Below are 144,179 nucleotides of genomic sequence, written 5' to 3' on the forward strand. Positions count from 1 at the left end.
CCTTGTCTTCACCACACCGGGTCCCGATCTGTCCAGAAGAGCCTCCGATGTCTTGATCCAAGCCCAAGCGGGGGGCTGAAGAGTGACGTCCATCCTCGGGCTGAAGTCTGGATCCAAGCGGCGGCTGAAAAAATCCATCATCGGGCTGAAGTCTTGATCCAAGCGGGCGCTGAAGAAGTCCATCATCGGGATGAAGTCTTCTATGAAGCAGCATCTTCAATCTTCTTTCTTCCGGAGCCATCATCTTCCAGCCGACGCGGATCCATCCTCTTCTACCGACGCCTACTCGCCGAATGACGGTTCCTTTAAATGACGTCATCCAAGATGGCGTCCGTCGAATTCCGATTGGCTGATAGGATTCTATCAGCCAATCGCAATTAAGGTAGGAAAATTCTGATTGGCTGATGGAATTAGCCAATCAGATTCAAGTTCAATCCGATTGGCTGTTCCGATCAGCCAATAGAATGCAAGCTCAATCTGATTGGCTGATCGGATCAGCCAATCGGATTGAACTTGAATCTGATTGGCTGATTCCATCAGCCAATCAGAATTTTCCTACCTTAATTCCGATTGGCTGATAGAATCCTATCAGCCAATCGGAATTCGATGGACGTCACTCTTCAGCCCCCCGCTTGGGCTTGGATCAAGACATTGAAGGCTCTTCTGGACCCGGTGTGGTGAAGACAAGGTAGGGAGATCTTCATGGGCTTAGTGTTAGGTTTATTTAAGGGGGGTTTGGGTTAGATTAGGGGTATGTGGGTGGTGGGTTGTAATGTTGGGGGGGGTATTGTATGTTTTTTTTTTTACAGGCAAAAGAGCTGAATTCTTTGGGGCATGCCCCGCAAAGGGCCCTTTTCAGGGCTGGTAAGGTAAAAGAGCTTTTCTATTTTAATTTTAGAATAGGGTAGGGCATTTTTTTTTATTTTGGGGGGCTTTGTTATTTTATTAGGGGGCTTAGAGTAGGTGTAATTAGTTTAAAATTGTTGTAATATTTTTCTAATGTTTGTAAATATTTTTTTTATTTTTTGTAACAGTTCTTTTTTTATTTTTTGTACTTTAGTTAGTTTATTTAATTGTATTTATTTGTAGGTATTGTATTTAATTAATTTATTGATAGTGTAGTGTTAGGTTTAATTGTAGATAATTGTAGGTAGTTTATTTAATTAATTTATTGATAGTGTAGTGTTAGGTTTAATTGTAACTTAGGTTAGGATTTATTTTACAGGTAATTTTGTAATTATTTTAACTAGGTAACTATTAAATAGTTATTAACTATTTAATAGCTATTGTACCTAGTTAAAATAAATACAAAGTTGCCTGTAAAATAAATATTAATCCTAAAATAGCTACAATATAATTATTATTTATATTGTAGCTATATTAGGATTTATTTTACAGGTAAGTATTTAGCTTTAAATAGGAATAATTTATTTAATAAGAGTTAATTTATTTCGTTAGATAAAAATTATATTTAACTTAGGGGGGTGTTAGGGTTAGGGTTAGACTTAGCTTTAGGGGTTAATACATTTATTAGAATAGCGGTGAGCTCCGATCGGCAGATTAGGGGTTAATGTTTGAAGTTAGGTGTCGGCGATGTTAGGGAGGGCAGATTAGGGGTTAATACTATTTATTATAGGGTTATTGAGGCAGGAGTGAGGCAGATTAGGGGTTAATAACTTTATTATAGTAGCGGTGCGGTCCGCTCGGCAGATTAGGGGTTAATAAGTGTAGGCAGGTGTAGGCGAAATTGACGGGGGGCAGATTAGGGGTTAATAAATATAATATAGGGGTCAGCGATGTTAGGGGCAGCAGATTAGGGGTACATAGGGATAACGTAGCTGGCGGTGGTGTACGGAGCGGCAGATTAGGGGTTAATAAGCGTAAGGTTAGGGGTGTTTAGACTCGGGGTGCAGACGTAGGAAGTGTTTCCCCATAGAAAACAATGGGGCTGCGTTAGGAGCTGAACGCTGCTTTTTTGCAGGTGTTAGTTTTTTTTTCAGCTCAAACAGCCCCATTGTTTTCTATGGGGGAATCGTGCACGAGCACGTTTTTTGAGCTGGTCACGTCCGTAAGCAACGCTGGTATCTAGAGTTGCAGTGGCGGTAAATATGCCTGTACGCTCCCTTTTTGGAGCCTAACGCAGCCATTCTGTGAACTCTAAATACCAGCAGTATTTAAAAGGTGTGGGAGAAAAAAAGCATGCGTAGCTAACGCACCCCTTTGGCCGCAGAACTCTAAATCTAGCCGTAAGATAGCTACAACGTAACTATTAGTTATATTGTAGCTATCTTATGGTTTATTTTACAGGTTAGTATTTAGTTTTAAATAGGAATAATTTAGTTAATGATAGGAATTTTTATTTATATTTCTTTTAATTATATTTAAGTTAGGGGGTGTTAGTGTTAGACTTAGATTTAGGGGTTAATAACTTTAATATAGTGGCGGCAACGTTGGGGGTGGCAGATTAAGGGTTAATAAATGTAGGTAGGTGGCGGCGATGTAAGGGACGGAAAATTAGGGGTTAATAATATTTAACTAGTGTTTGCGAGGCGGGAGTGCGGCGGTTTAGGGGTTAATATATTTATTATAGTGGCGGCGATGTTCGGTTTGGCAGATTAGGGGTTAAAATTTTTCTTTTAGTGTTTGCGATGTGGAAAGGCCTCAGTTTAGGGGTTAATAGGTAGTTTATGGGTGTAAGTGTACTTTTTAGCACTTTAGTTAATAGTTTTATGCTACGGCGTTGTAGTGTAAAACTCTTAACTACTGACTTTAAAATGCGGTACCAGTCTTGACAGGAGAGGTTCTACCGCTCACTTTTTGGCAGTCTCGTAATACCGGCGCTATGCAAGTCCCATTGAAAAAAGAGGATACGCAATTTACGTAAATGGATTTGCGGTATTTCCAAGTCTGGCCAAAAAAGTGAGCGGTACACCTGTACCTGCAAGACTCGTAATACCAGCGGGCATTAAAAAGCAGCGTTAGGACCGGCTAACTCTGCTTTTTAAGCCTAACACAAAACTCTTAAAGGGACACTGAACCCAAATCTTTTCTTTTGTGATTCAGATAGAGCATGCAATTTTAAGCAACTTTCTAATTTACTCCTTTTATAATTTTTTCTTCATTCTCTTGCTATCTTTATTTGAAAAAGAAAGTCCAGAACCTTGGACAGCACTTGTTTATTGGTGGATGAATTTATCCACCAATCAGCAGGAACAACCCAGGTTGTTCACCAAAATGGGCCGGCATTTAAACTTACATTCTTGCTTTTCAAATAAAGATACCAAGAGAATGAAGAACATTTGCTAATAGGAGTAAATTAGAAAGTTGCTTAAAATTGCCTGCTCTATCTGAATCAGAAAAGAAAACATTTGGGTTCAGTGTCCCTTTAATCTAGCCGTTAGTTGTTTTTTTTTTTAACTGCAAAGGTCAGATAAAATAAAGTACCTCAGTTGTGTCTTAAAAGCTTTAGCATCCAGTCTCTTGGTTTCCTTTTTAATGTATTTGTCTAATATAAAAAAAAACTATTTTTGTACTAATGCATTAAATAATGGACCTAGACATTTTAAATCATACATTTCAGGCTGGCTTTAAATGGACCCAACAGACGAAAATGAAAATTAATTGCAGATGTATTTACTCTATACAAAGAAAAACATATATCTCTATACTACTATCTATTCTTATAGTTATATAGGTATAGCTATATATGTTACAAAAAAATATCATATATATATATATATTCATATATTTTAAAGTAAAAAGAACATTTTCTTCTATGTAAAGAACATTGGAATGCAAAATATTAATTTCTACCTTCGGGTTTAGTGATGTAGGTCTTATGCGGTATCGGGTTATCGTGCAAGCAATAATTGTTGGGGTTTTGTTTTTTTTAATCACGCTCCATTGAAGTCTATGGGGAGAAGCTGCGAGATCTGAAGTCCTGAAGTTATCGCGCATAGGGTTTTTGCTTTTAACTTCTAATACACATGCTAACCCACTAGCATTAAAAGTTTACTTTAAGCACAGTTAGCATGCGATTAAAAAATCTAATAGCACACCACTTGTTATCTGGTCCTCTATGTGAGGGTAGATCATATAGCCAGAATCCTGCATACAACACAGACTATTTTCTTTTTAAGTACTTTAAGAACTATCAATAATCTGGAGCAATATCATCAATTGTATATGTAAGCTATATACCTGAACACTTGTCCTTCATTATCTAAGCTTGCAATGTAGGCTCATGTATTTAGATTATTTTGTTTATGGTATAATGTTTACACTGGTGCGTTTTATTATTTTCTAGGTGCTTATAAGTACTTGAAATATTTTCCTTGAATTGCTTATGTACACTCGGGGACATATTTACCAAATGTGCGAGCGAACATGATACGAATTAGCGTATCATGTCTGCCGCACATCGATAAATGCCGACAGCATACACTGTCAGCATTTATCATTTCACTGCTGGTGCAATGCCGCCCCCTGCATATTCGCGGCCAATCAGCCGCTAGCAGGGGGTGTCAATCAACCCGATCGTATTCTTTAGACCGCTGCTTCATAACTTCTGTTTCCAGGCAAGCCTGAAGGCTCGCCGGAAACAAGGGGTGTCAAGCTCCATAGGGAGCTTGATAAATATGTCCCTAGTTGTTAAGTAACATATGATATCTGAAGTTTCTTTTTCTACCAGTATGAGTAAGCTCAAATTCTATTGTATCAGTTCAATCATTTAAGCACCAAAATTGTTATTGTTTAAAAAGATAGATAAGGCCTTTACTACCCATTCCCCAGCTTTGCACAACCAACATTGTTATATTAACCCCTTAATGACAACTGACGTACCAGGTACGTCATGCATTAACAAGCAGTTAATGACAATAGACGTACCTGGTACGTCAGTTGTCTAACAGAGTGCTGGAAGCGATTGCGATCGCTTCCAGCAGCTCTGAGGGTATTGCAGTGATATGAAGACACTCTGTGGCCCTCTCTGCACCGGAGCGTCGTTGGTGGGTGGGAGCGAAGCAGGGAGGCTGGTGGGCGGCCTGCAATGGGCCTGTGATCATGTGGAGGGGGGCGGGATCGGAGGCGGGAGTGCCCGGGGCGCGCGCATGGGGGCAGCAGGCTGGCGCGTGCACGGGGCGGGAGCGGGTGGGAACCGCTACACTACAGAAACATTAAATAATAAATTGGGAGAAAAGGGGGGGAATTTTAATTTATGAAGCAATCGAAGGGTTCTGGGAGGGGGGTTGCTACACTACACTACAGAAAAGGGCAAAAAATTAAAGCATCATTTTATTTTACTAAACTGGGTACTGGCAGACAGCTGCCAGTACCCAAGATGGCGCGCAATAGGCTAGAGGGGGAGGGTTAGAGAACTGTTTGATGGGGGATCCATGAGATTGGGGGCTAAGGGGGGATTCTACACAGCAGCATATGTAAATATGCTAAAAAAAAACAAACAAAAAAAACAAATATACCTTTTTATTTTTTTTTTTTAAACGTCTTTTTATTGAGAGTATCACACATGAGAACACATAGTTACATCAGATATCAAAGGAACAACAGGTTCAAGCACCAACACAGTTGGGCACATTGTCATATATTAGACTTTCAACACCACTCTGGTTCTGCTGTTTATAACGCATTTATATCATGAACGTATCCCCAGTGTGCTTACCTCTCACAAATTTTATATTTTATAACACCCCCCCTTCCCGCCCCTCCGCCCCCCTAATCTCTACCCAAACTGTCAAAAACTCCCTCCCATATCTTGTGAGCCCAGACCTAGAAGTCTCCTTGAGTTAGCTTTTTAAGATATCCCTTAGTGAACAGCGTGAAGAAGAAAAAAAAAAAAAAAAAAAAAAAAAGGGAGGGGAAAGGTGGGGAAAGGAAGGGATACAGTTGTCTCTCCCACCTCTCTCTCCTTCTGTGGACTTTTTAGGAGTTCCTCGGATAAAATATGTGTGCCCACTCGCCCCTCAGGGAATTCTCCAAGAATATCTCGGAGTGCTGAAATGGTAATAAAATCTGTCTTTGAATTTGGAGTTCAAAGGTCAAGATCAGTCTGCGCCATTTCCTTAAAAACAGATTGAGTCTATTACCGACATCTACCCTGGTGTCTACCTGTTCTATAAATAAATGCGTCTTCAGGATGTTACGAAAGTAAGCTATAGTAGGTCTTGTCCTCTTGGTCCAATGATTTAGGATACACTTTCGTGCAAGTAGGATGGTCATGGTCAGTTCTGTGTCACAGTGTTTATATTGGGCACCCCAGTTTAGAAACAGGATATCCGTGGAATTGAGTGAAATTGGGACTTTCAATTTCCTATTGATCCAGTACTGCAATTGATGCCAGAATTGCCGAATCACTGGGCAATTCCATATGCAGTGTAACAGACCCGGGGCCTCCGCGGCACATTTAGAACACTTATTAGGGCAGTTAGGCACCCATTTGACCAGACACTTAGGGGTCAGGTAAGCTCTATGTAAGAATTTAGTTTGGGTTTCTCTGAGAGACACCGAGAGAGTCGCCTTTCTGACTTTTTCCAATGCTTTCCGGGTCTCCTCCACCTCAATCCCTGGAACCCCCTCTCTCTCCCATCCCATCACAGCAGATGACTGTATATTCGTCAGTCTGTCCTGTAGAAAGGTTTGATAGATCTCTGATAAAGAGAATCTGCCCATTTTAAAAAGGGATTGAGTAAGTCGAAAAGGGGAGCCATCCCAGAAGTCCGGGTTCTCCCTAATCAATGTGTTCAAATAGTGGCGTGCCTGCAAATAGGCATAAAAGTGAGTAGTCGGAAGATTAAACTCCCTTTGTAGCGTCGAAAAAGATTTAACCGAACGAGTCAGGGGTTCCAGCAAGGATCCCACCGATTTTAAACCCAGTTTCTCCCAATAGTCAAAGGGTTTCATATCCAGCCCCGCTGGGAAGTCCGGATTACTGTGGAGGGGAAGAAAGACAGAGCTGTGGCAACTTTTTTTTAAAAATTTATGTGCCTGATGCCAGGCTCTTAATGGGTCACGATACAGCAAGTTCATGCCCACCAATTTAGCCGCCCCAGATTTCGCCATGTGTGGCAAATATGCTAGGGAGATTCCCCCAAGGGCTGCACGTTCCAGGTTAGGCCTGTAAAAATGTTGTGTGTCCACTTGCCAGTCTAAGACCAAACGGATCAGCGCTGCCCAGTTGTAAAGTTTAAAGTCCGGCAGGGAGAGACCCCCCTTTAGGTATGGCATAGATAATTTATCTGCCGATATTCGGGGTTTACCCCCTCTCCAGACAAAGAATCGTGTCGCCGCATTCAATAACTTCACATCTGACTTCGTCAGTAGCAGAGGCAGCATAAGTAGCGGGTATAGGAGGCGGGGGAGGACCACCATCTTTACTAGGCTGATCCTACCCGCCAGCGACAAGGGGAGAGATTTCCAGCTTCTCATCAAGCTGCAGAGCTTGGCACATAGGGGGGTTAGGTTCATAGAGTACATCTTATTGGGATTGACAGGGATATGAATTCCAAGATACGTTAAACTCTGGGAGGCCGGCACAAACGGATAGTCATGCACATTGCCTTTCTTTTTATTTAACCATAGGATCTCTGATTTTTGCATATTGACCTTGTATCCCGAGAAGGAGCCAAAGTCGCTCAAAGTTTGCAAAATCGAAGGGATATGCAGCTTCGGATCCTGCACAAATAACATCATATCATCCGCATATAATGCCAGCTGCTGGGGGACCCCACCCATATCGATACCTGGGAAGATTTGACGTAGCTTTATTGCCAGTGGCTCTAGGGCCATATTGAATAGTAGCGGCGACAGGGGGCAGCCTTGTCTAGTGCCTCGCCCTAAAGTCACATTGGGGGAGAACGTGTTGTTTACACAGATGTTCGCAACGGGAGAGGAATATAGGTTTTTGAGGAAAGCCGTGAAGGGCCCCGAGATATTGAACTTGGCCATAGTGTGAAACAGGTGATTCCATTCCACCCTATCAAAGGCCTTCTCTGCGTCTAGAGACAGCAGGAAGGCCTCCGGGAGCGGTTTGTTCACTCCATTGTGATTGCCATCCCAGAAATACTGTATCAAGTGTAGCACTCGTCGAATATTGACTACGGATGATCTCGCATGCATGAAGCCGGTTTGGTCCTCATGGATCATCTCTGGCAGGATGAATTTGAGGCGCTCTGCCAGCAGTTTCGTAAGAATCTTATAGTCTGCATTAAGCAGCGATATTGGTCTATACGATTCAGGAAGGAGAATGTCTTTTCCCGTTTTAGGGATAAGGGTAATATAAGCTGCAGAAAACGAATTGGACGGGGTGTCAGCCGCCGAAAAATATGCCGTGAACAGGTCTGTCAACACTGGGACTACCTGCGGCTTCAACATGCGATAGAACTCGATGGGCAGTCCATCAGGGCCAGCCGCCTTGCCCAATGCTAGTGATGCTATTGTTTTACCTACTTCTTCCCTAGAAATAGGCGCATTCAGTTTGTCCAACTGATCGTCTGAGATCTGAGGTAAGTGAATTGAGCTCCAGAAGTCTCTCAGGACCTCATCAGAATAATTTTGGTCGCTGGTGTACAACCTGGAGTAGTAGGAGGCAAATGCCTCTGCTATTCTCTTGGGTTCCCTGACCACCTTATCACCATCCCTGAGGGCAGGTATAAAGCGTTTTGAGGTTTTTAAATTGACCAAGGAGGCCAACAACCTACCCGACCTGTCGCCGTACCTGTAGAATTTACCTCTGGTCCTTAAAAGGGTCTGGGATGCCTGGTAAGCCAGGAGTGCGTCATATTCACTTTTGACAGCAATGTATTTCTGATGGTGCAACCTCGTGGGTCCACTACGATAAGTCGAGTAGGCAGCAGCTAAGCTGGTTCTAAGTGCCTCTAGCCTCTCTGCATGTACTTTTCTTTTGCGGGAGAGAAAAGCCAGAATATCCCCTGCTAGCACCACCTTCGCAGTTTGCCAAAAAAGTTCTGGCGTTGCAAGATGTTGCGCATTGGACAGGTGGAAATCATCCCAGCATTTGATCATGTGTTGTTGAAATTCCTGAGATGTGGTTAGGTATTGTGGGAACCTGAGAGTTCGTCTCTCATTCGGTGGGTCGACCACATCAAGAAAGAGCCCCACAGGGGCGTGGTCAGACACCACTATCTCTCCTATTTTGGTATCTATGATCCGCGGGATCAAAGAGTTGGAGGTCAGGAACATGTCAATGCGGGACATTGTGGGCAAAGCCCGGGAGATACATGTATAGTCTCTTCCATCCGGATAGAGTTTGCGCCATATGTCGACAACATCCAGAGAGGAAGTTAAAGCTTGAAAAATTTCAAGCTCGAATTTACCATCCGATTTAACTTGGGTTCCAGGGGCGGTCCTAGAGGTGTCCCTGAGCCTGTCACACCGCGGGTTGGGGGCCAAGTTAAAATCCCCTCCAATGATAAGGGCAGAGCCCAGAAACGGAGTCAAGACTCCAATCAGGTTTTCCCAGAACCTCCTGTCTCTCTGGTTGGGGGCATAAACATTACATAACACATATTTTTTATCAGCTATTGTGGTTTGTACAATGAGGTACCGGCCGTCTGGGTCTTTAGTCACTACAGTGTCTGTGAGGTCTAGTTTCTTCCCAAATAAAATTGCTACACCCCGGCTGGCACTTTTGTAGGAAGCAAACTCAGCCTTACCCACCCAGTCTCTCTCTAATTTAGAATGTTCAATGTCAGTCAGATGTGTCTCTTGTAAGAACGCGACATCAGCTCTTTTTTTCCTCAATTGGGTAAGTATGGTCTTTCTCTTTATAGGGGAGTGGATACCACCTACATTCCAGGAGTATATATTAAATTATAGTATTAAGTAGGATACCTTGTGATAGAGAGACAAAAAAAAAAAAAAAAAAAAAAGGAGGGGGGGGGGAGATAGGGGATCTTCACGCTGTCACATACCTTCTGATAGATTTCTGTTCTCCAGTGCAATACAGGGTCTTGTAAGCTGTAGGAAGTAAAAGGAAGGTTAGATACATCAACACCTTCAAAAGCACTTGTGGTAAAGGTCCTTTTCAGTCCTCTTTGTTTAGCCACGTAGGCAGCTGCAGGTACTGATAGCCTTTAGGGGGCAATGAGGAACAAAGCTTGCTCTTTCAGGGCTGTGCACAAGCAAGGTTCTGCAACATCAAATAGCTGGATGCGTTACAGTTCAGAGTGCTGCAGGGAGTTCATTGAGCTGTTTGTCCCAGGCCTACCCTTTCAAATCAGTAGTGCTGTGCAAGATGTCAGGTTGATATCTCAATTTGCAGGATTAAAGAGGCAAGCATTGAAAAGTCAATCCTGAGTAGGTGGAGATGTACACAATATTTCCCCTATCTGGGCCTATGTATGGACGAATCCCAACACAATTCTCCTTAGCCCACCAATTCTGAGGCAAACAAGTGTTATGGATCTCAAACAGTCAAGTCATCAGTGGGGACTGCACTTGTTAGGGGAGTAGTGATGTAACTGTTTATCAGGCTCTTCTATCACCCGGTATGCCTTGTGGCGTAATGATCCCCCCTGTGCATAAAAGTATTTGTTTTGAGGCAGTCGGCCTCCTATATATCTAGGTGTCCGTGTCACTCGGATCAAGGTAGTCTATAGTAAGGCCCTGAGATGCGTGTGCTATAAGCCGCTTACCGCTTACAATAGCGTGTGTCTCCACTCCTGAAGAACAGGCCCAATCCTCAGAGCGGCACTCCTCAGTTTCCCGCCACTAACTAGCCGGGTTCTCCTTGAAGTCTGTGGCCTTATCCAAGCGAGCTGCTAATGATGTGGGGCCGTGTGTGTCTACCTCCGCCGTTGGGCTGTCACCCTCTTAGTCTGGAGGCTTTCGGCTGTTACCTCCGCTCTATAGTCAGACGCGGAGTTACGGTGCACGTGGGGCCAAGATGGCGTCAAGCTGAGAGTGTTTGCGCCTCGCCAAGGTCTCCGTCCCGACCCGGCCACTGTCCGATCCGGTGCTTGCCTAAGTCTTCTCACCCGGTCGATGTGCCGGGTATGTCTTCCCAGCGGCACAACTGTATTGGGGGCTTCGGTGGTGGAGCAGCGGGCGGCTCACGCGAAGAAGGCAGAGAGGGTCTTATGGCGCACTTCCCCTCCGCTCCGGGCAGCAGAATCTGCCAAGGATTTTTTTCGCTGGGCTCTGGGCATATAGGCAGGCAAGTAAGCACCACGAAACAGGTGGAAATCCAGTTCTGAAGGTCTCGTAGGTCACTTTTTGGATGTGTCTGCCACGGAGCTCCTCTTGCCTGCTTCTTACCCTAAAGCCCTCCCACCGGAAGTCATACCTTTTTATTTTAGTACTGGCAGACTTTCTGCCAGTACTTAAGATGGCGGGAACAATTGTGGGGCGGGGGAGGGAAGAGAGCTGTTTGGGAGGGATCAGGGGATCTGATGTTTTAGGTGGGAGGCTGATCTCTACACTAAAGCTAAAATTAACCCTGCAAACTCCCTACAAGCTACCTAATTAACCCCTTTACTGCTAGCCATAATACACGTGTGATGCGCAGCATTTAGCGGCCTTCTAATTATCAAAAAGCAACACCAAAGCCATATATGTCTGCTATTTCTGAACAAAGGGGATCCCAGAGAAGCATTTACAACCATTTGTGCCATAATTGCACAAGCTGTTTGTAAATAATTTCTGTGAGAAACCTAAAGTTTGAGAAAAAGGAAACAATTTATTTTTATTTGATCGCATTTGGCGGTGAAATGGTGGCATGAATGAAATATACCAAAATGGGCCTAGATCAATACTTTGGGTTGTCTACTACACTACACTAAAGCTAAAATTAACCCTACACATTCCCTACAAGCCCCCTAATTAACCCCTGCACTGCTGGGCATAATACACATGTGGTGCGCAGCGGCATTTAGCAGCCTTCTAATTACCAAAAAGCAACGCCAAAGCCATATATGTCTGCTATTTCTGAACAAAGGGGATCCCAGAGAAGCATTTACAACCAGTTGTGCCATAATTGCACAAGCTGTTTGTAAAAGATTTCAGTTAGAAACCTAAAATTGTGAAAAATGTAAAGTTTTTTTTTTTATTTGAACGTATTTGGCGGTGAAATGGTGGCATGAAATATACCAAAATGGGCCTAGATCAATACTTTGGGTTGTTTACTACACTACACTAAAGCTAAAATTACCCCAAAAAGCTCCCTACATGCTCCCTAATTAATCCCCTCACTGCTGGGCATAATACACGTATGTGCGCAGTGGCATTTAGCGGCCTTCTAATTACCAAAAAGCAACGCCAAAGCCATATATGTCTGCTATTTCTGAAGAAAGGGGATCCCAGAGAAGCATTTACAACCATTTATGCCATAATTGCACAAGCTGTTTGTAAATAATTTCACTGAGAAACCGAAAGTTTGTGAAAAAATTTGTGAAAAAGTGAATGATTTTTTGTATTTGATCGCATTTGGCGGTGAAATGGTAGCATGAAATATACCAAAATGGACCTAGATCAATACTTTGGGTTGTCTACAAAAAACAAATATATACATGTCAAGGGATATTCAGGGATTCCTGAGAGATATTAGTGTTTCAATGTAACTAGCGCTAATTTTGAAAAAAAGTGGTTTGGAAATAGCAAAGTGCTACTTGTATTTATGGTCCTATAACTTGCAAAAAAGGTAAATAACATGTAAACATTGGGTATTTCTAAACTCAGGATAAAATTTAGAAACTATTTAGCATGGGTGTTTTTTGGTGGTTGTAGATGTGTAACAGATTTTGGGGCTAAAAGTTAGAAAAAGTGTTTTTTTCCATTTTTTCCTCATATTTTATAATGTTTTTTATAGTAAATTATAAGATATGATGAAAATAATGGTATCTGTAGAAAGTCCATTTGATGGCGAGAAAAAAAACGGTATATAATATGTGTGGGTACAGTAAATGAGTAATAGGAAAATTACAGCTAAACACAAACACCTTTGTCCCAAACGGACAGAAAATGGAAAAGTACTGTTGTCATTAAGGGGTTAATATACTTTATAACATTTAAACCTCTAAATTTCTGCCTTTTTCTAAGCCACTACAGACAGCCTCTTATCACATGCTTTTTTATTTGCATCTCACAACAGGAGACTGATAGTTCATGTGGGCCATATAGATAACATTGTGCTCATGCCCGTGAAGTTGTGCACAACACTGCACTAATGCAAGTCACTAGATAATAAATAAAAAGTAACGTAATCAGGTGGCTGTCAGAAGAGGCTTAGATACAAGGTAATCACAGAGATAAAAAGTGTATTAATATAACTGTGTTAGTTATGCAAAACTGGGGAATGGGTTATAAAGGGATAATCTATCTTTTTAAACAATAACATTTTTGGAGTTGACTGTCCCTTTAAGCCTATGGCTATGCTGTAATCTTCCCAAGGGATTGTACTGGGTTGTGAGATATGTCCAGCAGTCCTGCCCGTAACTGCTTTAAGGAAATTACTGAGCCCACCCCAAGCCCTGACCAGACATACCCATGGACCTCCCAGGCATGGCCACTGAGCACCAGTAACATCGCCCATCCGCACGTATCCCTGTCATTTCTATGTAGGCTCCTCCCAAGCCAGATGTTATGAGGTATGTGTAATTGTTTTCATAGAGATTGCTTAATTAATGTGTATGGAGAAAAAGTAAAATCCTCTTTCTTATTAATTCCTTTTGGGATTATATGTTAGTGTCTGAAAGTACTATTCAGGTTTATAACAACTGGTTCATTTAGAAGCTCCTAGAGTGTTCTATTCTGTATCTTACAAAGATGCTTTTAATGAATGAATTTATTTATAGATCAATAATCTCGCTTGCACACCTAGTGATTTTGTGTCATTTTGCGATATAGTTACTGTATAAGACTTAAACTGTAATAAAGGATAACTATTAAGTTTATTTATTACTTCCTGCATCTATATAAGATTGGAAAAATGAAGGAGAATAGAAAAATCTGTATTTCTATGTAATCTTATTTGATGCCTATTGACAAATTTTAGTTACCTCATGTTTGTTTTTTCTTTTAATAAAGTCAATAAAAAGGATATATAGGAAAATATAGCGAAAGGGATATTGTGTACAGCAGTAGTTAATAATTAATCCACGTACACATATTTTATTATATTTATACATGTCTGCAAGATATCATATATATATTCAGGACCAAAACAGTTAATTTGTAGCCATATACTGTATATACGGCCAGATTACGAGTGGCGCGCTAACAGTTAAGCGATATCAGGTTTATAATATGTTTGCGTGCTTCAGAAGGAGCTCTAGTATTACAAGTTGAAAGTAAATGCAAACGTGTGAGCGCAATCATGATTTATGCTACAATGATTACTGCGACCTCAGAGCACAGGTTAACTGTTTTGCAAAACAAAAAAGTGTCACAAAACACAACAAAAATACATTTTAAAGGTCTCAGGTGTTAGAAATAAAAGGCAGGCAAAGGGTTTTAACCTAAAGATACATACATGTCTTATTTATATATATATATATATATATATATATATATATATATATATATATATATATATATATATATATATATATATACTGGTAGCCCTCAGTTTACGCCGGGGTTAGGTTCCAGAAGGGATGGTTGTAAATCGAAACCGTTGTAAACTGAAACCCAGTTTATAATGTAAGTCAATGGGAAGTGAGGGAGATAGGTTCCAGGCCCCTCTCAAAATTGTCATAAGTAACACCTAATACATTATTTTTAAAGCTTTGAAATGAAGACTTTAAATGCTAAACAGCATTATAAACCTAATAAAATAATCACACAACACAGAATATATAATTAAACTAAGTTAAATTAGCAAAAACATTTGCTAAACAGCATTATAAACCTAATAAAATAATCACACAAGACAGATTTCACTTGCATTTTTCTGTAAACAGTTCTTTCTATGCATTCCAATCTTGACTGATTTATAGACAGGAAAATCTTTTTCCTTTGAAAACTGCTTGAGTTTGGTTAAACTGATTAATGTCAGCTTGCTTGGCTTTGCTGCAACACAAGCGAACAGCTCCACCTACTGGCTATTATAATAAATGCACTGCTTCTCAATGCTTTTCAATAGCAGTTACATGACTGGAAAAAAAGGTTGTTATCCTGAAACGGTGTAAATTGAACCGTTGTAAAAAGAGGGCTACCTGTATATATATATATATATATATAAAGACAAAGTGCACTCCTAACTTGCAGAACCAGGCCTTGGGTGCAGAAAAAAAGATATCCAATGTGAGCAGAAGGAAGCGCACTCCAAAGGGCTTGTATTCAAATATTCACCTTTATTGTGAACGTTTTCGAGCTTATACAGCTCGTCCTCAGACAGGCAAGATATGAACAGTTACACTTACCACCACCGTGACTAAATACCCATCCTACCGCAACGTCACGCTCTACACGTTGGACACACCCCCTAGTGGGGAGCTGTCGGCCGTGTCAGTGCGGCGAAGAAGTAGGAACCCCAGTGACATATAATACATTACATTAAAAACAAGTCAACTGTAAATGATAGATACAAAGCAGGATATTACAAATAGAAATGCAATTATAGAGCGGCAAGTAAACTGCCATAATCGCGTCACCATGGTGACAATACAACAAACTCATACATTGGTTAATGCACTTAAGCCAATAAGAGCTAACAATAACATACTAACCTGTCAAAACTTAAGCAGTGAGAATTGCCGTTAGCAACGAAATAGAAAAAGCAAACGTAATATGTGTGATCGTCTTGCTGAGAGAGCTTAGAGCTACAGGGCCGGGTGAAGATCAACTCGAAAACGAAATAACAGCAAAGTAATTCTGTAAGCCCAAACAGCCGACGATCACCATAGCAACCGCCAAACAAAGGCGGTAACAAGTAAAATTGAAAGCCAATAGAAGAGAGAGCAATATAGAAAATAAAGAACGGTAAAAAGGGGATGCTAATCAATCAGCCAATATGCGAACGTCAGTATGGGGGAGTTCAAACAGAAAATTAAGAAGGACAGACATCGTCCTAAACGTAGTTTGCACAAGGCAGACAGCTTGAACCCCCACATGACTGACGGACTATATGAAGTGAAAGAGTACCACCAGAACCAGCCTAAATCACAAAATTAGTATGTATAGAATATTGATAAGACAATAATATAGAATGAAAACTAATGTTTACTTTTCAAAACAAAAGGATCAAGGTAACCATGAGTACTATTCCAGAGACCAGAGAAAAAAGAATAAACAAAACAATGAAACTATGTCAAAATCACAAATAAAAAATAATAGATAATAGAAAATAAAGAATAAGAAATAAAAAATAAGAAATAAAAAATAATTGGTATGGAAAGTAATCCATTATAGAGAGGCAGAAATTGAGCATGCAAGATGGAAATGACTAGTGTCAAATGTCATTAAGGCAACATGACAGAGAAAACAAGCAAAAGAAAATAACCATACACAATAGATAGTGGCTCTCAATAGACATAATGAATAGATTATGGCTCTCTGTAGGGCATACTGGTGTGTCTAAAGAAACACCTGCCAATCAAGGAATGCATTGAGTCCCTTTGGTGTGACGGTTTCCAGCTTGTACATCCAGCGGGACTCCCTCTGTAGTAATAATTTTTTTGCGATCACCTCCCCTACTCAGGGGTGGAATGTGATCTATTATGGTATATTTCAGATCGGAAACCCTGTGTTGGCAATCCACGAAGTGACGTGCTACCGGCTGTTCCGATTCTCCTCGTTTGAGGGCAGTCCGAATGGCGGAGCAGTGATTTGCCATCCGCGTTCTCAGATCATCAGAAGTTTTGCCCACATAGTACAGACCACAGGGGCAGTGTAACAGGTACACAATGTAGGTCGTAGTACATGTAAGGCGGTGCTTGTGTCTATATATCTGGCGTCTATGTGGGTGCATGAAAGATGACCCCGTAATCAACCCATTACAGGTTACGCATCCCAGACAGCGGAAGACTCCTGTTTTCTTATTTGTCTCCAGCCAAGTCGACTGACGGTAGCAATCCATTGGATCTGTTTTAATTAATTACTACGGGTCCTTAGGAACAACACTGAGGAAGTGAACAAACTCCAACAACTGGATGAGATGTCATCTAGGTTTAAAATGAGGGAATACCCCCAGGAGTTGATATCTACACAGCGATCCACTTTAGATCTGACCTCGGGATCACATAAAGAAAGGACAGACCAACGGATGACCTTTGTCACCACGTACACGGGAGACAAGAATGCAGTTACAGGGGTACTTCAGAAACACTGGAATATCCTGAAGTCTGATAAATCTCTCCCTTTTACTCAAATGTCTACTCCACGATTGGGGTTCCGCAGATCGAGATCCCTACGTGACTTTCTGATTAAAACAGATCCAATGGATTGCTACCGTCAGTCGACTTGGCTGGAGACAAATAAGAAAGCAGGAGTCTTCCACTGTCTGGGATGCGTAACCTGTAATGGGTTGATTACGGGGTCATCTTTCATGCACCCACATAGACGCCAGATATATAGACACAAGCACCGCCTTACATGTACTACGACCTACATTGTGTACCTGTTACACTGCCCCTGTGGTCTGTACTATGTCGGCAAAACTTCTTATGATCTGAGAACGCGGATGGCAAATCACCGCTCCGCCATTCGGACTGCCCTCAAAAGAGGAGAATCGGAACAGCAGGTAGCACGTCACTTCGTGGATTGCCAACACAGGGTTTCCGATCTGAAATATACCATAATAGATCACATTCCACCCCTGAGTAGGGGAGGTGATCGCAACAAATTATTACTACAGAGGGAGTCCCGCTGGATGTGCAAGCTGGAAACCGTCATACCAAAGGGACTCAATGCATTCCTTGATTGGCAGGTGTTTCTTTAGACACACCAGTATGCCCTACAGAGAGCCATAATCTATTCATTATGTCTATTGAGAGCCACTATCTATTGTGTATGGTTATTTTCTTTTGCTCGTTTTCTCTGTCATGTTGCCTTAATGACATTTGACACTAGTCATTTCCATCTTGCATGCTCAATTTCTGCCTCTCTATAATGGATTACTTTCCATACCAATTATTTTTTATTTCTTATTTTATATTCTTTATTTTCTATTATCTATTATTTTTTATTTGTGATTTTGACATAGTTTCATTGTTTTGTTTATTCTTTTTTCTCTGGTCTCTGGAATAGTACTCATGGTTACCTTGATCCTTTTGTTTTGAAAAGTAAACATTAGTTTTCATCCTATATTATTGTCTTATCAATATTCTATACATACTAATTTTGTGATTTTTGTCCCACTCCCTTATAGGCTGGTTCTGGTGGTACTCTTTCACTTCATATAGTCCGTCAGTCATGTGGGGGTTCAAGCTGTCTGCCTTGTGCAAACTACGTTTAGGACGATGTCTGTCCTTCTTAATTTTCTGTTTGAACTCCCCCATACTGACGTTCGCATATTGGCTGATTGATTAGCATCCCCTTTTTACCGTTTTTTATTTACTATATTGCTCTCTCTTCTATTGGCTTTCAATTTTACTCGTTACCGCCTTTGTTTGGCGGTTGCTATGGTGATCGTCGGCTGTTTGGGCTTACAGAATTACTTTGCTGTTATTTCGTTTTCGGGTTGATCTTCACCCGGCCCTGTAGCTCTAAGCTCTCTCAGCAAGACGATCACACATATTACGTTTGCTTTTTCTATTTCGTTGCTAACGGCAATTCTCACTGCTTAAGTTTTGACAGGTTAGTATGTTATTGTTAGCTCTAATTGGCTTAAGTGCATTGACCAATGTATGAGTTTGTTGTATTGTCACCATGGTGACGCGATTACGGCAGTTTACTTGCCGCTCTATAATTGCATTTCTATTTGTCATATCCTGCTTTGTATCTATCATTTACAGTTGACTTGTTTTTAATGTAATGTTTTATATGTCACTGGGGTTCCTACTTCTTCGCCGCACTGACACGGCCGACAGCTCCCCACTGGGGGGGTGTCCAACGTGTAGAGCGTGACGTTGCGGTAGGATGGGTATTTAGTCACGGTGGTGGTAAGTGTAACTGTTCATATATTGCCTGTCTGAGGACGAGCTGTATAAGCTTGAAAACATTCACAATAAAGGTGAATATTTGAATACAAGCCCTTTGGAGTGCGCTTCCTTCTGCTCATATTATATATATATATATATTTATATATATATATATATATATATATATATATATATATATATATATATGTTTATATGTGTGCACATATGTATTTATGTCTTTACATACATATATACACATATACACATATAAACACATAAATACATATGTACACATATAAACATATATTTAAGTGCATTGGAACCCTTTGCAGTTAAGAAGATGAAAACATGTATATTTAATAAAGTATTTAACTATGCATTTACTGTAAATATTTTACATTCCAATATTCTATGTATTTTTAAATAGATATTCCTATATATATCTGTATATATCTATAGCTATATATATATATATATATATATATATACAGGTATACCTCACTTTACAGCGCTTCACTTTACAGCGATTCGCTAATACATCGCTTTGTGGAGCTGAAGTTCAACCTCCAAGGATTTTGAAACAGTGCTGTAAATCATGGTGAGATTGCGAGAAAAGTGACTGGCACCATTTTGTTATGCTTTGTTCACTCTGTTAACTGCTAACTGCATTGCAGTGCAATCTGTGTCTCAGTGCTATAGTCTGGCAAATTTTACTACAGTAATTGTCACTATTTTACAGGTACAGTATTTATTGAATACTAATTGAATACTTGCTGTGCTAGTGTTAAACTAAACATAGCACTATTGCACCCCTAATATATGTTAGTTCAAACATGTTTTTAAGATGTTAAACACTGAAAAGAAAGCTAAAACTGCCTTGTTTCACTTTAAGGCGGTTTTCACTTTACAGCGGGGCTCCGGTCCCTAACCCGCTGTATGAGCGGGGTATACCTGTATATATATATATATATAACACACTATCTTAAAGGGATCTGTTAAATTCAGAAATTAATATGTAGTCAAATTATTTATAAATCAGATGTGCAGGCCCTATATCAAATAATTTTGTATACATCTGAGAAAGAGAATAAGGATCAGTAGTCCTTATATAAAGATAATGATTTCAGCACACTCAGGTGTCAAATGTTCTCAATTTTATTATTAGGAATCCAATAAAGTTGCACGTGTGAAACTTAATAGAAACAGAGAATAATACTGAAAGACCAGCATGTATTTAAAGCACTAAACATTTGTTATGCATATATTGAGAACAAAAACAATAAAGAAAGAGAAACTAAACCAAAAAGCAAAAATTAATTAAATTAATAAATTCATCAATACAATGAGAGACGTCTCTTTGGGCATGATTCAAGATAATGGAGCTTGAAATGTAGATTATTCATTTGAAAAAGAGGAACACTACAAAACCTCTATCAGAGGACAACCCCAAATCCGAGTAAATTAGGGATATGTTGTCATGAATAATAATGAGGATCTATGTAGTGATCACAAAAAAATGAAACATAAATGATCAATTCAAACTGAACCTGTTGTACATAATCAAAGGCGTACTTTCTCAAGAAGACAATTACAACACCTCCATCAGAGGGCAACCCCACAATATATTATGAGTCAAAAAAGTATATATGTAGTGATAACTGCAGCACATGAATATATAACACGGATATCTTGTACAATTAACTAAACACAACACCAAAATCAGAGGGCAGTCCCATTAGTAAAGGGTATAACTGTCATGATAAAGTTTAAGGATCTATGTGAAAGTTATAGGTATGTTATGTGAAACTTTGTGAAGTAAATGAACAGCTCCCAAAGGTAGGCGTCTCATCAGAGAAAGCAGCAGCTGATTTCTCTGATGAGACACCTACCTTTGGGAGCTGTTCATTTACTTCACAAAGTTTTCACAGAGCTTGTTTGTTTGTTTGCTTTATCCTGTTTTTGGAGCCGATGAAGACCGCATTTCATTTCTTACATGCGGATTAAAGTGACAGCCTGTTATCATGGATGTATACTGTACATAACATCCTAAGACTGTGCGTATGTTTATGTGCTCTGGTGATAATACCAACAAGAAAGTAACGTTATTTCTGTATTAAACGGGCGGTTTATTGGACGCCTTTCCTGTATCATCTTGAGTATCTTTTTGAAGGATTGATACATATGTTAGATTAATATGTTTCTCGTTTGAAAGGTCCTTTTTGTGCATATAATCATTGTACTGCCTTAAACCACAGTCCATAATTCGTAAGCACTCATGTTATGTTCTACCTATAACTTTCACATAGATCCTTAACTTTATCATGACACTTATACCCTTTACTAATGGGACTGCCCTCTGATTTTGGTGTTGTGTTTAGTTAATGGTACAAGATATCCGTGTTATACATTCATGTGCTGCAGTTATCACTACATACTGTATATACTTTTTTGACTCATATGGTCCTGTTTGTTAAGAGGCAACTACATAGATCCTCAGTTATTCATCAAGGCAACTTATCCCTAATAATATACTGGGGTTGCCCTCTGATGGAGGTGTTGTAATTGTCTTCTTGAGAAAGTATGCCTTTGATTATATACAACAGGTTCAGTTTGAATTGATCATTTATGTTTCGTTTTTGTGGTCACTACATAGTTTGTGGTCACTACATAGATCCTCATTACTATTCATGACAACATATCCCTTATTTACTCGGTTTTGGGGTTGTCCTTTTTGCTTTTTCATTTAGTTTTTCTTTCTTTATTGTTTTTGTTCTCAATATATGCATAATAAATGTTTAGTGCTTTAAATACATGCTGGTTTTTCAGTATTATTCTCTGTTTCTATCAAGTTTCACACGTGCAACTTTATTGGACTCCTAATAATAAAATTGGGAACATTTGACCCCTGAGTGTTCTGAAATCCCTATCTTTATGTAAGGACTACTGATCCTTATTCTCTTTCTCAGTTGTATAAATATATATATATATATATATATATATATATATATATATATATATATATATATATATATATATTATATTATATGTATTGGTATATATTTTACTAAAAAACATTATATACTTAAATATATATAGAAATATCTATTTATGAATAAGTAAAAAAGTAGTGCTAACAAAACCTTTTTACTTTCAACAATGCGTGCAAAAAGCTTACTTCTAGCAGAAATAGAGCAGGAGTAATAAATAGCGTACCACTAGTGAACTGGCCCATCGTCTTCCTTCTGGCAATGTAGTGGTTAACCTTTTTTTATCTTTTGTTTTTATTGAGGTTTAACCCCTTAACGATCAGTGCCGTACCCCATCGCAGGAGGGGGCTCAAGAGTGGGTGGGACCGCTACAATACAGAATAAGTAAATGCTGAGAGTGGGAGGGGGAAGGAGGGGTAATAGAGGGTAGGGGTCATAGAGTGGAGGGGGGAATAGAGGGTAGGGGAAACAAGTTTGGAGGGGGTAAATGAGGACGGGCAGCTATACTACAGAAAAAATGTTTTTTTATAATAAATAAAAATGATAAAAACTGGGTACTGGCAGACAGTTAGAAGGGTTCGAAATCTTTTTGGGGGGGATCAGAGAGGTGGGAAGGTAAGGGGTAATCATACAGTGAAGAAAACAATAATATTAAAAAAATATTGGCTTCCAGTACCTAAGATGAGGTGAGGAAGGGAAGAGAGCTGTTTGAGAGGGATCAGGGGATGGCAAGTGTCAGGTGGGAAGGTAATCTCTACACTAAAGCTTAAATTAACTTTACAAGCTACCTGATTATTTAATTCACTGCTGGGAATAATAAAAGTGTGGTCTAGCGGCTATCTAATTACCAAAAAAGCAATGGCAAAGCCATATATGTCTGCTATTTCTGAACAAACAGGATCCCAGAAAAGCTTTTACAACCGTTTGTGCTATGATTTCACAAGCGGTATGTAAATAATTTAAGTGAGAAACCTAAAGTTTTTGAAAAAGTTAACAATTTTTTTTTATTTGGTGGTGAACTGGTGGCAGGAAATATACCGAAATAGGCCTAAATCAATACTTTGGGTTGTCTACTAAAATAATATATATATATATATATATATATATATATATATATATATATATATTTATATATATATATATATATATATATATATATATATATATATATATATATATATATATGTGTATATATATATATATATATATATATATATATATATATTTTTATATATATATATATATATATATATATATATATATATATATATATATATATATAGTTTTGATAGGTGAATAAAAAAAAAACAAGGCTTTATTTAAATAGAGTGATGGCAAAAATGCTCTGGTCTTTTGGGGAAGATTTAGTCTGAAATGCCGGTCCTCAAGGGGTTAATCCAGAACATACAAACATGTTAAAACAAAGATATTGCATCCTATACATAAAATTCCCGTACAGAAAAATGATTGCATTACATTGTAAGAATAGGAGCACAAGTACAGCTAGCAAAACACAGAAACCCTAAATAGTTTTATTTATCATATAATTATGATCTTCCCCTTTTTACTGGGTAATATGTTATGAAAGAGAAATCCCTATTTTCTTTTTATATATCTTTTTATTTAATTTAAAATTTCAAACAACAAAGACAACACATAGTATATATTTATGAAGCACAATAGTTCTTAAGCATGACAGTAAATAAAGGGGGGGGGATTATAGTATTTATATTATATAGTTCTTAATGCGTAACAAAATAATAATTACATCTCTTTATAATTAGGTCAAAACAACAAAAAAAAAACAACAAGTTTCTCTCTCACTACACCAATAAATCCCATAAATCACCTTTTTGAATTGGAGAATGCAACTATTCAGAGTCTTTTGAAGGTAGAAATCAGTTGCAATTGAATATTACGGGGAGAGTTAATCACACTAGACCATTTGGGGGAAACAATTATTATATTTTCTTTCAGCTGTAATACATGTATCGTATTGTTCCACTACAAGCTGAGTGAACATTTTACTAATACATTCTGCAATACCAGGGGCTTTAAAAGATTTTCCAACACAGGATTGTAGTATTGATCAGAGCAGTATTATCAAATTAAAACTTCTGTTGGTTAAAAAGAAAACATATTTTATGTTCTTATACTTACATTTCAGCACTTTCCTTAACCAATAATTAATAATATTCCAAAAGCTTTCATTTTTTTGGAAATTACACAGGGAATGTACTATATTGGCCTTGGGATAACTACATCTAGAGCAGGAATATATTTGGTTCCTATCTCATTTAGATAACATTGCTGGGAAAATGTACACCTTATTTAAAAGTCTAATATGCGATTCTCTCCAAACCATTGATTTTGTAGCTAAATTTAGATTTTTCAGACTGATTCTAATGTAATTGGGTTCTAAATCCGCAAAATCCTGTACCCATTTTTGAGCTATATTGTTATTTTACTTTATACCTTGTACTTGGGTAAGGATATTATACCAAATAGAAAACATAATTTATGTAAGAGCTTAACTGATAAATTAATTTCTTTTATGGTGGTGAGAGTCCACAAGTTGCTATGTATGGGATATACATTTCTACCAGGAGGAGGCAATATTTCCCAAGCCTCAAAGCCTATAAATACTCCACCCACCTCACACATATCTCAGTTTATTATATAGGCAAGTGGTGAGGTGCAAATAAACAAAACAATTAATCCACAATAGGGTGGGGCCTCATGGAATCTCACCATCATGAAAAAAAATAATTTATAAGGTAAGTTCTTAAATAAATTATGTTTTCTTTGATAAAGGTGGCGAGAGTCCAGTGTCGGGGAGCGATGGAATAGGGGTTAATAACTTTATTATAGTGAATTCGATGTCTGGGTGCAGGAGAATAGGGGTTAATATATTTAAATAGTGTTGACAGACGTGGACTCCTTGCTCAGTGTGCTTAGAGAAACCAGACATGGACTCCTTGCTCAGTGTGCTTAGAGAAATTTGGCTGCACCTCACTGACGAGGCCCATAGAAGGCCGATACGATCGTCTGAGGTTGTCATGTTCCTTGCTCAGAGGAGAATTGCCTGGTATTTCGGGGCTGGACTGACCTTACTTGGCGGGATCAAACTGATATGCTTTAGGAAAGTTTTCCTCTGTGAAAAGCACAACTGGGCTAAAAGAGGCTGTTCCTATGTGATAACTTGCCATAGAACAAGCTACTGAGCTGTTGTTCGTTCCTGGTAGAGTGCTTCTCTCTTTGTATGCACATTTTTATGACCCTGTGGAGGTCTCCCTAAGGGTGATGGGGAAACCAGACATAGACTCCTTGCTCAGTGTTCTTAGAGGAATGTGGCTGCACCTCACTGACGTGGCCCATAGAAGGCCGAAACGATAGTCTGGGGTTGTCATGTTCCTTGCTCAGAGGAGAATTGCCTGGTATTTCGGGGCTGGACTGACCTTACTTGGCGGGATCAGACTGATATGCTTTAGAAAATGTTCCCCTGTGAAAAGCACAACTGGGCTAAAAGAGGCTGTTCCTAGGTGGTAACTCATTATAGAACAATCTACTGAGCTGTCATTCGTTCCTGGTAGAGCGCTTCGCTTTTTGTATGCAAATTGTTATGACCCTGGGGAGGTCTCCCTAAGGGTGATGGGTGAAATCAGACGTGGACTCCTTGCTCAGTGTGCTTAGAGGAATGTGGCTGCACCTCACTGACGAGGCCCATAGAAGGCCAAAACGATCGTCTGGGGTTGTCATGTTCCTTGCTCAGAGGAGAATTACCTGGTATTTCGGGGGTTGGACTGACCTTACTTGGCGGGATCAGACTGATATGCTTTAGAAAATGTTCCCCTGTGAAAAGCACAACTGGGCTAAAAGAGGCTGTTCCTATGTGATAACTTGCCATAGAACAAGCTACTGAGCTGTTGTTCGTTCCTGGTAGAGTGCTTCTCTCTTTGTATGCACATTTTTATGACCCTGTGGAGGTCTCCCTAAGGGTGATGGGGAAACCAGACATAGACTCCTTGCTCAGTGTTCTTAGAGGAATGTGGCTGCACCTCACTGACGTGGCCCATAGAAGGCCGAAACGATAGTCTGGGGTTGTCATGTTCCTTTCTCAGAGGAGAATTGCCTGGTATTTTGGGGCTGGACTGACCTTACTAGGTGGGATCAGACTGATATGCTGTAGGAAAGTTTTCCTCTGTGAAAAGCACAACTGGGCTAAAAGAGGCTGCTCCTAGGTGGTAACTCGCCATAGAACAAGCTACTGAGTTCATTCCTGGTAGAGCGCGTCTCTCTTTGTACGCAAATTTGTATGACCCTGGGGAGGTCTCCCTAAGGGTGATGGGGGAAACCAGGTGTGGACTCCTTGCTCAGTGTGCTTAGAGGAATGTGGCTGCACCTCACTGACGAGGCCAAAACGATAATCTGGGGTTGTCATGTTCCTTGCTCAGAGGAGAATTGCCTGGTATTTCGGGGCTGGAATGACCTTACTTGGTGGGATCAGACTGATATGCTTTAGGAAAGTTTTCCTCTGTGAAAAGCACAACTGGGCTAAAAGAGGCTGCTCCTAGTTGGTAACTCACCATAGAACAAGCTACTGAGCTGTTGTTCGTTCCTGGTAGAGCGCTTCTCTCTTTGTATGCTAAATGCCCTTTTAAGGGCAATGACCATGCAAATGCCCATTCAGAGGCAATAGGTAGCTCAGATTTTTTTTAGAGTTAGGATATTTATACCGGTAAAAGAGCTGATTTCTTTAGGGCAATGCCTGACAGTTGTAATTTAGATTTTTTATGGGGTTTTTTCGTAGTGTTTTGGTTTTTTTAAATTTGTAATTTATTTTTAATTAGTAGTATTTTTTATTTTATTAGATTAGTTATGTTAGGTTAATTTATAGTTTAATGTTAGGTTTATATTTATTTCACAGGTAAGTTTTTATTTATTTAAATAGAGTTTTATTGTAATTTTAATTTAAAGTGAGGGGGTGTTAGGTTTAGGGGTTAATAGTTTAATTTAGTGTTTTGCGATGTGGGGGGCCGGCGGTTTAGGGGTTAATAGGTTTATTTAGTGGTGGAGATGTGGGAGGCCGGAGGTTTAGGGGTTAATAACTTTATTTAGTGGCGACGATGTCGGGGTGCAGGGGAATATGGGTTAATATATTTAAATTGTGTTGGCAATGTGGGTGGGAGCAGATTAGGGGTTAATAACTTCATTGAATAGTCGTGATGTGGGCGACAAATTAGGGGTTAATAGGTTTAATTTAGTGTTTGGGATGCGGTAGGGTGGCGGTTTAGGGGTAAATAGTTAGTTTATGGGTGTTAGTGTACTTTGTAACAGTTTAGTTATGAGTTTTGTGAAACATTTTTGCTACACATAATCCAAAACTACTGCTCTCAGATGGTGGTATGGATTGTGTCGGTATAGGCTGTAACGCAAGATTTTTAGCCTCACCGCACAACCTGTAATACCGGCGCTATGGAAATCCCATGCAAAAACGTCATTTTTTTGTGTGCGGGATTGACGTTGCGTCACAGGCTAAAATGCTTGCGGTATAGCTATACCAACACGACTCCCAATAGTGCGTTCCTGCTTTTAGGCTGAAATGTACCTTTTTTCAGCGTTAAAAGCCGCAACGCAAAACTCATAATCTAGGTGTAATTTAATAGATAATGCAGCCAGGGCCACCACTAGAAATTTTGCGGCCCCTGACTTAACCATTGATCAGCCTCCCCCCCCCCCCCCTTTGACATGTGCAATTTTTGACCAAGTGACTAAAACGTATATGCACTTTATTCTTAAGTGTCTATTTAAACTTGGAAATGTTGTAAAGGTAGTAACATACAAACACACATACACACTCATACACTGAAACACACACACACACTTACACATAAGGATTCACATAAAGACACTGTAGCAGACACGCAAAGAAACACACAAGCACACTCAGACACAGACACAAAACAGACACTCAGCACTTGATTACATTGACCTGACAAGTAATGAGGTAGACTACAGTTTTGTAAAAAAAGGAGATTTAGAAAACCAAATATGGAGTTCTGATTATCTTTTTGTAAAGGAAGATGCCAACTAAATGATGATCACAGCATGCAGTGGCTGAAAGCAAGGGCCCTGAACTGCCTAAACAATAATTTAAAGGTTAAATGGTGGATTTGTGACTTCTGTAAAGGTCTTATTAGTCTCAAAGTCTGTAGAAAGATGTGAATAATCAGTAGTAAGGTCAAAATGTCCTAAAAAGGAACAGACAATGGACACACACATACACACAAACTCAAACTTGCACATACACCCAAGGAAACACTGACAGAGACAGCCTCAGAAAACACACAAAGACATACACACACACACACACACACACACACAGAGACACCCACAGAAAACACACAAAGACATACACACAGAGAGACATCCACAGAAAACACACACCCTCACAGAGACACCCACAGAAAACACACACCCTCACAGAGACATCCACAGAAAACACAGACATACACACCCACCCTCACAGAGGCATCCAGAGAAAACACACAAAGGCAAACATACACACACCCTCACAGAGACACCCATAGAAAAAGCTCAAATATATATACACACACCTTCACAGACATCCACAGAAAATGCACAAAGACATACACACCCACCCTCACAGAGAGACCCACAGAAAAAAAATACATACACTCATAGAGACACAAACCAAAGCACAAAGACATAAACACAAACACCCACAGAAACACTCACAGGAGGAAATATTTATGCACCTTGCATCCCCTAAATCAACAGTGTGGGACATGCATGATAAAACAATTGCAGAAATTAAGAGATCACTTTTTAAAGAATCATATTTGTAAATGTGTAAATAAAGATAATTCTGTGAATTCAAAATTGTACATTAATGATCTGGGTAGATGGCTAGATGAAGAAAAGTACTTTTAAAAGGTTGACATATGTTTGTTTGTTTTTTTCCCTATTTTCCCCAACCAAGAGCACCACTTCAAATATAGTGTACAAATGTTCCCATCTGTCAGCTGTACTTATGGATTTTGAAAATGCTGTACTCTATATGGTCTTGGTGGAACCATAAGCTTTGGTACTCATACCATTAGATCTGGTTAAATCCAGGATTTAGGCTTGTTGGTATGTATTTCAAAATTAAGTCAGCTGTACTGTAAACTGAACAGTTTTAAGTTAACTTGTCTCATTTCAAACACTGAGCAATCTTAGTATGAGTGTATAACATTTTATGTAGATGTAAAAATCTTAGATAAAATGCCTCCTTGCATCTGGAAAGTCCTTGCCTAAAGGGTCAGTAAACTGAAATGTAATATATATATATATATATATATATATATATATATATATATATATATATATATATATATATATATATATATATATATATATATATATATATATATATATATAAAAATGCATATCTGCCAAAAGGGCACCTACCATTTGTGTATTGAGGAGGAAACATTTCTGCATGGTTTTAAATATAGAATTTCTACAGCATTGTCAAATAATCATAAATACACTGCTGCTAAAAAAAATGTTTTTATGGACCACTGGCCCCACCATACAGCTACTACCACACTGAAGTTACAATCCGAAATTGCACAAAGAAATAAACATTTGCTAAGTAAGTCCAACCTCCTCTTCAAATGAAAGTGATCTGCCGTCTAACTCAGGCACACACTGTACAAACAAAGTGCCAAGTCTGTCTCATACTGTGCATAGTGGTTTAGTGCACACTCAGAAATCCTCTCAAATGCTAATACTTTATTCCTTGTAATAACCTTTCCCATGCTCAATTAGCACTCTGCTGTAGTACCCACCGGTGGCTGCCAATTTTTTTTTAGTTCTTGCCTCATGGGGCCCCCCTGGCCCATTGGGCCCCTGACAGGAGTCACCCCTGTCATCCCCTGATGGCGGCCCTGAGTGCAGGTTCCCGGTATCGATCCCTTCTTTGATCCTGACTAGGGCCACCTCGGAGATGTTGGGACGCAGCATTTCCTCCCAGTGGCTGAAGACGATTGTCTGCTCCAGGCCGCCACCGGTCCCAGTATTCGCTTGCCTCTCCCTCTACATTTTTTTTCTTGAGCTCGCTTTTGCAGTCCCAGTAGCAGACCCAGTAGCGGTGCTGAACTCCACCACTGCATTGACAGCATTCCTGATCTCCTCCCACAACCTTTTCTTCGTTGTAGGGGTGGCCTTCGGTGCCTGCAGCCTCCTAGCCCTCTCCATATAGGCCATTATAAGGGTCTCCTTCTAATCCCTGCTATACCTCTCCTCCCTCTGCCTAGGCTTCCTTTGTGATGTGAGCCTCTGTTTTCCGGACTGTATTACGCCCTCTCTGCGCTCCTGCCTTGTCCCACTGGGTCCTGCCACTTGTTTGTCTTCAACAATGTGGCTTGGCCCACCCACCCTGACCTCTCCCCCTTCTCCCCCTTCCTCTCCCCCTTCCTCTCCCACTCTCCTTCCTAATCTCCTCAATCTCCTGCCTCATCTCGTCCCTAATCTCCTCCCTAATCTCTTCCCTACTCCTCCTTCCCACCAAACCTTTTCAGAAGGTGAAAGTGCACAAATGAAAGGGGGTCAAAATAATGAAATAAAAGTAAAAAGTGCTTAAAGTGTGAATGGGTTTTAGAAAATAGGGTAAGGGGTAGTAAGAAACAGACAAACGTATAAAAAAGTACAAAATAAGGGTGTGTAAACAATAAGTTGGTCTAAAAAGAACAAAATATAACTATGGGATGGGTATAGGTTTAAAGGGAAAGGGGAATGAAGTGTATGTGTGTGTATGTAGTGTTACTGCTATGTGTATGTATTATTGAATGTGTTTGTGTAAATGAATGTAAAACTGCTTAACTATGTGTAAGCAATGAAAAACAAAGCAGCACTAGCACACTCACCCAGACAAACCTGTACCTGTCTCGAAAAAGCAATACAGTCAAGGAAGACATGTTCAGAGCGTGCTTATATACCCTATGTAAATACCTAATGATGTACCGGTTTGCAAAGTAAACAAGGTCCAGGTCTGCTGTTATGAAGATTTGTATGTGTGCAATGTGGAGTAGATGTTTGAATTTGCGCATGCTCAGATTGAGTTTCTAAATCCACATATGTTTTTAAGGAATGTGTATAATGCGATGATGCTATAGTGTTCGTTTGCAGAACATCATCATAATTTAGTATCGCAAAATCCCTATAATAATTTTTGATCCTATCGTATTTGTTAACTAACTGATTATTTTTGTGAAATCTTTCCTAATTGCCAATGCGAATGTTTCGTTTGTGTGTAAGTGTGTAATGTGTTGTTCTTGTTCTTTTCTTACGTGATGCAGAGACAAACGTATTTTTTGAATCCTTGTTTTGTGTAAATGTTATGTAGTATTTGTTGTGAATAATTGTGATTGTTGAATGCCATTTTGCTATGTTGTGTGAGCGATTGTTGTTTGTACATTTGACATGATTATTATCGGTGTCCATTAAGTTGTATATGTAATGTGACAGAGCTATGTGTAGTTCTCGCGATATCGAGTGTTAGATGACATCAGTTTCCATAGATCTCTAAGGGGGAATCCATTACGTGCCCGTGAATACGCAAGTGAAATAAACGCGGTATTCGTGTTAACGCGATGCGTAATGACGTTCTTTTCAGGCTTGTAATACCTGTGTTACGAAGAGTGCGCAATAAACATTATGCATGCACTATTTGCGCACAGCCATAATGCCAAACTCGTAATCTAGGTTAGAATGAGTTGCTAGCAGGCAGGCTGACAATCACAGCAGTCAGCTCGCTGTAAAATAGGCATCCGCTCTTCCTATGAGTGCTGACCTCAGGAAATGGCCATCCTCTTATTGTGAAACCAGCTGATATCTGCAGCTTACAAATCACAGAAAGGACACAGTACTGGGAAAAGACTAATAGTTCTGTACAAAATACTCAAAAAGTATGGGTGATCGCACACCCCAGGACCCAGTGATAAGCAGAAACTTATGTATAAAATCAAAGACTTTAATGCAACTCGTTTCTCAGCCAAGAAAAGCCGTTTCTTTGCCCCCTCCCCCTTCTTGTTTTTGTTTCCGATTCTTAGACTGACAACCTCACCCTAAGTGGAGCTGCCTTATACACCCTGTGCTGATTGAATTTTGATAACACATTATCATTCTTTATGATTGAACATATATGGGACTTCATGTGCACAAGGGAATGTATGTTTGAGACTGCTTAATTTCATTGTTATTGCTACATGTGGAAATTTAGTCCATATTATTATTGTTGTGAACATACATATTTTAATTGCCATTCATATATGCATTATTCTGTATTTTTAGACACTTTCCAGTGTCCCGCTAAGATATTTCTGATATATCTTCTTTTTTTTCCACACATATTTATTTTATGCAATGCATCTAGTACAGCTGGGAAGACTTGTCAGTGTACAAGTGGCTAATGTAAGCATGAAATACAGCCAAAAACAAACAGCTGAAAAACGTGAAGAAAACAGAATTCTTTTTATTAAAAAAATAGCTTTAAGATGATCACAGCTGCAACTCTATAATTAGATATGCTACACTTTGTTGGAACATCTCATGATATGTATATAACATAACATTCTTCAATAGTGAAATCTATGGTGGCTTTATTTATTTATTGTAGCATACTCATAGACATTAAAGAAGGAGTCTGATAATGTGACCATATAATTTTTAAACAGTATTGAACATAAAAAAGTAAATTTTGTCAGCATTCCAGGGATACATTTTACCATTTCCTAGAGTGCCAGGAACATAATGGCAAAAGGAAACAATATGGAAATAGGACTGTGCTCATGACCCAAAAATACTCACACATCAGCTGTGTTATTAAAAAAAATATAACAGATAATCCCTCCTGCACTACATTTTTTAGTTTATGTTTTTGTATCTTATCACAAATGTTTGTCATTATATACCCCTATCTCTTTACCAAGCGCTACAAAAAGTTTGCAGCGCTATACAAATAAATGTCCTGACCTTTCTCTGATTGAGAATGTGTGGAGCATTATGAAGCACACAATAAGGCAATGAAGGCCCCGTGCAGTTGCACAGCTGAAGACATGCGTAATAAATGAATGGAGGAAATTCCGCTTGCTAAACTTAACCAACTGGTGTCTTCAGTACCCAAACGTTTAATACGTTTTATTAGAAAGAAAAGGTGATGTTACACAGTAAACAGTCGACTGTTCCAACTTTTTTGGAGTGTGTTGCAGTCATCAGATTTGAAATGAGTGTATATTTTCAAAAATGCATTAAATACACAAAGTAAAACATTAAATAATGTGTTAATAATTGCCTAGATTACGAGTCTTGCGTTATCTTTAAAAAGCAGCGTTGAGAGGTCCCAACGCTGCTTTTTAACGCTCGCTGGTATTACGAGTCAGGCAGGTACAGGTGTACCGCTCACTTTTTTTCCGCGATTTTAGCATACCGCATATCCCCTTACGTCAATTGCGTATCCTATCTTTTTAATGGGATTTTCCTAACGCCGGTATTATGATGGCTTGAAAAAGTGAGCGGTACACCCTCTCCTGTCAAGACTCCTACCGCATTTAAAAGTCAGTAGTTAAGAGTTTTATGGGCTAACGCTGTAACATAAAGCTCTTAACTAAAGTGCTAAAATGTTCACTAACACCCATAAACTACCTATTAACCCCTAAACCGAGCCCCCCCCACATCGCAAACACTTAAATAAAATTTTTAACCCCTAATCTGCCGACCGGACATCGCAGCCACTTTAATAAATATATTAACCCCTAAACCGCCGCACTCACGCCTCGCAAACACTAGTTACATTTTATTAACCCCTAATCTGCCGTCCCTAACATTGCTGACACCTACCTACAATTATTAACCCTTAATCTGCCACCCCCAACGTCGCCGCTACTATATTAAATTTATTAACCCCTAAACCTAAGTCTAACCCTAACACCCCCCCTAACTTAAATCTAATTTAAATACATCTAAATAAAATTGCTATTATTAAATAAATTATTCCTATTTAAAACTAAATACTTACCTATAAAATAAACCCTAAGATAGCTACAATATAACTAAAAGTTTCATTGTAGCCATCTTAGGGTTTATTTTTATTTTACAGGCAACTTTGTATTTATTTTAACTAGGTAGAATAGTTATTAAATAGTTTTTAACTATTTTATAACTACCTAGCTAAAATAAGTACAAATTGACCTGTAAAATAAATCCTAACCTAAGTTACAATTACACCTAACACTACACTATAATTAAATTAATTACCTAAACTAACTACAATTAAATACAATTAAATTAAATAAACAAAATTACAGAACCCCCCCCCCCCCCACTAAATTACAGAAAATAAAAAAGAAATTAAAATTTTTTAAACTAATTACACCTAATCTAATCCCCCTAATAAAATAAAAAAGCCCCCCAAAATAAAAAAAATTCCCTACCCTATACTAAATTACAAATAGCCCTTAAAAGGGCCTTTTGCGGGGCATTGACCCAAAGTAATCAGCTATTTTACCTGTAAAAAAAGATACAATACCCCCCAACATTAAAACCCACCACCCACACACCCAAACCTACTCTAAAACCCACCCAATCCCCCCTTAATAAAACCTAACACTAACCCCATAAAGATCACCCTACCTTGAGACGTCTTCACCCAGCCATGCACAAGTGGACCTCCAGAGGGGCAGAAATCTTCATCTGATACGACCAGAAGAGGACATCCAGACTGGCAGAAGTCTTCATCCAGGCGGCATCTTCTATCTTCTTCCATCCGGAGCGGAGCGGGTCCATCTTGAAGACATCCGACGCGGAGCATCCTCTTCCATCCGACGGTGACTGAAGGATGAAGGCTCCTTTAAGTGACGTCATCCAAGATGGCGTCCCTTCAATTCCGATTGGCTGATAGAATCCTATCAGCCAATTGGAATTAAGGTAGGAAAAATCATATTGGCTGATGCAATCAGCCAATAGGATTGAGCTTGCATTCTATTGGCTGTTCCAATCAGCTAATAGAATGCGAGCTCAATTCTATTGGCTGATTGCATCAGCAAATAGGATTTTTCCTAGCTTAATTCCAATTGGCTGATCGGAATTGAAGGGATGCCATCTTGGATGACGTCACTTAAAGGAACCTTCGTTCTTCAGTCGCCGTCGGATGGAAGAGGATGCTCTGCATCGGATGTCTTCAAGATGGACCCGCTCCACTCCGGATGGAAGAAGATAGAAGATGACGCCTGGATGAAGACTTCTGCCGGTATGGATGTCCTCTTCTGGCCAGATCGGATGAAGACGTCCCAAGGTAGGGTGATCTTCAGGGTGTTAGTGTTAGGTTTTATTAAAGGGGGATTGGGTGGGTTTTAGAGTAGGGTTGGGTGTGTGGGTGGTGGGTTTTAATGTTGGGGGGTATTGTATCTTTTTTTTACAGGTAAAGGAGCTGATTACTTTGGGGCAATGCCCTGAAAAAGGCCCTTTTAAGGGCTATTTGTAATTTAGTATAGGGTAGGGAATTTTTTTTATTTTGGGGGGCTTTTTTATTTTATTAGGGGGATTAGATTAGGTGTAATTAGTTTAAAAATTTGTAATTTCTTTTTTATTTTCTGTAATTTAGTGTTTGTTTTTGTAATTTAGTTTATTCAATTTAATTTAATTGTAACATAGTAACATAGTAACATAGTAGATAAGGTTGAAAAAAGACTGAAGTGCATCAAGTTCAACCTATACAAATCTAAAATACTTACAAAAAGCTCCAGTTAAGCTTAAATAACCCCATTAAAATGTGACCCATTTAATACTAGCAATCATATCCATGAATTTTGTTTATATACAGAAATGTATCCAGACTATTTTTAAATGTATCTATGGTATTGGCATTCACTACCTCCTTTGGTAATGAGTTCCACAGTTTTATTGCTCTTACAGTGAAAAAACGTTTCCGCTGCAGGAGATTAAATCTCCTTTCCTCCAACCTTAAATTATGACCTCTTGTCAGAAACAATTGTATTTAATTGTAGTTAGTTTAGGTAATTAATTTAATTATAGTGTAGTGTTAGGTGTAATTGTAACTTAGGTTAGGATTTATTTTACAGGTAATTTTGTACTTATTTTAGCTAGGTAGTTATAAAATAGTTAATAACTATTTAATAACTATTAACTATTCTACCTAGTTAAAATAAATATAAAGTTGCCTGTAAAATAAAAATAAACCCTAAGATGGCTACAATTGTAGCTATCTTAGGGTTTATTTTATAGGTAAGTATTTAGTTTTAAATAGGAATAATTTATTTAATAATATCAATTTTATTTAGATGTATTTAAATTAGATTTAAGTTAGGGGGTGTTAGGGTTAGGGTTAGACTTAGGTTTAGGGGTTAATAAATTTATTATAGTGGCAGCGACGTTGGCGGCGGCAGATTAGGGGTTAATAAATTTAATATAATTGCCGTGACGTTGGGAGCAGCAGATTAGGGGTTAATAAATATAATGTAGGTGTCGGCGATGTTGGGGGCAGCAGATTAGGGGTTCATTATCATTAGTATAATGTAGGTGGCGGCGGTGTCCGGAGTGGCAGATTAGGGGGTAATAAATATAATGCAGGTGTCGGCGATGTTGGGGTCGGCAGATTAGGGGTTAATAAGTGTAAGATTAGGGGTGCTTAGACTCGGGGTTCATGTTAGGATGTTAGGTGTAGACGTGAAATGTATTTTCCCATAGAAAACAATGGGGCTGTGTTAGGAGCTGAACGCTGCTTTTTTGCAGGTGTTAGGTTTTTTTCAGCCAGGTCAGCCCCATTGTTTCCTATGGGGAAATCGTGCACGAGGATGTTTAGCCAGCTCACCGCTACCGTAAGCAGCGCTGGTATTACAGTGAGATGTGGAGCAAAATTTTGCTCAACTCTCACTTTTCTGAGGCTAACGCCAGCTTGCAGAAAACTCGTAATACCAGCGCTGTCTTAAGTGAGCGGTGAGAAAAAAAGGCTTGTTAGCACCGCACAGCCTTACCGACAAAAATTCTTAATCTAGCCGAATGTGTTTTCAATATAGTACAGGGTGAATTGAATTTTCAAATGACTCTTTTTGTTTTGTTTTTTGCATTTTCTATACTGTCCCAACTTTTTCAGAATTGGGGTTGTATATGTATATATATGTATGCAGATGTATTTATGTATTTATATGTGTATATATGTATTTACAGACATATATACACATTTAAACATATATATATATAAACATATGTACACACACACATATGTATGTATGTATGTGTGTATATATATATATATATATATATATATATATATATATATATATATATATATATATATATATATACTAATTGAGGGATCCAAACACTCACTGTAAGTTGTAATGCCTGGGTGCACTCTATGGTAAATAGGTAGAAACTTCTCAGGTAAAGAAGAGGCACTCACAGGTCTTAATAGGCATAAAGGTTTTATTTATAGGTTAGGTCCTAACCTATAAATAAAACCTATTATGCCTATTAAGACCTGTGAGTGCCTCTTCTTTACCTGAGAAGTCTCTATATACATATATATTATTTATATATATATATATATATATATATATATATATATATATATATATATATATATATATATATATATATATATATATATATATATATATATAAAAAAGTGCATTGGAGCCCTTTGCAGTTAAGTAGATGAAAACATGAAAATTCATAGTAAAGTGTCATACTGTGTATTTCCTGTAAAATTTTTACATTCCAATGTTCTTCACATAGCAGAATGTGTTTTATGTATTTATAAATAGATATTCACATATATATATATATATATATATATATATATATATATATATATATATATATGTATGTATATATCTATACCTATGTCTATATAATCATCTATATATATAGGTATAGATATATATTGTACCAAGATACCATCATAAATATGTAGAAACAGGTATTTATGATGAATAAATAGAACATATTCTTCTATGTGAAGAACATTGGAATGTGAAATATTCATATTTACATGTCGGATTATCGCACTTGAGAACATGCGATCAGGTTAGCACATATGAGAATATGAGTTTGGGTTAGCGCCTATGAGAATATGAGTTCAGGTTAGCTCATATGAGAATATGCGTTCTGTTTAAATGTAGCCACCAATCAGCAAGTGCTACCCAGGTTCTGAACCAAAAAAATGGGCCGGCTCATAATCTTACATTCCTGCTTTTTCAAAGTAAAAAGTTAACTTGACGCGTGCAAACAGCTTACTTCTACCGCAATAGGAAGCGTGATAAAGTATTCCAACATAGAAGTCAATGAAGAAAAATTGATAAAAGGAGTAAATTAGAAAATTGCTTAAAATTGCATGCAAAAAAAGAAAAATATTGGGTTTCATATTTCTTTAAGCTTCCTTCAAGTTCCCGGTTTCCTAGGAGGGGTGCTGAGATTTTTCACTGTAGGGCTGCCAAAAACCTTAGCGGTCCAGCATGGAAAGTCCTGTATCGTACACTATAGATATTTTCCAAACTAGCAAAGTGTCCCCCTTGTCACAAAGTAAAATAGCCCGGACATGCCCCCCTATAAGAGGTTAAAATTAAACAAAGGTAATAAATCCAAACATCAATAATGTGATATCTTGATTTGCTAAATGATCAATGTATTTATTAAACTCTATGGGAATGTTATGTAGATAAATAATTTGATACGTTTTTCTAAAGGATTATACTTGACCCCTATATTGGTGGGGTTTCTTACTGGTAGATTACGAGTCTTGCGTTATGAGCTGTGCGGTGCTAACGTGCAGTTTTTTCTCACCGCTCACTTCCCTGAAGCGCTGGTATTACGGGTTTTTACAAACCCGGCGTTAAAAGGCAAGAAGTGAGCGTAGAGCAAAATTTAGCTCTGCACTGCACTCCAATACCAGCGCTGCTTAAGTGAGCGCTGAACTGGTTGTACGTGCTTGTGCACGATTTCCCCATAGGCATCAATGGGGAGAGCTGGCTGAGAAAATGTCTAACACCTGCAATAAAGCAGCGTAAAACTCAGTAACGCAGCCCCATTGATTCCTATGGGGAAACTACATTTATGTTTACACCTAACACCCTAACATGAACCCCTAGTCTAAACACCCCTAATCTTACACTTTTAAACCCCTACTCTGCCGCCCCCGACATCGCCGACACCTGTATTATACTTATTAACCCCTAATCTGCCACTCCGGACATCGCCGCCACCTACATTATACTTATGAACCCCTAATCTGCTGCCCCCAACATTGCCGACACCTACATTATATTTATTAACCCCTAATATGCTGCCCACAACATCGCCGACACCTACATAATGTTATTAACCCCTATTTTTTCTATATTTTGTGCGTAGTGGAGGATTTTAAACTCGCCTTTTATCTCCCCCTAATTTAAAATGTTGTTGTATTCTGCCTGGAATCAACTTCACCCAGCAGTGATTCTAACCTTCTCCCAGCTGATGAGTGGCAAAAACCACGAAACAGTCTGTCCTGGGATGGTTATGAATCACTGCACTAACCCTAGCTAAGTTTATAAGCTGTGTGAACAGCGATATTTTGGCGTAAAGGGAACCTGCTGAAAAGCAGACTGAAGTAAAAAGGTTTGTCATTGTGTACTTAATTTGCATATCTTACCCAGAATCCTTTGCTGCATTGGAAACAATGTAATTCAGAGGTTTTCTGTGGGAAAACAAGCCTCTAGGCCTGTCTAGATTTGTTAATTAACTACACACACAATGAGTTATTTTTTTCTATATTTTGTGCGTAGTGGAGGATTTTAAACTTGCCTTTTATCTCCCCCTAATTTAAAATGTTGTTGTATTCTGCCTGGAATCAACTTCACCCAGCAGTGATTCTAACCTTCTCCCAGCTGATGAGTGGCAAAAACCACAAAACAGTCTGTCCTGGGATGGTTATGAATCACTGCACTAACCCTAGCTAAGTTTATAAGCTGTGTGAACAGCGATACTTTGGCGTAAAGGGAACCTGCTGAAAAGCAGACTGAAGTAAAAAGGTGTGTCATTGTGTACTTAATTTGCATATCTTACCCAGAATCCTTTGCTGCATTGGAAACAATGTAATTTAGAGGTTTTCTGTGGGAAAACAAGCCTCTGGGCCTGTCTAGATTTGTTAATGAACTACACAATGAGTTATTTATATATATATATATATATATATATATATATATATATATATATATATATATATATATACATACAAAGATAATAAGAATTATCTCTTACACAAGGTATCACTCTCTCACTTCCCCACTCCTATCCTCAGACAAGTGAGGAAAGATTGGGACAATCTGCACACTCAGGATTTGTTTTTTTGTGGTTTGTGCGTTGCTTGGTTATAGAGCACTTTGCTAAAGCACAAGAGTGTTCATATGTTTTTCTTCTATGTCACAGTTCTTAAATCTATATGGAAAACTACTTCACACAGGGTAATCAACACGGCACAAAAATGCCGGTTAAATCTAGAGAAAAGAAAAATAATAAAGGGGTTGACTCAAGCTTAGATTCCAGTGATATGTTAGCTGTTCCCAATGATAATCAAACTCTATTAGTTCAGCTTAGTAATCTCTTTACTCCTCAATTTGAAACAATCAAAAAAGAATTAAACGGTATAGCAACAAAACTTACTACTCTTAATTTAGAGGTAAAACAATTTGCTACTAGGATAACAGAAGCTGAAGACAGGATATCTGCACTAGAAGATGTAGTCAATATACAAGAAAGTCTGTTAGCAAAACAACTCTCAAAAATACAAAACATTGAAGCGCGTCTGGAGGATGAAGATCGCTCCAGACGCAATAATGTCCGGATTTTGGGGATTCCTGAAACTTCGAATTTTGAAAATCTGATGGGATTCACCTCTTTAACATTACCACAGGCCTTAGGATTCCCCCCACATACTCTCCCTTTATCTATAGAAAGGGCACATAGAATAGGACCGAAAAAAATATTTTGAGAATGGTACACCCAGGAACAGGATATGTATATTTAAGTTTTTAAAATTTCAGGACAAATTAGAAATGTTTAGACTATATAGGAAGTTTGAAACCTTTACCATTGGTGACAAGAAAATTCTCTTATTTCAAGACTTCTCAAATGAAACTGTACAAAAAAGAAAGCTCATGTCCCCGCTCTGTACAAGAATGATAAATATGGGAATCAAAGCACGTTTGTTATATCCCACTAAGATTATTGTTGATGATAATGGGAATAATTTGGTATTTATAGATGCCTTTAAAGCAAAATAATTTATTGAGTCTAGAGGGGGATAGAAGACAGGGTCTGAGTTGATTGTGGTTGTAGGAATTAATTTGTAGCTCTTAATGCATGTTCGTGAGATACCACTTTTTTATTTATTTTTTTCTCCCCTCCCTTCTCTCTCTCTCTCTCTCTCTCTCTCCCTCTCTCAATTGTCCCTCCGCGCTCGCCTTTTCTGTCCCTCCCGCCTCTGACCCCCTTCTTGCTTTGAACGCCACTTTGAAAGGGGATAATGAGAGAGAGACTCAAAACTTGCATAGGGACTGGTAGTTTTTCCTTCTTTTCAGAGGTCCGTTTATATCAACATAGTGGAAAGAGTTGCTTACGTCTCTTGATATGGATGAATTTTGATGATGAGTCCAAGATATAATGAATCGCTGTTATGGGTACAATGAAAGTTTGTAGGTCAGAATTTTTGTAAAAGGGCTAAGTACCTGTGTCAGCTATGGTAGACGCAATAGAAAATATTAAGGTGCTATCTTGGAACGTAGGGGGAATTACTAACCCAGTGAAGCGAAAACTTATAATTAAAAACCTGGGTCGTCAAAAACCCAGTATAGTTTTCTTACAAGAAACGTATTTGAAAGATTCAGAGATCCCAAAATTAAAAACTAGATGGGCAGGGGAAGTAATAGCAACCCCATGTAAAGGAAGGAAACTAGGGGTCACCATTCTTTTTAACAAAAATTTAACATATTAAATATTGCAGACGGAATTAGATCCGGAAGCTAGATACATAATTTTACAAGTACAAATCAATGGTTTGAAATATGTTTTCTGCAACATATATGCTCCGAATGTTTTTTCTAAAACATTCTGGGAAAAATTAAAAATTAAACTATTCCCATTTGTAGTTGATAATTTGATTATTGGTGGTGATTTTAATCTCTCACTCTGTCCAGAACTTGATAGATTTTCAAAAAAGAATTTACTACATATAACAAACAAGCTAAATATATGAAAAAGTTTTGTCATCAATTAAAAATAGTAGATGTCTGGAGACTCCATAATCCTGAACAGCGTATGTTTACTTGTGAATCCAAAACATTTAGGACATTTTCAAGAATTGATTTTATTCTTGTTTCTGAAACTCTGTCACTGCAAAAAATAGTAGTTGAAATTGGAGATATAGTAATATCGGATCATGCGGTAGTCTCAGTAGCATTCCATTCCAAGGTAAAACAGTCGGGGTCTAACAATTCTTTTTCTTTCCCGCGATATATGTATAAAAATACCAGATTTAGGTTATGGCTGAAGCAAAAATGGAAAAATTATTGCACCCATAATATATCATATTTTCATAAAATTGAAATTTTTTGGGAAGCTTCGAAAGCCTATTTAAGAGGAGAAATAAAGGCTTTTATGTGTAAGAAGAAGAAGAAAGATAACATGAGAAAAGTCCAATTAGCCAATCAAGTTAGAAATAGTTACAGGACAGTCTCTCGTGACCCAACGCATCTGCATTGGGAAAATTATTTTTGAGCTAGACAGGAAAGGGATATTTTTCTCAAACAAGAATCTCTTGAAGAAGAAGCAAAATTAAACCTGCGCTTTAAAGGATATTATGGATATTCTGCTAAGTATCTCGCCAAATTAGTCAAGAGTAGTAAAAAAAAAAATCTTATTCTAGCTATTAGAGATAAAAATAAAAGATATACGGAACTACCCCAGATTAGTAGTACTCTCTATACTTATTATCAAAATCTTTATACTAATTCTAGTAATAATATACAGAATCAAGAGGAATTCTGGACACAAATTGAACTCCCTTCGGTCTCTGAAGATTTACTTGATAAACTTAATGCCCCAATATCAATAGAGGAGATAGAGGAGGCAATAGAAAAAACTAAACTAAATAAGACTGCTGGTCCAGATGGCCTCCCGGCAGAGTATTATAAAATTCTGATAGAAGAAATTAAACCTTCCCTGGAAAATTTATTTAATAACTATTTTTCGGATAGAAATACTTTTTCAGAATATTTCTCGGCAGCCAACATCTCTTTAATTCTTAAGAAAGATAAAGACAGAGAAGATCCGACCACATATAGACCAATATCAGTCATTAATGTAGACTATAAGTTATTAACTACTATCATTTCTTCCAGGTGTATGCTATGTCTTGATAAAATTATCCATCCTGACCAATCAGGCTTTATGGTATCTAGAAATGTTTCTAAAAATATGCAGAAAATTATCACTCTCATAGACTACATATGGAGCTTAAATAGAGATGCTGGCAAGCAATTTAAACATGATATCGCACTGCTAACACTTGATGCAGTCAAGGCATTTGATTCGATCAAATGGGAATATCTTTTTCAAATGTTACAAAAATTTGGATTTAAAAATCAGTTTTTATATTTTGTACGTAATTTATATCATAATCCAATCTCTTATCTGCTGATCAATAATACATTATCACCCGGGATAAGACTAAAAAAGGCACTCGCCAAGGGTGTCCCTTGTCACCCCTTCTTTTTAATTTAGCTTTGGAACCTCTCGCGATCTGGCTGAGAGACGTACTAGAGGGAATCACGTTGGGCCAAGTAGTTTTTAAAACGTTTTTGTATGCAGATAATCTTTTAATTTGTCTATATAACCCCTCTAAAACTATTCCAGCGTTGTTGGATTGTTTGGACTTTTTTGGTTCGTTTGCCGGCTATAAAGTGAATCAGAATAAAAGTGAGCTGTTATGGTTACATAAAACACTGTGTAACAAAGTTAATTCTGGTTTTAAGGAAGTAGACTCTCTTAGATATTTGGGGATCTACCTACATAAGAACCCATCTAAGTGGTATGAATTGAATTTCCATGTTTTATTGCAGAAGATATTTGCAGATCTGAAACTTTGGTTAGCACTTCCTCTGTCAATATCGGCAAAGGTTAATTTAATCAAAATGATTATATTTCCGCGGTTACTTTTTCCTCTCCAGAATTTACCATTAATTTTAAGTAACGCAGATTTGAGGAGACTAAATTCTAGTTTTTCTCACTTTATTTGGTACGGGATGAAAAAAACGCGTATTGCATTAGAAAAGTTAATGCAACCTCGTGAATGTGTAGGACTAGCCTTGCCTAATATCAAGCTTTATAATTTAGCAGCTTTAAGTAAAATTGTGTTAGACTGGTTGGCAGAGACGAGTTGGTTTTCCACTCAGGATCTTGAGAAGTATTGTATTTTTCCTTTTTCTCTTAAAGCCCTGTTACATATTATACCCAAAGAGTTGCCGAGTAATATTCAAAATTTAATATCGTTTAAGAACATAATCTCCTCTTGGAAAGATTGTCGGCTAGATTTAGAGTTTGGCGGCCAAAGGGGTGCGTTAGCTACGCGTGCTTTTTTTCCCCCGCACCTTTTAAATACCGCTGGTATTTAGAGTTCATAGAATGGCTGGGTTTTCAGTGCGTTAGGCTCCAAAAAGGGAGCGTAGAACATAATTTAACGCCACTGCAACTCTCGATACCAGCGGTGCTTACGGACGCGGCCAGCTTCAAAAACGTGCTCGTGCACGATTCCCCCATAGAAAACAATGGGGCTGTTTGAGCTGAAAAAAAACCTAACACCTGCAAAAAAGCCGCGTTCAGCTCCTAACGCAGCCCCATTGTTTCCTATGGGGAAACACTTCCTACGTCTGCACCTAACACTCTAACATGTACCCCGAGTCTAAACACCCCTAACCTTACACTTATTAATCCCTAATCTGCCGCCCCCCGCTATCGCTGACCCCTGCATATTATTTTTAACCCCTAATCTGCCGCTCCGTACACCCCCGCCACCTACATTATCCCTATGTACCCCTAATCTGCTGCCCTAACATCGCCAACGCCTATATTATATTTATTAACCCCTAATCTGCTGCCCCCAACGTCGCCTCCACCAAACTACACTTATTAACCCCTAATCTGCCGACCGGACCTGAGCGCTACTATAATATATGTATTAACCCCTAATCCGCCTCACTCCCACCTCAATAACCCTATAATAAATAGTATTAACCCCTAATCTGCCCTCCCTAACATTGCCGACACCTAACTTCAAGTATTAACCCTTAATCTGCCGACAGGAGCTCACCGCTACTCTAATAAATTTATTAACCCCTAAAGCTAAGTCTAACTTTAACCCTAACACCCCCTAAATTAAATATAATTTAAATATAACGAAATAAATTAACTCTTATTAAATAAATTATTCCTATTTAAAGCTAAATACTTACCTGTAAAATAAACCCTAATATAGCTACAATATTTATATTTATATATATATATTATATTGTAGCTATTTTAGGATTAATATTTATTTTACAGGCAACTTTGTAATTATTTTAACCAGGTACAATAGCTATTAAATAGTTAATAACTATTTAATAGTTACCTAGTTAAAATAATTATAAAATTACCTGTAAAATAAATCCTAACCTAAGTTACAATTAAACCTAACACTACACTATCAATAAATTAATTAAATAAAATACCTACAATTATCTACAATTAAACCTAACACTACACTATCAATAAATAAATTAAATACAATTCCTATAAATAAATACAATTAAATAAACTAACTAAAGTACAAAAAATAAAAAAGAACTAAGTTACAAAAAAATAAAAAAATATTTACAAACATTAGAAAAAAATTACAACAATTTTAAACTAATTACACCTACTCTAAGCCCCCTAATAAAATAACAAAGACCCCCAAAATAAAAAAATGCCCTACCCTATTCTAAATTACAAAAGTTCAAAGCTCTTTTACCTTACCAGCCCTTAAAAGGGCCCTTTGCGGGGCATGCCCCAAAGAATTCAGCTCTTTTGCCTGTAAAAAAAAACATACAATACCCCCCCCACATTACAACCCACCACCCACATACCTCTAATCTAACCCAAACCCCCCTTAAATAAACCTAACACTAAGCCCCTGAAGATCTCCCTACCTTGTCTTCACCATACCAGGTTCACCAATCGGTCCAGAAGAGAGTCCGAAGTCTTGATCCAAGCCCAAGCGGGGGGCTGAAGAGTGACGTCCATCCTCGGGCTGAAGTCTGGATCCAAGCGGCGGCTGAAGAAATCCACTATCGGGCTGAAGTCTTGATCCAAGCGGGCGCTGAAGAAGTCCATCATCGGGATGAAGTCTTCTATGAAGCAGCATCTTCAATCTTCTTTCTTCCGGAGCCATCATCTTCCAGCCGACGCGGAACATCCTCTTCTGCCGATGCCTACTCGCCGAATGACAGTTCCTTTAAATGACATCATCCAAGATGGCGTCCGTCGAATTCTGATTGGCTGATAGGATTCTATCAGCCAATCGGAATAAAGGTAGGAAAATTCTGATTGGCTGATGGAATCAGCCAATCAGAATAAAGTTCAATCCGATTGGCTGATCCGATCAGCCAATCAGATTGAGCTCGCATTCTATTGGCTGTTCCGATCAGCCAATAGAATGCGAGCTCAATCTGATTGGCTGATCGGATCAGCCAATCGGATTGAACTTGATTCTGATTGGCTGATTCCATCAGCCAATCAGAATTTTCCTACCTTAATTCAGATTGGCTGATAGAATCCTATCAGCCAATCGGAATTTGACGGACGCCATCTTGGATGACGTCATTTAAAGGAACCATCATTCAGCGAGTAGGCGTCGGTAGAAGAGGATGTTCCGCGTCGGCTGGAAGATGATGGCTCCGGAAGAAAGAAGATTGAAGATGCTGCTTCATAGAAGACTTCATCCCGATGATGGACTTCTTCGGCGCCCGCTTGGATCAGGACTTCAGCCCGATGATGGATTTCTTCAGCCGCCGCTTGGATCCAGACTTCAGCCCGAGGAGGGACGTCACTCTTCAGCCCCCCGCTTGGGCTTGGATCAAGACTTCAGACCCTCTTCTGGACCGATCGGTGAACCTGGCATGGTGAAGACAAGGTAGGGAGATATTCAGGGGCTTAGTGTTAGGTTTATTTAAGGGGGGTTTGGGTTAGATTAGGGGTATGTGGGTGGTGGGTTGTAATGTGGGGGGGTATTGTATGGGTTTTTTTACAGGCAAAAGAGCTGAATTCTTTGGGGCATGCCCCGCAAAGGGCCCTTTTAAGGGCTGGTAAGGTAAAAGAGCTTTGAACTTTTGTAATTTAGAATAGGGTAGGGCATTTTTTTATTTTGGGGGTCTTTGTTATTTTATTAGGGGCTTAGAGTAGGTGTAATTAGTTTAAAATTGTTGTAATTTTTTTTCTAATGTTTGTAAATATTTTTTTTATTTTTTGTAACTTAGTTCTTTTTTATTTTTTGTACTTTAGTTAGTTTATTTAATTGTATTTATTTGTAGGAATTGTATTTAATTTATTTATTGATAGTGTAGTGTTAGGTTTAATTGTAGATAATTGTAGGTATTTTATTTAATTAATTTATTGATAGTGTAGTGTGAGGTTTAATTGTAACTTAGGTTAGGATTTATTTTACAGGTCATTTTGTAATTATTTTAACTAGGTAACTATTAAATAGTTATTAACTATTTAATAGCTATTGTACCTGGTTAAAATAATTACAAAGTTGCCTGTAAAATAAATATTAATCCTAAAATAGCAACAATATAATTATAATTTATATTGTAGCTATATTAGGGTTTATTTTACAGGTAAGTATTTAGCTTTAAATAGGAATAAGTTATTTAATAAGAGTTAATTTATTTCGTTAGAATAAAATTATATTTAACTTAGGGGGGTGTTAGGGTTAGGGTTAGAATTAGCTTTAGGGGTTAAAAAATTTATTAGAGAATTAGGGGTTAATAAATATAATATAGGGGTCGGCGGTGTTAGGGGCAGCAGATTAGGGGTTCATAGGGATAACGTAGGTGGCAGCTGCATGCAGTCGGCAGATTAGGGGTTAAAAAAATTTAATAGAGTGGTGGCGATGTGGGGGGACCTCGGTTTAGGGGTACATAGGTAGTTTATGGGTGTTAGTGTACTTTAGAGCACAGTAGTTAAGAGCTTTATAAACCGGCGTTAGCCCAGAAAGCTCTTAACTACTGACTTTTTTCTGCGGCTGGAGTTTTGTCGTTAGATTTCTAATGCTTACTTCAGCCACGACTCTAAATACCGGCGTTAGAAAGATCCCATTGAAAAGATAGGATACACAATTGACGTAAGGGGATCTGCGGTATGGAAAAGTTGCGGCTGGAAAGTGAGCGTTAGACCCTTTAATGACTGGCTCCAAATACCAGAGGGCGGTAAAAACCAGCGTTAGGAGCCTCTAACGCTGGTTTTGACGGCTACCGCCCAACTCTAAATCTAGCCGTGTGTATTTTAAATGGAATACACTATGCTCTTTCAGAAAATGTACCAATTATAGGCAATCCAGAATTTCCTCCAAGTAATAATCAGGACGTTTTTAGGTCTTGGGAACGTAAAGGCCTTAAAAGTATATTTCAATTGTTTATGGAATCCGGCCATATAATCTCGTTTGATAATTTAAGACATCAGTTTGATCTGCCTAGTAATAACTTCTACGCCTTTCTTCAAATTCAGCATTTTATAAAGACCAAAAAATGGAACGCTGGTGAGATGACTGCATGGTCCGACATTAGAGCCTGTATTGCTATTGCTAGAGTGAAAGCCCCTTAAATCTCATTATTATACAGTATAATGTTGGCTAAACAAAGTGATTCTTTCCTAGAAAAAAACTTCGAAAAATGGAGACCTCTACTCCCAAATGTTGACCAGGAAAAAATTAAGTCTAGTTGTAAAGCTGTAAGTAATTGTCGAATTACAATATCCTGGAAAGAAGGACACATGAAACTTATGAATAATTTTTATTGTACACCCTTGAAAATGTCTAAAATGTGTACCAGTCAAAGCTTTCTTTGCCCACGATGCAGATCTCCAATGGCAAATATTGTACATATGTTTTGGGCATGTCCCAAAATTGGTCAGTTCTGGAAAAAAGTTGCTTTCTGGATCAAGGTATTATATAAAGTAAACATCAGTCTTCTTTTTGGAAGATATCAATTCGGAGTTTGCACTCCAGAAAAAGATTTTGAACACAATTGTCCTACTTATCAGACAATTGATAGTGAAAGACTGGAAGGCAAAAAGAGCTCCTGGGTTTTCTGTATTTATTAAAGAAATCCAGATGCAAATAATTTTTGAATCCTTTCAATTGGGAGAAGCTAGCGAAAGAGAAAATAGGAGGTTTTTGTTAGGGTGGCTGCCCATCATTAAGACATACTCAGCCGAACAGAAGATAATTTTATATCCCTTTTTGAGCTCTGAGTGTTTCTTTGATCTTGTGTTACTGGGTGACTTCCCAGCAGAATGGATATCTGGGCACAGAGAGAGCGCGGGGGGTGGGGAGTTAGGAGTTGAGAGAGTTACCCCCACCTATTAATATTTTTCCCTTTTTTTTTGTTATTATTTGTTTTCATTTAATTAACAGAGTAAAATTTGCCTTCAGTGTAAAAAATTCAGAATATTTCATTATTTTGTGATGTTATGTGCTGTCGTATAGACCTTCAAATGGGAACAGTACTAGTTACTTTTATAGTCTAGGATTATGGTATTATCTGTTATTGCATTCCAGAAGGTATTAAGCTTGACACCCTGTGAGGTGTTCGTTTTGTATTTTTGTTGTTTCTTCCTTTTTCTCGCTTCAAATGTATGTTTTTTTTTTTTTTTCTTTGTTTAGCTTCGTCATTGTACGACACTTGTTCCTGTATTATTCTGAATGCGGAATTACACTGTCGGCTTCTATAAATAAATAATTGGAAAAAAAAAAGGAAAGACGGGAAGTGATTTACTGATCTTGAGGGTATTAATAAAGCATTTTTTAATTATTATAAAATATTATATTCAAAGATTGATAAGAATATTCATAAGCAAGATATGTTTTGGTCGCAGATCATTTTGCCTAAAATTTCACCGGAAAATTTAGAGCTACTCAATGTACCTATTTCAAAGGAGGAGATTAGTGAAGCGATAGAGCATGCAAAACTGAATAAAGCAGCCGGTCCAGATTGCCTGCCGGTGGAATATTACAGAAGCTTAGCAGAAGAATTAGTTCCTATTTTGGAGACTCTGTATAATAGTTATTTTTCCTCTGAAGCTCCCATGTCGGTATTATTTTCTGCCGCTAATATTTCCCTGATTCCTAAAAAGGGTAAAGATCCCGAAGACGTTGCGTCATACAGACCAATTTCAGTGTTGAACACTGATTATAAAATTCTCGCTGCCATTATTGCCGCAAGATTGTCCTCGGTAGTAGTTAAACTAATTCATTCTGATCAGCCTAGGTTTATGACCCTCCGGAACCCTGCTAAAAACTTTCGAAAAGTTATTACCCTAGTTGACTATATGTGGAATATCGATCAACGTAAACATAGGCCCATTTAAAGAGATCCGGCAATTTTGACCTTAGATGCTGTTAAAGCTTTTGATTGTATCTCATGGGATCACTTGTTTATAACACTGGCCAATTTTGGTATTAAGGGTTATTTTGTCACGTTTCTAAGTAAATTATATGTAAACCCAATTTCCTTCTTGTTAATTAATGGCTCCATGCCATTACCAATTACATTACAAAGAGGCACGCGACAAGGTTGCCCGTTGTCCCCACTGCTTTTTAACCTGGCTCTTGAACCTCTAGCAAATGCAATACGACTGAGAGCTAGGCTAGCTGGGATTAGGGTAGGCACTTATACGCTGAAAACCTTGCTATATGCAGATGACCTTCTGATATTCCTTGAAGATATCTCTCAAGACATTCCAATTATAACGGACTGTTTAGAAGAGTATAGTGCTTTTTCTGGCTATAAAGTTAACTGTGAAAAAAGTGAATTAATGAGGATAGGCAAGGCTAGTAGGAAATTTGTGGATCTCCCATTTAGACAAGTAGATACAATTAAATATTTAGGTATAGAAATCCACAGAAATCCTAAAAATTGGTATAAAGCTAATTTTACAATCTTATTTTCTAAGATTAAATAGGACTTAAGACTTTGGACCTCATTTCCGCTCTCCATCTCGGCGAAAGTAAATTTGATTAAAACAATTATCTTTCCGCGCATGTTGTACCCTCTTCAGAACTTACCTTTGTTTATTTTGAGTAAAGATCTAGCAAAACTTTCTTCTTGGTTTTCCCAATTTATTTGGAGTGGTAAAAAAGCTTGTCTTTCATTGGATAGACTCATGCAAGACCACAGTTTTGCTGGTCTAGCATGTCCGAATCTCCGGTTATATAATTGGGCAACTATGCTTAAAATTGCTTTCGACTGGTTGGCAGAGACGGAGCTAGTTTCTACACTTGAGTTAGAAACTTATATGATGGCTCTCTGGTCTTTAAAAGCTGTTTTGCACTGTACCAGTCTGAGTCTTCCGGCTAATACTAAATCCCTCCTGTTGTTTAAAAACATTATTCTAGCCTGGCAAAAGTTCTGCTCTATATTACAGATTGACTTTTCATATTCAGAATATCTTCCTATATTGGGTAACCCGCAATTTACTCCAGCTATATATCATAAGGTTTTTAAAATATGTTCAGACCATGGTCTTAGTAATATTCAGCAAATGTTGGATGTAAATAACCAAGTGTTCTCAGCTGGTCAAATTTTTCAATGTTTCGATCTTCCACATAATAATCTATTTGCCTATTTTCAAGTGAGACATTATATACAGTCCCAAAACTGGTCAACTTCTTTGCAGATTGCATGGTCAGAGATTAAGAGTTGTATTCTTAAATTTAAAACCGGCAAAGCTTCAATTTAATTAATATATGATATTATGTTCTCTAAACAGGGAGCCAGATTTGTGGATAGAATAAGTAAGTTCTGGTGTATTTATATCCCTACGATAGATATTGAGAGAATTCAGGTAAGCTTTTATAGTTTAGCTCAATGTCTAATTGATGTAAGCTGGAAGGAGTCACATACGAAAGTGATCAACGATTTCTATTATACCCCGCTTAAAATTTCTAAATTTTATCCATTGAATACGGCTGTCTGTCCTCGATGTGCTAATAAAAATGCCGATTTGGTCCATATGTTTTGGTATTGCCTGAAAATTATTCAACTTTGGAAAAAAGTGTTGTACTGGTTTAATACAAATAACTCAACTTCATTTATGTTATCCTTAGAGGAGATTATTTTCTTGGTTATTGGACCTAAGTCTTATCCAATGATAATAACTTTAAATACGGTCATAATGACAGTTAGATATATTATCTTAAGAAACTGGAGATCCAAGAGGATCCCGAGTTTCTCTTCAATTTTGAAGGAGATTCAATTTCAAATTATTTATGAAACTTTTCATTTGTCTCTAGCAACTAAGAAAAAAATAGGACAGTTCCTGAAAAGATGGGCAGCTATTATTAAATCTTTTTCAATATCACTAAAAAAACGTTTATTGTCCCCCTTTTTGGCTTCTATGAGTTTTGCAGAATTAGTTGTAGCAGGAGTGTTTCCTGCAACTTGGATCACTAATTATATAGAAATTAATTTATAGCTCTCATGGGATAGGATAGGACTAGTAAAATACCAAGTTAATATGTACTAGGTCATGGGAGGAAGGGAGTTAATATTTAAGGATGGTGACAGTCCTAGATCCTGTAAGTTCCCTGTGGTTGAGTAGGTTTGTGAAGGCCGGGGGTGTTCACTTGGTTGGGGGTGGGGGCTTTCCTCTGGTTCCCCCTTTTTTTCCTTTTCTCCTTTTTTTTTTTTTGTTATGGCTGATTGCCATTTTAGTTTATGTTGCCAGGTAGCTTGTTTCGTTACTGACATGTAAAGTAACAGGTTGTACATGAATAGTTCAAATTAATGTCTTGTGCAATTTTTCTGTTCTTAGGGTTTTTTTCTTTTTTTGGGGGATTGTATAAAGATGTAAGATGACCATGTCTACATGTCACACATATGTATGATTTTATTATGTTTTGCTACCAGCTGGCAATAATAAAAAAAGAATGGACAAAAATTGCATGCTCTATCTGAATCACGAAAGAAAAAAATTGGGTTCAGTGTCCCTTTAACATCAATTTTGATGATATCAAAAATAGCATCACAGATAAGATGATTAGCATATTGAAGCAAGTAAGCAATGCTAGACAAATCAGGATCTGTTTCCTGTTACGCTAAACTTTTAACCAAAAAGTTGATGCAGCTGCAACATCAGCCATAGAAATGGCAGGCCTGAGAAGATAGCCAGAATATAAATAAGCTTTCCTTAGATAAGATTCAAGTTTCCTATCTAAAGGGTCCTTAAAGGAAGTACTATCCTCCATAGGGATAGTAGTATGTTTGGCAAGAGTAGAGATAGCCCCATCAACTTTGGGGATTTTTTCCCAAAACTCCAATCTAATTGCTGGCAAAGGATACAACTTTTTAACCTCGCAGAAGGAATACAAGAAGTACCAGACCTATTCCATACCTTTGAAATCATATCAGAAATAGCATCAGGAACTGGAAAAATCTCTGGAGTAGCCACAGGAGGTTCATAAACAGAATTTAAACAATTACTAGTTTTAATATCAAGAGAACTAGTTTCCTCAATAACCAAAGTAATCAACACCTCTTTTAACAAGGAACGAATATACTCCATCTTAAAGAGATAAGTAGATTTATCAGTGTCAATATATCTGAGGTAGGATCTTCTCAACCAGATAGATCCTCATCAGAGGAGGATAAATCAGTATGTTGTCGGTCATTTGAAATTTCATCAACTTTATGAAAAGTTTTAAAATACCTTTTACATTTATTAGAAGGTGGAATAGCAGACAAAGCCTTCTGAATCGCATCAGCAATAAAATCTTTTATATTCACAGGGATATCATGTACATTAGATGTTGTAGGGACAATGAGTATTGTACTAGTACTGATTGATTCATTCTCTGCATGTAAAAGCTTATCATGACAACTGTTACATACTACCGCTGAAGATATAATCTCTGATAACTTACAACAGATACACTTATCTTTGGTAGAACTGTTATCAGGCAGCAGGAATCCAACAGTGGTTTCTGAGACAGGATCAGATTGAGGCATCTTGCAAATGTAAGAGAAAAAACAACATATAAAGCAGGAATGGGAAAAAAATGCAAACAGCATAGCCCTCTGAACATAGAAAAAGGCAAGATAGGAAGTGGGGTTTAAATAATACAATTATTTGGCGACAAGTATGACACGCAACGCAAAATTAAATTTTTTGGCACTAACAACATCCGGAAGTGACGCAACTCGCGTCATGGCAGACGCAACCTTGTGCAAAGAACCTGGCGTCAACTAAAATGCCGGAAATGGCAAATTTGCATCACCGAACGTACCTTCACACCAAAAAAATTCTCACGGCAAGAATGACGCAATAAATATTAGCATTTTGCGGCCTTGCAAGCCTAATTTTGCCCCCTCCCCAAATTTAATGAAAACAGTCCATTTTGAAGAAAAGACTATACCCCAGGTAAGAAAAAATAACTTCCTAAATATGTTTTCCCCATTTTGAAACTGATAGTCTGAAAAAGGAAATATACATAAACCTGACTCATGGCAAATACAGTACAATACATATACAGTACAATACATATATTTAGAACTTTACATTAATACATAAATGCCAAACCATAGCTGCGAGTGTCTTAAATAATGAAAACATACTTACTGAAAGACACCCATCCACATATAGCAGATAGCCAAACCAGTACTGAAACAGTTATCAGTAGAGGTAATGGAATATGAGAGTATATCGTCGATCTGAAATGGGAGGTAGGATATGAATCTCTACGACCGATAACAGAGAACCTATGAAAATATTTCCCGCGATTAAAACCATAGAATTCAATAGGTGAAACTCCCTTCATATCCCTCTGACATTCACTGTACTCTGAGAGGAATCAGGCTTCAAAATGCTGAGAAGCGCATATCACAGAAGAAAATCAAGCACAAACTTACTTCACCACCTCCATAGGGAGGCAAAGTTTGTAAAACTGAATTGTGGGTGTGGTGAGGGGTGTATTTATAGGCATTTTGAGCTTTGGGAAACTTTGCCCCTCCTGGTAGGATAGTATATCCCATACGTCACTAGCTCATGGACTCTTGCCAGTTATATGAAAGAAACTGACAACTTCTATATCAGATCAATCATAGGAACATAAAATTAAGACAAAGTCAAGATGAAAAAAGAAGAGAAAATAAATAAATAAGAGAGAAGAGTAAGATAAAAAGAATAATGCCATCGAACTACATCCATCCCATCAGGCCTCTCATCCTCTTTTTTGAGCGGAGGAAGAACTATTGGACAATGTAGACTTTTGCAACCAAATCTAGTATAATGAAAAAAGTTTAACATTTTTAAATAGACAACCCAAGGTTTTGATCTAGGCCCATTTTGGTATATTTCATGCTATTGTTTCACTGCCAAACACGATCTTTAAAAAAAAATTGTTAACTTTTTCATAAACTTCGGGTTTTTCACTGAAATTATTTACATTCTGCTTGTGCAATAATAACACATATGGTTGATATAACTTCTCTGTGATCCTCTTTGTTCAGAAGCAGCAGACATGCATGACTTTGCCATTGATTTTTGGTAATTAGATGGCCGCTAATTACAGCTGTGCACCATAGTTCTAATACTCCCAACAATAAAGGAGATCCCCCCTTACCCCCCTTGATGCGATCATACATCTGGATCCACCCTCCGGCCTTCCATTAAACTTTTTTTTATTTTAGGGAATTCTCCCTTCCCTTAGGCAAATCCTTTTTTCCAGTAGAATAAAGAACCCTCCCCCGTGAGTTCAGCCACCCACCTTTCCTCCTGTACCACCACGGCGTCACTGCAAACCAATACAGTGTCACTATCTGTATCAGCCATCTGCCTTCATATTGTAAAGGAAAAACAATCAGTTCGTTTTCCATATGAAGACAGATGCCTTTTGTCTCTAGCTGCAGTCTACACTGTCAAAGCTGTCAGCAAGGGCTGCAGCATGAGCCAATAAGTTGGACGTAGGTATTACATCAACAGGGTACGCTGGGCAAAATACCCTGTGACATAGTGCCTACATCCAAATTGATTAAGAGGTTAAAATCCAGTTTTATTTTATGTAAATGCAGTAAATTTTTGGAAATACTAGACCAACAAAGAATTAAAAAGCAATTTATAAAGAAAACATCACACGCAACAAACATGATGAGGGAAATAATATTCATATTTCCACATTTTGCTTCTAATTTCATCACATCCACAGCTTATAACATTGTGGCATACTTGGATATAGAGCTATTCAACTGGCACATTTCACCATGGCATATTTTCCTTGTGATATTACATTGTGGCCCTATATCTGGCACGTCTCTGTGACACTTTTTCACAGTACTATATACTTTGCCTGAAACACATTACATCAGTGTTTCTCAACTACAGTCAGTAACTTACTGGTCAGGTTCTAAGGATTTCCCTGCCTGAGTCAGGTGAGTCAGTTACAGTGAGTGAGCAGTGACAAACCAGGCAGGGAAATACAATCTCACCTGTTAGGGGTGCTTCAAGGCAGAACTGAGAAACGCTGATTACTTTCATACATTAAGGGCTAGATTACAGGTGGAGTGCTATTTAGCGCTCTCTGTGATGTATATTTTCAGCTATCCCTTTAAACTTCCTTTCTGAAGTGCTCCCCACTCCTACTGACATAATCATTAACTACTAAATAGCAGCTGCACCTAAGGTAAGGTGCTTGGATATCGTCAAGCTTATGTAGTAAGCTGCTACTGAGACATTCTACATTTACTTCCTGCAGAGATTTTTCCCCTACTGCTACTGGAGGTTTCTACCATTACCATTCCAGTTTATTGTCTAACGTTACAACCTTTTGTTCAGCTTAAACCGGGAGTTATTAACCTGTAATTTTACCTACCTGGAGTGACTTCACACACCACATATGGAACATAGCAACGTTAGGATTAACATTCCTATTCCAGCATTCAGATTCATTACATGTATCTGGCACATACCAAGATTGAAAGAGAGTTTGATATTTCCTTAAAGCACTGATAGAGTTGGAGTTCTACATAGAATTATTATTTACATTCTAGGTAAAACCAGAGAATATTGCTGCCTCCTTTAAACACAGCATAAGACCAATCAGAGGGTTCCAGCAACATCGGACCCTCTGCTATATTCCGCTCGGTATCCTGTTTGCTCTGGACTGCAGCTTCGGTTGTCTGATCTCACATCCAGCAGCCAAATCGATCAGTGCCACCTTATTCATAGTGCAAGTATTTTTTCCTTCACTATTTGATTTTAAGGGGTATACTAATATATTCACATGATTGTTTCTAATCTTGTTTACATGATTGTTTTTAATCATTGTGATATACATCAGTAATGTGTACAATTGCATCAGTAACATGTACTATTCATATATATTTACACAATTGATTTATATATATCTTTTTCATTGATGGTCTTAAATAAAAAAATTGATACATTTATTGATCAATTTTGCCCACCTATTGCATATAACCAACAACCATTGAACATTAATTATTTTACTGTACAACTTATATGTTAAATTAATCTTAAGTGACTGCCAGTTGTGTCCATTGAATAATTCAGATAATTGTGGAAAACTATGTAGCCTAAGTATAAAATAACCATTTATCATCTTGGGAAATAACGCTCAGGTGCACAAATGATATACAATTGCAGGGTTAGGCAGCCTTGAACCAACCATCTCCCTCAACCACAAGTGATTCTACATTTTTGTGGGGATTAAATGGTACAGACATGGACCCTTTGACATTTGGAAACATTTTTGTACCTTATTTACCCCTAAATGTAAAAGTTCCTTAAGGTGCAATTAGGAAAAATTGAGGGTACAATCACAGCAGTTGTGTTCACAAACGGACCCCAACCATACCCTTTTTTCTGACAGTGAATACATCTAATACTACCCTTAGTTATATCATATTTGTGTAGCCCTTTGTCATTTTGCTGCAGGGATTAACTGTACTTTGCACTTTGCCCTTTGCTCAACCCTGCATCACATGGTAGTGAGAGCCAATCAGAGGCTGGCAGTTTTTCAGAGACTTCCTGTGAGGAGAGTTTAGTCAGAGCTGTTCAGGGCTGCTGAAAGATGTGTGTGTGATTCTGCCTGGGATGATAAAGGCTGCATCCAGGACCCTGCATGCTGTGAACACTCAGCCTGATGTCACAGTAAGAAGCAGCAGCATTGGGACTAGAGTGAGCTGTCATTTCAGACTGTCAGCACTTAAGTGGAAATAAAGCATCCAGGACCCTGCATGCTGTGAACACTCAGCCTGATGTCACAATAAGAAGCAGCAGCATTGGGACTAGAGTGAGCTGTCATTTCAGACTGTCAGCACTTAAGTGGAAATAAAGCATCCAGGACCCTGCATGCTGTGAACACTCAGCCTGATGTCACAGTAAGAAGCAGCTACAGTAGAACTAGAGTGAGCTGTCATTTCAAACTGTCAGCACTTAAGTGGAAAAGCAAGCAGCAGAGAAAGCAGCCAGACCTTTTCTAGAACATTCTACAGGAGGATTCAGGTAGTGGAACAGTTACATTTATCCCTCACACTAAACAGATATCTGAAACATACTAAGGGCCCCAACGTGCACCACCACAAGGGACTTTACTTAGCAGTGTATTTTGGGAAAAAGGGTACCCTGCAAAGTGTGCGACTGTTATGTTATTTATATGTTGTTCTATTTGCATTTAAATATATTCTGTGTTACTTTATTATCTGCTTCTGTTTATTATTGCATGTTGTGGGGAACTCATTGTCTCAGTGTTGTGGGTTCCCTGAGAATTGTTATCACTGAGTGGAGGCACTGTATGTTACATTAATCAAGATGTCCCAGACTCCCTACTCCAGCGGAGACTTAGGTCATTCCTGTGAAGCCACAGCGTCAAAGGTGACTGTCCAACCTGTATCATTCTCACCAAAGATAGATAAGGAAGGGGTTACAGATGGAGGCACTGCTGAGATGAACTGGGACAGTAAGAAGTGTTTAAGCAAGACCCCTTTTCCATCACCCAGAGATGTTAGAGAGTGGGCTAGAATAATGAGGGTTCCTCCCCAGAAGGTTGTGGCTGTGCAAACTCCTATTGGACTCAGCCGGAGGAAGTTTATAGATGCCCTAAAACTGATCCCTGGGTTGGAAAACCCTGCCATAGTTCAGGCTAAGAAAACAGGAACTCATGGTGTGACCCTTGTTCGGTGGGACCAGGATATAAATCCAGAAAAAGGAACAACTAGAATCCCTATACCTGGAGCAGACCCTAAAGGGTGCCTGATAGTATACCCAGAAGGAGATTCTGACCACGAGGAGCTGATATTTCAAAATAGTGACAGTGAGTCTGAAGATGATTTAAATGTAAATGATTCTGAAGGCAGTTCTTTAGTAAGTTAAAGGAGACCAAAGAATGATTCTCCTAAGCAAGAGATTTCTTCTCCCATAACAAATGTACTTAAACAATTAGCGGTGGAACTGACCCAAGCTCAACACATTCACAATTACAAGAGATTGAAGATTTTCTCTGGGATTGACCCTACTCCTGTTGGAGAAGAGTGCTTCAAATCCTGGAGAGACACTACTTTGCAGCTTCTTAGAGAATGGGCTTGTTCTGAGGATGTGAAACGACAAAGGATCATAGAAGGTTTAAAAGGTCCGGCCTTAGACCTGGTAAGGCACCATCAAATTATCCATTCTCAAGCTTCTGCATCAGAGCTCCTTCAAATTATAATGACTGCATATGCAGAGGAAGAAGATGAGTTTGAGTTGAGAGAACGATATGCAAATACAATTCAAGTAAAAGGTGAAAAACTGTCAGCCTATGTTGTGAGAGTAGAACTCATAGTAGGAACATTAGTGGAGAAAGGGATCATTCCCGCATCTGAAATTGACAAATACCAGTGCAAACAGCTTCTTAGAGGAACACTACCTGGAGACTCCTGTGCAGCCACCTTGGAGAATCTTTTATGTATTAAAAAGGTTCTATCTTTTGCTGAAGTAATGAAGGAAGTAAGGACTATAGAAAAGACTCATCTTACTCGTTCACGGATAAGAGCTCCTGAGAAATCCTCTGCTCAGGACAGTTCCCAGAAAATCAAAAGTACAAAAGAGAAAAAAGAACCTCAACCCAGAAATTGTGAATCAAGCAATTCAACTACCCAGGATAATAAACATGACAAACCTCTCAGGTGTTTTAGATGTAATGGGCTTGGGCATATAGCATCCCATTGTACACATAAAGAAGATGTTCTTCAGGTTGAAACCTTTGTCACAGATACCTTACCCAAAAGAAAAGTTTCTAGAAAAAAAAGTGGACTCATTGGAAGAAGTGTCACATTAAGAGCCTGGAAACAGCTGCAAGTATCAGAGTTGGACCCAAGCCACTGGTATCACTTATGGTTGAGGGCATCCCAGCTTCTGCATTGCTAGACACTGGATCCCAGGTGACCATTATCTTCAGATCATTTTATGATGCTCACCTACGTCACTTACCTATTGCCACAGCTAAAGATGTCAGTTTATGGGGGCTAGGTTCACAAGCCTGTACAGTAGAAGGAGTAGTCAGAGTGCAGATTGTCATCCCACAACTGAACACTGGAAAGACTTGTTCCATGGATGTGGAGGCTCTGTTGTGCCCTACCCCTAAACAATCAAGTTTCTCCATTCTCCTGGGAACCAACACTAGTATGGTTCGAAACTTGTTTAGATCCTACTTGCAAGAGGTAGGAAATGTATCCATTAATCAGATGGCTGAATTGGAGCCTGCCCTAAGACACGAATGTCACAAATTAGCTCAAGAATCACTGACTGGGCAGTTCCATTACTGGGGCCCCCAGCCTTTGACTTTACAACCTGGAGAAATGAAATCTGTTAAAGCTGTACCCACTTTACAGGAGGGTATGATTAATTGTGCACAGATCTATTGTGTAGAATCTATTCCTGAAGAGGACTTTTGAAAGGGCTGGATGATTATGCCTGAAGTCAAGGATTGGCAGAAAGGCACAACAGGCATTTTTGCAGTAACTGTCTGTAATCTGTCCCCAAGAGATGTCCATATTGATCATTGTCAAGAATTGGGAATCCTTCACCTCTTAGAGGAAATAACCCCAATTTCTGCCCTTCCCATAGAACCAGCAGTCAACTCCTCAGGAGAATTGGAGTTTGATTTTGAAGACTCAAGTTTACCATTCGAATGGAAAGAGAGATTGCTTAAAGCTCTAAAAAACAGAAGAGGAGTCTTCTCAACTAAAGACATGGATGTAGGGTGTTGCAGGAGTGCACAACACGCCATAAGATTGACGGACTCTGCTCCCTTTCGTGAGACGTCTCGACGTATAGCACCACGAGATGTGGAGGATGTGAGAAACATCTTGCAAGAAATGGAAGATACTGGCATTATCAAAGAATCTAGAAGTCCCTATGCTTCTCCCATTGTAGTGGTGAGGAAAAAGAATGGCTCTGTGTGATTGTGTATAGACTATCGAACTTTAAATAAACTAACAATTCCTGACCAGTATACACTACCCCGAATAGAAGATCTACTGAATGCTCTATCTGGTAGCAAATGGTTTAGTGTATTGGATCTCCGCTCTGGATATTATCAAGTTCCCATGATAAAAGAAGACCAAGAGAAAACAGCATTCATCTGCCCTTTGGGTTTCTACCAGTTTACCCGTATGCCACAAGGGATTACCGGGGCCCCAGCAACTTTCCAGAGATTAATGGAAAAGACCCTTGGGGACCTTAGTCCAAGAGAGTGCCTTGCTTATCTGGATGATATAATAATTTTTGGAAGAACCCCTGAAGAACATGAAAATTGGTTGCTGAGGGTGTTAGATCGATTGCAAGCTGAAGGTCTGAAGTTATCAGTTGACAAATGCAAATTTGCAAGAAGCTCAGTGACTTATGTTGGACATATAGTTTCTGCAGAAGGTGTGGCCACAGACCCAGCAAAAATAGAAGCAGTGGTAAATTGGCCAAGCCCAAAGAATATTGAAGAGCTACGTTCATTCTTGGGGTTCTGCGGTTACTACCGTCGCTTTGTAGAAGGTTATTCCAAGATAGCCAGAAGTCTTCACAATCTTCTGAAATTGGAGCCTGGAGAGAATGCCAAGCAGAAGAGCCTGCATTCCAAGAAACTTATAGGAGATAAGTGGACTAATTCCTGTGAAGAGGCTTTTCAGCTACTTAAAAGTAAGATGACTGAAGCTCCTGTACTGGCATATGCAGATCTTGAGAAACCATTTTTGCTTCATGTAGATGCCAGCATGGAAGGGCTTGGAGGCATTCTCCACCAGGCACATCCTGAGGGGCTGAGGCCTGTTGCCTACATTAGTCGGAGCTCGTCTAAAGCTGAAAAGAATTACCCAGTGACTAAACTAGAATTTCTGGCATTGAAGTGGGCTATTGTAGATAAACTACATGATTACCTGTATGGTGCAGAATTTGAGGTGAGAACCGACAACAATCCCCTCACCTATATCTTGACCAGAGCTAAACTAGATGCCACTGGACATCGCTGGCTTACAGCTTTGTCCAACTATAGCTTCTCATTGAAATACAAGCCTGGATCTACTAATGTGGGAGCTGATGCTTTATCTCGGAGACCTGGACTTCCTCCAGAGACAGATAAAGAAGATTGGATTGAAATTCCTGGCCCTGGAGTAAGGGCATTGTGTCAGACCTCTATCACTGAAGATGGGTGGGTTAACTTTTCTGAATTGAGATGCATCGACTCACTCAGTTGTAGTGCTGAGGCAGTTCCAGCGGCTATGTGTTACCCAGTTAACCTGCCCCAGTGGACAAGCATCAGTAATGAGGATAAACAACAAACTCAAGCTCAAGACCCAACAGTGGGCCCATTATTAAAAGCTGTTAAGAATGGGTGCCAAAAATACTTGAACTGTTTACCTGCTGAGTTGCAACAACTATTCAAGAGAGAATGGAGGCGTTTTCGTATTGAGAAGGGACTTCTCTATAGGCTCATTCAATATCATGATCACCCAGGACGAAGACAGTTGGTATTAACAGAAAAGTATAGAGGAATGGTACTAAGATCCTTGCATGACTAACATGACACCTGGGGGTGGACAAAACTTTTGGATTGGTGCAAGATCGTTTCTTCTGGCCAAAAATGAGAGAGTCTGTGGAGAGGCATTGTCATAATTGCCGAAGGTGTATTCAGAGGAAAACTCTACCTACCCGAGCTGCGCCAATGGGCCACCTAAAGAGCTCTGGCCCCATGGATCTAGTCTGTATGGATTTTCTGTGTATTGAGACTGATTCAGCAGGAGTAGGAAATGTACTAGTAGTGACTGATCATTTCACTAGGTATTCTCAAGCTTACCCTACTAAAGACCAGAAAGTGACCACAGTTGCCAAAGTGCTATGGCAGAAGTTTTTCATTCACTACGGGTTACCTAGCCGAATTCATTCTGATCAGGGTCGTGACTTTGAAAGCCGACTCATAAAAGAACTTTTGAAACTGCTAAACATTGAAAAGTCCAGAACTACTCCATACCATCCTGAAGGGGATGCTCTTCCTGAAAGGTTCAACCGTACCCTGTTGGACATGTTAGGGACCCTTAACGATACAGAGAAAAGAACCTGGAGTAGGCATGTTGAAGCCATGGTTCACACATACAATTGTACAAGACATGAATCTACAGGATATTCTCCTTATTATTTGCTTTTTGGTCGAGAAGCAAGGCTTCCAATAGATCTTTAGTTTGATGTCTCTTCTGAAGGAATGGCCCATGTCCCACATTACCAGTATGTTTGCAACTTGAAACAGAGTCTACAAAGAGCCTATGACCTGGCAGAGAAGGCTAGTTCCCGGATTAACGAAAATAACAAAAGATGTTATGACGCTAAAGTCAGGCATAGTGAAATTCAGCCAGGAGATAAGGTACTCCTTCAAAACCTAGGTATTATCAGAAAACACAAACTCGCTGACCGGTGGAAAGGCACCCTTTTTGAAGTGGTTTCCAAGCTTCCAGGACTTCCTGTATACAAAATAAAAGGGCCTGAAGGCCAAATTAAGGCATGACATCGAAATCATTTGTTACCTGTTGGTCAACCAGAAGTGAAGGAAGCAGATAATTCTAGTGAAGGAAACCATGACAATTCAGGTTTAGATCAAGAGTGGTGGACACCTCCTGATGCTCAGCCAGAAGCATCTGACCCTCCTGTTGCTTCTCCTCAGTCAGATCTTAATCCTGAAAGCCCAACTTCATCCCTAGATCTACTGGCACAGATACATATTCTATGGGGAGACCTAGGCCTCAAGCTATAACACCTTTTCCAGACAGAGCAGTGAGAAGAACTACTTCTGGAGGAATTCAACAGTTGCCACAAAGAGACTCAAGAGGAAGTCAAAGACATAGGCGTCCACCAAGATTATTCACTTATGACCGAGTAGGGGAACCCACATACTGGCAAGAGTCCCACTCCAAGGTCATACAAGTATTACATGCCCTTGACACCTTGAATATATTGTTAGGTACAGGAACACAGCAGTATTAGATTAGTTTGTTACTTGTGCCAGAGTGATGTTTAATTATTTAATATATCTACCCTGCCAGTGGAAGGCAGGAATTTTACAGGGGGGGAAAATGTAGCCCTTTGTCATTTTGCTGCAGGGATTAACTGTACTTTGCACTTTGCCCTTTGTTCAACCCTGCATCACATGGTAGTGAGAGCCAATCAGAGGCTGGAAGTTTTTCAGAGACTTCCTGTGAGGAGAGTTTAGTCAGAGCTGTTCAGGGCTGCTGAAAGATGTGTGTGTGATTCTGCCTGGGATGATAAAGGCTGCATCCAGGACACTGCATGCTGTGAATACTCAGCCTGATGTCACAGTAAGAAGCAGCAGCAGCATTGGGACTAGAGTGAGCTGTCATTTCAGACTGTCAGCACTTAAGTGGAAATAAAGCATCCAGGACCCTGCATGCTGTGAACACTCAGCCTGATGTCACAGTAAGAAGCAGCAGCATTGGGACTAGAGTGAGCTGTCATTTCAGACTGTCAGCACTTAAGTGGAAATAAAGCATCCAGGACCCTGCATGCTGTGAACACTCAGCCTGATGTCACAGTAAGAAGCAGCTACAGTAGAACTAGAGTGAGCTGTCATTTCAGACTGTCAGCACTTAAGTGAAAAAACAAGCAGCAGAGAAAGCAGCCAGACCTTTTCTAGAACATTCTACAGGAGGATTCAGGTAGTTGAACAGTTACAGTTATCCCTCACACTAAACAAATATCTGAAACTTACTAAGGGCCCCAACGTGCACCATCACAAGGGACTTTACTTAGCAGTGTATTTTTGGAAAAAGGGTACCCTGCAAAGTGTGTGACTGTTATGTTATTCTATTTGCATTTAAATATATTCTGTGTTACTTTATTATCTGCTTCTGTTTATTATTGCATGTTGTGGGGAACTCATTGTCTCAGTGTTGTGGGTTCCCTGAGAATTGTTATCACTGAGTGGAGGCACTGTATGTTACATTAATCAAGATGTCCCAGACTCCCTACTCCAGCGGAGACTAAGGTCATTCCTGTGAAGCCACAGCGTCAAAGGTGACTGTCCAACCTGTATCATTCTCACCAAAGATAGATAAGGAAGGGGTTACAGATGGAGGCACTGCTGAGATGAACTGGGACAGTAAGAAGTGTTTAAGCAAGACCCCTGTTCCATCACCCAGAGATGTTAGAGAGTGGGCTAGAATAATGAGGGTTCCTCCCCAGAAGGTTGTGGCTGTGCAAACTCCTATTGGACTCAGCCGGAGGAAGTTTATAGATGCCCTAAAACTGATCCCTGGGTTGGAAAACCCTGCCATAGTTCAGGCTAAAAAAACAGGAACTCATGGTGTGACCCTTGTTCAGGGGGACCAGGATATAAATCCAGAAAAAGGAACAATTAGAATCCCTATACCTGGAGCAGACCCTAAAGGGTGCCTGATAGTATACCCAGAAGGAGATTCTGACCACGAGGAGGGTGATGATTCTGACCTGATATTTCAAAATAGTGACAGTGAGTCTGAAGATGATTTAAATGTAAATGATTCTGAAGGCAGTTCTTTAGTAAGTGAAAGGAGACCAAAGAATGATTCTCCTAAGCAAGAGATTTCTTCTCCCATAACAAATGTACTTAAACAATTAGCGGTGGAACTGACCCAAGCTCAACACATTCACAATTACAAGAGATTGAAGATTTTCTCTGGGATTGACCCTACTCCTGTTGGAGAAGAGTGCTTCAAATCCTGGAGAGACACTACTTTGCAGCTTCTTAGAGAATGGGCTTGTTCTGAGGATGTGAAATGACAAAGGCTCATAGAAGGTTTAAAAGGTCCGGCCTTAGACCTGGTAAGGCACCATCAAATTATGCATTCTCAAGCTTCTGCATCAGAACTCCTTCAAATTATAATGACTGCATATGCAGAGGAAGAAGATGAGTTTGAGTTGAGAGAACGATATGCAAATACAATTCAAGTAAAAGGTGAAAAACTGTCAGCCTATGTTGTGAGAGTAGAACTCATAGTAGGAACATTAGTGGAGAAAGGGATCATTCCCGCATCTGAAATTGACAAATACTGGTGCAAACATCTCCTTAGAGGAGCACTACCTGGAGACTCCTGTGCAGCCACCTTGGAGAATCTTTTATGTATTAAAAAGGTTCTATCTTTTGCTGAAGTAATGAAGGAAGTAAGGACTATAGAAAAGACTCATCTTACTCATTCACGGATAAGAGCTCCTGAGAAATCCTCTGCTCAGGACAGTTCCCAGAAAATCAAAAGTACAAAAGAGAAAAAAGAACCTCAACCCAGAAATTGTGAATCAATCATTTCAACTACCCAGGATAATAAACATGACAAACCTCTCAGGTGTTTTAGATGTAATGGGCTTGGGCATATAGCATCCCATTGTACACATAAAGATGATGTTCTTCAGGTTGAAACCTTTGTCACAGATACCTTACCCAAAAGAAAAGTTTCTAGAAAAAAAAGTGGACTCATTGGAAGAAGTGTCACATTAAGAGCCTGGAAACAGCTGCAAGTTTCAGAGTGCAGATTGTCATCCCACAACTGAACACTGGAAAGACTTGCTCCATGGATGTGGAGGCTCTGTTTTGCCCTACCCCTAAACAATCAAGTTTCTCCATTCACCTGGGAACCAACACTAGTATGGTTCGATACTTGTTTAGATCCTACTTGCAAGAGATAGGAAATGTATCCATTAATCAGATGGCTGAATTGGAGCCTGCCCTAAGACATGAATGTCACAAATTAGCTCAAGAATCACTGACTGGGCAGTTCCATTACTGGGGCCCCCAGCCTTTGACTTTACGACCTGGAGAAATGAAATCTGTTAAAGCTGTACCCACCTTACAGGAGGGTATGATTAATTGTGCACAGATCTATTGTGTAGAATCTATTCATGAAGAGGACTTTCGAAAGGGCTGGATGATTATGCCTGAAGTCAAGGATTGGCAGAAAGACACAACAGGCATTTTTGCAGTAACTGTCTGTAATCTGTCCCCAAGAGATGTCCATATTGATCATTCTCAAGAATTGGGAATCCTTCACCTCATAGAGGAAATAACCCCAATTTCTGCCCTTCCCATAGAACCAGCAGTCAACTCCTCAGGAGAATTGGAGTTTGATTTTGAAGACTCAAGTTTACCATTTGAATGGAAAGAGAGATTGCTTAAAGCTCTAAAAACCAGAAGAGGAGTCTTCTCAACTAAAGACATGGATGTAGGGTGTTGCAGGAGTGCACAACACGCCATAAGATTGACGGACTCTGCTCCCTTTCGTGAGAGGTCTCGACGTATAGCACCACGAGATGTGGAGGTTGAGAGAAACATCTTGCAAGAAATGGAAGATACTGGCATTATCAAAGAATCTAGAAGTCCCTATGCTTCTCCCATTGTAGTGGTGAGGAAAAAGAATGGCTCTGTGCGATTGTGTATAGACTATCGAACTTTAAATAAACGAACAATTCCTGACCAGTATACACTATCCCGAACAGAAGATCTACTGAATGCTCTATCTGGTAGCAAATGGTTTAGTGTATTGGATCTCTGCTCTGGATATTATCAAGTTCCCATGAAAAAAGAAGACCAAGAGAAAACAGCATTCATCTGCACTTTGGGTTTCTACCAGTTTACCCGTATGCCACAAGGGATTACCGGGGCCCCAGCAACTTTCCAGAGATTAATGGAAAAGACCCTTGGGGACCTTAGTCCAAGAGAGTGCCTTGCTTATCTGGATGATATAATAATTTTTGGAAGAACCCCTGAAGAACATTAAAATCGGTTGCTGAGGGTGTTAGATCGATTGCAAGCTGAAGGTCTGAAGTTATCAGTTGACAAATGCAAATTTGCAAGAAGCTCAGTGACTTATGTTGGACATATAGTTTCTGCAGAAGGTGTGGCCACAGACCCAGCAAAAATAGAAGCAGTGGTAAATTGGCCAAGACCAAAGAATATTGAAGAGCTACGTTCATTCTTGGGGTTCTACGGTTACTACCGTCGCTTTGTAGAAGGTTATTCCAAGATAGCCAGAAGTCTTCACAATCTTCTGAAATTGGAGCCTGGAGAGAATGCCAAGCAGAAGAGCCTGCATTCCAAGAAACTTATAGGAGATAAGTGGACTAATTCCTGTGAAGAGGCTTTTCAGCTACTTAAAAGTAAGATGACTGAAGCTCCTGTACTGGCATATGCAGATCTTGAGAAACCATTTTTGCTTCATGTAGATGCCAGCATGGAAGGGCTTGGAGGCATTCTCCACCAGGCACATCCTGAGGGGCTGAGGCCTGTTGCCTACATTAGTCGGAGCTCGTCTAAAGCTGAAAAGAATTACCCAGTGCATAAACTAGAATTTCTGGCATTGAAGTGGGCTATTGTAGATAAACTACAGGATTACCTGTATGGTGCAGAATTTGAGGTGAGAACCAACAACAATCCCCTCACCTATATCTTGACCAGAGCTAAACTAGATGCCACTGGACATCGCTGGCTTGCAGCTTTGTCCAACTATAGCTTCTCATTAAAATACAAGCCTGGATCTACTAATGTGGGAGCTGATGCTTTATCTCGGAGACCTGGACTTCCTCCAGAGACAGATAAAGAAGATTGGATTGAAATTCCTGGCCCTGGAGTAAGGGCATTGTGTCAGACCTCTATCACTGAAGATGGGTGGGTTAACTTTTCTGAATTGAGATGCATCGACTCACTCAGTTGTAGTGCTGAGGCAGTTCCAGAGGCTATGTGTTACCCAGTTAACCTGCCCCAATGGACAAGCATCAGTAATGAGGATAAACAACAAACTCAAGCTCAAGACCCAACAGTGGGCCCATTATTAAAAGCTGTTAAGAATGGGTGCCAAAAATACTTGAGTCTTCAAAATCAAACTCCAATTCTCCTGAGGAGTTGACTGCTGGTTCTATGGGAAGTGCAGAAATTGGGGTTATTTCCTCTAAGAGGTGAAGGATTCCCAATTCTTGACAATGATCAATATGGACATCTCTTGGGGACAGATTACAGACAGTTACTGCAAAAATGCCTGTTGTGCCTTTCTGCCAATCCTTGACTTCAGGCATAATCATCCAGCCCTTTCAAAAGTCTTCTTCAGGAATAGATTCTACACAATAGATCTGTGCACAATTAATCATACCCTCCTGTAAGGTGGGTACAGCTTTAACAGATTTCATTTCTCCAGGTCGTAAAGTCAAAGGCTGGGGGCCCCAGTAATGGAACTGCCCAGTCAGTGATTCTTGAGCTAATTTGTGACATTCGTGTTTTAGGGCAGGCTCCAATTCAGCCATCTGATTAATGGATACATTTCCTACCTCTTGCAAGTAGGATCTAAACAAGTTTCGAACTATACTAGTGTTGGTTCCCAGGAGAATGGAGAAACTTGATTGTTTAGGGGTAGGGCACAACAGAGCCTCCACATCCATGGAGCAAGTCTTTCCAGTGTTCAGTTGTGGGATGGCAATCTGCACTCTGACTACTCCATCTACTGTACAGGCTTGTGAACCTAGCCCCCATAAACTGACATCTTTAGCTGTGGCAATAGGTAAGTGACGTAGGTGAGCATCATAAAATGATCTGAAGATAATGGTCACCTGGGATCCAGTGTCTAGCAATGCAGACGCTGGGATGCCCTCAACCATAAGTGATACCAGTGGCTTGGGTCCAACTCTGATACTTGCAGCTGTTTCCAGGCTCTTAATGTGACACTTCTTCCAATGAGTCCACTTAGAAGCAGTGGTAAATTGGCCAAGACCAAAGAATATTGAAGAGCTACGTTCATTCTTGGGGTTCTGCGGTTACTACCGTCGCTTTGTAGAAGGTTATTCCAAGATACCCAGAAGTCTTCACAATCTTCTGAAATTGGAGCCTGGAGAGAATGCCAAGCAGAAGAGCCTGCATTCCAAGAAACTTATAGGAGATAAGTGGACTAATTCCTGTGAAGAGGCTTTTCAGCTACTTAAAAGTAAGATGACTGAAGCTCCTGTACTGGCATATGCAGATCTTGAGAAACCATTTTTGCTTCATGTAGATGCCAGCATGGAAGGGCTTGGAGGCATTCTCCACCAGGCACATCCTGAGGGGCTGAGGCCTGTTGCCTACATTAGTCGGAGCTCGTCTAAAGCTGAAAAGAATTACCTAGTGCATAAACTAGAATTTCTGGCATTGAAGTGGGCTATTGTAGATAAACTACATGATTACCTGTATGGTGCAGAATTTGAGGTGAGAACCAACAACAATCCCCTCACCTATATCTTGACCAGAGCTAAACTAGATGCCACTGGACATCACTGGCTTGCAGCTTTGTCCAATTATAGCTTCTCATTAAAATACAAGCCTGGATCTACTAATGTGGGAGCTGATGCTTTATCTCGGAGACCTGGACTTCCTCCAGAGACAGATAAAGAAGATTGGATTGAAATTCCTGGCCCTGGAGTAAGGGCATTGTGTCAGACCTCTATCACTGAAGATGGGTGGGTTAACTTTTCTGAATTGAGATGCATCGACTCACTCAGTTGTAGTGCTGAGGCAGTTCCAGAGGCTATGTGTTACCCAGTTAACCTGCCCCAGTGGACAAGCATCAGTAATGAGGATAAACAACAAACTCAAGCTCAAGACCCAACAGTGGGCCCATTATTAAAAGCTGTTAAGAATGGGTGCCAAAAATACTTGAACTGTTTACCTGCTGAGTTGCAACAACTATTCAAGAGAGAATGGAGCCGTTTTCGTATTGAGAAGGGACTTCTCTATAGGCTCATTCAATATCATGATCACCCAGGACGAAGACAGTTGGTATTACCAGAAAAGTATAGAGGAATGGTACTAAGATCCTTGCATGACCAACATGGACACCTGGGGGTGGACAAAACTTTTGGATTGGTGCAAGATCGTTTCTTCTGGCCAAAAATGAGAGAGTCTGTGGAGAGGCATTGTCATAATTGCCGAAGGTGTATTCAGAGGAAAACTCTACCTACCCGAGCTGCGCCAATGGGCCACCTAAAGAGCTCTGGCCCCATGGATCTAGTCTGTATGGATTTTCTGTGTATTGAGACTGATTCAGCAGGAGTAGGAAATGTACTGGTAGTGACTGATCATTTCACCAGGTATGCTCAAGCTTACCCTACTAAAGACCAGAAAGCGACCACAGTTGCCAAAGTGCTATGGCAGAAGTTTTTCATTCACTACGGGTTACCTAGCCAAATTCATTCTGATCAGGGTCGTGACTTTGAAAGCCGACTCATAAAAGAACTTTTGAAACTGCTAAACATTGAAAAGTCCAGAACTACTCCATACCATCCTGAAGGGGATGCTCTTCCTGAAAGGTTCAACCGTACCCTGTTGGACATGTTAGGGACCCTTAACGATACAGAGAAAAGAACCTGGAGTAGGCATGTTGAAGCCATGGTTCACGCATACAATTGTACAAGACATGAATCTACAGGATATTCTCCTTATTATTTGCTTTTTGGTCGAGAAGCAAGGCTTCCAATAGATCTTCAGTTTGATGTCTCTTCTGAAGGAATGGCCCATGTCCCACATTACCAGTATGTTTGCAACTTGAAACAGAGTCTACAAAGAGCCTATGACCTGGCAGAGAAGGCTAGTTCCCGGATTAACGAAAATAACAAAAGACGTTATGACGCTAAAGTCAGGCATAGTGAAATTCAGCCAGGAGATAAGGTACTCCTTAAAAACCTAGGTATTATCGGAAAACACAAACTCGCTGACCGGTGGAAAGGCACCCTTTTTGAAGTGGTTTCCAAGCTTCCAGGACTTCCTGTATACAAAATAAAAGGGCCTGAAGGCCAAATTAAGGCATGGCATCGAAATCATTTGTTACCTGTTGGTCAACCAGAAGTGAAGGAAGCAGATAATTCTAGTGAAGGAAACCATGACAATTCAGGTTTAGATCAAGAGTGGTGGACACCTCCTGATGCTCAGCCAGAAGCATCTGACCCTCCTGTTGCTTCTCCTCAGTCAGATCTTAATCCTGAAAGCCCAACTTCATCCCTAGATCTACTGACACAGATACATATTCTATGGGGAGACCTAGGCCTCAAGCTATAGCACCTTTTCCAAACAGAGCAGTGAGAAGATCTACTTTTGGAGGAATTCAACAGTTGCCACAAAGAGACTCAAGAGGAAGTCAAAGACATAGGCGTCCACCAAGATTATTCACTTATGACCGAGTAGGGGAACCCACATACTGGCAAGAGTCCCACTCCAAGGTCATACAAGTATTACATGCCCTTGACACCTTGAATACATTGTTAGGTACAGGAACACAGCTGTATTAGATTAGTTTGTTACTTGTGCCAGAGTGATGTTTAATTATTTAATGTATCTACCCTGCCAGTGGAAGGCAGGAATTTTACAGGGGGGAGAATGTAGCCCTTTGTCATTTTGCTGCAGGGATTAACTGTACTTTGCACTTTGCCCTTTGCTCAACCCTGCATCACATGGTAGTGAGAGCCAATCAGAGGCTGGCAGTTTTTCAGAGACTTCCTGTGAGGAGAGTTTAGTCAGAGCTGTTCAGGGCTGCTGAAAGATGTGTGTGTGATTCTGCCTGGGATGATAAAGGCTGCATCCAGGACCCTGCATGCTGTGAACACTCAGCCTGATGTCACAGTAAGAAGCAGCAGCATTGGGACTAGAGTGAGCTGTCATTTCAGACTGTCAGCACTTAAGTGGAAATAAAGCATCCAGGACCCTGCATGCTGTGAACACTCAGCCTGATGTCACAATAAGAAGCAGCAGCATTGGGACTAGAGTGAGCTGTCATTTCAGACTGTCAGCACTTAAGTGGAAATAAAGCATCCAGGACCCTGCATGCTGTGAACACTCAGCCTGATGTCACAGTAAGAAGCAGCTACAGTAGAACCAGAGTGAGCTGTCATTTCAGACTGTCAGCACTTAAGTGGAAAAGCAAGCAGCAGAGAAAGCAGTCAGACCTTTTCTAGAACATTCTACAGGAGGATTCAGGTAGTGGAACAGTTACAGTTATCCCTCACACTAAACAGATATCTGAAACTTACTAAGGGCCCCAACGTGCACCACCACAAGGGACTTTACTTAGCAGTGTATTTTGGGAAAAAGGGTACCCTGCAAAGTGTGCGACTGTTATGTTATTTATATGTTGTTCTATTTGCATTTAAATATATTCTGTGTTACTTTATTATCTGCTTCTGTTTATTATTGCATGTTGTGGGGAACTCATTGTCTCAATGTTGTGGGTTCCCTGAGAATTGTTATCACTGAGTGGAGGCACTGTACGTTACATTAATCAAGATGTCCCAGACTCCCTACTCCAGCGGAGACTTAGGTCATTCCTGTGAAGCCACAACGTCAAAGGTGACTGTCCAACATGTATCATTCTCACCAAAGATAGATAAGGAAGGGGTTACATTTGTATACAATTTAAACAAAGTTTCTGATTCAACAAATACATCTTATGTTTAAGCAATAGAGTTTCATAGCTTTAAAGAAACAATAGCTAGGTGACACTCCCATTCACCTGCTAAATGCACTAGAAGTAAGCTTTTTGCACATGTTGGGTAGCACACGTACTACAACTTGAAAGTAAAAAGTTATTGTTTGCGTGCTAACCCTATGTGCACAAAAAGCTGAAGTTAAAATATTGTGCTCATTAACCTATGCCCCCATAGAAGTCAATAGAGGAAAAAACTAACTAACACCCTACGCATGCGCTAACCCAATCACATATTCTCAAGTGCGCTAACCCGACATGAAAATCTGAATATTTCACATTACAATGTTCTTCATATAGAAGAATATGTTCTATTTATTCATAAATACATATTTCTACATATATCTGATGGTATTTTGGTACAATATATATCTATAAATCTATTTGAATATATAGTCATAGATATATACAAATATATATAGGAATGTCTATATAAATACATAGATCATTGTCTACTATGTGCAGAACATTGCTATGTGAAATATTTACAGTAAATACATAGTTAAAACCGTTATAAAATATGAATATTGCATAAATATGCTTTTACATGTTTTCCTCTACTTGACTGTAAAGGGCTCCAATGCATTTGTATATATGTCTATATATGTATTCATATGTATTTATATGTGTATATATATCTGTAAATACACACACACAGACACACACACATATATATATATATATATATATATATATATATATATATATATATATATATATATATATATATATATATACAGTATATATATATATATATATATATATATATATATATATATATATATATATATATATATATATATATATATATATATATATATATATATATATATATATATATATATATATATACAGTCGTATGCAAAAGTTTAGGCACCCCTGATAATTTCCATGATTTTCATTTATAAATAATTGGGCGTTTGGATCAGCAATTTCATTTTGATCTGTCAAATAACTGGTGAACACAGTAATATTTCTGTAGTGAAATGAAGTTTATTTGATTAACAGACAATGTGCAATATGCATCAAAACAAATTTAGACAGGGGCATAAATTTGGGCACCCTTGTCATTTTGTTGATTTAAATACCTGTAACTACCTAGCACTGATTAATTGGAACACACGATTGGTTTGATGAGCCCATTAAGCCTTGAACTTCATAGACAGGTGCATCCAATCATGAGAAAAGGTATTTAAGGTGGCCAATTGCAATTTGTGGTTCTCTTTGATTCTCCTCTAAAGAATGGCAACATGGGGGCCTCAAAACAACTCTCAAATGACCTGTAATCAAAGATTGTTCAACATTATGGTTTAGGAGAATGCTACAAAAATCTATTGCAGAGATTCAAGCTGTCAGTGTCCACTGTGAGGAACATAGTGTGGAAATGTAAGACCACAGGCACAGCTCTTGTTACAGCCAGAAGTGGCAGTCCAAGTAAAATATTGTAGAGGCAAAGGCAAAGGATGGTGAGAACGGCCAAAAACAGCCCAGAGACCACCTCCAAAGACCTACAACATCATCTTGCTGCAGATGGTGACACTGTGCATCGTTCAACAATTCAGGGCACTTTGCACAAGGAGAAGCTGTATGGGAGAGTAATGCGGAAGAAGCCTTTTCTGCACACACGCCACAAGCAGAGTCGCTTGAGGTATGCAAACGCACATTTGGACAAGCCAACTTCAAATTGGAAGAAGGTGCTGTGGACTGATGAAACAAAGATTGAGTTATTTGGTCATAACAAGGGGCGTTATGCTTGGCGGCAAAAGAACACAGCATTCCAAGACAAAAAATTGCTACCCACAGTAAAATTTGGTGGATGTTCCATTATGTTCCATTATGCTGTGGGGCTGTGGGGCCAGTGCCGGTACTGGGAATCTTGTTAAATTTGAGGGTCGCATGGATTCCACTCAATATCAGCAAATACTAGAGAATAATGTTGAGGAATCAGTCACAAAGTTGAAGTTAAGCTGGGGCTGGATATTTCGACAAGACAACGACCCAAAACACTGCTCAAAATCAACTCTGGCATTTATGCAGACCAACAAGTACAATGTTCTGGAATGGCCAATTGGCCATCCCAGTCCCCAGACCTGAATATCATTGAAAATCTGTGCGGTGATTTGAAGCGGGCTGTCCATGCTCAGCAACCAACAAACCTAACTGAACTGGAGATGTTTTGCAAGGAGGAATGGTCCAAAATACCTTAATCGGGAATCCAGACACTCACTACAGGCTACAGGAAGCATCTAGAGGCTGTCATTTCTGCTAAAGGAGGCACTACTAAATATTGATGCATTATTTTTGTTGGGGTACCCAAATTTAAGCCCCTGTTTAATTTCATTTTGATGCATATTGCAAATTTTTGTTAATCCAATAAACCTCATTTCACTACTGAAATATTACTGTGTCCTTCAGTTATTTGATAGATTAAAATGAAATTTCTGATCCAAATCACCCAATTATTTATAAATAAAAATCATGGAAATTGTCAGGGGTGCCTAAACTTTTGTATACGACTCTCTCTCTCTCTCTCTCTCTCTCTCTCTCTCTCTCTCTCTCTCTCTCTATATATATATATATATATATATATACAGTATATAAATATAAATATATATATATTCACACATATTTACACATGTTCATGTATGTATCTATATGCTAAAGCCCTTTGCAGTCTTTTTTTCTAACACCTGATATCTCATATCTTTGAGCCTTTATAACTTTTTTGTGCATTTTTTGTAAAATTATTTTTATTACATGGTGTTACTATGTGTGTAACTGTACTTTTCCATGTAATTTTTAGGTGTTTTGTGCAACTTTTTATTTGAGTGAAACAGTTAACCAGAGCTCTCAAGCGTTGCACTAATCCAATACAGGTCAACTTCAATTGTGCTCAAGTAATCACGTTTACATTCAACTTGTAATGTGCGCGCTACTTCCGATACACGCAAACAGAGGCAATAAACTCGTTATCGATCACACGCAACTGTTAGCGTGCCACTCAAAATCTGGCCCTAAATGTTTCCATAATCTACATCAGGGCAAAAATAATAAAATGGCACTGAGAACCCCATACCAACGCTCTTGGTACCCCCAGGGGTACATATACCACATCTTGAAAAACAAGAGTCTATAGTAATGTATCTCTACAGTAGATTATAAATAATGTAAGGTAAATGGATATTGCTGTGATATTGTTCTCATATTGAAGAGAGAATTTTTTTTTTCTTTTTTAAATAATGCATATTCCTCTGCTAAAGAAACCAAAGGTCTCTTATCAGGCTTGTAGAGACTATTCCTTCCCCGCCAATAAAAATGTGGGATCTAACCTTATCAGGTTCTTATATAAACTTAAAAGGACAGTAAAGTAAAAAATAAACTTAAATTAATTGCATTAAGCATAACATTTTCAATGACTTTCACATTTACTTATATAATCAATTTAGCAGAGTTCTCTTGGTATCTTTTGTTAAAGAGTGATTCTAGGTTATATCAGGAGCGTGCACGTGTCTTTAGCCATCTGGCAGCAGTTTTCCACAATGGTTATAGCAATGTTATACATACAGTACATAAACTGCTACCATAGAATGCTACAGACACTCTATGGCAGCAGTGTTTGCATTATGTATAACATTGCTATAAACATTGTTGCAAACACTGCTGTCAAATGGCTTAAGACACATGCATGCTCCGGAGCTCACCTATAATTACACTTTAACAAAGGATACCAAGATAACTATGCAAAATTGATAATAGATGTAAATTGGAAAGTGGTTTAAATTTACATGAATCTACCTGAATCATTAACATTTCATTTTGATGTTCCTCTCCCTTTAACTGAATAAATGTAATAATAAAATGCACACTGCATTTAAGGGAATACATCTTTATCATGACCTGCAATAGTTATTAGTGTCTATGTTACTTTGGCTTTTTCAATTTATGCAATTTAACAGTTCCTTATAATGGAGTATACAAAACTGTTTACTGCTTTTGCTAAATATGCCTTTATCTTAAAAGGACAGTCAAGTCCAAAAAAAACTTTCATGATTCAAATAGGGCAAGTAATTTTAAACAACTTTCCAATTTACTTTTATTACCGATTTTGCTTTGTTCACTTGGTATTCTTAGTGGAAAGCTAAACCTAGGAGGTTCATATGCTAATTTCTTAGACCTTGAAGGCTGCCTCTAATCTGAAAGCATTTTGACAGTTTTTCCCCACTAGAGGGCTTTAGTTCATGTGATTCACTTAGATAACATTGAGCTAACGCACGTGAATTTACCGAGGAGTGAGCACTGATTAGCTAAAATACAAGTCTGTTAAATGAACTAAAATAAGGGGGCAGTCTGCAGAGGCTTAAATACAAGGTAATTACAGAGGAAACATATTATTTTAACTGTGTTTGTTATGCAAAACTGGGGAATGGGTAATAAAGGGATTATCTATATTTTTAAACAACAAAAATTCTGGTGTTGACTTTCCCTTTAATGGTTTATGAAAGTGAGTACAAATTGTTCCCAATTGTTTATCAGGGTAATTACATCTTCATTCAGTATAAACTGTTAAACATTCACAGTTTAAACCAAACAACATCACAAGTTTGAATTATTGTTTCACAAAATGCAAACCGGAATTAAATATTTAAACATGGTTAGTGATGATTTTTACAGTGATCTGAAAATCCTTGGAATTACATTTCCAGATTTCAAAGTGCAAAGTAAATGAGTCATGCATTTTGTTTCAGTTCATGTCCTGCTGTTATGAGACACATTGTTTCCTCATGTTCCATAAGTAGCTTAAAATTTGAAATGTAGCAGGACAATATTGATCTTCTTTTATAGCTACAAACTTGTATCCGGTGTATATTTATTTACTTTGATACAACATTCCTCTGTAGGAAGTTATACATTTGTTAAAATAAAGAGTCTATTTTAAAGAAAAGCCATAAAGGAATTCTCCCCTTAATATTATCATTTTAATTTGGATAAGATGGTGTAAAATAGTCAACAGATTTTTACACTTTTGCTGAACTGTATTGTTATTGAAAATAAAGCAATGTGTAAGTGTTTCCTGCAATAAGATTTCATCTTCCACTTACAAGAAACTTTGAACATGTTTAGTTGAGTGGAAATCTTAGGTTTCTTGTAGAACAATTATCTTTACCATGTGTAATGTGTTCCAGACCCCACAGAAACAAAAAAAGGTTAGGAGCAGTCTCAAAAGACAACATTTTATGAAAACCCAGAAAGATCAATACACAATTGTACACTTTTCCTGAATTAATGATGGGAAGTTCCCCCAAAAAATTTCCTTTCTAAAATGACATATGAACTCAGTCATGCACTTAGTGATTTATTAATGGGATAGTATAGGGGAATATGCCATGGATATGTCTAAGTAGCAATTCAATATGTTAAAACTTATTTTGTAAATTTGAATATAGTGATGGTAAAGTTTATGTAGTTGCTGTTCGTATTGTTAAAAGTTCACTTGTGGTCCATTAATTTAAATAAATGTTGTATTCTTTAACATGCAAATAAGTATTACAAATTATTTACCTATATGCCATATTTTAACTCCCTGCTCCTACCCCTCTTTAATCTATTTTTTTTTCTTGCAGTGACATTTTGACCAATCATGCAATCCTTGCTCTTGCCGCTCGGCTCACTTTCTTTTATGGGCATTGTCACATAGCAGAGCTACCCAATCTCTGTTTCATCCAAATTATTCTCAGTATCAGACAACCCATTCAAGTGTGAATGTATTTATACACATTCACAGTATCGGCCAGAGGGATTCCCTATGATTTACATGTAAACAATTATTCCGAACTCAAGTACCAAATCACTGTTTACAAGTATCACTGGAAGGTGACAGGACTTGTATAAGTGAAAAAAAAACTTTTTTTTTTTAAGGCCCTCAATCGGGAGCTTGCATTATGGTCTACTTAGAGAGTGGGTGGGACGTTACTACTATACAGAACAGTAGCGAACCTACTCAACAGAGGGCACTGGTGCAAATAATTTTTGACCCCCCCCCCCCCAAAAGGTATCTCTGTATAATGATTTTGAGGATAGATAGATAGATAAATAAACACATGTATTAGGATTGTACACATTTTGCACATGCCTATTTATAGACTGATTGCTATGGGCCCCCCAGCCCTTGGGCCCCATTGCCACGGCACCTGCTGCACCAATGATGGTTCCCCTCCTAATACAGAACAATGAAATGGAAGGGGACAGAGGATATTTGACAATGCTGTAAAAATAAAAATGATATATAAATTATAAAGAAAAATATATGATTAGAAAAATAGCTGTTTTAGATGTGAATAGGATGTAATTTTCATGGGTACATTGCACAACTATATACTTACATATTTTATTTTTTTAGTTGAAGACAAGAATTACAACTGTTAAAACAGAGATTAAATATGTAAACTATAAGGATATTATAAAATAAGTCATACAAACAATAATATAAGAAAATCAAAAAGATGCACTTTGAACATTCCCAATATAAAAAAAACAGTATTCTAAAAGGTCAATAATGTAGTTTTATAACAAATTTAAGCAAGTCATGGATAAATCTCACATTCCCTGTCGATATTGTATAATTTCTCTTCTGACAGATATTTCTCATTAGGCAAAACTTCCTTCTATATATGGCCTAGATTTGGAGTTTGTCGGTAGAAGGGCTGTTAACGCTCCGCGGGCTTTTTTCTGGCCGCACCATAAATTTAACTCTGGTATCGAGAGTTCAAACAAATGCTGCGTTAGGCTCCAAAAAAGGAGCGTAGAGCATTTTTACCGCAAATGCAACTCTCGATACCAGAGTTGCTTACGGACGCGGCCAGCCTCAAAAACGTGCTCGTGCACGATATCCCCATAGGAAACAATGGGGCTGTTTGAGCTGAAAAAAAACCTAACACCTGCAAAAAAGCAGCGTTCAGCTCCTAACGCAGCCCCATTGTTTCCTATGGGGAAACACTTCCTACGTCTGCACCTAACACTCTAACATGTACCCCGAGTCTAAACACCCCTAGCCTTACACTTATTAACCCCTAATCTGCCGCCCCCGCTATCGCTGACCCCTGCATATTTTTTTTAACCCCTAATCTGCCGCTCCGTAAACCGCCGCAACCTACGTTATCCCTATGTACCCCTAATCTGCTGCCCTAACATCGCCGACCCCTATATTATATTTATTAACCCCTAATCTGCCCCCCACAACGTCGCCGACACCTGCCTACACTTATTAACCCCTAATCTGCCGAGCGGACCGCACCGCTACTATAATAAAGTTATTAACCCCTAACCCGCCTCACTAACCCTATCATAAATAGTATTAACCCCTAATCTGCCCTCCCTAACATCGCCGACACCTAACTTCAATTATTAACCCCTAATCTGACGACCGGAGCTCATCGCTACTATAATAAATGGATTAACCCCTAAAGCTAAGTCTAACCCTAACACTAACACCCCCCTAACTTAAATATAATTTACATCTAACGAAATTAATTAACTCTTATTAAATAAATTATTCCTATTTAAAGCTAAATACTTACCTGTAAAATAAACCCTAATATAGCTACAACATAAATTATAATTATATTATAGCTATTTTAGGATTAATATTTATTTTACAGGCAACTTTGTAATTATTTTAACCAGGTACAATAGCTATTAAATAGTTAAGAACTATTTAATAGTTACCTAGTTAAAATAATAACAAATTTACCTGTAAAATAAATCCTAACCTAAGATATAATTAAACCTAACACTACCCTATCAATAAATTAATTAAATAAACTACCTACAATTACCTACAATTAACCTAACACTACACTATCAATAAATTAATTAAACACAATTCCTACAAATAAATACAATTAAATAAACTAGCTAAAGTACAAAAAATAAAAAAGAACTAAGTTACAAAAAATAAAAAAATATTTACAAACATAAGGAAAATCTTACAACAATTTTAAACTAATTACACCTACTCTAAGCCCCCTAATAAAATAACAAAGACCCCCAAAATAAAAAATTCCCTACCCTATTCTAAATTAAAAAAGTTAAAAGCTCTTTTACCTTACCAGCCCTGAACAGGGCCCTTTGCGGGGCATGCCCCAAGAATTTCAGCTCTTTTGCCTGTAAAAAAAACACATACAATACCCCCCCCCAACATTACAACCCACCACCCACATACCCCTAATCTAACCCAAACCCCCCTTAAATAAACCTAACACTAAGCCCCTGAAGATCTTCCTACCTTGTCTTCACCATCCAGGTATCACCGATCCGTCCTGGCTCCAACATCTTCATCCAACCCAAGCGGGGGTTGGCGATCCATCATCCGGTGGCTGAAGAGGTCCAGAAGAGGCTCCAAAGTCTTCCTCCTATCCGGCAAGAAGAGGACATCCGGACCGGCAAACATCTTCTCCAAGCGGCATCTTCGATCTTCTTGCATCCGGTGCGGAGCGGGTCCATCTTGAAGCAGGCGACGCGGATCCATCCTCTTCTTCCGTTGTCTCCCGACGAATGACGGTTCCTTTAAGGGACGTCATCCAAGATGGCGTCCCTTGAATTCCGATTGGCTGATAGGATTCTATCAGCCAATCGGAATTAAGGTAGGAATATTCTGATTGGCTGATGGAATCAGCCAATCAGAATCAAGTTCAATCCGATTGGCTGATCCAATCAGCCAATCAGATTGAGCTCGCATTCTATTGGCTGTTCTGATCAGCCAATAGAATGCGAGCTCAATCTGATTGGCTGATTGGATCAGCCAATAGGATTGAACTTGATTCTGATTGGCTGATTCCATCAGCCAATCAGAATATTCCTACCTTAATTCCGATTGGCTGATAGAATCCTATCAGCCAATCGGAATTCAAGGGACGCCATCTTGGATGACGTCCCTTAAAGGAACCGTCATTCGTCGGGAGACAACGGAAGAAGAAGATGGATCCGCGTCGCCTGCTTCAAGATGGACCCGCTCCGCACCGGATGCAAGAAGATCGAAGATGCCGCTTGGAGAAGATGTTTGCCGGTCCGGATGTCCTCTTCTTGCCGGATAGGAGGAAGACTTTGGAGCCTCTTCTGGACCTCTTCAGCCACCAGATGATGGATCGCCAACCCCCGCTTGGGTTGGATGAAGATGTTGGAGCCAGGACGGATCGGTGATACCTGGATGGTGAAGACAAGGTAGGAAGATCTTCAGGGGCTTAGTGTTAGGTTTATTTAAGGGGGGTTTGGGTTAGATTAGGGGTATGTGGGTGGTGGGTTGTAATGTTGGGGGGGGGGTATTGTATGTGTTTTTTTTACAGGCAAAACAGCTGAAATTCTTGGGGCATGCCCCGCAAAGGGCCCTGTTCAGGGCTGGTAAGGTAAAAGAGCTTTTAACTTTTTTAATTTAGAATAGGGTAGGGAATTTTTTATTTTGGGGGTCTTTGTTATTTTATTAGGGGGCTTAGAGTAGGTGTAATTAGTTTAAAATTGTTGTAAGATTTTCCTTATGTTTGTAAATATTTTTTTATTTTTTGTAACTTAGTTCTTTTTTATTTTTTGTACTTTAGCTAGTTTATTTAATTGTATTTATTTGTAGGAATTGTGTTTAATTAATTTATTGATAGTGTAGTGTTAGGTTAATTGTAGGTAATTGTAGGTAGTTTATTTAATTAATTTATTGATAGGGTAGTGTTAGGTTTAATTATATCTTAGGTTAGGATTTATTTTACAGGTAAATTTGTTATTATTTTAACTAGGTAACTATTAAATAGTTCTTAACTATTTAATAGCTATTGTACCTGGTTAAAATAATTACAAAGTTGCCTGTAAAATAAATATTAATCCTAAAATAGCTATAATATAATTATAATTTATGTTGTAGCTATATTAGGGTTTATTTTACAGGTAAGTATTTAGCTTTAAATAGGAATAATTTATTTAATAAGAGTTAATTAATTTCGTTAGATGTAAATTATATTTAAGTTAGGGGGGGTTTTAGTGTTAGGGTTAGACTTAGCTTTAGGGGTTAATCCATTTATTATAGTAGCGATGAGCTCCGGTCGTCAGATTAGGGGTTAATAATTGAAGTTAGGTGTCGGCGATGTTAGGGAGGGCAGATTAGGGGTTAATACTATTTATGATAGGGTTAGTGAGGCGGATTAGGGGTTAATAACTTTATTATAGTAGCGCTCAGGTCCGCTCGGCAGATTAGGGGTTAATAAGTGTAGGCAGGTGTCTGCGACGTTGAGGGGGGCAGATTAGGGGTTAATAAATATAATATAGGGGTCGGCGGTGTTAGGGGCAGCAGATTAGGGGTACATAAGTATAACGTAGGTGGCGGTCGGCAGATTAGGGGTTAAAACATTTAAATCGAGTGGCGGCGATGTGGGGAGACCTCGGTTTAGGGGTACATAGGTAGTTTATGGGTGTTAGTGTACTTTAGGGTACAGTAGTTAAGAGCTTTATGAACCGGCGTTAGCCCAGAAAGCTCTTAACTCCTGCTATTTTCCGGCGGCTGGAGTTTTGTCGTTAGAGCTCTAACGCTCACTTCAGAAACGACTCTAAATACCGGCGTTAGAAAGATCCCATTGAAAAGATAGGATACGCAATTGACGTAAAGGGATCTGCGGTATGGAAAAGTTGCGGCTGAAAAGTGAGCGTTAGACCCTTTAATCACTGACTCCAAATACCGGCGGTAGCCTAAAACCAGCGTTAGGAGCCTCTAACGCTGGTTTTCACGGCTAACGCCAAACTCCAAATCTAGGCCATAGTAATTTACCATAAGAGTTGAAATGAAGAAAACGCATGTTTGTGCATAATAACCTTTGTTCACTGTCTAATAGGAACAACTCATACAAATGTATGGGCTAACAAGGGCAAGCTTCCTCAACCCTTTAACAGATAGATGTATTCTGTATAAGGTAAACTATTAAAAATTGTATTACATTTCAATACCTTCTTTTAAACAGAACACAAATTATTTTGCAACCTAAAATAAAGAATATTTAAAATTTTCAAAGCAAGGTACGTGAACATTTTTTACTTAGCTTAAAGAGATAGAAAGGTCAGAATTGAAATGTAACTGTGTGCATTTCAATTTTAAGTTAAAAAAAAAAACATTTTTGTGATATACTTCCATAAGTAAAAATGCTTCTAGTAAAAGTTAGTATTTTTTCAGCTGCAAACGCACATCTGCTCTGATGGTCTGTGCACCATTATCCAAGCTCAGAGAGCTGCTGGTGGTGTGCATTGTGTCAGTGACGACTTCATTTGTGTCATGTAAGCCACTGCTGACTTTCGGAGAAGGTCTGGTGTTAAAATACTAGTGTACGAGCATATGTGCGTATGCCTCTGGAAAAACAGTAATAACTTTTATTAGAAACATTTTTGCTAATGGAAGTATATTAGAAAAATTATTGTATTAACAATGGAAATACACCCATGCACATTTCAATTTTGATCTTTTTATCACTTTAAATGTTTACTTTTAGTTATTAGCAATCAATATTTATTAGCTTTGCTATTCCCTAAACATTGTCCTCAAAATATAGTTATGTAAATATTTATTAAAATATTAACAGTTACCCGTATACATCGGAGATGATGAGAATGGAGTCATTGTTGACAAAAAAGGTTCAACTAGTAATTTGGCTGTGTATCAAGACATTACCAAGCCCCCAAAGTGAATTGCAATGTAAATTCACATCTGATCAATTTTATATTTTTCTGCCCGTACATAGCCATATCTGAGTAAGTTCTCAAAGTTATCACACTGCTTGGTCTATATTTTACATCTAAAATATGCCTGAATAGCAAATGTGTATTCAGTACCTGTCTTGTTGCATATTCAATAGGAAGCAGAAGTTGTCTTGAAGACAATATTATTATAAGGCACCCAAGAGAAATGAGTGACACATTTTGCTATTTTGAGATTGGATTTTTTAAGTATTCGTATTTACTGTGGCAATATAGAAGAGATTCTGACAAACACAACAATTGATTATGATATTTTTTCTTAAAAATTCAGTACTATTTAGAATCTGTGACCTTAATAACAAGGGCCATTCCTGGCATGCTAAATTGTTGGTTGTGTTGCATTTTATGGCCACTGGATCTTTCCAATCTGTGCCCAGTTTTGTGGTCAGTATTAGTCAGAGAACCTTCTCCAGATATCTAAAGACTGTTCTAGACACCATGTAGACTGTTTTCTAGTGTCATGTTTATCTCCCAGAGACAATGGATCAGGTAGGGATCAGGGAGTGGGAGGTTTGCGGTGAAAGGGTAATTCTAATACCCCAGTAAAATGACAGAAGCTAACTGATTAACTGTCTCACTGCCAGGAAATTCAGAAGTGTGTTGCAAAATCTGCATTAAGTAGTTCTGACCCAAAACAACAATGGCAAAACCTTGAATGTCTGATATTTCTGAACAAAGGGCATTTCAGAAAAGCTTTTATATTATAGCATTTGGCAGTCAAATATATACAGTATCTCACAAAAGTGAGTAGACCCCTCACATTTTTGTAAATATTGTATTATATCTTTTCATGTGACAATCACTTTGCTAAAATGTAAAGTAGTGAATGTACAGCCTGTATAACAGTGTCAATTTGCTGTCCCCTCAAAATAACTCAATACATCCATTAATGCCTAATCCTTGGGCAACAAAAGTGAGTTCACCCCTAAGTGGAAATGACCAAATTGGGCCCAATTAGCCGTTTTCCCTCCCCGGTGTCATGTGACTCGTTAGTGTTACAAGGTCTCAGGTGTGAATGGGGAGCAGATGTGTTAAATTTGGTGTTATCGCTCTCACACTCTCTCATACTGGTCACTGGAAGTTCAACATGGCACCTCATGGCAAAGAACTCTCTGAGGATCTGAAAAAAATAATGTTGCTCTACATAAAGATGACCTAGGCTATAAGTTTGCCAAGACCCTTAAACTGAGCTGCAGCACGGTTGGCAAGACCATACAGTGGTTTCACAGGACAGGTTCCACTCAGGCCTTGCATGGTCGAACAAAGAAGTTGAGTGCACGTGCTCAGCGTCATATCCAGAAGTTGTCTTTGGGATATATATACATATGAGTGATGCCAGAATTACTGCAGAGGTTGAAGGGGTGGGGGATCAACCTGTCAGTGCTCAGACCATATGCCGCACACTGCATCAAATTGGTCTGCATGGCTGTTGTCCCAGAAGAAAGCATCTTCTAAATATGATGCACAAGAAAGCCTGCATACAGTTTGCTGAAGACAAACAGACTAAGGACATGGATTACTTGAACCATGTCCTGTGGTCCAATGAGACCAACATAAACTTATTTGGTTCAGATGGTGTCAAGCGTGTGTGGTGGCAACCAGGTTGGAGCAGATTGTCCTTTTAAAATTCTCTGGTACTTTGGGAAAGTTTTTCCTCAGAAATTTCCATCATCAAAAGGGGTTAATTTAAAGCCCAAACAGAGTGACATTTTATCAATGGAATGAAATAACCTATACAAGTGTCTAAAATATATTTTTATAATTCTAGCACAGATTCCCTTATATTTATCCGGCCAGACATACCATTGCTTATAATTACTCAGGGTAGCAGCACTTTTCATTTGCTGTCCATAGAAGCAATACATGTTACTCCCTGGACACCCTGCAGCATAGGTAATTCATTACTGTCCAGGAAAAGATGTCTGAGATGACAACCCTATTTATAACCCTATCAGTAGTTTAGATTCTCTTTTATACATCATGTAGCATATGATCATTTCCATTGACAGTTAAAGATCTTTACTTTCTTTCAGTAACCAGTAGTACTTTTCCATTAATGTTGATGCAAAGGATTTTATGAATATTTAATTTGAAAGCTATTAGTATTTCTGAAAGTTTCTTTTCATATATTTTAGGTGTAAATGGTACAGCAGAATGTTTTTCTCTTTTTCTTTTGTATGCTGTGGAAACTGGATATATGTAAAATTACATAGAAGTCATTGACTGATCACTGAAATTTCTGAAGGATCATATTAGATTGCCTGGGCTCTACATTCTCTAAATAAAAAAATTCTATGAGTTCACTGAGCATGTCACTATTCAACTCACTTAGGGCTAGATTTATCTTTAGAAATCGAATGCAATTCTCCGATTTTGCATGGCTAAGTTCGCACACATGCTAAGTCTAATATTTATCAAGTGTTAATGCGCCTAAAATAGCAAAATCGCCCACATGAAATTGTGTGCGCCACAGGGCTCTCCAGCATGTATTTATGCTCTGCAATATAGTTTAAATAATATTGCACCACTGAAATCGTCTATTGCGTGCCATCTATTACTTCTATAACAAAGTTTATCATTACAATGCATGTAAAGCGAAATGTTAATTCTCCTTGCAACGCATGAGAGGCATTTCTCCACAGAACTGCTGGATAACTGCTAAAATCTGGTGAAGAAGTGTGTCATGTTTTGCTTCTGACAGAGTCTGTAGCTATGGAGTTTTTTGTTATCCTCGCTGGCATTCCTGGGGCAAGAAGATAAGTTGAGCATCAGGAGGAATTGGAGAGAGACTACAAGCATTTACCATTGCACAGTAGAGTGCCCAGATTATTTTTTCATCATACTTACAATGAGATTGCACAATGTTTCAGGCTGAATAGAGACAAAATTATCACCCTTTATGTTCTTATAGCCAATGACGGAAAACCTTGCACTGTCAGAACCCATGCACTGACTGGTATGTGGAAATTATTACTAGGTAAAAAGGAGAGATGTGCGCTAAGCTACTTAACCAAACTCCTAGGGCCCTAATAGATCCTCTAACAATTAGGTAAAAATTAGTATAGTCAAAGAGAAATGCTTAGGAGCGCTAAATAGCTAAAGGTTAAAAAGACATTAGGAGGTGAACCAAAAAAGTTATACACCACAAGCTAGTAAAAGCAATAGTTTTATATTTCTAAAATAAGCTAAAATCAGAACATAGAAACAAATGTAACAAGTGTGTAATTCTACAGTAATAAATGTTACTAAACAATTTGCAACAATATAATAAAAAACCGGACATCTCAGATAAGAGTAAAAATAGGATATTACAATGTATAATTGCCACCACTAAGAAAGTAGAAAAAATGTGTTTTGCAAAACATATCAGTCAGTTCAACTTTCAACCCGAATAGTCATAGTTTATAAATCTGTATATCCAAATTTAGGAAATGTAGACATATAAATCCTTATGTTAAAGTATTTAACCAAATACCTGACGTTGCGAGTGTCACAGTTAAGGGACCGCAGCTAGGTGTGTAGGCTGTTTGGCGTCAGTGTGTACCTTCTCAGCCGTTATACCATACATCACTGGTCTATTCAGCTGCTCCGGTCCTATTGGACAATCTCAATTTCAAACACTCCAGGGTTTTTTTTTTTGGTCAGTCTCTTTGACTATGTGGAAATTATTGTCAGCTGATCCAATCAGCCAATAGGATTGAGCTTGTATTCTATTGGCTGATTGGAACAGCCAATAGAATGCAAGCTCAATCCTATTGGCTGATTGGATCAGCCAATAGGATTTTTTCAACCTTAATTCCGATTGGCTGATAGAATTCTATCAGCCAATCGGAATCTAAGGGATGTCATCTTGGATGATGTCACGTAAAGGAACCTTCATTCATCAGAAGTCGTAAGAAGAGGATGCTCCGTGCCGGATGTCTTGAAAATGGACCCGCTCCACGCTGGATGGATGAAGATAGAAGATGCCATCTGGACGAAGACTTCTACCCATCTGGAAGACCACTTCTTGCAGCTTGGATGAAGACTTCTCCCGGCTTCGTTGAGGACTTCTTGCCGCTTCGCTGAGGACTTCTCCCGGCTTCGTTGAGGATGGATGTCGGCTCTTCAAAACTGTAAGTGGATCTTCAGGGGTTAGTGTTTTTTAAGGGTTTATTGGGTGGGTTTTATTTTTAGGTTAGGGCTTTGGGCTGCAATAGAGCTAAATGCCCTTTTAAGGGCAATGTCCATCCAAATGCCCTTTTCAGGGCAATGGGGAGCTTAGGTTTCTTTAGTTAAGGTTTTATTTGGGGGGTTGGCTGTGTGGGTGGTTGGTTTTACTGTTGGGGGGTTGTTTGTATTTTTTTTTACAGGTAAAAGAGCTGATTTCTTTGGGGCAATGCCCCGCAAAAGGCCCTTTTAAGGGCTATTGGTAGTTTAGTTTAGACTAGGGTTTTTTTTTTTTATTATTTGGGGGGGGGCTTTTTTATTTTGATAGGGCTATTTGATTAGGTGTAATTAGTTTAACTATCTTGTAATTTGATTTTTATTTTGTGTAATGTAGTGTTTGTTTGTTTTTGTAATTTAGGTATTTGTATTTAATTTAGTTAATTGTATTTAATTTAGGTAATTTATTTAATTGTAGTGTAAAGTTAGGTGTTAGTGTAAGACAGCTTAGGTTTTATTTTACAGGTAAATTTGTATTTATTTTAGCTAGGTAGTTATTAAATAGTTAATAACTATTTAGTAACTATTCTACCTAGTTAAAATAAATACAATCTTGCCTGTAAAATAAAAATAAACCCTAAGCTAGATACAATGTAACTATAAGTTATATTGTAGCTAGCTTAGGGTTTATTTTACAGGTAAGTATTTAATTTTAAATAGGAATTATTTAGTTATTAATAGTATGTTTTCTTTAGATTTATTTTAATTATATTTAAGTTAGTGGGTGTTAGGGTTAGGGTTAGATTTAGGTTTAGGGGTTAATAACTTTAGTATAGTGGCGGCGACATTGGGGGCGGCAGATTAGTGGTTAATAACTGTAATGTAGATTGTGGCGATGTTAGGGACAGCAGATTAGGGGTTAATAATATTTTAGTGTTTGCAATGCGGGAGTAGGGGTTAATATGTTTATTATAGTGGCGGCGATGGAGCGGCAGATTAGGGATTAATAAGTATAATGTAGGTGTCGGCGATGTTGGGGGAAGCATATTAGGGGTTAAGTGTAAGATTCGGGGTGTTTAGATTCGGGGTTAATGTTAGGGTGTTAGGTGTAAACATAAATTTAGTTTCCCCATAGGAATCAATGGGGCTCTGTTACTGAGCTTTAGCTGCTTTTTTTCAGCCGGCTCTCCCCATTGATCTATGGGGAAATAGTGCACGAGCATGTACAACCAGCTCACCGCTGACTTAAGCAGCGCTGGTATTGGAGTGCGGTATGGAGCTCAAGTTTGCTCTACATTCATTTCTTGTCTTTTAACGCCGGGTTTATAAAAACCTGTAATACCAGCGCTGTAGGTAAGTGAGCGGTGACAATAACGTGCAAGTTAGCACCGCACCCCTCATAACGCAAAACTCGTAATCTTGCCGTAAGTATAAACTAGCAATTAAACTAAAATAACTATGGCCTAGATTTAGAGTTGGGCGGTAGCCGTGAAAACCAGCGTTAGAGGCTCCTAACGCTGGTTTTAGTCTAACTCCGGTATTTGGAGTCATTAAAAAAAAGGGTCTAACGCTCACTTTTCAGCCGCGACTTTTCCATACCGCAGATCCCCTTACGTAAATTGCGTATCCTATCTTTTCAATGGAATTTTTCTAACTCCGGTATTTAGAGTCGTGTCTGAAGTGAGCGTTAGACATCTAACGACAAATCTCCAGCCGCAGGAAAAAAGTCAGTAGTTAAGAGCTTTCTGGGCTAACGCCGGTTCATAAAGCTCTTAACTACTGTACTCTAAAGTACACTAACACCCATAAACTACCTATGTACCCCGAAACCGAGGCCCCCCCACATCGCCGCCACTCAATAAAAATTTTTTAACCCCTAATCTGCCGACCGCCACCTACGTTATACTTATGTACCCCTAATCTGCTGCCCCTAACACCGCCGACCCCTATATTATATTTATTAACCCCTAACCTGCCCCCCACAACGTCGCAGCCAGCTACCTACAATAATTAACCTCTAATCTGCCGACCGCAAAGCGCCGCCACCTACGTTACACTTATGTACCCCTAATCTGCTGCCCCTAACACCGCCGACCCCTATATTATATTTATTAACCCCTAATCTGCCCCCCTCAACGTCGCCTCCACCTGCCTACACTTATTAACCCCTAATCTGCCGAGCGGACCTGAGCGCTACTATAATAAAGTTATTATCCCCTAATCCGCCTCACTAACCCTATAATAAATAGTATTAACCCCTAATCTGCCCTCCCTAACATCGCCGACACCTAACTTCAATTATTAACCCCTAATCTGCCGACTGGAGCTCACCGCTATTCTAATAAATGTATTAACCCCTAAAGCTAAGTCAGATTCAATCAGAATCAAGTTCAATCCGATTGGATGTTCCGCGTCGGAGGTCTTCAGGATCCTGCCGCTCCGCTCCGGATGGATGACAATAGAAGATCCCGCTTGGATGAAGACTTCAATCGGATGGAAGACCTCTTCTGCCCCGCTTGGATGAAGGCTTCAATCGGATCATGGACCTCTTCAGCCCCCCGCTTGGGCTTGGATCAGGACATCGAAGGAGCTCTTCTGGATTGATCGGTGAACCTGGTATGGTGAAGATAAGGTAGGAAGATCTTCAGGGGCTTAGTGTTAGGTTTATTTAAGGGGGGTTTGGGTTAGATTAGGGGTATGTGGGTGGTGGGTTGTAATGTTGAGGGGGGTATTGTATGTTTTTTTTTACAGGCAAAAGAGCTGAACTTCTTGGGGCATGCCCCGCAAAGGGCCCTGTTCAGGGCTGGTAAGGTAAAAGAGCTTTGAACTTTAGTAATTTAGAATAGGGTAGGGCATTTTTTTTTATTTTGTGGGGCTTTGTTATTTTATTAGGGGGCTTAGAGTAGGTGTAATTAGTTTAAAATTGTTGTAATATTTTTCTTATGTTTGTAAATATTTTTTTATTTTTTGTAACTTAGTTCTTTTTTATTTTTTGTACTTTAGATAGTTTATTTCATTGTAGTTATTTGTAGGTATTGTATTTAATTTATTTATTGATAGTGTAGTGTTAGGTTTAATTGTAGATAATTATAGGTATTTTATTTAATTAATTTATTGATAGTGTAGTGTTAGGTTTAATTGTAACTTATTTTACAATTTTTAGCTATTAAATAGTTCTAAACTATTTAATAGCTATTGTACCTGGTTAAAATAAATACAAAGTTACCTGTAAAATAAATATTAATCCTAAAATAGCTATAATATAATTATAATTTATATTGTAGCTATATTAGGATTTATTTTACAGGTAAGTATTTAGCTTTAAATAGGAATAATTTATTTAATAAGAGTTAATTAATTTCGTTAGATTAAAATTATATTTAATTTAGGGGGGTGTTAGTGTTAGGGTTAGACTTAGCTTTAGGGGTTAATACATTTATTAGAATAGCGGTGAGCTCCAGTCAGCAGATTAGGGGTTAATAATTGAAGTAGGTGTCGGCGATGTTAGGGAGGGCAGATTAGGGGTTAATACTATTTATTATAGGGTTAGTGAGGCGGATTAGGGGTTAATAACTTTATTATAGTAGCGCTCAGGTCCGCTCGGCAGATTAGGGGTTAATAAGTGTAGGCAGGTGGAGGCGACGTTGTGGGGGGCAGATTAGGGGTTAATAAATATAATATAGGGGTCGGCGATGTTAGGGCAGCAGATTAGGGGTACATAGGGATAATGTAAGTAGCGGCGGTTTACGGAGCGGCAGATTAGGGGTTAATAATAATATGCAGGTGTCAGCGATAGTGGGGGCGGCAGATTAGGGGTTAATAAGTGTAAGGCTAGGGGTGTTTAGACTCGGGGTACATGTTAGAGTGTTAGGTGCAGACGTAGGAAGTGTTTCCGCATAGCAAACAATGGGGCTGCGTTAGGAGCTGAACGCGGCTTTTTTGCAGGTGTTAGGTTTTTTTTCAGCTCAAACAGCACCATTGTTTCCTATGGGGGAATCATGCACGAGCACGTTTTTGAGGCTGGCCGCATCCGTAAGCAACTCTGGTATCGAGAGTTGAAGCTGCGTTAAATATGCTCTACGCTCCTTTTTTGGAGCCTAACGCAGCCTTTCTGTGGACTCTCAATACCAGAGTTATTTTTATGGTGCGGCCAGAAAAAACCCGGCGTTAGCTTTTCGGGTCGTTACCGACAAAACTCTAAATCTAGCCGTATTAAACTAAAATTAAACTAACTACCAATTAAAGAAAACTAAAATACACATTAAAAAAACCTAACACTACTATACAAATTACAAAGTATCTAATTTCAAAACATAAAAAATACTAAATTACAAAAAATAACAAACACTAAATTACGAAAAATAACAAACGAAATGATCAAAAATAAAAAAGAATTACACCTAATCTAATAGCCCTATAAAAATAAAAAGCCCACCCAAAATAAAAAAAAAACCCTAGCCTACAATAAACTACCAATAGCCCTTAACTAGGCATTGCCCCAAAGAAATCGGCTCTTTTACCTGTAAAAAACCCACCACCCAACCAATCCCCCAAAATAAAAAACCTAACTCTAACAAAAACCTAAGCTACCCATTGCCCTGAAAAGGGCATTTGTATGGGCATTGCCCTTAAAATGACATTCAGCTTTTTTGCTTGCCCTGAAAAAGGCATTCAGCTCTTTTAAGAAAAGCCCAAAACAACCCAAAAAAGTAAAAAAAAATTCCTAACACTAACCCCTGAAGATCCACTTACCCCTGAAGTCCGGACATTCAGGCGGCAAAAGGTCTTCACCCAGGTGGGGAGGTCTTCATCCATCCAGGCAGCACCTTCTATCTTCATCCAGGCGGCATCTTCTATCTTCATCTCGGCAGCGTCTTCTATCTTTATCCCGGTGGCGCGGAGCGGGTCCATTCACTAGTTCTCATCCTATTGGCTGATTTGATTTTCCAAAATAAAATCAGCCAATAGGAATGCAAGGGACGCCATTTTAAAAAGGCTCCCTTGCATTGAAGATTCAGTATACGGCAGCGACCGCATGAAGAGGATGCTCCCTGCCGGATGTCTGCAGGATGGACCTGCTCCACACTGCCAGGATGAAGATAGAAGACACCACCGGGATGAAGATAGAAGATGCCGCCTGGAAGAAGATAGAAGGATCCACCTGGATGGATGAAGACCCCGCCGCCTGGATGAAGACCTCTCGCTGTCTGGATGTCCGAACTTCAGGAACTGTAAGTAGATCTTCGGGGGTTAATGTTAGGATTTTTTAAACTTTATTGGGTGGGTTTTTTTTAGTTAAGGGTTTGGGCTTTTCTCAAAAGAGCTGAATGCCCTTTTCAGGGCAAGCAAAAGAGCTGAATGCCCTTTTAAGGACAAAGTCCATACAAATGCCCTTTTCAGTTCAATAGGTAGCTTAGGTTTTTGTTAGAGTTAGGTTTTTTTACTTTGGGAGTTGGTTGGGTGGTGGGTTTTACTGTTGGAGGTATTTGTGTGTTTTTTACAGGTTAAAGAGCTGATTTCTTTGGGGCAATTCCCAATTCCCCACTAAAGGCCATTTTAAGGGCTATTGGTAGTCTATTGTAGGCTAGGGTTTATTTTTATTTTGGGTGGGCTTTTTTATTTTTATAGGGCTATTAGATTAGGTGTAATTCTTTTTTATTTATTTTTTATTTTGTTTGTTATTTTTTGTAATTTAGTGTTTGTTATTTTTTGTAATTTAGTAGTTTTTTATTTTTTGTAGATACTTTGTAATTTTTATAGTAGTGTTAGGATTTTTTTAATATGTATTATAGTTTTCTTTAATTGGTAGTTAATTTAATTTTAGTTTAATAGTTATATTAGTTTAATTGTTAGTTTAAACCAAGTTTTTTTAATTTGACAGGTAAGTTTTAATTTAATTCAAGATATGGAAATTGTAATTTTAATATAAAGTTAGGGGGGCATTAGGTTTAGGGGTTACTAGTATAAATTAGTTTATTTCATGTGGGGGGCTTTTGGTTTAGGGGTTAAAGGTTTAATTTAGTATATTTCATGTGGGGGGCTTGCGGTTTAGGGGTTAATAGGTTTATTATAGTGGCTGTAGTGACGAAGAGCGGTGGAATAGGGGTTAATGAATTTTCATAGTGGCAGTGATGTCGGTAGCAGCAGATTAGGGGTTAATAACTTTATTTAGGTGTCAGCGATGTTGGGGGTGGCAGATTAGGGCTTTTTATGTTAGGGTGTTAGGTTTAAACATAACTTTCTTTTCCCCATAGACATTAAAAGGACACTCAATCAAAATTAAACTGTCATGATTCAGATAGAACATGCTATTTTAAACAACTTTCCAATTTACTTCCATTAACCAAGGCCTAGATTTAGAGTTTGACGGTAGCCGTCAAAACCAGCGTTAGAGGTTCCTAACTCTGGTTTTTACCGCCCGCTGGTATTTGGAGTCAGTCAGGAAAGGGTCTAACGCTCACTTTGCAGCCGCGACTTTTCCATACCGCAGATCCCCCTACGCCATTTGCGTATTCTATCTTTTCAATGGGATCTTTCAAGCGCCGGTGTTTAGAGTCTTGGCTGAAGTGAGCGTTAGAAATCTAACGACAAGACTCCAGCCGCAGAAAAAAGTCAGTAGTTAACAGCTTTCTGGGCTAACGCCGGTTTATAAAGCTCTTAACTACTGTGCTCTAAAGTACACTAACACCCATAAACTACCTATGTACCCCTAAACCGAGGTCCCCCCACATCGCCGCCACTCTATTAAATTTTTTTAATCCCTAATCTGCCGCTCCGTACACCGCCGCAACTTACATTATACCTATGTACCCCTAATCTGCTGCCCCTAACACCGCCGACCCCTATATTATATTTATTAACCCCTAATCTGCCCCCCACAACGTCGCCGCCAGCTACCTACAATAATTAACCCCTAATCTGCCGACCGGATCTCGCCGCTACTCTAATAAATGGATTAACCCCTAAAGCTAAGTCTAACCCTAACACTAACACCCTCCTAAATTAAATATAATTTAAATCTAACAAAATAAATTAACTCTTATTATATAAATTATTCCTATTTAAAGCTAAATACTTACCTGTAAAATAAATCCTAATATAGCTACAATATAAATTATAATTATATTGTAGCTATTTTAGGATTAATATTTATTTTACAGGCAACTTTGTAATTATTTTAAACAGGTACAATAGCTATTAAATAGTTAATAACTATTTAATAGCTAAAATAGTTAAAATAATTACAAAATTACCTGTAAAATAAATCCTAACCTAAGTTACAATTAAACCTCACACTACACTATCAATAAATAAATTAAATAAACTACCTACAATTACCTACAATTAAATCTAACACTACACTATCAATAAATTAATTAAATACAATACCTGCAAATAAATACAATTAAATAAACTAACTAAAGTACAAAAAATAAAAAAGAACTAAGTTACAAAAAATAAAAAAATATTTACAAACATTAGAAAAATATTACAACAATTTTAAACTAATTACACATACTCTAAGCCCCCTAATAAAATAACAGACCCCCAAAATAAAAAAATGCCCTACCCTATTCTAAATTAAAAAGTTCAAAGCTCTTTTACCTTACCAGCCCTGAAAAGGGCCATTTGCGGGGCATGCCCCAAATAATTCAGCTCTTTTGCCTGTAAAAAAAAACATACAATACCCCCCCCCAACATTACAACCCACCACCCACATACCCCTAATCTAACCCAAACCCCCCTTAAATAAACCTAACACTAAGCCCCTGAAGATCTTCCTACCTTATCTTCACCATGCCAGGTTCACCGATCCGTCCTCCAAAGTCTTCATCCAAGCCCAAGCGGGGGCTGGCGATCCATAATGCGGCTGAAATCTTCTATCAAGCGGCGGCTGAAGAGGTCCAGAAGAGGCTCCAAAGTCTTCATCCTATCCGGAAAGAAAAGGAGATCCGGACCGGCAACTATCTTGATGCAAGCGGCATCTTCTATCTTCATCCGATGACGAACGGATCCATCTTGAAGACCTCCAGCGCGGATCCATCTTCTTCTTGCGACGTCCAACTGAAGAATGAAGGTTCCTTTAAGGGACGTCATCCAAGATGGCATCCCTCGAATTCCGATTGGCTGATAGGATTCTATCAGCCAATCGGAATTAAGGTAGGAAAATTCTGATTGGCTGATGGAATCAGCCAATCAGATTCAAGTTCAATCCGATTGGCTGATCCAATCAGCCAATCAGATTGAGATTGCATTCTATTGGCTGTTCCGATCGGATTGAACTTGAATCTGATTGGCTAATTCCATCAGCCAATCAGAATTTTGCTACCTTAATTCTGATTGGCTGATAGAATCCTATCAGCCAATCTGAATTTGAGGGACGCCATCTTGGATGACGTCCCTTAAAGGAACCTTCATTCTTCAGTTGGACGTCGCAAGAAGAAGATGGATCCGCGCTGGAGGTCTTCAAGATGGAGCCGTTCTTCATCGGATGAAGATAGAAGATGCCGCTTGGATCAAGATGGTTGCCGGTCCGGATCTCCTCTTCTTCCCGGATAGGATGAAGACTTTGGAGCCTCTTCTGGACCTCTTCAGCCGCCGCTTGATAGAAGATTTCAGCCGGATTATGGATCACCAGCCCCTGCTTGGGCTTGGATGAAGACTTTGGAGGACGGATCGGTGAACCTGGCATGGTGAAGATAAGGTAGGAAGATCTTCAGGGGCTTAGTGTTAGGTTTATTTAAGGGGGTTTGGGTTAGATTAGGGGTATGTGGGTGGTGGGTTTTAATGTTGGGGGGGTATTGTATGCTTTTTTTTACAGGAAAAAGAGCTGAATTATTTGGGGCATGCCCCGCAAATGGCCCTTTTCAGGGCTGGTAAGGTAAAAGAGCTTTGAACTTTTTTAATTTAGAATAGGGTAGGGCATTTTTTTATTTTGGGGGTCTTTGTTATTTTATTAGGGGGTTTAGAGTAGGTGTAATTAGTTTAAAATTGTTGTAATATTTTTCTAATGTTTGTAAATATTTTTTTATTTTTTGTAACTTAGTTCTTTTTTATTTTTTGTACTTTAGTTAGTTTATTTAATTGTAGTTATTTGTAGGTATTGTATTTAATTAATTTATTGATAGTGTAGTGTTAGGTTTAATTGTAGGTAGTTTATTTAATTTATTTATTGATAGTGTAGTGTTAGGTTTAATTGTAACTTAGGTTAGGAATTATTTTACAGGTAATTTTGTAATTATTTTAACTATTTTAGCTATTAAATAGTTATTAACTATTTAATAGCTATTGTACCTGGTTAAAATAATTACAAAGTTGCCTGTAAAATAAATATTAATCCTAAAATAGCTACAATATAATTATAATTTATATTGCAGCTATATTAGGGTTTAATTTACAGGTAAGTATTTAGCTTTAAATAGGAATAATTTATATAATAAGAGTTAATTTATTTCGTTAGATTTAAATTATATTTAATTTAGGGGGGTGTTAGTGTTAGGGTTAGACTTAGCTTTAGGGGTTAATCCATTTATTAGAGTAACGGCGAGATCCGGTCGGCAGATTAGGGGTTAATTATTGTAGGTAGCTGGCGGCGACATTGTGGGGGGCAGATTAGGGGTTAATAAATATAATATAGGGGTCGACGGTGTTAGGGGCAGCAGATTAGGGGTACATAGGTATAATGCAGGTTGCGGCGGTGTACGGAGCGGCAGATTAGGGGTTAATACATATAATATAGGGGTCGGCGGTGTTAGGGGCAGCAGATTAGGGGTACATAGGTATAATGTAGGTTGCGGCGGTGTACGGAGCGGCAGATTAGGGGTTAAAAAAAATATGCAGGTGTCAGCGATAGCGGGGGCGGCAGATTAGGGGTTAATAAGTGTAAGGTTAGGGGTGTTTAGACTCGGGGTACATGTTAGAGTGTTAGGTGCAGACGTAGGAAGTGTTTCCCCATAGAAAACAATGGGGCTGCGTTAGGAGCTGAACGCTGCTTTTTTGCAGGTGTTAGGTTTTTTTTCAACTCAAATAGCCCCATTGTTTTCTATGGGGGAACCGTGCACGAGCACGTTTTTGAAGCTGGCCGCGTCTGTAAGCACCGCTGGTATTTAGAGTTGCAGTGGCGGTAAATATGCTCTACGCTCCCTTTTTTGGAGCCTAACGCAGCCATTCTGTGAACTCTAAATACCAGCAGTATTTAAAAGGTGCGGGGGGAAAAAAGCATGCGTAGCTAACGCACCCCTTTGGCCACAGAACTCTAAATCTAGCCGTAAATGTGCACAGTCTTTTTATATTTTAACTTTTTGAGTCACCAGCTCCTACTGGGCATGTGCAAGAATAAGTGTGTATGCATTTGTGAATGGCTGATGGCTGTCACATGGTACGTGTATGCATTTGTGATTGGCTGATGGCTGTTGCCTTTTTTGCTGTTTTGATAGAACATGGAAAATAAGTCCATTACAATCTTTCACTAATTTCAGAATGCTCACCTGATCGGCACATTACTTCTGAGTCATACAGCATTTCCCTCAGTGGACAGAGAGGTTTTCTGGATGTGATCTAGGCGGTCTGTTTGTTCTAACTACACATCCCAGACGTTGATCACACAGGGAGGGACATCAGTAAATATACAGATTCTACTTACCGTCACAGAAGAACCCCTGGTGTGTTTACTTTCATTTTTTGATTGTATGTTACACACTGTACTTGTGAGAACACTGGAATGTAAAATATTCATATCTATCTTTGGGTTTAGCGCTGTAGGTCTAATGCAATGTCGGGTTAGCGAGTGAGCAATAAGTGTTATGGTGTTTTGTTTTGTTTTTGTTCTGCATGCTCCATTAAAGTCTATGTGGAGGAAAAGTTAATGCAGTCGCGGTATCCGAAGTCTTGAAGTTATTACGCATCGGGTTTCACTCAAGCACAAGCCATTTACTTTAGACTTGTAATACGCTCGCTAACCCGCCCGTATTAAAAATTTACTTTGAGTAGTGTTTGCACGCAAATGGAAAACAATTAGCCTTTTGTGTTTGAGAAGTTAACTTCCTTTAATTGCTACAGAAAGGTGGAAAGTCAAGCAAGTTGGATTTATAAAAAGTTAATATATAATGACGTAATTAAAGATTAAAAAGCTTCTTTCTGTTTCATGAAAGTAATTTGATACTTTATGTTAAGTTAGAGGTAAAAATACATTTGCATTGAATTCATCAAAAAAATAACATAAAAATAAACATTGGCCAGCCAATATCTTTTTGCCTTAAAAAAAAAGCATTTTGTTGCAAGTGTTTCTGACCTAATATTCCTACTTCAGAAAAACTATAAGAGTACATAATCAGAAGGGGATATAAGAGACTTTAAAATCTAGGATATTATATCACACGTTCATAAATATATCAATATAATCATTCATATAAATATATACTGTATCAATGACAAAGTGCCAAGTTTGTTTATTTTCCTGTCTCATCTGATTATGAATTTTCTCCCCTACAACTTCATGTTTTAAAAATAAGCAATATATTTAATGCGGGTGAGCCATAAAACTGTAAGCGAGTACATGAAGTACTTCAGTTTATTTGGAACTTTTGAACAATATAATTCCTTTCTTTCTCTTCAGTAGCAGATAGATCCTGGTTTAATGAGGGTGAGGGGTTTCTACTAAGCAAAAAATATTAAAGTGGTATTTCTTTTCTAAAACCTTGCAAAAAACTATAATGTTACTAAAACATATTTTTTATATATATTTTGTCTGCCGGAACATAAAAAGTCACACCACGTCTTTTTTTTTTATCCAATACTAAAAAATTTGAACAATACATTTTGAACAATACAGGCTTGAATGAGCTTGTACTGTTGCCAAGAAAGGTGCTAATTTGTTATTTGCAGCAGTAAAGTGCTTTGTCCACATTGAATGGCAGTTTATTAAAATAGTGAGACATGTTTCTTTACACCATTTCCCCCAGAAATAACAAGCTCACACCCCATAGATATGCTGAAATAAATAATTACTTCAGACCCAAAGTATAATAACATCATTTAAAGGGGCAGTAAACTTAAAAAATAATGTTACATAATTCTGAGTCTGGTGAGGGTGATTATTGAATTATGATACCATTGAGTATGCTCAGTGTATTATGAGAGATGCTTGGAATACTTAGGGGAATTTGTAGACATATATTAAAAATATGCACATTAAACTGCAAACACATTTTTTTGCCTCTATAACAGATTGGTATGACATGTCAAATGACTTCATCAAATTTGAAATCATTTTATTACTGCTAATTGAATTGACTGAGTAAGTACTAGTTAATCTTAATGATATATAGCTGTTACAATTAACCATAATGTGCTCACAACGTATAAGCCATTTGTCTTTCATGAAGGCTACAATCTATGAATCGTTCATACCCTGACAAACTCAAAGGTCACAGAGATACAAAAAAGTATTTAATATGACAAACAGCATAACTAATTATTTTCTAAATTAGTTTGCACTTTATACGTCTTTTTTTAATTTTTTAAGAAATGTGTTTTACCAATTGTAAAGTACAGAAGGGATTGTGCTAGACCAGGGGTCGCAAAGTACCGGCCCGTGGGCCATTTCCGGCCCACATCCTCCACTTACTCCCCATAACTGAGAGCTGTGGGCTGATTAACATAATGCCAGGGGCACGAGGAGCTGCAGCTCCAGTCCCATGCCTCTATATAAGCCCCTTAGTGTGCAGCACGCCAAAATTGGCGCCATAGCTGATTATGGGTGTGGCAGGAGAGGAGCAAAGCAAGCGAGTGAGTAGGATTGTTTTGCCCAGAGCTTGTGTCTGGCAGTGAAGAGGGGATCAAAGACTTCCATGGAGAGTGTAGTGTAACTCTCAGTGAGACTGCGGGGCAAACTGAGTTTAAGCAGGCAACAGAAGAGACGGTCAAGAGCAGCAGCAGAGGAGGACAAGCAATGGGGTTGAGCAAGATATGTGCCAAGTACAGCTGACCTACAGTGAGTTTTATTTTGTGTATCTATCTAAGAGAGGGGCAAAATAGCTTGCTTTATTTAAAATACTGCTATTCCATAACTTGTGTGGGGGGTCTGTGTGTGTTTGTGTGGGTCTGTGTGTGTTTGTGTGGGTCTGTGTGTGTGGGTCTGTGTATGTGTGAGTATGTGTGTGTCTGGGTATGTGTGTGTCTGGGTATGTGCGGGTTTGTGTGAGTCTGTGTGGGTATGTGTATATGTGTGTGCGTGGTAGTCTGTGTGTATGTGTGTGTGAGGGGGTCTGTGTATGTGTAGGTCTGTGTGTGTTTGTGTGGGTCTGTGAGGGTACGTTTGTGTGTGGGTCTGTTTTTGGGGGGTTATGTGTGTATGTGTGGGTCTGTATGTGTGTGTCGGTCTGTGTGTGGGGAGGGGGTCTGTGTGTGGTGGGTCTGTGTGTGTGGTGGTCTGTGTATGTGTGTGGGTCTGTGTGAGTGTGTGCATGTGTGGGTGTGTATGTGTAAGGGTCTGTGTGTGTGGGGGTCTGTATGTGCCTGGGTGTGTGTGTAGGGGGTTCTATGTATGTGGGTCTGTGTGTATGTTTGTGTGGGTAGGTGTGGGTCTGTGTGTGTGTGGGGGGGGGTCTGTTTATGTGTGGGTCTGTGTATGTGTGTGTGTCTGGGTGTTTATGTAATGATTACACATATGACACAAAGCCATCACTAATAGAGCATTCAGTTTTATATATATATATATATATATATATATATATATATATATATATAATATATATATATATATAAAATATAATATATATATATATATATATATATATATATATATATATATATATATATATATATATATATATATATGATGAACAAAAAGATGAGTGTAGGGGTGGCGCTGAAAAAACACCCTAAAAATATATAAAAGAATAACAAGAGTGGTGTACTTGCTGCCTGTGAATGTCTATCCAGAGAAAACTGTGCTTTCTTACAGCTTCTATGGCTGTAGATGGATGCAAATAATACAAATATGTTAGGCAAATAAAGCGATGAATCCACGTTCCACAACGAGCCCGTTGGGAGTATACTTACACTCCCTTACCTCAATCTCATGAGGTAAGTGCCGCGTAGTGTATAGGTAGTTCTCATTCCCGGTATCTGTGGTAAAGTGGAGCGGTGTCCTCCTTCGATCCAGAGATCTCTTGCACTCTTTCTCGAATTAGGAAAGGGAGCAGCACCTATGTGCTGATTGAGGCAGGCTGGGGAATCACAGTGACCCAGCTACACTGATCCTGCAGCAGGATGATGGTAGCCTGAGAAAACAGCCTTTGTAGCTGAGAAACTAGTTGCAACTGTTTTTAAACAATTGTTTTTATATTGGGGTGTTGTCAATTCACATCCACTGAATTTTTAAATAAATTGTTATTTTTATGGAAGTCTAAGCCTGATTGTTTGTTTGGAAATATTGGTAACCATCATCCTGCTGCAGGATCAGTGTAGCTGGGTCACTGTGATTCCCCAGCCTGCCTCAATCAGCACATAGGTGCTGCTCCCTTTCCTAATTCGAGAAAGAGTGCAAAAGAGATCTCTGGATTGAAGGAGGACACCGCTCCACTTTACCACAGATACCAGGAAGGAGAACTACCTATACACTACGCGGCACTTACCTCATGAGATTGAGGTAACGGAGTGTAAGTATACTCCCAACGGGCTCGATGTGGAACGTGGATTCATCGCTTTATTTGCCTAACATATTTGTATTATTTGCATCCATCTAAAGCCATAGAAGCTTTCATCTAATATTGGACTTGTATTTTGAACTTTTACAGTGCTATTTTTGTCACGATACAGATTGATATTCAACCATTCCAATTATTATTATGTATGTTATACTCAGGCTATCACAATATTTTTAGTATAAGGCTTAGTGATTTTTGCTAATACTTGGATCACTCCTGCATTTTAGGTGGCTGCTTTTTGTTTAATGTTTTTGTGTAAATATTATGTTATACCCTATCTAGCGGGCACTACATTAGTTATGCGGCTATAACATCGCTATCAATAATATTCAAATGAGTATATTGTGTATATTGTATACATTGATTCTTGACATCTTTTGCTACTAACAAAATATGAGCTCTCAAGAGTGATACTTAATAATAATTATAATCACCATTTTTCTGAATTACATCATTTTATTTATTTAGCATCCCATGTGTATCCATTAGCCAGTAGTTCTATTCCAGATAACACGGTTTTTCAAACAAACTCCTTTTACTACTCCCAAATTCAGGGACCTTTTCCAGAGTGTTGCGCCTTCTTGAATATTCCTCATCCCCTTTTCCCTCTCTATATTACATATATATATATATATATATATATATATATATATATATATATATATATATATATATATATATATATATATATATATATATACAGTGTGTGTATATATATATATATATATATTAATTTTGTTCGAAGTTTTGGAAGCGGCCCCCATGGGTTAAGAAAATTTGACCAGTGGCCCCAAGGTAGTTTGATTTTGAGACCCCTGTGCTAGACAGATTATTTTCAAATGACGCCGTGAAATTTCAACACATATAGGTATCCAGAGGGTGGAGTTTTGCACTTTATATTGTAGCATAAACACGCAAAAAGACAAAATCTGGCATATATATATATAATATCTGGACTATTACTATATAAGATTATTTTTATTTACAGTGACTTTTTAGCACCACTGCTCTCCTTACTTACACCTCTCTAAACCACACTTTAAACAAATAAAAAAAAAAAATATGTGAAAAAAATGTTTTGATTTAATTACTGGAGAGTGCCATATACTGTATGTATATATATATCTTGTGTGGCTAAGTTTATGAACATTTAAACAATTCTCACACAAGGGCTATATCTTCTTCTTTGTGCTTCTTAAGGTGCTTCTGTAGAGAGAGGAGGGTGGGCCATGATGGGGGTACAGCCAGGGCCAATATACAAATCAAAGAGATTTTACCACGTTATTGCTGCGCTGTAGGTGGTTGCATGGCTGACCAGTATCACTGCTTTTTCACAGCTCATTTGTGCAACTTATCTCTTTCTGCTCCTCATCTTTATTATTAATGCTGTGCAGTATTGTAAGTACTCCCACACAGAATGGGGCAGTTTGCTGGGAATCCTTATAGTGGACAGACAGATGTTTTAAATATGGTTCTTGTGTGCTGCTCTGGGGAAACTGTGGAAATGTTGAATGTTCAAATCTCCCACCTGTGACAACCAGCTATTCCTTCCCCAGTAAACATTGTACTATATTATTTTATAGTATTTATACTAAAGCTTCTTGTCTTAAAGTGATGATAAATCCTAGCGGTTTTGAAACACTGGGATTTACCAGTGATACAAATAAATGGGATTTTTTAGTCATGAAGTATAAAAAGCTTCATGCTGAAAGTTCCTTTATTTGCCTGCAGTCTACGCCGCACTAAGCGCCTCAAGCAGCCCACAGCAGAACACTATTTTTTTTCAATGAGGTGCATTTCCACCTCTTAGCCAATAGCCATGCAGTCCAATTGGCATTATGCTGTATGGTTAGCATGCAATTGGCTAACATCAATTCACCTCATTGATAAATAGTGTTCTGCCGTGGACAGCCCGAGGTGCTTAACGCAGCATAAGCTGCAGACAAATAAAGGAACTTTCAGCATGATTTTTTTTTCTACGTCATGACTGAAAGTCCCCTTTATTTGTAGCACTGGTAAATCCTAGCATTTCAGAAAATCTAGGTTTTACAGGAAAATTGATCATCCAGCATTTCTACTGATTTTCCAGTGTGCCTGTAACAGGGTTGGGTATAGGCTAGAGAGGAACAAGAATAAGAACCCCTATCAAGGCAACTTCTATATGTCAATAAAGGCTTGCAGAATTCACAAAAAAGTGTGTTTGAGTATGTGTGTTTAAGTGTATTTGGGCCAAGTGCATTTATGTGTGCATGTGTATATTTGTATGTATAAGTGTTTATGTAACAATATTTGTGCATGTATAATTGGATTTGTGTGTATATGCATGTATGCCCATAAAACGCAACTCCTATAAATATGTCAGTGAAGTCTTGAAGTAACCACATTGATGTGAAGGCATATTCATTGGTAAGTGTATGTTTGTAGGAATGAGTGCAAATATGTGGTATGTGGGTATATGCAGATGTGTGTGTGTACGTAAGCATGTGTGTATCATTGTAATTGTGTTAAGATGTCTGCATGTGTAAGTATGTGTGTAGAAAGTGTGTGTAGGAATGTGCAAGTATGTGCATGTACGTGTGGGTGTTTGTGTTTGCTTGCGCACCAAGGTGTTGTGTCTGTAGGTGTCTCTATAGGTACTTTATTTAAAACTGAGTGACAGAGAGCAATGGAACGATGCACTTTTAGTATTGGAGAGGTTGGGAGCAATTAAGAATTTCACCCTGGGAGCCAGTTTCTCTAGATACGGCACTGGAGGAGGATAGACACAAACTTCATCTTCACTTCAGGTTAGTGCAGGGCGGCAAGTAAACTTAGTAGAAAGAAAAATCTTTTATTATTATATCTGAGACTGGGTGAGTGAGTGAGTGAGGATGAAACTGTTGCCTCTATGAATTTCATACAGGCAGCAGGTTCATCATCACTCACTTAATCTCAGATATAATATAAAAATAATTTTCTTTTTATGAACTATAGATTAATGTTCCTCTCCTTTTTTTAAGTTTGTCCATATCTTCAGCTTTCTGTTGGGAGTCAGATATTGCTTTATGGTCCAGAGTATGAAACCACAGCCTATTAATTACAACACAAAATAAATCTACTTTTCTCCCTTTTGCAATATTGACTGTGGTCTTTGTTTGTGGTTAGCCCAAAGTCTCAACCTGAAGTTTATTGAGAACCTCATTTCAGCCAACACGGTTATATTAATATACTTTTACCTCTGTGATTACCTTGTATCTAAGCCTCTGCAGACTTCCCCCTTATTTCAGTTATTGTGACAGACTTGCATTTTAGAAAATTCGTGTTAGAAGTGAGCACAATGTTATCTATATGGCACACATGAACTAACATCATCTAGCTGTGAAGAACTTTTAAAATGTACAGAGATAAGAGGCAACCTTCAAGGGCTTAGAAATTAGAATATGAGCCTACCTAGGTTTAGCTTTAAACAAAGAATACAAAAAGAACAAAGTATTTTTTATGATAAAATAAATAGGAAGGGTGTTTAAAATAGTATGCCCTATCTGAATCATGAAAGTTTAATTTTGACTAGACTGTCCCTTTAAAGAAACAGTAAAGTCAATATTAAACTTTCATGATTCAGAGCGAACATGCAATTTTAAACAAATTTCCAATTCACTTCTATCAAATTAAGTTTGTTCACTTGGTATGCTTTTTTTTTTTACAAGCATATCTAGATAACATCAAAAGATGCAATGCACTACTGGGCGCTAGCTGCTGATTGGTGGTTGCACATGTATGCCTCTTGTTATTGGTTCACCCGATACACTACTGCTGTACGCATGTGGTAAAGTTTGTAGTCTGTGCATACAGTATTATGTGTATGCTACTTCCTGTTTACATATGGTATGGTTGGTATACTATGCATAGGGTATAATTTGTATGATATTGCTCTATGCATATGGTATAGTTTGTATACTGTGCATAGTATGGCTCTGATACTAGCCAGTGCCTCACCAGTCACTGACCTCACCACACGTCACTGATACACATACATAGAGAAACATAGATTTATATGTAAAGAGATATGTTTAACTATGGAGATAAAGAATGTTAAACATTAAACAATATCTCAGAGGGATTTTCAATGCGATATTCGCATATACAGTAGATTTCGAGATATCTAGACATATATACATATATATATATATATATATATATATATATATATTCATTTACATATCTTGCTATAATAGCTATATCAGTCCAAAAATCATCACATATATAGAGTATATAGAGAAATATTTATTTATAAATAAATAGACCATATTCTGTTATGAAAACATTTTCGCAATATGAAATATTTGCATTTTCATGTATACTTTTCAAGGAGAATACGTCATGAGCTTTGAACAACAGATTAGGGTTTGTTTGTGTGTTCTTTTCTATTTGACTTCTCCATTGACTTCTATGGGGAATACATGAACATAATTTGGCTGTTTGTATTAAGTGGCTTAATGCACATGCAAAATAAGTTATTTTGCAACTTGTAATAGCTGCAAAACCCCAAATGCGAAAAAGCCAAAACACGCGTGGTGTTTTTGCATCTGATTTTCCACGTGACTTGTGGGTGAGACAGAGAAGCAGTCTAAAGTTTCTATCAAGCACGGATGTCTCAGCCCGCCTGCCCTGGAAAGAAAGAAAGGTGGGAGGAACTTAAGATAAGTTGGATATGCACCATGTGAGTCAGACACTTTAAATCACATTATCATTGTTTTTTACTACAGAATGAGAGCACACACAAAAATGATTAAGAACATGATATCAGATGTTTACATCACAGAGCCTTACACATCCTGAGAGCCAAGGAGTAACAGCTCTTAGCTTTTTGGATTATTCTCAGTATTCAGTATCAGTTGAACCCTAAATTACAAATAAAAATGTCACCCCTGCAATGAAATAATGTAACCACAGCCATTCATTTAGCCATTCATTGGTATTAATTTTCTTTCATTAACCAGAGTGTATAGATTATAAATGTGTGTGTGGAAGTCTTGGTGAGTTCCCACACTTTTTTTTTAGGACTTGACCCCTAAAAGGGCTCCAAAGTATATATACATATGTATTTATGTGTATATATGTACATACATATATATAAATATGCATATAAATACATAAATACACATGTATACACATATTTAGACATGTGTATGTATGTATATATACAGTTGTAATCAAAATTATTCAAGCCCCATTGAAAATCAGGTTCATTGTCAAAATGTACAGATTTTCAGCTTTTGCAATGAACAAATTAAACAAAAGCAATTGAAATAGCTCAACTCAATGAATGCCTCAAGTGGTTTCCCCAAATTCAACTGAAATTGCAACTTTTAATGAATTCTGAAGTCCCAAAATTATTCAACCCACTGAATAGAATCCCTCACAACAGCACAAATATGCAAACAGGTGTTGTATCAAACACACCTGATGCAACTAATCAAGGCGCTTCATTAGTTGCACCAGGTGTGCTTGAGCTAGAACACATGAAATATCTGAACTAGTAAGGGGTTTGTTGAGTGTAACGTTTGACTGCATATTAGAAATATAGTCAAAAGAATGGTCCAAAAAAATAAGAGAAGAGATCATCACCCTTCACAAACAAAGACAGGATACAAAAAGATAGCGAAGGCACTGAATGTTCCTAGAGACACAGTTGGAAGACTAGTTCACAAGTTCAGAGTTAAGGGAACAGTGGTTTCACTACATGGACACAAAAAGGAAGCTATCAACGGCTGCAACCAAATTTCTATGAAGGCAGGTTGAGAAAAAATGTTGACTGACTGCAAAAGACCTGCAGCAAGACTTGGTGGAAACAGGCACTGAGGTTTGAGTTTGCACCGTAAGGTGTGTACTAAAGATAGTTTTTGAACGCTATGATTTTTTATTGTACTTCTTAGACCCTTTAAGCATATACATAGTTTATGTGTATATTTCGATTAGCTAAAAATAAAATAGATTCAAGACAGCGTATGCTATAAATGTATTCAGTCTTTTACTAAAAAATGTTAAAAATATAACATATGTTAAATTGTGATCAACTATATATAATAAAACTAGAATTATACAGTAAACACCGTTAATAACAAAATTGGCTTTGGTGAAGCCTATGCTACTGAGCAGATCTATAAAACCAGCTATATACAGTAGAGATCTTAAATATAGAGTAGAACTGAAAATATTAACAATTCTGTATAGTTATATATAAAACAGAACAGAAATGAGTTGCTTATAGGTGTTTATGCAAAACGATACTTGGATGTTAGCAAGTTAATAATAAGATCTGCTTAGAAAAGTGGTTTTAAATTAATGTTGCAACAATTGTTGCAAATATTAAAAGAAAATAATATTGTGAGATAATTGAGAAACAATGTAGCAAAGGGTTACAAACTGTCTTTAAGGGAATTAGAATTGTTGTAACAATTAATATTGCAACAATCGTTGTTAATCATTAAGTGATTAACAAAAATTGTGATAAATATACATAGAATGTATGAACAGAAAAGATATATTTCTGTGTATAAACATTCTCTTCGCTTCTGGTACCAAAGAGATATTATTTAAAATATGTATATATAGTAGGATGGTAAGCTTAAATATCAAAATATAGATAAATTTGACTAAATCTATAGTCATCTGTATTTTTCTATTATCTTCCATAGTGTTAGACTAGGATCAAGGTTGGGGATAATAGCTGATTGCCCCTATATTAACGTCTATTATAACTATTATTTCCTCTTTATGAGTTTTTATGGGGTTAAAGAAGGTGTGCTATCTGAAAATTAATGAAAAACACAATATCTAACCTATTAAACATCCTGATGCTTGAGCAACTTGAAAGAGGAAAGCCTCTACAACTTTCCAGGAAAAAAATGTATATAATAACAAAAGTGCGCTAAAAAGCAACATCATCAACCAGAATGAATATAAAAATTAAAATTTATTTAGGAAAATATATAATTCCTTATGCAATTCTATTGTTATTTAATTAAATCATATAACTGCAAAAATGCAAACACACTCTACCATTCATACCATGTGTAATGCAGAGAACCACCGGTGGTATAAAAATATATAAAAAATGTATAAAAAAAATGGATTGTGTCCAAATATTTTAAAAATAAATGTCCAAATAAAAAGACATGGAGGGTATGTTCTAGATCACTGAGGTTTCCTCTCCATATCATCAAAATGTCATCTATAAATCTGCGATAGAGGACCAAGTCCGCACTAGCCAGGCACAAGTCCCAAGATATGGACTCATATATAGATTGGCATAGCTAGGTGCGAACTTGGTCCCCATCGCAGTTCTACACATTTGGTTGTAGAAGGTACCATTGAAATGAAAGTAGTTGTGCGTAAGAATATATTCAATTCCATCCAGAATAAATTATTTTTGAGCTTGAGGTATAGAGGGATCCTTATCTAGGAAGTATTCAACAGCTTCTAGACCTTCAGAATGGGGTATGCAGGTGTACAGTGACGTTATGTCACAAGTTACCCACAAAAAAAAACTTTTTCCCACGTTATCTCTTCTAAGATGTTCAATACCTCTGTTGAATCTCTAAAAAACAATGGTAAATTTTTCACATGTTTTTGTAGATGTTTTTCTATATACTCAGTTAGATTACTGGTTATAGATCCAATCCCTGAAATGATGGGTCTACCAGGGGGGTTATTAATGTGCTTGTGGTTTTTGGGTAATTGATAGAAGACAGGTATATGGGGATGGTTTATACTAAGATAGTGGAATTATTTTCCATTCAAGATCTTATTATCCTTTGCTTCAAATAGAAGTCTATCAAGAACTTTTTTATATCTCTCGGTTAAGTCTCCTGGGAGTAGTTCATAGGTGTTATTGTCCTGTAGGATTCTTTGTTATTCTTTTATGTAATCTTCTTTGTTCAAGATTACTAATCCTCCACCCTTGTCAGCGGGTTTTATGATTATTTCCTGGTTAGTTTCAAGTTTTTTAATAGTGTCCATTTGTTTCTTTGTAAGATTATGTTTGCAATTACTTTTCTTACTTAATTTTCTAATGTCATGGCAGACCAATTTCTCAAACGTCTCGATGGCTGTACCTTTACTTGTTATAGCGTAAAAGATTGACTTGGGACGTAGTGATGTATGTAAGGACATATCATTGCCTTGCACTCCTTAAATGTAGGAAGGATTTTGAAGTGGTGACTTAAGAAAAAACCTTTTTAAGGTTAATTTCCTCACCAATTCTTTGGTGTTTAAGTAACTATGAAATTTGTCTAATTTTGACATTGGAGCGAAAGATAAGCCCAGAGACAAGACTTATTTTTCTTTCTCTTGTAATGACATATTACTTAGATTGAATATCCCTTTATGTATGTTTTGAAGGGACTTAACTGGAGGATGGTACTGGAACATGCAACCTCTGTGGAATTCTCTACTACATTGGTAGAGATGGTTTCTTCTGAGACATTTTTTTAGATATTTCTTTATTCTGCTTCCTCCTCTTCTTCCTCTATGAGTCTTCGCTTGGGTGTATCTGTATTATCTAACAGACCCCCCTTCCTTTTCATGGTTTGAAATAGGCAATTTGTGTTTCCAGCTTGGCCCTCCCCTAAAAAAGAAGAAGAAGAATTCTTGGTGGGTGCAAGAATGTCAGCAGTTTCTATCCTCATGGGATGGTTACCATTTGTTATGGTTTGTGGATAATTGTATCTTTTGTTGGTATTCTTGAAATCTTCTCACCAGGTCGAATAGTTATACCTTGGGGTCCCTTCTTGTCTCCAATTTGGATTGTAATGTGGGATCTGTTCTTGATCCCATGCTGGATGAGGGTTTGGGTGAAATTGTTTGTTCTTATTTGACCAATCGGATGTTTGGTGATATTGGGGGATATTTCTCTCAGATTGATATGACATTCGATGTCTATTATGTACATACTGTGGCTTACGTCAAAGATATGACAAGAGTTATTATCACAATTATACATACGATAAGCCACATTATGTACATAATAGACATCAAATGTCATATCAATCTGAGAGAAATATCCCCCAATATCACCAAACATCTGATTATTCAAAAATGAATAAACAATTTCACCCAAACCCTTATCCAGAATGGGATCAAGAACAGATCCCACATTACAATCCAAATTGGAGACAAGAAGGGACCCCAAGGTATAACTATTTGACCTGGAGAGAAGATTTCAAGAATACCAACAAAATATACAATTATCCACAAACCATAACAAATGGTAACCATCCCATGAGGATATAAACTGCTGAATTTCATGCACCTGCCAAGAATTCTTCTTCTTTTTTAGGGGAGGGCCAAACTGGAAACACAAATCGCCTATCTCAAACCACAAAAAGGAAGGGGTGTCTGTTAGAAAATACAGATATACCCAAGTGAAGACTCATAGAGGAAGAAGAGGAGGAAGCAAAATAAAGAAATATATATCTAAAGATGTCTCTGAAGAAACCATCTCCATGTAGTAGAGAATTCCACTGAGGTCGCATGTTCCAGTACCATAATCCAGTTAAGTCCCTTCAGAATATACATAAAGGGATATTCAATCTAAGTAATATGTCATTACAAGAGAAAGATAAAGAAGTCTTGTCTCTGGGCTTATCTTTCGCTCCAAAGTAAAAATTAGACAAATTTCATACTTAAACATCAAAGAATTGGTGAGGAAATTAACCTTAAAAAGGTTTTTTCTTAAGTCACCACTACAAAATCCTTCCTACACTCAAGGAGTGCAAGGCAATGATATGTTCACACATACATCACTATGTCCCATGTCAACCTTTTACCCAATAACAAGTTAAGGTACAGCCATCGAGACATTTGAGAAATTGGTGACAATAGAAAATTAAGTAAGAGAAGTAATTGCAAACAAAATCTTACAAAGAAACAAATGGACACTATTAAAAAACTTGAAACTAACCAGGAAATAATCATCAAACCTGCTGACAAGGTTGGAGGATTAGTAATCTTGAACAAAGAAGATTACATAAAAGAATCACAAAGAATCCTACAGAACAATAACACCTATGAACTACTCCCAGGAGACCCCACCAAGAGATATACAAAAGTTCTTGATAGACTTCAATTTGAAGCAAAGGATAATAAGATCTTGAATGGAAAATAATTAACCTATCTTAGTATAAACCATCCCTGCATACCTGTCTTCTATCAATTACCCAAAATCCACAAGCACATCAATAATCCCCCTGGTAGACCCATCATTTCAGGGATTGGATCTATAACCAGTAATCTATCTGAGAATATAGACAAACATCTACAAAAACATGTGAAAAATTTTCCATAATTTCTTAGAGATTCAACAGAGGTATTGAACATCTTAGAAGAGATAATGTGGGGAAAAGGTTTTTTGTGGGTAACTTGTGACATAACATCACCTTACACCTACATACCCTATTCTGAAGGTCTAGAAGCTGTTGAATACTTCCTAGACTTCCTAGATAAGGATCCCTCTATACCTCAAGCTCAAAAATAATTTATTCTGGATGGCATTGAATATATTCTCACGCACAACTACTTTCATTTCAATGGTACCTTCTACAACCAAATGTGTGGAACTGCGATGGGGACCAAGTTCAAACCTAGCTATGCCAATCTATATATGGGCCGTTGGGAGTCCATATTTGGGACTCATGCCCGGCTAGTGCGGACTTGGTCCTCTATCGCAGATATATAGATGACATTTTGATGATATGGAAAGGAAGCCTCAGTGATCTAGAACATACCCTCCATGTGATGAACCAAAGCACGTCCAACTTGAAGTTCACATATCAATATTCATATGAATAAATTAACTTTTTGGATCTCAAGATTGACTCACACAAAGGAACCATCAATACTTCAACATATTTCAAAACAGTTGATTGCAGCAATTATTTACATCAGAAGAGCTGCCATCATATCAAGTGGATTAAGAACATACCAAAAGGACAACTTCTGAGAGTAAAGAAAAACTGCTCTGAAATGAAAGACTGCAAGAAATAAAAGAGAACAGAGGGATGCCTCATGTGTGGTATCATCAGTTGAAAAGATGCAAAACAAACAGTGATAGAGCCAAATGAGTACTCACATACTCCAGGAGCACACCTATGTGCTAGTAGGGGCAGGCTGCAGAATTATAAAGGTGTGACAGCTCACCCTTCAACCAGTGCTTATGATGCTGGAAGTAAAAGACACAGAAAAAGAATGCACTATATGTGCAGACCATTAACAATATAACCAGTAATAATTTTTCAGTGATACAGATGGGTACTCACATACTCCAGGAGCACACTTATGTGCTGGTAGGTACAAGCTGCAAATTTTAGGCAGGTGTAACAGCTCACCCCAAATCTGATCTCTTGATGTTGTGAGAGCAGCAATCCAAAATGAGACTGCACTAGGAATCCGGAGAAATTCTTGAAAGTCAGCACAGGCAGTAGATAGGTAGAAAAATCCCCTCAGAGTATTTATAATAAAATACAAAATTTATTAAAAACAAAAATAAAACTACACAACACAGCAGTTGTTGCAGTAGGTGGATGAAGGGGTTAACAATATTACCCCAATATTGCAACGTGTTTCTCGGTTTCAAACCGTTTCAATAGGCATAAAAATATAGTATAAAACATTTATTTTTATGCCTGATGAAACGGTAAAATAGCAGCGTAAAACTCAGTAACACAGACCCACTGATTCCTATGGGGAAATAAAATGTATGTCTACACCTAACACCCTAACATGAACCCCGAGTCTAAACACCCCTAATCTTACACTTTTTAACCCCTAATCTTCCGCCCCCGACATCGCCAACACATGCATTATACTTATGAACCCCTAATCTGCTGCCCCCAATGTCGCCGCCACCTACCTACATTTATTAACCCCTAATTTGCCGCCCCCAATGTCGCTGCCACTATACTAAATGTATTAACCCCTAAACCTAAGCCTAACCCTAACCCTAACACCCCCTAACTTAAATATAATTACAATAAATCTAAATAAAATTACTATATTGAACTACATTATTCCTATTTAAAACTAAATACTTGCCTATAAAATAAACCCTAAGCTAGCTCCAAAATAACTTATAGTTGCATTGTATCTAGCTTAGGGTTTATTTTTATTTTACAGGCAAGTTTGTATTTATTTTAACTAGGTACAATAGTTATTAAATAGTTATTAACTATTTAAATTAAATAGTTATTAATTATTTAAATTAAATACAATTACCTAAATTAAATTAAATTAGCTAAAGTACAAAAAAAAACACACTAAATTACAGAAAATAATAAACAAATTACAGATATTTAAACTAATTACACCTAATCTAATAGCCCTATCAAAATAAAAAAGCCCCCCAAAATAAAAAAAACCCTAGCCTAACCTAAACTACCAATAGCCCTTAAAAGGGCCTTTTGCGGGGCATTGCCCCAAAGTAATCAGCTCTTTTACCTGTAAAAAAAATACAAACAACCCCCCAACAGTAAAACCCACCTAACACTACAATTATTATTATTTAAACTAATTACACCTAATTTAATAGCCCTATCAAAATTAAAAAAGCCCCCCCAAAATAAAATAAAAACCCTAGCCTAAAATAAACTAAACTACCAATAGCCCTTAAAAGTAATCAGCTCTTAAAAAGGCATTTAGGTCTATTGCAGCCCAAATCCCTAACCTAAAAAATAAACCCACCAAATTCCCTTAAAAGACTTCTGGTTTCGTTGAGGATTTCGGCCAGGTTGGATGAAGACTTCTGCCGCTTCCTTGATGATGGATGTCCGGTCTTCAGAACTGTAAGTCGATCTTCAGGGGGTTAGTGTTAGTTTTTTTTTAAGGGTGTATTGGGTGGGTTTTATTTTTAGGTTAGGGTTTGGGCCTGCAAAAGAGCTAACTGCACTTTTAAGGGCAATGCACACCCAAATGCCCTTTTCAGGGCAATGGGGAGCTTAGGTTTTTTTAGATAGTATTTTATTTGTGGGGTTGTTTGTGTGGGTGGTGGGTTTTACTGTTGGGAGGTTGTTTGTATTTTTTTTTACAGGTAAAAGAGCTGATTACTTTGGGGCAATGCCCCGCAAAAGGCCCTTTTAAGGGCTATTGGTAGTTTAGTTTAGTTTAGGCTAGGGTTTTTTTTTTATTTTAAGGGGGCTTTTTTAATTTTGATAGGGCTATTAGATTAGGTGTAATTAGTTTAAATATATGTAATTTGTTTATTATTTTCTGTAATTTAGTGTTTGGTTGTTTTTGTACATTAGCTAATTTAATTTAATGTAGGTAATTGTATTTAATTTAGTTAATTTATTTAATTATAGTGTAGTGTTAGGTATTATTGTAACTTAGGTTAGTTTTATTTTACAGGTACTTTTGTATTTATTTTAGCTAGGTAGTTATTAGATAGTTAATAACTATTTAATAGCTATTGTACCAAGTTAAAATAAATAAAACTTGCCTGTAAAATAAAAATAAACGCTAAGCTAGCTACAATGTAACTATTAGTTATATTGTAGCTAGTTTAGGGTTTATTTTATAGGTAAGTATTTAGTTTTAAATAGGAATAATTTAGTTAATGATAGGAATTTTTATTTAGATTTATTGTAATTATATTTAAGTTAGGGGGTGTTAGGGTTAGGCTTAGGTTTAGGGGTTAATAAATTTAGTATAGTCGCAGCGACGTTGGTGTCGGCAGATTAGAGGTTAATAAGTGTAGGTAGGTTGCAGCAACATTAGGGGCGGCAGATTAGGGGTTAATAAATATAATAACAAAGTATTGTGACCTAAATCACCAGAGGGCGCTATTCACAATAACAGGATAAATAAAAATTCACAGAATCCACTGGTTAATACGCTAAACTTGGTTACTAAGTGAATACTTAATATAGCACATAAACTTAAAAACAAGACCTATAATGTATAGTGAAGCCTCATTTAAAAAAAACAATAAAATATAATTCAATGTAATACATAAAAAGAAAAAAATTATATATATATGAACCGTCTGTTATAATAATGTTCAGATATATGATGATGATAGTCAAAGTCCCCAAATGAGGTATAGAGAATAACAGTCTATCGGGCAGCACTCTCCAATCTTCCACATCAGGAAACAAAGTATTCTGAAAAAATCAAACAGAAAGAGGCGCCCAAATGTGTGTATCGATCAGATAAAATGAACATATACAGCTGATGTTCTGAGCACAAGGTACTCACATTTACGATGAGCACACCAATGTGCTTGTAGAAGCAGGCTGGTTAGTAGAGCTAACCAGCTGGCTCTCTCTGGTATTGAATCTCCTCTCTCCACTCCGGTTGTCTGGCTTACTGAATGCAGATGTCAGACAATGGATTTTGATAAAACCAATATTTTATTCAAAGCACTGCACACAAAAGCCTTAAAACATCAATATGCTTAAACAAGCATATATCAGTGTGAACAATTTCCTTTCGCTATGCGTTTCTCGTCTCTCCTGGCCATTTCATCAGGCATCTGATAGGTGGCGGAGATGTTGGGGGCAGTAGATTAGGGGTTCATAAATATAATGTAGGTGGCGGCGGTGTCTGGAGCGTCAGATTGGGGTTAAAATTTTAATTTTAGTGTTTGCGATGCGGGAGGGCCTCGGTTTATGGGTTAATAGGTAGTTTATGGGTGTTAGTGTACTTTTTAGCACTTTAGTTATGAGTTTTATGTTACAGCGTTGTACCATAAAACTCTTAACTACTGACTGTTAAATGCGTTAGGACTCTTGACAGGGTAGGGTGTACCGCTTACTTTTTGGCCTCCCAGGACAGACTCGTAATACCGGCGCTATGGAAGTCCCATAGAAAAAAGACTTTACGAAGTTTACGTAAGTCGTTTTGGGGTAAGGCCAAATAAGTGTGCGGTGACCCTAAACCTTCAAGACTCATAATACCAGTGGGCGTACAAAAGCAGCTTTAGGACCTCTTAACCCTTTTTTTTACCTTAACGCACAACTCGTAATCTAGCCGTAAGTATGGTAACAGGAATCCAAGGAGACCGGTACAAAGGCTTCTATTCTTGTTTCAAATGTAAGGCCTGCAAACATGGCCTCAAGAAGAACTCCCTCCAGTACTTTGTCACAAAAGAAAAATTCAGATTGAATCAGATGATAAGATGTAAAGATAAAGGTGTAATCTATCTCCTTGAATTCTCTTGTGGTTTACAATACATAGGACAAACCAGTCAACCACTACAAGATTGAGTGAGGGAACATCTACTTAAATAGAAGGTAAAAATATAGATGTCCCCTATATAAACATTTCACTGAAAAACAAAATGGAGATACAAGAATGATGAAATATATGGGCTTACAAATAGTTGAAACATATTGGAGAGGGGGAAATTATGAAAAAAAGCAGAGTACAAATGTATCTTTAAATTAGATAACCTATATCCCAAGGGTCTAAATGCTAATTTTGAGATAGCACACCTTCTTTAACCCCATAAAAACTCATAAAGATGAAATAATAGTTATAATAGATGTTAATATAGGGGCAATCAGCTATTATCCCCAACCTTGATCCCAGTCTAACACTATGGAAGATAATAGAAAAATACAGATGACTATAGATTTAGTCAAATTTATCTATATGTTGATATTTAAAGGGACACGAAACCCAATTTTTTTTATTTCATGATTTAGAAAGAGCATACAATTTTAAACAACTTTCTAATTTACTTCTATTATCTAATTTGCTTAATTCTCTTGATATACTTTGCTGAAACGCATATCTAGATAGGCTCAGTAGCCGCTGATTGGTTGCTGCACATAGATGCCTTGTGTGATTGGCTCACACATGTGCATTGCTATTTCTTCAACAACGGATATCTATTGAATGAAGCAAATTAGATAATACAAGTAAATTGGAATGCTGTTTAAAATTGTATTCTCTACTTGAATCAAGAAAGAAAATTTTTGGGTTTAGTGTCCCTTTAAGTAATTAATTCTAGATCTAATCAGATAAGCTTATACCATCCTTCTATATATACATATTTTAAATAATATCTCTTTGGTACCAGAAGCCAAGAGAATATTTATACACAGAAATATATCTTTTCTGTTCATACATTCTATGTATATTCATCACAATTTTTGTTAATCACTTAATGTCAGACATGACATGCACATATCTGTTCCTCATTTATGGCTTTATAACAAAATCGTATATCTTTAACATTAAAATATCTACCCTGTATATACATTTTTCCTAAAGTTTTCTTAGTGACTTTTTATATATTCATATTTATTATATCTTATCTGGGCTGTTTCATACAAGATAAAAGTAATTCTAACATAGGTCTAGAAGCTCAACCTCTTAAAGCCATTATCCAAACTCGGGCTGCTATTGAATTATTTTTCTAAATTATCAAAATCATAAAACACGGCAAACAATCAGTAGGAGCAGTTGTCTGCCCTTAACTTTGCCCATTTTTAATATGGCCACAGAAGAATCATGGATCAAAATGCTCCCCCTCTATACTAATGAGTATCTTTGGCACAATTCCAAGCCACACCCCTCACATGCTATAGGCTGTCAGACACTTTAAATCTTTTTCGGATCATATAGCTGGTATTAGTCTTGAGAAAGGCCTCGTTTAGAGGCTGAAATGCGTAGACTTATATTTTTATGCACTGCAGACTTACCAGCCCGAATTTTCTGCTTCGATAGGTGAGCCTATTTTCAATAATGCCCAGATTAGCCATTCAGTTTGCCACATTTTGTCTTTCTCTTCTTACAGGTTTTTTTTGTGTGCAGTCTTTCTCTATATTTTTGTATTTTTGGCTATTTCTTCAAGAACTTAATTTCTTCCATCGTTTGGATCCACGAATATTCCACTATTTCGTCTTCTGAACTATTAAGCTCCTTACATATCATATCTTTAAAGACACTTTTTTTCCTTGGACTGTTTAGCATCCAGATTTTTTCCATTCCCTTAATGATTTTTGACTATTCCTCTATGAGATCTCTTATGTCACTTGCTTATATACACTGTATATGAATTTGTATATGTTCTTAGTCTACTTTTGATTGCTAACTGTTTATAATATATCATTGTCATTGTGCACTCGCTACATCTATCTAACTAGTAGATTTCTCTTTATTCACTTAACATATTCTAACACTAACTACAACAATTCTAATTCCCTCACTGACAGTTTGCAACCCTTTGCTACTTTGTTTCTCAATCCTCTCACAATATTATTTTCTTTAAATATCTGCAATGATTGTTGCAATATTAATTGTTACAACAATTCTAATTCCCTCACTGACAGTTTGCAACCCTTTTCTACATTGTTTCTCAATTCTCTCACAATATTATTTTCTTTTATTATTTGCAACAATTTTTGCAACATTAATTTAAAAACACTTTTCTAAGCAGATCTTATTATTAACTTGCTAACATCCAAGTATCGTTTTACATAAACACCTCTAAGCAACTCATTTCTGTTCTGTTTTATATATAACTATACAGAATTTTTAATATTTTCAGTTCTACTCTATATTTAAGATCTCTATATAGCTGGTTTTATAGATCTGCTCAGTAGCATAGGCTTCACCAAAGCCAATTTTGTTATTAACTGTGTTTACTGAATAATTCTGCTTTTATTATATATTGTTGATCACAATTTAACATATGTTATATTTTTAATTTTTTTTAGTAAAAGACTGAATACATTTATAGCATACGCTGTCTCGAATATATTTTATTATTAGCTAATCCAAATATACACATAATGGATGTATATGCTTAAAGGGTCTAAGAAGTATAATAAAAAAAAAACCATAGCGTTCAAAACTATCGCTATATATTATTTATATTGCAAGATATTCACCAGATTGCAAGCTATATAATACATACGTACTAAAGCCTTTTTTGTGGCGCTCCTTCTTAAAATAACTTTTCCTTTTTGACCTGAAACGACCACATTGGGCAGTTGTTCTACTTAGAAGTTGAGCAAGTACGTCTATTTTTTGGCAGTGTCCACTATGCCTAACCTCTTTTTCAAGTGGTTTCTTGCCTCAAAAATAAAAACAAAAAATATATATTGAAGTATAGTTAAGATCATAATAATTCACACAGTGATCCCACCAAGGGGTTACTCAGACTTTTTGGAGCCACACAGGCTCGCTCTGGAGTAGATTACACCCAGTTTTATACTGCCAGGTACCCAGTATTTCTCCAATCGCAGACCGCTGCTTAGGAAAATAACATATGTTTATTTAAAACCATAATATACAAGCTCCACCACTCATTCATGTAATATCTTATGCATGTTAAAGTTGTACGTACAATGATCAGCAAATCCATAACCAAGCTCTGTTAGCAACCCATTGTTTATAACCAATGCAAAGAAGAAACTGTCATTGTTTAATGTTTCTAAGATAACAGAGCTCTGTTGCATATGTAACTATTTGTATTTTTCATTGAATGTATCGTTTGTACAATTTCCAATAAAGCCTTTTGAAACATTTTTAAAAAAAAGTTAAAGAATAGCCTAAATTAGTGACCATGCACAGTGAATTCATCAGATTGCATTCCCTTTTCAAGTTTGTACACTGTCACACAGTACAGTAGTGTTTACTTTTTTGGACAGTATTGTTAATTATTTTAAAATTGAATGATGCAACAAATGACACTTTTTAAAAAGACACTAAACCAATTTTTTTTATTTTATGATTCAGATAGAGCATACAATTTTAAGCAACTTTACTCCAATTATCAATTTTTTTTTAGTTTTCTTGCTATCTTTATTTAAAAAGCAGGAATGTGATGCATAGGGGCTGGCCCATTTTTAGTTGAGAACCTGGGTTATGCTTGCCAAGCGCTATCCATGGGACTGAACCTAAAATAGGCTGGCTGCTAAGATTTACATTCCTGCTTTTAAAATAAAGATAGGAAGAAAACAATGAAAAATTGATAATAGGAATTTGTAATGGGATTTTTAATTTTTAAAAACCTGAGATATGATTATAGTTTTTATTTGTTTTTCTTTCAAAAGATTGGGGATGTGCAGTTGATTCAGTATTCTTATACAGGATTTTGAATATAAACGTTGTAATAAATAAATGAATGTTAATTTTTGTTTAAGGATTTATAAAAAATAAAAAGATTGAAAACATGTTCAAAAAATAAAACCATAAAATACATAAAAAGTTACAAATTTAGCACCCTACATAGAGTTACACGTAATTGTAAGTGGGCGAGAAATCAAAAAATCCTGGTCAGATGGGTGCGGATAGAGTGCAAGACCTGCTACGCTCAGTTCCACTACAATTTTGTGATACCCGCGATACCTGTCCTAGTGACCGTAGTGGGGGCATGGCTATAATGTTCCAATGTACGTTTCGCCATAGACGTATGGCTTTTTCAAGGAAGTAAGTAGATGTGCGTCCTCTCCAGTAGTTCCTTTATATGATGGCTCTGTTCTCATATTGGCCATCATCAATTAAGTCATCAAGAAGATCCTGATATGTTAGTCCTCCATTTTGGAAAAGGGCATATCCATTTAATGTTCATTTCACAGATCTTATTCTCAAGATATTTATCCTTATATATTTTCACTTTGATCTTTTTTCACTTTTTATTGTATCATTATTTTTGCACCAAGTGAATATTGTAATTTTGATTTTTATCTTAAGGCGTGTACTAAACACAGAAGGTTTCCATGCCAGAACTCCAAGACATACACCACTACTGACCCAAAAGCATAAGAAAAGTCAGCTCCAATATACTCAGAATCATACAAATAAGACACATAGGTTTTAGGATTTTGTTCTGTGGAGCAATGAACCAAAACTGGAACTTTTCAGCCTGATGGATCTGCGGTATGTCTGGAGGAAGAAGAATGAAGCGCACTCTGAAAAGAACACTCTGCCTACAGTTAAGCATGGTGGTGACTCGGTGATGCTCTGAGGGTGCTTTGCATCCTCTGGCACTGGAAACCTGCAGCGTGTGGAAAGCAAGATGGATTCATTTAAGTATCAGGAAATCCTAGGAGAAAGCATCATGCTATCTGTGAGAAAGCTGAACCTTGGGCATCATTGGACCATCCAATAGGACAATGATCCCAACCATACCTCAAATTCCACCAAGGCTTGGTTGCAGAAGTCCTGGAAGCTTCTACAGGAGCCATCATTAAATTCAATAAAAGTTGCATTTTCAGTTGAATTTGGGGAAACCATTTGAAGCATTTATTGTGTTGAGCTATTTCAATTGCTTTTGTTTGATTTGTTTATTGCAAACAGCTAAAAGTCTGTACATTTTGACAATAAACCTGATTAGCAATGGGGGTTGAATAATTTTGATTACATCTGTACATTATAGCCCTTTCCATTCAAATATATTATCATATGCCATATACATTTTAACCCATCTAACTTTTTATTTTTAAAGGGGCAGGAAATCCCCAAATTTTCTTTCATGTTTTGCATAGAACATGCAATTTTAAACAACTTACCAAATTATTTCTATTATCAAATTTGCTTCTTTCTTTTGTTATCCTTGGCTGAAGGAACATTATTGCACTACTGGCAACTAGATAAACACATCTAGTTAGCCAATCGCAAGAGACACATGTGTTCAAGCAGCTATCTCCAACTAGTGTAGGATATGTGAGTATTCTTTTTCAACAAGGGATACCAAAAAAAAGAAGCACATTTGAAAATATAAAATGAATTTAAAAGTGCCTTAAAATTACTTGCTGTATCTGAATTTTGCAAGTTTAATTTTGACTTTCCAATCCCTTTAATATTTATCTGAATATTTTTTATTAGATAGTCTACATATGAGAGTAACACTTTAATTTAATTTATTTATGTTGTGATTGGTGCAACTTTTTATTGAGCCCTAACCCTTTATGCAAGGACTTCATTGGTGCTAACCCGACCAGCGCAAATTTAGTTTGATCTTATGCTGCCGCGTTTACTTTCAACATGTTATAAGCGCGCATTAGTGCAACACTTGTAATCCACTCAATTATCTAATTTTGCAGTCTTAACATGCTTCTGATATACACAATCATCTGACAGACCTATTTTCATGGTAATTGCTCATATTTCGAAAATAACACCATGGTTTTGCCTCAATAAATATGTCTTATGTAAGCCTTGTTATTGTTACAGGATCTGGGTCTCAGATGTATAGTTATAATAATGTATATAGGATTATGTGTTGATAGCCTTGGTGTTTGTCTCTTCTACCATCAAGCTTCTCCCTTTTTCTTTTCATATATTCTTTATTGAATGTTTTTGTATTAATCACAGCATAATGTCCCTGTTTAACAGTGATGTATTCTGCATGCAGCATATTAGGAAGATCTATAATCAAAGGGTTATATTAATCAAAAGAAGATAATTTGTTACAAGCACAAATTACCAGAAAGGATGAAGAACATGTATTTGAAGAGCATCTGGGCAACATGTGTTACTCTGCTTACAAAATCTACAACATTTTCACAGTTGTACAAATCCATACCCCTAATTGATTTATTTTTTTTTTTTTCAATTTTAGGAGACCATCACAATTTTAGCATTTGTTATAAAAGTAATTTTATTAGCATTAGAAGAAAGCACATATCTTTGGTGAAATTAGAACATTTGAACTAAACATTCAATGGCATCAAATAGTCATACCTAAAAGAATAACACAGTAAAATGCATGTGCATTAACTGAAGAGATAAGGTAAAACTGAACACATTAAGAAAACTTCAATCAATGAAAAAATGTTTCCATGTGTGTGAAAAAATAATTTAAAACTTTTGGTTTATCTCAATAGCTCTCCATAAACTTTTTTTCTATAGAAAATCATTAGAAATAATCACCTAGATTACGAGTTCTGCGTTAGCCTTAAAAAGCAGCGTTAAGGGGTCCTAACGCTGCTTTTTAACGCCCGCTGGTATTACGAGGATGGCAGGTACAGGTGTACCGCTCACTTTTTTTCCGCGACTCGAGGCTACCGCAAATCCCCTTACATCAATTGCGTATCCTATCTTTTTAATGGGATTTGCCTAACGCCGGTATTACGAGTCTTGGAGAAAGTGAGCGGTACAGCCTCTACCTCCAAGACTCCTACCGCATAAAAAAGTCAGTAGTTAAGAGTTTTATGGGCTAACACCGGAACATAAAGCTCTTAACTACAGTGCTACAAAGTACACTAACACCCATAAACTACCTATGAACCCCTAAACCGAGGCCCTCCCACATCACAAACCCTATAATAAAATTATTTAACCCCTAATCTGCCGTCCGGACACCGCCGCCACCTACATTATAGCTATGAACCCCTAATCTGCTGTCCCTAACATCACTGACACCTACATTATAATTATTAACCCCTAATCTGCCCCCCCCCCAATGTCGTCGCAACCTAACTACACTTATTAACCCCTAATCTGCCGACCGGACATCGCCACTTTAATAAATGTATTAACCCCTAAACCGCCGCACTCCCGCCTGGCAAACACTATAATAAATTTTATTAACCCCTAATCTGCCCTGCCTAACATCGCCGCCACCTACCTACAATTATAAACCCCTAATCTCCCACCCCCAATGTCGCCGCTACTATAATAAAGTTATTAACCCCTAAACCTAAGTCTAACCCTAACCCTAACACCCCCTTAAGTTAAATATAATTTAAATAAAACTAACTAAAATTACTATAATTAAATAAATTAATCCTATTTAAAACTAAATACTTACCTATAAAATAAACCCTAATATAGCTACAATATAACTAATAGTTACATTGTAGCTATTTTAGGATTTATATTTATTTTACAGGCAACTTTGTATTTATTTTAACTAGGTACAATAGCTATTAAAAAGTTATTAACTATTTAATAGCTACCTAGTTAAAATAATTACAAAATTACCTGTAAAATAAATCCTAACCTAGGTTACAAATACACCTAACACTACACTATTAATAAATTAATTAAATAAATTAACTACAATTATCTAAACTAAAATACAATTAAATAAACTAAACTATAATACACAAAAAAAAAAACATCCGGACCGGCAGAAGTCTTCATCCTATCCGGGCAGAAGAGGACATCCGGACCGGCAGAAGTCTTTATCCTATCCGGGCAGAAGAGGACATCTGGACTGGCAGACATCTTCATCCAGGCGGCATCTTCTATCTTCATCCTTCCGGAGCGGTGCGGAGCCATCTTCTATCCAGCCGACGCAGAGCCATCCTCTTCTACCAATGGACTAACGACGAATGAAGGTTCCTTTAAATGACGTCATACAAGATGACGTCCCTCGAATTCCGATTGGCTGATAGTATTCTATCAGCCAATCGGAATTAAGGTAGGAAAAATCAATGCGAGGTCAATTCTATTGGCTCATCCAATCAGCCAATCGGATTGAACTTCAATCCGATTAGCTGATTAAATCAACCAATCAGATTTTTTCCTACCTTAATTCCGATTGGATGATAGAATCCTATCAGCCAATCGGAATTCGAGGGACGACATCTTGGATGACGTCATTTAAAGGAACCTTCATTCGTCGTTAGTCCGTTGGAAGAAGAGGATGGCTCCTCATCGTTTGGATAGAAGATGGCTCCGCTCCGGAAGGATGAAGATAGAAGATGCCACCTGAATGAAGATGTCTGCCAGTCCGGATGTCCTCTTCTGCCCGGATAGGATGAAGACTTCTGCCGGTCCGGATGTCATCTTCTGTCCCATCGGTGGCCGGCTGGCTGAAGACGGCTCAAGGTAGGGTGATCTTCAATGGGGTAGTGTTAGGTTTTTTTAAGGGGGGATTGGGTGGGTTTTAGAGTAGGGGTGTGTGGGTGGTGGGTTGTAATGTTGGGGGGGATTGTAAAAGAGCTGATTACTTTGGGGCAATGCCCCGCAAAAGGCCCTTTTAAGGGCTGGTAAAAGAGCTGATTACTTTGTAATTTAGTTTAGGGTAGGGAATTTTATTATTTTGGGGGGCTTTTTTATTTTATTAGGGGGCTTAGATTAGGTGTAATTAGATTAAAATTCTTGTAATATTTTTTAATTTTTTGTAATTTAGTGTTTGTTTGTTTTTTGTATTATAGTTTAGTTTATTCAATTGTATTTTAGTTTAGATAATTGTAGTTAATTTATTTAATTAATTTATTGATAGTGTAGTGTTGTAGTGGTGTATTTGTAACTTGGGATTTATTTTACAGGTAATTTTGTAATTATTTTAACTAGGTAGCTATTAAATAGTTAATAACTATTTAATAGCTATTTTACCTAGTTAAAATAAATACAAAGTTGCCTGTAAAATAAATATAAATCCTAAAATAGCTACAATGTAACTATTAGTTATATTGTAGCTATATTAGGGTTTATTTTATAGGTAAATATTTAGTTTTAAATAAGATTAATTTATTTAATTATAGTAATTTTAGTTCGTTTTTTTAAATTATATTTAACTTAGGGGGGTGTTAGGGTTAGGGTTAGACTTAGGTTTAGGGGTTAATAACTTTATTATAGTAGCGGCGACGTTGGGGGCGGGAGATTAAGGGTTAATAATTGTAGGTAGGTGGCGGCGATGTTAGGGAGGGCAGATTAGGGGTTAATAAAAAAAATTTATAGTGTTTGCGAGACGGGAGTGTGGCAGTTTAGGGGTTAATACATTTATTATAGTGGTGGTGAAGTCCGTTCGGCAGATTAGGGGTTAATAAGTGTAGGTAGGTGGTGGCGGCAGATTAGGGGTTAATACATATAATATAGGTGTCAGCGATGTTGGGGCAGCAGATTAGGGGTTCATAGGGATAATGTAGGTAGTGGCGGTGTCTGGAGCGGCAGATTAGGGGTTAATAGTATAATGCAGGTGTCAGCGATAGCGGGGGCGGCGGATTAGGGGTTAATAAGTGTAAGGTTAGGGGTGTTTAGACTCGGGGTTCATGTTAGGGTGTTAGGTGTAGACTTAGAAAGTGTTCCCCCATAGGAAACAATGGGGCTGCGTTAGGAGCTGAACGCTGCTTTTTTGCAGGTGTTAGGGTTTTTTTTCCAGCCAGCTCAGCCCCATTGTTTCCAATGGGGATATTGTGCATGAGCACGTTTTTCCAGCTTACCGCTACCGTAAGCAACGCTGGTATTAAGGGTTGAAGTGGAGCTAAATTTGGCTCAATGCTCACTTTTCTGAGGCTAACGCAGCCATTCAGAAAACTCGTAATACCAGCGTTGTCTTAAGGGTGCGCTGGAAAAAAAAGGCTCGTTAGCAACGCACGGCTTTACTGACAAAACTCCAAATCTAGGCGATTGTTCTAAAGGACTGCGATTGGCCCCTTTGTTAGTTACCTCTTTGACTAGCAGATTTTTATAGTACTTTTTGAACACAAGGAGGTCAGTCACAATTTTTACAATTTTGCTTTGCATCTGTTTCAGCACAAATTGTATTTGTCTATAGAAAATTACACATTTTTTAAGTAGTGGTTTAGGTTTTTTTGGGTATATTTATACATATACGTATCAAATCACACAGAAAATACCATGTAATAGATGTATTTATTAATGCATTTTAGTACTTAAAAAGAAAAAACAACTCATTGAAACCAATCATAAAAAGTTAAATTAAAGGGAAATAACAGTAATATAAAATGTGCATAGATGCATTTCAATTATATTAGAAGAATGCTTCAAGTAAAAACTATCGTTGTTTCATTGGCAAAATAACATACACAGTGCATGCCCTCATTCCAGCATGCAACTGCTTGGAGAGCTATCGCTGGCGTGTATTAAGTAACTGATGGTTCCATTTGCATTATATAAGCCATTCCTGAGGAGCACTCACATGTGAATATCACTAAAACAGTGATAGATTTTACTGGAACAATCTTTATTAATACAAGTGTATTGCAAAAATTATTCTATTTAAAACTGAAATGCATTCAGGCACATTTCAGTTTTTACTATTATATCCCTTTAAGCAAAATGCCAAGGCTCATTTAAGCATACAGATACTTGGGAAAATAGCTCTCCCCATAAAAAATATAAGGCACCAAAACCAATCTTTATATATATATATATATATATATATATATATATATATATATATATATATATATATATATATATATATATATATATATATATATATATATATATATATATATATATATATATATATATATATATATATATATATATACATACTGTACATATATATGTGTGTGTGTGTAATATATATATATATATATATATATATATACACTGTGTGTCTGTAATATATATATATATATATATATAAATACTGCATATATATATATATATATATATATATATATATATATATACTGTATATATATGTGTGTGTGTAATATATATATATATATATATATATATATAAAAATATATATTTAAAGTGAAAGTTAATTTTCATCAAAAACCTAAATGCTATCGATTCATCTTATAACCTTGTATGTAGTCGCTAAGTTGTTTTTTCCAAATCCCTTGTTATTTTTTTTTATATTTATTATTTTTTGCACATACCGTCTTTGCTGATCCTCCGCCCAGTATTGCGCATGTATATGTGATCTCTGCTAAGATACATAGTAAAACAATTATTCACTCGATTCATTGTTTTGTATCGTAGCAGTATCGTATTAGCTGTTACTGTGCTGTCAAAGTTTCCTTGAAAAGCGTAATGATCATCCACTGACTCGTAAGGATAATTCCAATATCAATCTCACAGTATAATAAGCAATATATGATTTACGATTATTGAATAATGCATCTTGTCATTGTAAATTACTCAATGTATAAAATAGATTTGTCTAAATAATATAAGTTAATAAATATTTGAATCGTTTTAATAAGAATCAAATTTTTTATCAAATTATAATAAAATGAAGATTTAATTCTATTCTCAAAATTATTAACACTTAGAAATGATAATAGGGATCAACTAAAATGAATTATATATATTATAGTGTTTTTAATTAATATAATCAATTATTAATTATAGTGAGAATATATACAGTATCTCACAAATGTGAGTACACCCCTCACATTTTTGTAAATATTTTATTATATCTTTTCATATGACAACACTGAAGAAATGACACTTTGCTACAATGTAAAGCAGTGAGTGTACAGCCTGTATAACAGTGTAAATTTGCTGTCCCCTCAAAATAACTCAACACACAGCCATTAATGTCTAAACCGTTGGCAACAAAAGTGAGTACACCCCTAAGTGGAAATGTCTAAATTGGGCCCAATTAGCCATTTTCCCTCCCCGGTGTCATGTGACTCATTAGTGTTACAAGGTATCAGGTGTGAATGGGGAGCAGATGTGTTAAATTTGGTGTTATCGCCTTCACACGCTCATACTGGTCACTGGAAGTTTAACATGGCACCTCATGGCAAAGAATTCTCTAAAGATCTGAAAAAAAGAATTGTTGCTCTACATAAAAAAGGCCTAGGCTATAAAAAACTGCCAAGACCCTTAAACTGAGCTGCAGCATGGTGGACAAGACCATACAGTGGTTTCACAGGACAGGTTCCACTCAGAACAGGCCTCTCCATGGTCGACCAAAGAATTTGAGTGCACGTGCTCAGCGTCATAACCAGAGGTTGTCTTTGGGAAATAGATGTATGAGTTGTTGCCAGCATTGCTGCAGAGATTGAAGGGGTGGGGGGGTCAGCCTGTCAGTGTTTAGACCATACAACGCACACTGCATCAAATTGGTCTGCATGGCTGTCATCCCAGAAGGAAGCCTTTTCTAAAGATGATGCACAAGAAAGCCCACAAACAGTTTGCTGAAGACAAGCAGACTAAGGTTGTGGATTACTGGAACCATGTCCTGTGGTCCGATGAGACCAAGATAAACTTATTTGGTTCAGATGGTGTCAAGCGTGTGTGGCTGCAACCAGGTGAGGAGTACAAAGACAAGTGTGTCTTGCCTTCAGTCAAGCATGGTGGTGGTAGTGTCATGGTCTGGGCCTGCATGAATACTGCTGGCACTGGGGAGCTACAGTTCATTGAGGGAACCATGAATGCCAACATGTACTGTGACATACTGAAGCAGAGCATGATCCCCTCTCTTCGGAGACTGGGCCGCAGTGCAGTATTCCAACATGATAATGACCCCAAACACAGCTCCAAGATGACCACTGCCTTGCTAAAGAAGCTGAGGGTAAAGGTGATGGACTGGCCACGCATGTCTCCAGACATAAACACTATTGAGCATCTGTGGGGCATTCACAAATGGAAGGTGGGGGAGCGCAAGGTCTCTAACATCCACTAGCTCTGTGATGTCATCCAGTGGCAACCTGTGAAGCTCTGGTGAACTACATGCCCAAGAGGGTTAAGGCAGCTGGAAAATAATGGTGGCCACAAAAAATATTGACACTTTGGGCCCAATTTCCGCTTAGGGGTGTACTCACTTTTGTGGCCAACGGTTTAGACATTAATAGCTGTGTGTTAAGTTATTTTGAGGGGACAGCAAATTTACACTGTTATACAGGCTGTACACTCACTACTTTACATTGTAGCAAAGTGTCATTTCTTCAGTGTTGTCACATGAAAAGATATAATAAAATATTTACAAAAATGTGAGGGGTGTACTCACTTTTGTAAGATACTGTATATTGCTTTAGATTTATAATTCTTTGAAACACTGTGGATATATGGATATATAATGATGTAAATAGCATTAGAAATGTTAAAATTAAATGGGAAACAATATTGTAATAATTAGGGTAAAACTTTAACCTTATCAATATCTGGGGATAACATATAACATATTAGTAAAATGTTTATTATCGGTGCACAGATTAAAAAAATACTATAATATATACTTTTCCGTTATATCTAAGTCTTTGTTCTTAAAATATAAATATTTGTTACAGCATATGATACTCTAATGGAATACTTACTGATTCTGATTGTTCCGATCTCTTGCGATTGCTTTCTTCGGATGCTGGAATGACAATCAGAACATATCGCTATTGAAGACAATGCGCATGCGCGTCTCATGAACGCGCTTCTATACAGGCAGGAGATTCAATGAGACATGCATGTGTAGTTTAAGTTGGGGGCGTGTATTGAGTCCGTTCGGACGCCAGTGGGCTCTGGCAGTTCTAGACAAATTTTACTGGGGGGGCCAAGGTGGGGCCAGTGTTTAATCAGGGGGACACATTAAAAAAAGGAAACAAATGATATGTGTGTGTGTATAAATTTATATATATTTACAATTTGTGTGTATATATATATATATATATATATATATATATATATATATATATACAGTATATACATATATACACACATCCATTCTCACACACATATATATATATATATATATATATATATATACACATATACATACACACACACACCATACATACACATATATACAGTTTTGAGGAACAGGACTTGGGAATTATTATTTCAGATGATTTAAAACTTAGTAAACAATGTAGTAATGCAGCGAGTAAGGCTAGCAGAATGCTTGGATGTATTGGTAGAGGTATTTGCAGCAGAAATAGTAAGGTTCTTATGCCACTTTATAGATCATTAGTTAGGCCTCATCTTGAGTATTGTGTGCAGTTCTGGAGACCATATCTTCAGAAGGATATTAACAAACTTGAATCTGTGCAAAGGAGGGCTACCAAAATGGTACATGGTCTAAAAAATAAAACTTACCAGGATAGGCTCAATGACCTAAATATGTATAGCTTAGAGGAGAGAAGGGAAAGAGGTGATATGATAGCAACTTTCAAGTACATTAAAGGGTTTAGTAAAACTGAGGCTGTGGGTATTTTACATAAAATGGAAAATTCAAGAACAAGGGGTCATGAGCTCAAGCTAAAGGGTAGTAGATTCAGAAGTAATTTGAGGAAGCACTTCTTTACAGAAAGAGTGATTGATTTATGGAATAAACTTCCTCAAGAGGTAGTAGCAACAAACACTGTGGGGGACTTTAAAAATGCATGGGACAAGCATAGGGCTATCCTACGAACTAGATAAGTTTATACTGTTAGGTAAGGTCGGGCAGACTTGCTGGGCCTATGGCTCTTATCTGCCGTCAATATCTATGTTTCTATGTTTCTATACACACACACACACATATACACCACACACATCCATACACATATATACACACACACATATACACACGTACATACACACATATATAAATATATATATATATATATATATATATATATATATATACACACACAAATACATACACACACATATACACACATACATACACAAACATATACACACACATACATACATGCACACACATATACACACACATAAATACATACATACATATACATACATATATATATATATATATATATATGCACACACACACACACACACACAACCATACACATATACACAGACACATATGTATATATATATAGATATATATACACATAAACACACACACACACATACATACACACACACATATATATATATATATATACACACACACATACACATACACACGCTGAGTAGAAAAAAACAATAAAAAAAAACATAATTTATCTAAGAATGTACCTGATAAATTAATTTCTTTCATATTGGCAAGAGTCCATGAGCTAGTGACGTATGGGATATACAATCGTACCAGGAGGGGCAAAGTTTCCCAAACCTCAAAATGCCTATAAATACACCGCTCACCACACTCACAATTCAGTTTAACGAATAGCCAAGTAGTGGGGTGATAAAAAAAAGGAGTAAAAAGCATCAACAAAGGAATTTGGAAATAATTGTGCTTTATAAAAAAAATCATAACCACCATAAAAAGGGTGGGCCTCATGGACTCTTGCAAATATGAAAGAAATTAATTTATCAGGTAAGTTCTTACATAAATTATGTTTTCTTTCATGTAATTGGCAATGTTTTCTTTCATTGTAATTGAGCTAGTTACGTATGGGATAGCAATACCCAAGATGTGGAACTCCACGCAAGAGTCACTAGAGAGGAAGGGATAAAATAAAAACAGCTATTTTCCGCTGAAAAAAATCCACAACCCAAAATATAAGTTTATTCTCATAAATGAAAAGAAAAACTTAAAACATAAGCAGAAGAATCAAACTGAAACAGCTGCCTGAAGAACTTTTCTACCAAAAACTGCTTCTGAAGAAGCAAATACATCAAAACCCAACTCCAAATAAGCTTGATGAATCAAAAGCTTTAACCACGAAGCCAAGTAAACAGCAGAAGCCTTCTGACCTTTCCTAGAACCAGAAAAGATAACAAATAGATAACAAATAGAATAGAAGTCTTCCTGAAATCTTTAGTAGCTTCAACATAATATTTCAAAGCTCTTACCACATCCAAAGAATGTAAGGATCTCTCCAAAGAATTCTTGGGATTAGGACACAAGGAAGGAACAACAATTTCTCTATTAATGTTGTTAGAATTCACAACCTTAGGTAAAAATTTAAATGAAGTCCGCAAAACCGTCTTATCCTGATGGAAAATCAGAAAAGGAGATTCACAAGAAAGAGCAGATAATTCAGAAACTCTTCTAGCAGAAGAGATGGCCACAAGAAACAACACTTTCCAAGAAAGTAGTTTAATGTCCAAGAAAGTAGTTTAATGTCGAAAGAATGCATAGGCTCAAAAGGAGAAGCCTCTAAAGCCTTCAAAACCAAATTAAGACTCCAAGGAGGAGAGATTGATTTAATGACAGGCTTGATATGAACCAAAGCCTGTACAAAACAGTGAATATCAGGAAGTTTAGCAATCTTTCTGTGAAATAAAACAGAAAGAGCAGAGATTTGTCCCTTCAAGGAACTTGCAGACAAACCTTTATCCAAACCATCCTGAAGTAACTGTAAAATTCTAGGAATTCTAAAAGAATGCAAAGAGAATTTATGGGAAGAACACCATGAAATATAAATCTTCCAAACTCGATAATAAATCTTTCTAGAAACAGATTTATGAGCCTGTAACATAGTATTAATTACTGAGTCAGAGAAACATCTATGACTAAGCACTAGGCATTCAATTTATATACCTTCAAATTTAATGATTTGAGATCCTGATGGAAAAACAGACCTTGAGACAGAAGGTCCGGCCTTAATGGAAGTGGCCAAGGTTGGCAACTGGACATCCGAACAAGATTCGCATACCAAAACCTGTGAGGTCATGCTGGAGCCACCAGCAACACAAACGATTGCTCCATGATGATTTTGGAGATCACTCTTGGAAGAAGAACTAGAGGCGGGAAAATAAAAGCAGATTGATAACACCAAGGAAGTGTCAATGCATCCACTGCTTCCCTGGATCTGGACAGGTACCTGGACAGGTAGTTTCTTGTTTAGATGGGAAGCCATCGGAATCTATTTCTGGAAGACGTCACATCTGAATAATCTGGGAAAACACATCTGGATGGAGCGACCACTCCCTGGATGTAAAGTCTGATGGCTGAGGTAATCCGCTTCCCAATTGTCTATACCTGGGATATGAACCACAGAAATTAGACAGGAGCTGGATTCCGCCCAAGCAAGTATCCAAGAAACTTCTTTCATAGCTTGGGGACTGTGAGTCCCACCCTGATGATTGACATATGCCACAGTTGTGATATTGTCTGTCTGAAAACAAAGTAATGGTTCTCTCTTCAACAGAGGCCAAATCTGAAGAGCCCTGAAAATTGCATGGAATTCCAAAATATTGATTGGTAATCTCGCCTCTTGAGATTTCCAAACTCCTCATGCTGTCAGAGATCCCCAAACAGGTCCCCAACCTGAAAGACTCGCATCTGTTGTGATCACAGTCCAGTTTGGACGAACAAAAGAGGACCCTTGAACTATACGATGGTGATCTAACCACCAAGTCAGAGATAGTCAAACATTGGGATTTAAGGATATTAATTGTGATATCCTTGTATAATCCCTGCACCATTGGTTCAGCATACAAAGCTGAAGAGGTCTCATGTGAAAACGAGCAAAGGGGATCGCGTCTGATGCTGCAGTCATGAGACCTAACATTTCCATGCACATAGCTACCGAAGGGAATGACTGAGACTGAAGTTTCCGACAGGCTGCAACCAATTTCAAATGTCTCTTGTCTGTTAGAGACAGAGTCATGGACACTGAATCTATCTGGAAACCTAAAAAGGTGACCCTTGTCTGAGGAATTAAAGAACTTTTTGGTAAATTGATCCTCCAACCATGTTTTCGAAGAAACAACACTAGTTGATTTGTGTGAGATTCTGCAGAACGTAAAGACTGAGCTAGTACCAAGATATTGTCCAAATAAGGAAACACCACAATACCCCGCTCTCTGATTACAGAGAGTAGGGCACTGAGAACCTTTGAAAAGATTCTTGGAGCTGTCGCTAGGCCAAAAGGAAGAGTGACAAATTGGTAATGCTTGTCTAGAAAAGAGAATCTCAGAAACTGATAATGATCTGGATGAATCGGAATATGAAGATATGCATCCTGCAAGTCTATTGTGGACATATAATGTCCTTGCTGAACAAAAGGCAGAATAGTCCTTATAGTCACCATTTTGAAAGTTGGTACTCTTACATAACAATTCAAAATTTTCAGATCCAGACCTGGTCTGAATTAATTTTCTTTCTTTGGGACAATGAATAGATTTGAATAAAACCCCAAACCCATTTCCTGAAACGGAACTGGCATGAATACCCCTGAAAACTCCAGGTCTGAAACACACTTCAGGAAAGCCTGAGCCTTTACTGGATTTGCTGGGATGTGTAAGAGAAAATATCTTCTCACAGGAGGTCTTACTCTAAATCCTATTCAGTACCCCTGAGAGACAATACTCAGAATCCATTGATTTTGGACAGAATTTATCCAAACATCCTTGAAAAATCTTAATATGCCCCTACCAGCTGAGCTGGAATGAGGGCCGCACCTTCATGCAGACTTGGGGGCTGGCTTTGGTTTCTTAAATGGCTTGGATTTATTCCAATTTGAGGAAGGTTTCCAATTGGAAACAGATTCCTTGGGGGAAGGATTAGGCTTCTGTTCCTTATTTTGTTGAAAGGAATGAAAACAGTGACAGTTGAAATAATCAAATCCAACTGAGAACCAAATAACTTATTGCCTTGGAAAGAAAGAGATAGCAATATGGACATAGAAGTCATGTCATTCCAAGATTTAAGCCACAATATCTAAAGACATAGATTTAACATAAATTTTGATGATATCAAAAATGGCATCACAAATAAAATGATTAGCATGTTGAAGCAAGCGAACAATGCTAGATAAATCAGAATCAAATTCTTGTTGCACTAAATTTTCCAACCAAAAAGTTGATGCAGCTGCAACATCAGCCAAAGAAATTGCAGGCCTGAGAAGATGACCCGAATATAAATAGGCTTTCCTTAGATAAGACTCAAGTTTCATATCTAAAGGATCATTAAAATAAGTACTATCTTCCATAGGAATAGTAGTACATTTAGCAAGAGTTGAGATAGCCCCATCAACTTTGGGGATCTTTTCCCAAAACTCCAATGTAACTGCTGGCAAAGGATACCATTTTTTAAACCTTGAAGAAGAAAAAAAAGAAGTACCAGGCCTATTCCATTCCTTAGAAATCATATAAGAAATAGCATCAGGAACTGGAAAAACCTCTGGAGTAACCACAGGAGATTTATAAACAGAATTTAAACGTTTAATAGTTTTAATATCAAGAGGACTAGTTTCCTCAATATCCAATGTAATCAACACTTCTTTTTCACAAAGAATGAATATACTCCATTTTAAATAAATAAATAGATTTGTCAATGTCAATATCTGAGGAAGGATCTTCTGAATCAGATAGATCCTCATCAGAGGAGGATAATTCAGTATGTTGTCGGTCATTTGAAATTTCATCAACTTTATGAGAAGTTTTAAAAGACCGTTTATGTTTATTAGAAGGCGGGAAGGCAGACAAAGCCTTCTGAATAGAAATAGCAATAAATTATTGAAGGAACAGCAACAGGCAATGTACTATTACTGATGGACACATTATCTGCATGTAAAAGTTTATCATGACAACTATTACAAACCACAGCTGGAGATATAATCTCCACAAGTTTGCACTTAGCTTTGGTACAACTGTTATCAGGCAGCAGGGTTCCAACAGAGATTTCTGAGACAGGGTCAGATTGAGACATCTTGCAAAATGTAAGAGAAAAAAACAACATATAAAGCAAAATGATCAATTTCCTTATATGGCAGTTTCAGGAATGGGAAAAAATGCAAACAGCATAGCCCTCTGACATAGAAAAAAGGCAAGAGGCATAATGAAATTTTTTGGCGCCAAGTATGACGCACAACGTAACTGAAATTTTTTTTTTGGATGCTAACAACATCCAGAAATGACACACTCGCGTCATTAACACCGCAAACCTTGTGCAAGGAACTCGGCGTCAACTAAGACGCCGGAAATGACGAATTTGCGTCATCGGCCATACTTTCGCGCATAAAAATTCTTGCGCCAAGAATGACGCAATAAACTTTGGGACCAATGAGGATCATAAAGATGATATTTGTCATTAAAAAATAAAAATAAAATTTATATCCAGTCGGAGTGAAGGCGATATAGCATAGCGGATTGAGAGGTAAAATTATAAGATTATTAGTACCAAAATAATAAAAATCATGAATTAAACTCAAGCTAATTTTAGATGTAATTTGCTTTGCACCTTAGAGGTACATTATAGTTTACTTTTCCTTTAAACCCTTTCACCTTAAAAGGCCATTTCAAAATGTATATCAATTTTTATTTGAAACAATTTTGTTTCAGTTATGAATCAATCACTGTTTTCTTGTTACACTAACAGAGGTGCGTCCATCTCCACTAGTAATGTATAACATATCATAATATATACACCATGAAATAAAGGACTTCCAGGCCTTGTGATAGATTTTCCTAGTTACAGGCTTACAAACTAGACATGTGCAACGCGTACAAAATTGTTTAGTTTAGTTTTCATTTGTTAAATAAATAATTTTGTTTTGGGAAATTAGTTAAGTTAAAAAAAAAAATTGTTTCGGCAAATTAGTTATGTTAAGTTAAATAGTTTTTCGCCTACCCTAAATAAAGCTATTTACCCATAAACCACCGTTCCCCCACATCGCCAACAATAACTAACCCTATTAACCCCTAAAATGCCACCCCCCCACATCGCCAACACTGACTAAATCTATTGACCTCTAAACCGCAGTTCCCTGACATCGCTGACACTAAATAAAGCTATTAACCCCTAAACTACCATCCCCCCCACATCGCCAACAATAACTAAACCTATTAACCCCTCAACCACCGCCCCCCCATCGCCAACATTAACTAAACCTATTAACCTCTAAACCGCCATTCCCAACACTAAATAAAGCTATTAACCCCTAACTCAACTTATTAACCCCTAAACCGCTGCCCCCCCACATCGCCGACACTAACTAAACCTATTTACCTCTAAACCACCGTCTCCCCACATCGAAACTACCTAAATTAAACTATATTAATCCATAAACCTAACACCCCCTAATTTTGACATAATTAAAATACACCGAAAGTAAAGTTGCAATTATTAACTAACTACCTATTTAAAGATAAATACAAACTTCTCTGTGAAATAAAAATAAAACTTAAGGGGGGGGGGTGTCCGGACGGTAGCCATAACAGATGGAAAAAACTAAATTTATGCTTACCTGATAAATTTATTTCTCTTGTGGTGTATCCAGTCCACGGATTCATCCATTACTTGTGGGATATTCTCCTTCCCAACAGGAAGCTGCAAGAGAATCACCCACAGCAGAGCTGTCTATATAGCTCCTCCCCTAACTGCCACCTCCAGTCATTCGACCGAAGACAAGCAAGAGAAAGGAGAAACTATAGGGTGCAATGGTGACTGTAGTTTAAAAATAAAAAACACCTGCCTTAAAATGACAGGGCGGGCCGTGGACTGGATACACCACAAGAGAAATAAATTTATCAGGTAAGCATAAATTTTGTTTTCTCTTGTAAGGTGTATCCAGTCCACGGATTCATCCATTACTTGTGGGATACCAATACCAAAGCTATAGGACACGGATGAAGGGAGGGAAAAGGCAGGCGCTTAAATGGAGAGCACCACTGCCTGTAAGACCTTTCTCCCAAAAATAGCCTCTGAAGAAGCAAAAGTATCAAATTTGTAGAATTTAGAAAAAGTATGAAGCGAAGACCAAGTTGCCGCCTTACAAATCTGTTCAACAGAAGCCTCATTTTTAAAAGCCCATGTGGAAGCCACCGCTCTAGTGGAATGAGCTGTAATTCTTACAGGAGGCTGCTGGCCAGCAGTCTCATAAGCTAAACGGATTATACTTCTTAACCAAAAAGAAAGAGAAGTTGCTGAAGCCTTTTGGCCTTTCCTCTGTCCAGAGTAGACAACAAACAATGCAGATGTTTGACGAAAATCTTCGTAGCTTGTAAATAAAACTTTAAAGCACGAACTACGTCAAGATTGTGTAAAAGACGTTCTTTCTTTGAAGAAGGATTAGGACAAAGTGACGGAACAACAATCTCCTGATTGATATTCTTATTAGATACCACCTTAGGAAGAAACCCAGGTTTGGTACGCAAAACTACCTTATCTGCATGGAAGATCAGATAAGGGGAATCACACTGCAAGGCAGATAACTCTGAAACTCTTCGAGCAGAAGAGATAGCTACCAGAAACAGAACTTTCCAAGATAAAAGCTTGATATCTATGGAATGCAGAGGTTCAAACGGAACCCCTTGAAGAACTTTAAGAACTAAATTTAAACTCCATGGCGGAGCAACAGGTTTAAACACAGGCTTGATTCTAACTAAAGCCTGACAAAATGCCTGAACATCTGGAACATCCGCCAGACGCTTGTGCAAAAGAATAGACAGAGCAGAAATCTGTCCCTTTAAGGAACTAGCTGACAATCCCTTCTCCAATCCTTCTTGGAGAAAAGATAATATCCTGGGAATCCTGACTTTACTCCATGAGTAACCCTTGGATTTACACCAATGAAGATATTTACACCATATCTTATGATAAATTTTCCTGGTGACAGGCTTTCGAGCCTGAATTAAGGTATCAATGACCGACTCCGAGAAACCACGTTTTGATAAAATCAAGCGTTCATTCTCCAAGCAGTCAGACGCAGAGAAATTAGATTTGGATGGTTGAAAGGACCCTAAAGTAGAAGGTCCTGCCTCAGCGGTAGAGTCCATGGTGGAAGGGATGACATGTCCACCAGATCTGCATACCAAGTCCTGCGTGGCCACGCAGGTGCTATCAAAATCACCGAAGCTCTCTCCTGCTTGATCTTGGCAATCAGACGAGGAAGCAGAGGAAACGGTGGAAACACATAAGCCAGGTTGAAAGACCAAGGCGCTGCTAGAGCATCTATCAACGCTGCCTTGGGATCCCTGGACCTGGATCCGTAACAAGGAAGCTTGGCGTTCTGATGAGACGCCATGAGATCCAGTTCTGGTTTGCCCCAAAGTTTAATCAACTGTGCAAACACCTCCGGATGGAGTTCCCACTCCCCCGGATAAAAAGTCTGTCGACTTAGAAAATCCGCCTCCCAGTTCTCTACTCCTGGGATATGGATAGCTGATAGATGGCAAGAGTGAACCTCTGCCCATAGAATTATTTTTGAAACCTCCAACATTGCTAGGGAACTCCTTGTTCCCCCTTGATGATTGATGTAGGCTACAGTCGTGATATTGTCCGACTGAAATCTGATGAACCTGACCGCAGCTAGCTGAGGCCAAGCCTGAAGAGCATTGAATATCGCTCTTAGTTCCAGAATGTTTATCGGAAGCAGTGTCTCCTCCTGAGTCCACAAGCCCTGAGCTTTCAGGGAGTTCCAGACTGCACCCCAGCCCAGGAGGCTGCCATCTGTCGTTACTATTGTCCAATCTGGCCTGCGGAAGGTCATACCCTTGGACAGATGGACCCAAGATAGCCACCAGAGAAGAGAATCCCTGGTCTCTTGATCCAGATTTAGAAGAGGGGACAAATCTGTGTAATCCCCATTCCACTGACTGAGCATGCAGAGTTGCAGCGGTCTGAGATGTAGGCGGGCAAATGGCACAATGTCCATTGCCGCTACCATTAAGCCGATTACTTCCATACACTGAGCCACTGAAGGGCGAGAAGTAGAATAAAGAACACGGCAGGA

This window comes from Bombina bombina, chromosome 2 (genome assembly GCF_027579735.1).
Source record: "Bombina bombina isolate aBomBom1 chromosome 2, aBomBom1.pri, whole genome shotgun sequence".
NCBI lineage: Eukaryota > Metazoa > Chordata > Amphibia > Anura > Bombinatoridae > Bombina > Bombina bombina.